This window comes from Theobroma cacao, chromosome 1, assembly GCF_000208745.1.
Source record: "Theobroma cacao cultivar B97-61/B2 chromosome 1, Criollo_cocoa_genome_V2, whole genome shotgun sequence".
NCBI classification, from domain to species: Eukaryota; Viridiplantae; Streptophyta; class Magnoliopsida; order Malvales; family Malvaceae; genus Theobroma; species Theobroma cacao.
Window position 1 is genome coordinate 2,351,003 of NC_030850.1, and position 137,365 is coordinate 2,488,367.

The window sequence follows — 137,365 nt, forward strand, 5'->3', positions numbered from 1 at the left end:
AAACAAAAGAAAAAAAAAGTAAAAGTTTTAGTTTTTTTTTATAACTCAACAAGGACCAATACTCCTACCCTCCTCGCTTCCTGACCTTTGCTGTTGCTGCTGCTGATTTTGGTGTGTTTGTTGCTGTTGATTTTGCTGTGCCGGTTGCTGTGGTTGCACTTGCTGTGGCTGAAGCAAAAGCTGTGCTTGAAGTGAATGACCCCCATGAGAATGATGATGATGATCTTGTTGTTGTGTCTGAATCTGATAAGGGTTATCGAAACTCCCTAAAGCCAATGACGGTGACATGGTAGCTGCAGTTGTCATCTGATTAAACCCAGTTGCAGTAACTGAGCCAGCCCCTTCAAACCCACTATTAAACCTCACAATCTCTTGCTGTTGATCCTGATGATGTTGCTGTTCATAACCTCTAAACATTTCTTGTTGTTCTCGTGCGGCTGCCGCCGCAGCCAATTGTTGTTGAGCCTCAAAAATCTGTTGTTGTTGTTGTGGTTCCCTTATCGCCAACTGCCCCACATGTGAAGCCGCCGCCGCCACCGCGGCAGCTGTAGGAATCCCCATCATTGGCATCATATTGTGTTGCATCACAGCCGAAGAAGAAGGGTTCCCAACATGTTGTGGCAAAAAAGCTGGCGGTTGTAAAATAGGAAGCATAGCTTGAGGACCAATAAAAGTAGACAGTTCCTTCTTAGCATTGTAAAGATCGTGTTGCATTTGTTTAAGCCTGTGTTGCAAGATGGAGATCAGGCCAACACAGCCATAGACTGGGTCTCGGAGACGAGCCTCAGCCTCATAGGCTAAAGAGTTGACAGCGTCTTCACGTTGGGAAGCGTTGAGTTCGTTTAAGAGCTTGGCTACATTACTGGCGCCGAATACCTTGTGAACGTTGGCGAATTTTTGAGGATTGTCTGGTGGGAAATAAGGTGCAAAGACGCATTCTTGAGTGCATTTTCGACGAAGAAACTTGCACGCCGCGCAAGGAGAGTTTGACGATGACATTTTTTTTTTTGTTTTATAAACTATAAACTGAAAATGAAATGAACCCAGATCATCAACATTCAAGAATTTGGCAAGATCTTAAAAAACCCAGAAAGAGAAAACAAAACAAGAAGAGATCTAGGAAGAGGAAAGAGAGAGAGAAATCGTATTTAATATAAAAGTATTAAAAGTGCATTGGAATGAGAAACCACAAAGAAAAATGCATGGAGGATTCAAGGAAGCTTCTTCATTTCTTTCATAAAAAAAAGGAGAAAAGCTCTATCTTTTATCATCCCAGAAGAGAAGAACAAACAAGAAACCAAGAGAGATAGATTTTGATACCCAAAAAGCTCCTTTTTTTCATTGAAAACCTTACCTTTGGCTGAAACTGCCTGAGCAAAGCGGTATAAAGATCAATCAACCAACCAGAGCTGGCTCTTTTCTAAGAACAAATTCCCTCCAAAAAGATCGATCCTTCATCTTCCATAACTTACAGATCAAAACCTTAAACGACAAACAAATCATGCTGTCATGCTGTCGTTTCCGCAGAAATCTTCTTTATCTCTGTGTTTGTTTTTGTTTTCTTTCTCTTCTTGCTCTCACTGTATCGTGGAAAATCAAAGAGAACAGAAACAGATGGTCAAAGAAAACTTTAACCTAACCCTAAAGACTAGAGAAAACAGAGAGAATCCTTTTAAAATCAAAATCTGGGGTTTTTATTTTTGGTAATGTTAAATACCTAAAAATGTTAAAAAGAATTGGATATAAACTAATAAGAATAAATTTATTATCCCCTCAGAAGGGCAGGCCTCATACTCTGAGCGACAAATAAATGGTGTCTCTGAGTTACCTCTTTGTCCCTGTATTGTCTGCTTTCATTACCCAAATTGCCCTTTGCATTTTCTTTTTGTCACCTATTTGCCCTATTGTCTTGTCTTTGTACTATCAAATCGTAATTTAATGATGTCAAACCCAGGGAGAAATTGAGGAAATTAGTAGGCGTTGTTTCAGGAAAGAAATGCATTATTTTCTTGTTAAATAGGGAAATTAATTGGAAGCGTTATTGTAGGATTTAATTATTATGAGAAAATGGGAAATTAGTTACAAGGGGAAATTATTGGTACATAATGTGATTTCAGTCTTTTTAATCAAATCTTGGCTGCATAGAATTCAATGGGTGACATTTAATAATGGGAAAAGGTTAAGATTAACTACTATTAAAGTTTTACTTTGACTTTTCTATGTCAATTCTTTTTGAATTTAACAAATTAATATAAATAATTTTATCTATCATTTACAAGATAATTCTAAGAGCAATGTACAGCCATATCTTACATTCAAAATTAGGTTCAAATTCAAATACCTTCTCCCAACATCATTATGTATTAAAAAAAAAAGATAATTACAAATTGCAAATGTTTCCTTTACAACTCTAAATCCCAACTTGATATTTGAAGGGACAATTTTTTTTTTTAGCTTAATCATGTTTTTTTGCTGTAAACTTTAAATCAATATGCATATGTGTTCCTCGTGTTATTTCCATGAATTATAAGATAATCATTTTACAAGACATTAAATAAATATTTAATATTGAGTTTAAAATAGGGGTCGATGTCGCTGGTCGATCATCATCTAAATAATAATAAATTTGAAAATTTTAATCACTACAATCAATGAATAAATTAAACTTTTTAGTAGTTTATTTAGTTATTAATCTAGTGAGTATTCAGTTTTGTGCATGTTTAATTCATTCGAATAATAAAAACAAATAAGATTTCTCTTTCTTAGTAAAACGGATAAAATTCAACAAAATTTATTTATATTGTAGGTATAAGTTATAGGGTAAAGTTTTTTGTTTGAAACTTATTTATAAATTAATTTATATAATAACAAAAACTAAAGTACCCTATTATTATTATTATTATTATGAAAATTGAATCATACTAACCTTCATCTGTTCAACGAACATGGTTTAATTATTCAAAAATGAGTGGGGGTATAAAGGTAATTGTGGAGCAGAACTGGCCAAAAAAGGTTAAGCAGCACGTCCGTGTTAGCATGCGCGTCAACTCAGAGCGAGTATGTCCGTTCTCTTCCTTGCCATCCCACCACCTTTTAATTGACAGTTGTCTCTCCCGGAACAGAAAGGAAAGGATATTCCAGTAATTTCACTCTCCCCGGCACATCGTTTCTCGATTTCTCTCATTAATACGCTTGCTTTCTTCTTCTTCCTCGTCTTAGTCCTTCTCGCCTTTTTGATTTTGCATCAGCAAAAACAGGAAAAAAAGAAAAAGGAGAAGAAGAAAGACCAGGCACGACTGACGAGATGAAAGAAAAAGAGAAAGAAAATGACCTGCTATTCCCGGTCAAGGGGGCAGTACGGAGCAACTAGAAATCCTTTTGCTCATTGGCGACACCTGCCGCTGTGCTAACTGGCTGTGCAACATTGTGGTGCATCATACATCAGAGCACAGTCGTTTTGATTGATGGACCCCTTTTTATGAATTGCTTTAGGCTTCTCTTTCACATTCATTATCGAAGTGACTAAACCTCAAGCCTTCCTTCAATTGACTGATGGGCGCTTCCCCCACCCCCCACCCACCAGCAGCTCCCCTGCGCCATGACCGTTACCACCTATTCAATCTCCTTTTTCCTTTTTTTAATTTTAAAAAAAATTCAATTTCACTTATCTATGAATATCAAGATGAATTAATTCAATTGTTAAGGTTGAAGTTTATCTTTAATACATATTCCATTCCTTTTTTATCAATAAATAAAGATTTATCTTTAATTCATATTTTTTATATCTATCTCAATTTTTTAAAAAAACTTAAATAAATCGATAGGTGACATCAAATAATAAAACTAATTTTACGATGATTTTTTTTTACGGAACAAAAATTATATACTCTTTTTTGTTGGAAGACAATAATTATATACTTTGAATTAATTTGTTCATGTGATACTTTTTAATAATACTATTTAGTTGCTTAACAAAGACATCTTTTCGATCTCGAGGTTTAAAAGTTAATAAAAACTTAGAAGGGATGCAATTCAAGTAAGCATGTGACCGACCATGGCAACCATAAAAAATTATATATATATATATATAGTATATGCTTGGCTAATCGGTTTCTTGATTTTATCTGCCAAAGAAGTCAATTATTGTGTATAGAACTTTTCCCCACATTTTTTATGGAAAAATTTTCATCAATATTGCCTAGGTTCCTTAAGATAATTCATTTCCCTTTAACATACCGGATATGGGTTTGAATGTGTCAAACTGTTTGAATAAAGAAATGGTCTTTATCGAGATGAGGTATGATTTTATCATCTATGAATTCTTTTTCTTTTTTCTTTGAATACAAGATAGCTACATTCTACATGGACAGTTGGAATTAATAAATTTATATCTGAGGCGTAGATTCAACAATTGGTAGTTAATTAATTGCTTACAAAGTCTAATAATATTACTATGTAGGATAAAAGTAAAATTGATAAGCAAAGTTCATGCTCAAACTTCAAGATGAATTATCTAAGATTTAACTATTGATGAGAAACATGGAAATTTGAGTATCAAAGTTTTATAAACAATCTGAACTTAACTCAGGGTCTTAAATGGTGGAAGAAGTATGAATAAATAACCCTACAAGGGCTGCAGCTGAAAAGATTGAAAAGAGAAAAGGGACATGAAACCCTTTTTTTTCCCCTTGAAGTTGGCTATGATGAAGGGATGGAGAAAGCCTGAATTGAACACACTTTAGGCCAGGGAGCAATTGCAAACAGGCCACACAGGGTAATCCCTTTCCTTTAACGGGACGTCAGCCATAAGGGAAAAAGGCAAAAAAAAAAAAAACTCGAAGAAATAATAGTAGTGGAACCCACGAATGGGACTCGTGGAGGGGGGACAAAAAGGAAATAAGAAGGAAAAGAGAGAGAGAGAAAGAGAGACAGAGAGTGGTTCGATGGATAGTAGTGAGTGATTGAGTGAGTGAGCAGTGGTCTGGCCCCTGGCTGCAGCTGCATCAGCAGCTACGGGGTGATGCGGTGCTACCACTGACTCCACCCAGAGTGCCATTAGGCAGAGAGGTCCAGTGTGTTGGTGAGCAATTGCGTGCACAGGGATTCATTCCATTTATTGTAGTGCCCTTATGTCTTTCTCTCTCCCTCTCTGGTACAGATTTTTTTTTTTTGTGTGTGTGGGTTGGAGTGATACTGATATCATCTACTTCCTCTTTGTCTTCATTTACTGCTTCCATGGTATTACTATTACCATTCCATTCTTCCAATCTAATTTAAATTGACAGTTGTTTGGTCTTTGCCTTTGCTTCTACTTTGCTACTTTCTTTTTCTCTTTTTAGACTTGGATTATTGGTAAATCGCAATGCCCCATCACATCATATGGGGGCCATTACTTGGTTTCTTTTTTATGATGCAAATATATATATATATATATATATATATATATATTAAGAGCCACAGAAAAGGGTTGTCCACAAATGTAAAACCAATCTCAATCTCTGCCATTAATTATGAGAGTTTAATTAAAAAAATTAGATGGCATTGCTCCATCTAATAAGCTCATGAAGAAAGAATGAGGAAGAATACTTGAGAAACGTGAATTGTTGTTCATTATTTGTATTACTAATTAATTTATATAGATATTAATGGTAGGTTTAAGATTTGTATAATTGCCTGCAAGTCAAATATATACTGCTTAACCCCACTGAAGTATTTCGTGATCGATTAAAGAAATCTTCACCTTGAGCATTGCAAACAAAAAATCATTCTCAACCACCACAAGGCCTGAATTATTCATTCATACTTGGTATTCATCAAAAGGGCACCTGATGATAGTCAGGATAATGACCTGTTTGAGGGCCAGGTCGAGGGACTGAGCTGCATGCAAATCAGCCATTTTGTCTCCATCTTTTCTACTGCATTATTTTATTCAGGCTTTTAGTTCCTCTACTTTTTTTTTTTCTTTTTCTCTCATTTCAATTTCTTTTTAAATCTTGTTCTCTTTTTCTATGTTGACTTCTCAGGGGCTGGTAGGAAGTTCATCACGTGCATGGATTTGACATAGAATGCCCGGCCGAAAATAACTATTTTAATTAAATACATTGACACGAATATTCTGATGCCACCATTCAATCTGTCTGCTATTGTTAAATGCTTTCTCCACTCATCATCACTCGCCTGGAAATTCCCCCTTTTGAATTCTGTCCGCACACTCACTCTCTTCCTAGAAAATGGTTTAAAACAGAACTGTCATTAACCATCCAGATAAAATGTCTCGTGCAGTAATTAAGCTAAAGAATTCAGATATTATTTTCTTAAAAAGCAATTAAATTTATAATCCAAATTCATCTTAAATCCGAATATAAAATACTTGTACTTGATATACTGGTGAAATACTTACGTATATATCCGATTAAAAGATACCCATTAAATGTTATAAAAAAAAAAAGGGTGGATTTATTCTTTCTTTTTCATTTCAGTGTGGTGGCTGACATGGGTGTGAGCAGATTGAGGTAATACACCAAAAGCAGATGTTGGGGTTTTGTCCAGAATAGGCTACCGCGTGCGACTTACGGTAGAAAAAACACTGAGAGCAGACAAAAGGGTGTTTTCCCAGCGTCAGAAAACGCCAATGCCATTGGTATTTTGTTCGATTGTTAGGTAAAAGATTTAGTCAGATGATGAAACAGAAGGGAAGAGGATTTGATGGTGGCTTCAAGGATTCTCTTTTCAAATGCGTGCTTCACTGGCTTTAACTCTGATACGAGAAGTGATTTCGTCTCAAAATCACACATTTTTCTCAACCTTTTCCAACTGATAATGCAATAAATGTTCTTGTCTAAACAAATTAATTTGATGTCACGATAGTAGTGGTGTTTAGATTAGATATGTTAATTAAATTGCACATGTTAGATAAGATTTTTCTGAGATAATTTGAAATCAATTTGTAGTATAAGAGAATGCAAATGTACGTGAGAAATTAATGGGATTGAATTGTAAAGTTTTCTTATAAAAGATTCTTCATCATAAATCAAATTATCTCATTTAATAACTAAAATCTAGTTTAATTAGTACTCTAAACAATCTAATTAATTTTTTTATATAAATATTTTAACCATTTTCTAAACCATATCAAGACTTAAACGCAGTCTTAATCTAACCCTTTGGTCTGGGATGGCGACTCCATCGAATTTCTTTAAGATTACATGTCTGCAGGTAGCAAGTCAAATTCACATATAAAGCCAATGAATGTCGGCACAAGAACTTTGATTAACGTAAAATCTAACACCCATTATGATTGAATTCGTGGGGAACTGCTGCTTTTGTACCCTTTATTTTTTTTTTTCCTTGCTTGCCGCTAGGGTGAACCGTTACCTTTTTGCTGTATCATTGTTGCCCAGAAAAACTGTTCCACCAATCTCTGAGAAAAGGATACAATAATATTATAAAGAAGAAAGTTGAAGAACATGCAAGTTTGAACGATAATAATAAAAAAAGGGTTCAAGTTATTGCAAAGCTTGAACCCTTATGTTAATATTCATTGGATACTCAAGGGAAGGAGATGGTATTTCTTCCGAGTGGTTAGAAGTTGGAAACTTGAAGAATAGCACGATACAATTAATACAACTAAAACTGGCAACAATCAATCTCCGAGGGCTGCAAGAATTTTGGAAAATTTTGGTTGGTGCTGCAACTTAAACTAAAACCTCAAGTGGTTGCCTGGTGCAGGTTTCACACCTTTGGTTGGCCAACAAACTTCCATTTTTGTTAAGTAACATTGACTTCATACTTTCCACGTTTTTTTTTTTATTTAGTGAAAGAGAATTAGAATCTTATTTTTTAAATAGAAAAAATTATACATCAATCAATAAACTAAATATTTGAACGTAACTTCATATTTTGCAGGTTATTTTGAGAGACCATAACAGTTTTCTAGTTTTTTTTCTTCTGGTGGCAAGTTGGGTACCTTCCTTTACGTTAAATAGCTCTTGGTATCATTTTTAAGATCAATAAGATGATCTTAATACTACAATCATATTGTAATAGTTAAAAAAATTAATAATTTCAAAACATCAAAAAAAAAAAAAAAGGAAAGAGGAAGCACAAAACTTGTTTGAGTTAGTACAAATGAATATTATTTAGAAATGGTCAAATTTTATGACGTAAAATAATTAAAACTTTGAGAGGAGGCAAGTTTTTAGTTCACATATTAAGAGGATAGTATTGAATATAATTAATTTTACAGATTATTTTATATCGGTATTAATTTATTTCATTTTTTTAGATGAGAATTAGATCACTCCTAAATCAATGATCTAATCACTTTCGCAACGAAAGATTACTAAGTTGTTATCAAATACGGTGATGCAATCAGCATTTATAGATTACCATGGATGTTGGGATGATCAATGCACTAAGTAAAAAATGGATAAAATTCTAATAAAACGAACCATTGATGGGCCAAAACACCTAATGAATAAATTAGCCCATTGGATACAACAAAAGAAAACATGCATTGGCTTAACTTGGATCTTTTGTTTTTTAGGTTTGGACACAAATTGTACATAGTCTCCTCACCCTCGCCCAACAAAAAAGCCCAAACCATGGCCCAAATTCTTAAACCCCGCCGCAGTCCCTAACCATCCACAAAACCCTCATTTCCAAAATTCCAGAGACAGGCAACTGTCAGCAACTCATTCCGGCAAATTCCGTCACGGTGTCGATCCTACTTCGGGAAAAATCCACCGAATGTCCAAGTTGTGGCGCGGCCTGAAAACGGTGGTCCAAACCCCGACCGGGAACTCCCACCATTACCACACGATCCAAGCCATTCCTCGAGAATGCACCGGAAACCGTGTCTCCACGCGTGACCGAGCCCAAGGTAGAATCCCGGCCGTGGTTTTCTCTCAAGGCTTGCTAGAAAAAAGCCCCGCCAACCGTTCTCCATCCAGGAAACAACTTCTGACTACCGAAAGAAAGCAGATTCAAACCATCCTGAAGTCCGTACAACTCCCTTTCTTTTGTTCCACCACGTTCCCGCTTCAGATCCGGGCCGGTTCCGGGTCTTCGGTCTTACTTGATTCCGGGAGAGTGTTACCCATCAAGGCAAGTTTTTTACTTTCTTTCTCTTGGTTTATCAGCTATTATTGTTACCCAACTTCAAATTTTGTTTTTGGCGTGTTTTATAGATTCATAGGGATGAGGAGAGTGGGAAGATATTGAATTTGGTGTTTGTTTGGGCGGATGAAGGGACTAAGTTGAAGGTTGATGTGCCTGTTGTTTTCAAAGGAGAAGAGGATTGCCCTGGTTTTAAGAAAGGTAAAATTTACTGAACATTGCCCCATTTAAGCATTGTTGATTAAGGTTATGCATGATTTAAATTTTATATGGAAATTGCTTCTGTTCATTGCTCCATTTAGGTGAGAATCTTATGTTTGCTAACTATTTGAAATTGTTGGTTAAAAAAAACTATGGAAATACTTAGGAATCTATTTTGAGGTTTTAAAAAATAGAAAGATAGTGAAGCCAGTATGTTTTATGAAGTCTTACTTTGTTATTTTCTTCATAGAGGGCAATGCTCATATGATACATGGTTTAACATGGTGCTTCTCGTTTCTTGAGACAAAATAACCGGTTTCATTTTATAATGAATATCTAGAAAAATTAGAAATACAGATGTGATTTAGCCTGTAGAGATTGATATTTGTTGTTTTTTTTTTTTTTTAATATTTTGGTGTATGCATGTCCCTGGGCATCTTCTTGCATATATATGTTATATAATGTTGAAACTTCTGATGTTTATGAGCTACATTTTTCTAGAGGTCTGTTATTGATGGTCTGATATTTTCTCTGAGAGTTTTTTTTTTTCCAACTTCTTATCTATTTCAGGTATAATTTTGCAACAAACGTGAATACAGAAAAGAGTCCTAATGACAGGTTTAATAAGTCTAGGGCTGAAATGCTGAGCCAGTAGAATGCAAAAATCCAAGTATTAGGAATATGGCATGGTTGAAACTGCCTCTTTATTTTATGGAATTTATGACGCACTATCTTTAACCTTACATATTCTTGGAGCTTTGCTCATTGTTATCCACTTCCTTTGTTGCTCATCTTCTGCATCTTAATTGTCTTTCCTGGCTTTTCATATTATTGCTTCCATTAAATGCTGTTACCTTCTCATTTGTCTGGGTTCGAGCAACAATGCACAAGGACCCAAACAGGCAATGCCATTTTATAATTGCCTCTCTATACCCTTGACTTCTTTTCTGATTAGGAACTATCTCGTAAAGCTGACAAACAGGAATTCTTACTGGTTTCCTCATTCTAATGCTTGCTTTCATGTTTGGAGAAACACTTGTTGAACTTCTTTTTACTATCATTACCCTTGTTATGTAAATGTGGGATTGCTCAGATATCTCTCATATGATTTTGGCCCTGCTTTATCTCATTGAATTCTAGGACAATCTGAATATAATTTGTCATTGCCGAACGTTATTTGATGATACTTTAATGCCATAACAGGTGGCTCCTTGAATAGGATAAGAACTAGTTTGAAGTATCTATGCCCAGCAGAACACATTCCTCCGAAGATCGAGGTGGACGTAAGCAAATTAGATATTGGTGATAGAGTGTTAATGCATGATGTTGAGGTTCATCCATCCTTGAAGCTTCTAAGCAAGAATGAAAGCATGCCTATGTGTAAGATTGTGGCGACAAATTTTGAAAACCCAGAGCCCATGAAGGTATAACTATAGAAGCATGAATTTGACTTTCAAATTTGGTGATGCATAACTCACAAGATAAAAGCATTTCAAGAATAAGTCTGATATTTCTTGTGGTGGTGCTTTGAGATTTCCCAAGTGATCAGGAATTTAACATTTAAGAGTGTAATCAGACAGTGCTGGTTTTCTTTAGGACTCTTGAATGGAATCACTGGCATGTTGTGTCGATGCCTTTAACTGTTTCAAACCTTGTTTCGAAGTATAATATTAAGGGGAGGTGGTTCCTGTGAAATGGTTAGTCTATTGATTGTAGAATGCAGAATTTGAATAGTTTTCAGCCTCTGGTTAGACAGAGTATAGATTCAGACAATGAAAATTTTGTTCACTGCATATTTGTTTATGATTTGTTGAATGTTGATGCTAATCTTATCTCTAGGCATGGAAGCTCGAAACTGACCAAATGGTTGTCTAATTTTTTCTGTGGTTGGTGAGATTTGAGAGCACTAAGATTTTCCGAGCTTCTACTCATTTCTAACATAGGCTTTCTTAAGACTTCTCTCAGCCAAGCAAAAGATGTCGGCTGTCCATGGCTGTCTAGCTATTTAAGGACTGTGTCTTCCATTTTCCTTCAAAAGACTTTACTCTGCCAAAAGATGTCGGCAGCTCATGGCTGACTAGCTAGTTATAGAAGACCCACATTCCACCGGATATAATATCTTCAAACAACCTATTCTTTGTTTCTCTCTTGCCTGCAAGTAAACTCGACCCTTCCATTCCACTACCACGACTGGGAGGTGGCGACCTGCTGAAGTTAGACTTGGTATTAGAGACAAGTATGACTCTTTCTTGCAACTTTACCTTCAGGCAGTAGCAATATCTTAGGAAGATGTTACTCCAACTGTCTGCTTCGTACCCCTCAGGTTGAAAATTGTTGTCTTTTAGATAACTTTTGTCGCTTTTTAGTGGACAAGATGAAATTAAAAACCAGAATCCTAAGCCTCAGTCAATAAAAATTAAAAATATATATGGACAATAATGGTTTTCGAGTCTCCCATTTTGGTCGTAACCCCGTTTCCCGGTTTTCGATTTTCTCGCAAAACGGTGGCTGCTCAAAGCGTCTGTATCCTTGAGAGTCAAACTTTTAAGGAAGCCTTACAAAGGCGACGCGTCCCAAAAGACAAAAGGCCCTTTCTTTCTCTCCCGTGTAACTCCGTTGAATGTTTGACTGTTGAACTGGCCTAACGGCACTCTGCCAAGTGGAGTGTGACTTGGTCTTATAGCTGCTCACTGTTTTTTTCTTCGACTACAGCGTGGCTTTACGTAGGAAACAAAATAACAAAAAAAAAATTAATGTCTTCCCTTTTTTTTTTTTTTTTTATAGATGATGAAAATGGATGTAAAGAGTAGGACCAAGTCGGTTCACCGACTTCTTCCTGCTTTCTGTATATAGTAATAAATTATTACTTCTGCTAAAGCTTGTTTTCTCTTCTTAACTAGACAAGACTTTGAAATCTGAATCTCATTTCTTATGTGGATTCCAAGATTTCAGTTTGCTAATTAAGGACAAAAAAGATATAAATAATAAACCTTTGATTTTCATTTCTTCTTAATTTATGTTATCCAAAAAACAATGGTATGCAAATGCAATTATCGGAACTTGGAAGTTGGAATAATCACACTTTTTGGAATTGGTCTGCAATTTTTTTTTAAAATTTTATCAAATGATTGAATTGCCACTAATTCACCATTATTATCAGCAATAAAGTAACTGGAGTGGTCATTGAAGCATCTTCGAATAAGTAATGACGTGGGCCTTCCCCAAGGAAAAAAGGGTCCAAACTCAAATTCTAAACAGAGTTTATTATACCAATTTGTCTACAATTAGCATATGGAACAAGGTTGATCAAATTCGGAAGAACAAAATTGCATTTGTTTATTTGACTATTCAAATCGATCGAGAGGATTCATTCTCCTCTTTGCTGGCAAACATGTCGGTATCAGGATCCAAGCCTATGATGATCCTGTTCATATATTTTCTTATTGGATATGAAACATGGCGTTAACATATATATATATAACAACTTGTTCTTTTTTTTTTTTTTACTTTTCTTAATTGAAATGGTAGGGTCAATTAAATTTTTAAAAGGTATACCTACTTTTCTTTTTTTATTTTTATCTATTTTCCTGAAAGATGCATTTAGCAATTAATGATTTATCAGTGACATAATCAAGTTGTAGTATTCATTTGTTCTTCTCTCTTTTGACAAACAGATTGGTATTTATTATCTACCTACATTACCTTGATGTCAACAAAACTGATTAGTTTTGATTAAGAAGTAAAGACAGTTATTTCTTAATTTTAAATTTGAAATCTTATTTTAAAAAAAATATTTTAGACTAAATCAGTATTGAGATTGCGATCAATTTTTAAAATTAAGAGTGAAATGGATGTTTTTTTTTTCTTTCCAAATTTCATATTATATTTCTTAGATTATGTTTGTAGTTAAATTCAACGATAATAACAAATTGGTTATATTATTGCCAATGACGCTATAAATGTTGGATTTTGTTTTCCTTACTTTTAATTGTAGAATGTAAAACCACTCAAAAAAAAATTCATTAGGCATAAATTCGGTAATTCAGTTTTACATAAATTAAGCATCGTGATTGCCACGTCAGTTTTTTGGTGCTGTAAAACAGGGTCGACATACGCTAAAAAAACTAAAGCAAATCCAACAACCACTTCGTGTAACGGAAATTTACGCCTTACCCAAATAACAGAAGAAAAAATTTCTCTGACTCTCTCTCCCAAAACAAATCCAATCAAAAAATATAAATAAAAAATTGAGGAAGAAAAGCGAAAGATAAAGGAAGTGGAAAAAAAGCACGAGCCTCTTGACTTTATTGACCTCTTTAAAAGCGAAGTGGCTTCTGTTGTAAACCGCGTTGTTTTAGACAAAACATAAAAAAACCGACATCCCCGACATCCAAAGCTGCTTTCCCATCCAATCCTCGGAACATCATCGTCCGTTTGTAATCCCCACATTTTTGTTCTTTTCAGACCTAGATTCATGGGTTTTCCTGTCCTTGTTTTGTTCGGAATTTTCATTTCGAATTCTTTCATTTTGGGAATTTGATTTCTTTGTTTTGTAACTTAGAATGATTTCTAGCCATGCGTTGGCTTCAAAATATTTCCTTTTCTTCTTCTTCTTCTTCTTCCACAGCCGCCACGCCGGCAACTTCTCCCAGGAAACATTTGCAAGCTAATAATAATAGTAATAATAATACTAATAATCATGATAGTAATCAGCGTAATCAATCTCGTCACAATTACTTGGGGTTTCGCATTGCGGGGCCGAAGCTGATGAGGCAAAGGGAGCTGAGGCTTCTCAGCGACCAGGAGGTTACCCCGGCGAAGGAGGTGGCGGCGCCGCTGTCCAGGTCGCCCAGTACTTATGATACTCCATTGTCATCGTCGGCTCCGGCTTCGAGGACAACATCGTCGGCGTTGGCAGTGCCGTTGCCGCTTCCGCTTCCGCTTCCCGAAGGAGACGGGGATCAACGGTTGCCGTCGCCGAATGAGGTTGGACATGGTAAAGGCTTAGAGGATAGAGATAGAGAAAAAGCAGATGGAACTCCTTCGAATTCAAGGTGATTTTTTTCTTCTCAATTATTAGTTTTAATTAACATTTAATTAAAAAAAGTTCTTGATCCTTCCTTAATTGATGCAATAGGTTGTAATTTTAAATAGGATTTTGTAATTATTATTTAATTTAAAATTGCAATGAAGGAAAGAAATGATTTCTTATTACTTTTTTTTATTTTCGAAATTATTAGCTTATCTTAATTTTCTTTCCTTGAATCATTTGATATTTTATTTTTAAGGATAGTAATTAGTGATATTCCGTTTGGTAATTTTGCTGATTTTAGAAACAAAGTTTGAGCTAGAGGATGATTTATTCATAATTGCAATATTATTTAATTGATAATCTCTGAATGCTCAATCTGAAAATTTTAAGCTTATTTCATGTGTGGATTGTTCTTAGTATATTGACAGTGCTGCTGTAATAAAATGTGCCTTTTGTTTTGATAGAGCAGTTTTAGGTTTTATATTTATAGGCATTGTAGATATTTGGATTACTTCTTTTACTGGTTTTTCAATAATTGATAGTTTGTCAATTCTCCTATTACAGTATGTTTGCTTCTCGTGACGCAAGGAAGAGGGTAGAGCACATTGAGACAAGATCACCCTCTAAGTTATTACATCAAGAAGTAAACAGAGGGGATAGTTCTCAGGATGAGTTTAGGGTGAATGTTCCTGTTAGGAGTGCTCCTACGAGTCCTTTCACCAGTCCTGTAATTAGCCCGCACAGAATGAGTACTGGTGACCTGTTTCCACACTATGTCGTTCCTACAGGAAATCAAGTCTGGTCCGCACCAGAGATGGCAACATTGGATGTTCCAGGGCTTCCTCCCCCGGCATTCTATGATTACACTGCATTTAGCAGTGATAATACTCCGCTTCACAGTCCACCAAATAGAAGTCCTCAACGAAAGAATAGAAGCCAAAGTGGATCTGCTTCACCAATACACCATAGGTTGTCACTTGAGATCTCATCATCCCGTCCTGAAAATAGTTGCCCTATCAATGTTCATCCGCTACCTCTTCCTCCAGGAGCAGCCATGGCTTCTCCATCAGCTCTTATTCCTCAAGTTACAAATAAACCAGAGCCGTTGCCCATGAATTGTCAATGGCAAAAAGGCAAGCTTATTGGGCGTGGTACATTTGGAAGTGTTTATGTTGCCAGCAACAGGTATACAAGTTCTATGTATCTTTGCTATTGTTTCTCTGGACTCTTGCTATCTGACCACTGAACTGGCTTCTTGTTTCTGACAGAGAAACTGGAGCTTTATGTGCAATGAAGGAAGTTGAGATATTTCCTGATGACCCAAAATCTGCAGAGTGTATAAAGCAACTAGAGCAGGTATTTCTATAGCAAATATTACATTTCTTCACTCTAGAGAGAGAAGAGTGAGAATTTAATAATTACCTACTGCTGGTTTCTTATTGCCTTCCTAACTACTTCCTTCCATTGCAGGAGATCAAGGTTCTTAGCCAACTCAAGCATCCAAATATAGTGCAGTATTATGGTAGCGAAATAGTAAGTAATACACCAATGGCATGTTTAGGATTTCACCCCTTCTTCTAGCTCCACTTATTATCTGAAGAACTTCGATTAAGGAAATCAAATTATGCATATGTAGGTTGAGGACAAGTTCTATATATATCTGGAATATGTTCATCCTGGTTCGATTAATAAATATGCTCGCGATCACTGTGGTGCCATAACAGAATCTGTTGTTCGCAATTTTACTCGCCATATTCTTTCTGGGCTGGCTTACCTGCACAGCACAAAGACAATCCACAGGTACAAAGCACAGTGCTGATTTATGGGTTAAAATAAGGCTTGGCATGCACCTTACAATAGCCAGTTTGAGTCTAAAAGTGAAGGATGTCTGCTTTTAAGTTCTAATTCAAATTTTAAGCACAAAAACACTAGTAGTTTAAGGAAGGTAAAGAACCTATTTTATTGTTCTGGTATGAATTGTTAATTGCTTAGTATGCTGTTTACCTGTTCTATTTAGGGATATTAAAGGGGCTAATTTGCTTGTTGATGCATCTGGAGTTGTCAAGCTTGCTGACTTTGGGATGTCCAAACATGTAAGTTTCATGTCTTCCCCTTCTCTTTGGATACAAGCTGGTCACAGATAAGGCGTGCAAATTTGTGGCCATAGGATTTTTTATGAGTTGATGTCCACCTGTCCTTCCCCACACAACAATAAATAAATTAAAGGAAAAAGAAATTTATTGCAATCCATCCTGTCAACTGTAGTCCTTTCTTGGATGTTTTAATGAAGGAAGTGGGGATGTAAATTGACATAAGCACACATGAAGTTAGAAGGGAGATTATAACTGTTCTTGTGTGAAGTTGCATCACCTGGCATGTGCTGGCAGAATTAAAGCTATGTAGTCTTTGAATGAATTCTTTAACTCTTCATTTTCTTTGCTTGCAAGTATATGCTCTGGTCTTGGAGACATCAAATGCTGTATTAGCAAATGTACTTGCTTTCAAAGTGGTAAAGCCTTGTCCAGGATCATAATTAGATTTTAAGCGAAAATAACTGAATAAGAAGAAGGATGGTATATTGTGTACTATGAGTATATAATTGTTGCAGTGACAAGCTGTGAAAATTAGAGTTGATTAGCTTGGAGTGGCAGATGTGTCATTATCATCATCATAATTTGCCTTTCATTTCTTGTTGTTGCAACATCCTTAATTTTCCTGGAATTCATACTCAGCCTTGACTCCAATTTTGGGGTGGCTGCATGAATAATTTTCCTCCAAGACATCTTGCTTCAAGGTCTTTGCTAGTTATTTTCTTTCTGCATTAGCTTGAATAATTTTGGATTCATTTGTTGCACAGCTTAGTGGACAAAGAGCTGATCTTTCTTTGAAAGGAAGCCCATACTGGATGGCTCCAGAGGTACCATCTCGCGACTATATCAATACATGATGGTCTGTAGTTTAAACATACTGACATCATTCATTTCCCTGCAGCTCATGCAAGCTGTGATGCAGAAAGATAACAGTTCTGATCTTGCTCTAGCTGTTGATATTTGGAGTTTGGGTTGTACAATTATCGAAATGTTCACTGGTAAAGCACCATGGAGTGAGTATGAAGGGGTAAGCACCTGATGTTTCTTAATTAACTTTATTGATCATGCCCAGCATTGGAGAAATCTTCTACATTCCAACTTTTCACCATCTCATTAGATTATAGAATGAAAAAAGAACAAAAAGTTGTGTTCTGTGTTTCTCATAATGCAAATTCTTATACATTGTATACCAGTTAGATTGTGCTGAATGGCCTTACTTGTCCACCAATCATTAAGACCTAAGAGTGCCGTGATTGTCTGCGTGACAAGGACAAGTTCAATTGCTTGGTCTGGTTTGTTGTTAAATAAGAGCCATTGCCAATTTCTCTACATTCTTTTTGTTAATGCAGGCTGCAGCTATGTTTAAAGTGATGAGGGATACTCCTCCCATACCCGAAACATTATCACCTGAGGGCAAGGATTTTCTGCGCTGCTGCTTCCGAAGAAATCCTGCAGAGAGAGCATCTGCAAGCGTGTTATTAGAACATAGATTTGTGAAAAGCTCACCGCAGTCAGCTGCCTCATCATTTAATGGAAAAAAGTCCATGGTAAATAAGAATACTTCCCCTTTTGTTGCTGCTGGCATCTAATGGTTTATCTTATAGTTGGTTTAATTTTTGCAGGATATTCCCCTTAGTCCAAGAGAGCAATCTGAATTTAAACTGGATCAATTGCCAGTGCAGCAAAGCTTGCGAAGTACAAAATCAGTGACTCCTGACAGGTAAGAGTTACATTCTGCATTTTCTTTGACCTTATCCTCTTTGGAATTTGCATATTCTGACTGCTGAATTGAATCAATTGGTAAACTTTACTTTTTTCTTCACTGTCCACTCCAGCTTCACGCATTATTCTTTTTCTCCAGTGAGACTGCACAGCGATCTCATTACAAGACTTCCGACTTAACAATGGCCCCACGCTATTCTCCTCGTTCAACCCTTGAGACTCTTCCTAGTTTGTCTCCTCCACGCTCAGGTCAAAATACTTATCATCCCAACCCTTCTGGTACCATTAATGTATCTATCAACCAGGAGTCGAAGAAGAACCAAACTTTCAGATGATGTTGACGAGAGGAAGAAGCACTGTACATTATTTTCAAGGGTTCTGCTGATAAGGCAGCTTGAAGCATTGCGATGGTGACCTCAAAAGCTGCTGTCTGATTTGTGGCAGTGGAGAGCTGAACTAAAAGCTCCTCACCCGATCTGTCATCAATGCCTCGTTGAAGTTCCTGTAGCCTTTTCATCCTGGAAGCACATCCTGAAGCAGGTTTTTGTATACTAGCAATATTTTTTTTTTAGAGCTTCCGAAATTAAGAAAGCTCTTTTTTCATGTATATTTAACATAAGGTGGCATTCTCATCTCCATGTAAATATGGAGTCGAATGAATTAGTAGATTTTAGAAGGTTTAAGTTAGCCATACACCATTCTCCTAACGCCCAAATCTTGGGCGCCCTCACCCTCTGTATCCTGTGTTGTTGGCCCATCTTAATTTGTACTATTTGAAGTCCAATGCGGCAATGAATTCTGGATTATTGTGGAACTGAAAGACTTGATAAAGTGACAACAAAAAAAAAAGTGGACTGTCTGAAGAGGAATGAAGGTGTGGGAAATCTTAGCATGATCACAATGTATAAGTTCAGTGCCATAGACTTCTATTTCTTTTGCTAAAAAACCAATTTCTTAATGACTAAGCTTTTTAACAATACTTTAATAACAGTCTTTACCCAATAGTAGGTTGTGATTGTGCGATCCACATTAGCCATGAAACCGAAATTGCTTTTTAGGCTGAGAAAAAATGAAGGGGAGCAGATAGATAAGGATAGAGAAGGAAAAGAAAAAAGGCAATCTCCAAGATACCAAATTGACCATAAAACCATAGTTAAAACAGTCAGCTTTGAATCGTAAGGTTGACCAAGACCCGATCAGCATGTTGAGTTTTTGCATTTTACCACTTGGCCGACCCTCGGGACTCATCAGGTCATCATTGATCAGACATTATTATGGTATATTTTTTGAACAAACACATTCTAGAGTTATTGTTTCTAATCAGAGGGATCATCGAATAATTATTGTTGCTAGTTTCTTGGTGTTATATGCGTCACGTCTTCCACCGCTGGATAGATTCAATGGTTTAGATCTACGATTGAAGCCGCCTTCACAGTACTTTCCCAGTCATCATTTAGTCAATTTAAGTCTTTAATTAAAATCAATAAAAATGAGGAAGGAAATTTAAAAGAGTAATGATGGTATCACTTTCATACTTCTCTTTCCACTAAACTGAATTGCGTTCACGTGAACAAGTAAACGCACATTATCCCTCTTCCATCCACGTTTCTCTTTCAGTTTGTCCCATAAAGACCAAGAACTCTCAAAAAACACAACCAGACAAAACCATCTTCTCAAAAGAGCTTTAGCAGACAAGCAAAAATGGAAGCACCTGCGACACAATCCATAGAGACTTCAACCAATAATTTCCAGGTTGAAGAAGATGAACAAGACAAAGCTGTTGATGAATGGTATGTACCCTTTTTCTCTTTTGCCTTTTTTTTCCCCCCAAAGACTTTGGTATATATAGTTTGTTTAATTCGGTTTTTTGGGTGTTATTGAGGGTGCAGTTGTTCTTGCTGCTATGACTGCACGGAGACCTGCTTCGATTACTTGTGCTGTTTCAATCTTTGTTAGAGTTTAGAAAGGAAAATAACCATCTCTATGTCACTATAATTCTAGCCTTTCTTGACTGAAAGAGAAAGAACAATGGATATTGCTTTAGAAAGGAAGTAGTACTTGTATTATTACAATGTTGTGGTCATGTTTCTTTCGTTTCATACCCTTTTGGATTCTTTTCTTTTTCTCTTCTTCTTTACCACTTTATAATTAAGTCAATAAAGTAGCTTTTGAAGTGCTTTTGGCTCAATCTGATCCTTGCAAGCTCCAAATCGGTGCGTGTAAAGCCACTAGATTTGGTGGTCATCAAGCTTGGTAGGCGGAAGATGACTCTTAGGAATTAAACTATTTGATTAGCAGCAACGAGTTGATTTGTTGACCTTGTTTCAAATTTAAAAGGTATCTTTTAGCAGCCCAGTTCCTGACTACTGACTGCCTGTTGCTTTACCACTTAGATTGCTTGTTATTTGTGGGGTTAGAGAAAGAGATCTTGATCCTTTATTCTCGTCCCATACAAAGGCCAAGGTTTCTCTATGCAGGCCGGTGTTCACAATTTAACAGCCATCCACAGGGCAATGCATACAGAATTCTGGGGACGAAATAAATAATGGAAATTTTTAAGAGAGCGAAACTAGATTGTCGTGGACATGGGCTAGCTAGTGGTAGCCACGCTCCTTTGTCCAAGCTATATAAAGGAGAAAAAATAAAATAGAGAGGTATTAATGGTTAATGTCAAGGAGCATTGTTTGTGGCCAAAAGTTGAATGCAACTTGGGATAAATTAATTGATCATTGAAGTGTAAGCAAACTAGAGCAAGGGTTTTTCTTTTGCAAATTGAACTCAACAAATGTGACGTATCAGATTGAGTGGAGAAACCTTGAGCTCTTGGCTTGCCCCTACAATTCACTATTGAATATTAAAAGCTGGTGAACTTCTGGTCAGGAAGATCTGAAAGTTTTATAAAATCCTAACAAAATTAACAGTTTCAGCCGTGCTAGTCGTTATGCTCATCAAATTTACAGACATTCTTTTGTCCGGTTGTCCCTAATATACTGAGGATTGGTAACCCTTTTTTCCCCCTCTTTTTGCTCGAAAGAGGGTAGTAACATCTTTATATAGAAGTAGTTTGGGTTGGTAATTGGAAACCTTTCAGAGCAACCTTGAGTAGGTTAGCCATTGGTCCTGTCTGCTCACGTTTCGCCAGACCATCTCAAAACTTACAAAGTGAATGGTGACAAACAGAGTTTTGTAATGAAAGGACAACAAAATGAAAAATGGTAGAAAACTGTCTCATAAATAGAAAGGGTCACTAATTATGGACTAATTCTTTTTATTCAACTGAAAACCACTAAACTTTTCGAGTACAAGGCTATGCTAGCTATTTCCATAGAGCCACCTTTTTCTTGAATGTGGAGAGGCCGAGGCTTCTTGTGAAAAATGCTAAGGTTTCTCAAAAGAAACCAGAGGAAGGAAAGGTTACACCAAAGTAAGTTCATTTAGACAGACAATTTATGTAGTCCAGATCATCGAGCAAGGATATCCGCTTGAGGCGCAAGGCTTTCCCACGAGGCCCTTGTTCCTTTCTTTCTTTTATTGCACAAGGTCAGAAGAACTTGTGCCAAGAAAGGGTCCTCTCTCTCTTTTCTTTGTTAGCACTTAAATGGGTGCTTGGCCTCTATAAAGCACAGGGAAATTTCTTACAAGTTTAAGAGCTTCAAAGAAAATTTAGAAGTTCTTAGCTTGAGAGGAATCCATATCAGAAGGTTATGACAAAGGCATAAGAATACATCAAGAATAGCAAGGTTAAATATCCAAAATAATGGTAGTTCAGGTTTTGAAACAAACCCTCTTATTAAGTGGCAAACAAGTACTATTCAACTCTGTAGTAGATAGAGAAATTACTTCCTTTGTCTCAATTGCCTTAGAAAGCAATTGGTGTATAACACTCCCGATTTCATCTTTAATTCTTGTTCTTTTCCACTCTTATAATGGTTAACTAAGTCCTCTTGTCCCCCACTCATTTAACTACTCCCACCTAGCTCACACTTTCCCTGTAGTTGTGGGGTTCCTGCTTACACTGAACAATATTTATCCATTGCTGGTTGCACGGCACTAGCTGATATGCAAATTGTCCATTGATAATCTGTTTCACCAGTCCATTAAACTGTCTATGAGTGTATCTTCCACTACAAGACTGCTGATGCTACTTTCGGCATATAAATATGGTTTATGGGAAAAAAAAATTATTGTTGCCTATGACTTATCTTTGGTATCTTCGCATGCCTTTGAATTTTGGCAGCCCCAATTTTCTTCACATGTAGACACTTAAGTCAAACTCGAGAGTATAATTTGCAGTCTGCAATGAAACTTTTCTAGAGGAATGCATCATCATGCCACTTAGAGCTATTTTAGTTTTCCAATTGCTGACGAAAATATGTGGGATTGTACCGAACCTATTGAGGGAGACATCTATAGTGGCTCTCCCACTATCTGGAAGACCTTGATTCAAAAAGGGCAATGCATTCTCCTTTGGTTACTTGTGTATAAATGGCTCCTAGTTCCACTGCTGAGCAACGAAACTAGTTAGCATTTGATTTCAGTGTTTGCTTTCAAGATATGGAACACAAAACCTGCAAACTTCCCTTTGTTCGCTTGATTTACATCTTGTTCCTGAGTCATCTGGTGTTCTGTCAACTTGATTATAAATACTATGATAGCACTTGTCCCAACCTCACAAGAATCGTTAGATATGGAGTTTGGTCAGCTATTACTAATGATACTAGGATGGCAGCCTCTCTCGTGCGACTTCACTTCCATGATTGTTTTGTTAACGTAATGAATTTGTCCTCTATTTTTATGTGATGTCTAATTATTCTTTTCGGATTGCATAAAAGCAAATCCCTTCCCCTAACCATAAGAACAGAATGATAGTAGGGAAAAGAATGCCTAGAAGAAACAAACTTCAGCATTTAGGACATTTCAAGCACTCAGTAACTGTCCCATTAATATGGACATAGCCCTAGGTTTAGCACATAACTTGAATTTCCAATATTTGTCTGCGCACTTACTGGTTTCCTTTTCATAACTCTTTGTCTGATCTCCAGGGATGTGATGGGTCTATCTTACTTGACGATATTGGCTCAACATTTGTGGGGGAAAAGAATGCATTAGCTAATCAAAATTCAGCTAGAGGCTATGAGGTCATTGACAATATAAAGGCTAATGTGGAGAAAGCTTGCCCATCAACCGTTTCTTGTTCTGACATATTAACTCTTGCAGCAAGAGATGCTGTTTATTTTGTAAGTAACATTTATCATTCATTGTTGCTTTTATACTTGACTTTATATAATGATCATCCTTCATGTATTCATGTGAATCATGTCATTAATTCTTCTGTTAATATTTCATCGAAGGCGGGTGGGTCATACTGGATGGTACCCTTAGGTCGCCGAGATGGACGAACAGCAAATAAGACTGCAGCCAATGAACTCCCATCACCTTTTGAGTCCTTAGATAGCATCATTGCAAAATTCAATTCAAAGGGTCTTGATATAAAGGATGTGGTTGTGCTATCAGGTATGCTCCCTATATCGTTTCAACTTCTATTGTACTTCTGCCGGAGACAGAGAAATGAACAATCAATCTTATCTTTTCTGCTTTAGCATAAGATAAGAACTTGCTTGCTATTGCCTGTATTTTAAGTTAGTTAGTAGGCTTGAACTAGATGTCATTAAATAACCAAATTGGATCTTGATATTGCCAAACACAGGTGCTCACACCATTGGCTTTGCTCAATGTTTCACATTCAAGTCAAGGCTCTTCAACTTCGGTGGCTCAGGCAAGCCTGATCCAGAACTTGACGCATCGTTTCTGAAAGGTCTTCAAAGCGTGTGTCCAGATCAAGTTGATTCAGACACCAACTTGGTTCCTTTGGATTCTGTCACCAGCACCAAATTCGACAACAGCTACTACAAAAATATTGTGAACAGTTCTGGTCTTTTGCAGTCAGACCAACTTCTCGGTACAGACAATAGAACTGCTTCAATGGTCCTCAACTACAGCAAGTACCCTTACCTGTTTCTGAAAGATTTTGGAGCATCAATGGTGAAGATGGGCAACATTGGTGTGCTGACAGGACAAGATGGGGAGATAAGGAAGAACTGCAAAGTGGTCAACTAGTCAGCTAGGAACTTGTATCTATGAAGGCAGCAGAGGAAGTGACTTTTCTGTTTTCATCAAGTGTGAACTTTAGCCAGGGAATGAAAATGCAGTTTTCCGATCAATGTGAACAACTGCATGTAACCTTATGCTTTGACATGTAAATGTATTCCGGATGTAATGTGGGGACCTCCTTAGGTTCAGTCTCATCACCCTTGCTCAACTACATGAAAATAATTGGCAAGTTGCATTGCTGCTCCCATTGTAGAATTACGTCCTCATGAGTTTTAGTCTTGTCTATTCACCAGGCAGTGCATCCCCCCAATTTTGTTCCTTGGGACAAAAGCTAGGAATGGAATGACCTTATAACTATTTTTATTATTACTATTATTTTGTAAGTATCATTATTTGTTTCAAATTATCCATATTTGAAGAATTCATGTCAGATTTATGAAACTAACGTGAATTTTATACTTATAGTAGATAATAATTTGATGTTTCGTAATTATATAATTATATAATATATATTTCTATAGTCAGTTGGAAATAGCATTATCAATTGCTTTTCCTAATTGTCACCTTATTTATGATGATATTACAAAAGAATAAAAGATAAAAAAAAAGAAAAGAAAAGTATGTGGGGAGGAGAATGTAATTTTGGAAGGATGACAGGAAACATGTCCGTAAGCTCAGCGGACAGTCGGTCTCTAGCACAGTACATCAGGAAGATATCGTACGGCTCGAAAGCCAACCCAATCCTGACTTAGGGACAGGCCCCAACATCAACATCCTCTCTTAAGGACCAAGGCTGAAAAAGAATGTCCACTCTTAAATATGAATATATGATGCCACCCGTATCCTCAAAATCCGTGTCGTCTGTCATGCAATGTAGCTCCACAAGACAAAAATCCGACGGTTCCAAACCTCCAACATAGCATACACCAAACCACACCGTATCACATCCACCTCCGCAAGAAACAGCCAAAACGTTCAGTCACTGAACAGGCACCCAAAAAGCAGCAGGATCGGCAGAGGTAGGGGTTACTGGTCAGCACTTCAGCAGCCAAAACAAACCCACACGGCAAACGTACAAGCAAAGCCAGAAACTAAGACAACCCCCCACCCCCCACTTTTCCTTTTTCTTTGAGTTCAAAATAAAAAGTGGGATTAGGGTTGTTCTGGGTTACTCTTTTTATTTTCGGTTCAGGTAAAGAGTTGAGAGAGAGGGGGGGAAATGGTGAACCCAAGATGTTATTTGGACATAAGTATAGGAGGAGAACTAGAAGGAAGAATAGTAGTGGAGTTGTACAAGGATGTTGTGCCTAAAACTGCTGAAAATTTCAGGGCTTTGTGTACTGGTGAGAAAGGCATTGGACCTAGCACTGCTGCTTCCCTGCATTACAAGGTCCTGCCTTTTTCTCTTTCTTATATGCATAAAACACTAATGTTTATATGTAAATGCATGAGGTATATCTTGTTTACTGTTTACTCTTTTTTCTTTCTTCCTGGAATGTCAAAGTATGCTAAAATTTCTTGGTTTGAATTTGGTGGGTGATAAAGTAGGGGGTGGGGTTGTTTTGGGTAAAGTAAGAGCCTTTGTTTGTGTTTATTCTATGAAATTTAGTTGGCATGCAGTTTTAGATTTTATTAAATGGTTATTTGATAGAGGTTACATGTTTTGTGCAAAGTTTTGTTTGCACATAGTGTATTATGTTCTATAAAGGAATAATATATAATATAAAGTGCAAGTTTTTTAGAGTAAAAAGTTTGAATATCTAGAGGCTCTTAACTTCAGGCCTCTTTTTTCAACCTGGAATTGATTTAAAATTGATAAAATGGTGCAAAGGTAAGCGGCAAGACAGCTTTTTTTTTTTTCTTAAATGCAGTTTGCTTCTAATGATAACGCATGTAGACATAAATTGAAAAATATGAAACTTGCCTTTGTCAATGAAACCTGCCATGGCTTAACAAAAAAAAAAAAAAAAAGAAAGAAAAATATGAACCTTTTGCTATGTGAAAAGAAAAAAAATTGAGAATAAAGGGAACTAAAGATGATATGGTTGGTTTCTTGCTTTTGCAATTTCACTTTGAATGATCTTATGCACTCACTGTTCACACTCTTACTCCTCATCTCCTTTCATATAGACAATGAGTTTTTCCTGCCAACCCTGCCTTTACCTTTGTGTAATCCTTTTCCTCGGGTCGTCCTACATGTATGCGAACACAGGCATTCCTAGAAATATCACCTTAGAATTTGACATGTTTAAGAGATGTGGAATTTTTCTTTTAATTCTGCGCTTAAGAAATTAATCACCTGGATATGACTATGCACTTTCAAGTAGTTTTCATTACTTTGTAAGAAATAATGTAGTTCTTTTTAAAAAAAAACATTATAGTGCCATATTAATTTACAGGGTGTGCGGTTTCATCGCATTATCAGAGGTTTTATGATACAAGGTGGGGATATATCAGCTGGTGATGGAACTGGAGGAGAATGCATTTATGGCTTGAAATTTGAAGATGAAAACTTTGAGTTAAAACATGAAAGAAAAGGAATGTTATCAATGGCTAATACGGGGCCTAACACCAATGGATCTCAATTCTTTATTACAACTACTCGTACCTCTTATCTTGATGGAAGACATGTGGTTTTTGGGAAGGTTATAAAAGGAATGGGTGTTGTTCGTTCTATCGAGCATGTTGCCACTGAGGATGGTGATTACCCCACTCAAGAGGTTATAATTGCAGATTGTGGAGAAATTCCTGAAGGGGAAGATGATGGAATATCTAACTTTTTTAATGATGGTGATATATATCCTGATTGGCCAGCCGACCTTGACAAAAAACCAGATGAAATTTCTTGGTGGATGAAGGCAGTAGAGTCTATTAAAGCTTTTGGAAATGAACAATACAAGGTATTTGATCTAATCATATGGCTTTCTGCGGTATAATATGCTCTTTTTTCCTGTTTCATAGATTTCACATGTTATATTCTCTATTATGAATGATTAGGGCTTGTGCTCTCTTCGAGTTATGAATGTTTATTGGTGGTACATTTTCTGCTATACATTCGTTTATTGACTACTTTTGTTTGGAAGTTTGATTTACTGCTATAGTGTTACTCACTAAATATTCCTACCTGTTCCCTCTTACAGAAGCAAGACTATAAGATTGCTCTTAGAAAATATTGGAAGGCTTTGCGCTACTTGGATGTCTGCTGGGAGCAGGAGGGCATTGATGAAGGTGCATGATTTAGTTTCTTTCTTTGATGATCATTATGTTATTGCCATGAATCCTTTGGTGTCTCTGATGACTTTTTTCCTCTTTTTTAATTTGTCATTGCACAGAGAGGATCTCCTCTTTGCGGAAGACCAAGTCTCAGATATTTACAAATAGTTCTGTAAGATTTTGAATTCCTTGAAAATGTTAGATCATCGATAATTCATAGGTTTAGGCTTCTAGCATGGCAATTTTAGATCATTCCAATCTTTTTCATAGTTTAGATTCACATTCATTGAATCAGCTCTGTAGTGGTTAATTTGACAGTATGTGATGGTAGGGAATTCCTCTACTTTAATAATCTGTTGCCACTTATATGTACTTGTTTCCCACTATTGATGTTAGGATCCTTTCATATAACCGCTGTCTGTGTTGTCTGCTTTAGGCCTGCAAGTTGAAACTAGGTGATTTAAAAGGAGCACTGTTGGACACAGACTTTGCAATTCGTGATGTAGAAGATAATGTGAAAGCCTTTTTTCGCCAAGGCCAGGTCAGTTACTATCTGTGTGACATTCAAAGCTAAAGTTTGCTGATTCTTCGGCACTGCTTGCTTTGCCTTGTCTATTTCTTTTTCCTGGTTGTGTATATAATATAGTTTGTAGCTGTGTTATTTCTTGGCTGACTAGTATTGGAGCTTTTTCAAGCATAACTATTTTGTAGTTTCCTTATTTTGCTAATTGGTTTGAGAGAGTAACTTGCATGTTTATAACAAAATAAAGTGTTTGACAAATTCAGAATTGTTCGATATGTGTTTTTCCCGGTTGATTATCATTTCTTATTCTTAGGCTTAAAGTTGCCTACTATCTGTTTGCATTGACATGCAATTAGTTCAAATATTAAATGGTTTATTGTATGTTTACCTAGGATGCTTTTTTCACAACATGCATTTTTCATTGACGTCAGGCATATATGGCACTGAATGACATAGATGCTGCAGTTGAGAGCTTTAAAAAGGCACTGAACTTAGAGCCAAATGATGGTCAGTTCAATCTTGTCTCTTGTGAAATAGCAACATTAATTTAACAAATTTGTCTGGCCCGAATAATCAGCTGCTAAACCTCTTCCCTGCTCCCTCCTCCCTTCTCTTCCTTCCCCTTTCCTGTTTGAGGTTGGGAAGGGGGTCATTAGGCTTGCTAGGTGTTCATATTTGGTCAATGTAATGTGTCACCTGGTGAAACTGTATACAGTAATAATGTGAGTATGGAACTTTACTTTAAATCATCATCGCCCTTAATTAGTCTTTGCTATTATCCATAGTACTAATTCATCAAAATCATTCAATTATATACTTTTAGTGGAAATCTTATATCATGTTTTCTGCCCTTCAGGTGGAATAAAGAAAGAGCTTGCAGCTGCAAGGAAGAAGGTTGATGATCATCACCTATTCTTTTATTGAACATTTCACAATATTTAATGCTTTCCTCCCTGCACTTCCCCTTAATTTCATCTCTGGAGGTAATTGAAGTTGTAAAACTACTGCAGATTGCTGATAGACAAGACCAGGAGAAAAAGGCATACTCTAGAATGTTTCAGTAGATCGTAGCCAAAATTATGGTACAGGAACAAGTTTTTTATTTGCTTTCTTATTTTCTATGTTTCACTTTGTCTAGTAAACCGTGATTTGATATGTAGACAGCCTTTTGTCTAGAAGGATCAATTTTGGGTTTTCTTGTTTTTTTGCTTACATTGTCATGTATTCAATGCGTTGGAGTTATTCTCATTACAGTCTGTGGTTGGCTTTAGGAAAAATCAGGTATGAATTTTTTTTTTTCTATGGACTCGTACATACATGTCCATTCTTATGATCTTATGGAGTTTATTCTGTTGTGCAGGCTTTGGTGTAGGAAAAAACCTGCTATATCTCTTTTCAGGAAATTCTCAAACTTGAATGAATGTTAATGCAGAATTGTCTTTTCTTCCTTTTGATTTCTGGTCAAGCAGATGTGACAATTTATTCCCAGCAGAAACTGTATTTTTGCTTACACGTCTGTTTGAGCTTATCTGAACAATCTTTTTATGCGCAGAAGACAACTTTTTTTATTTGATGTAAAATGGATACTTTCTTTTTCATTTTAGACTCTTTATTTTTCCTGCTTTTTGACTTGCTTATCTGTTGTGGCTTCCCTTGCTTATACTCAGCAATTGCTTTGGCTCGAGCTTTTGGGAATGCAAATCCTCTGTTAAGGACCTTGTCTACTCCTTGCTTAGTCAAGTCTTGATGTCCTGCCTCCTCTTGTTTTGTTTCTTCATCTATGACTTTCTTGTCCTCTGCTGTTCTCCTCCTTAATCTCTTGTCAGGATGTGTTTCTTTTAGTCTTTTTAAAGCTGAGTTTTTCCCTGCCTCTGCTGTAACCTTTTGTTCCACGGCTACAGAAACCCGCCAATCTGCCAATGTTGTTTCTTCTTTAGCTCTTCTCTTTAGGGCATAGTAGTCTTCCTGTGTTAGTTGTACTGGGGAACTGTCTGATTCTGGATGATTGATGTAGCGAAGAGCTTCTGCTGCTGATGCCCCAAAAGTTTCTGATTCTATTCGCACGGCTCGAAGTGTGAGTTGCAACGTTCGAAGAGTCTGCCTCCTTAGCCGCAAGGTTTGTTTTAGTTTTGATCTTGCTCTGTGCTCTTCATCCTTGTCTGCCTTCAACTGTTCCAACTCTTCACGCACATGTTCCAGAGCTTGGTTCACTTCATTGACCATCTTCGTGGCCTTGAGTTCTCCCTCTCTCTTGGATCTGATGTCTATGATGATGGTCTCAAGTTGTGATTCAAGCTCCAAAATCACATGATCAGAAATAGTACATTGATTTTGAGCAGTGGCGAGGTCTGATTTTAGCATTTCAAGCTCATCGATAAGAGGTTTGGAGTGTAACCATGATTCTGTGGCTTTATCCTTGGCTCTCTTTAGCTTTTCCTTTATCTTCCTTAATTCTGCCACCTTGGCCACCAAGGTGTTGCTGCTTCCTTTGTCTGATTCTCCTTCTTGGCCCAAATAGTTCTCTGTTCTTTCATTATCAAATGACTCCATCGCTGCTGTTATTGATCAAGGAAAGAAATTTCTCCTGTCCGGAGTTCTCTGAAATTTATGCATTATGAGTCTGATTTATTGCTACCTGCATCGCAGGTCCTAAGCTTTTTTAATTGGCAATGCTGTCGTTTTCCAAACCAAATAATCAGAGGAATGAGAAGTCATTTGAAAGTCCTAGGAATGCATTGTTTTTACCGGCTTCTTTCTATTGTTATGTCCTTTCTTTTGGCTTTACATTAGATGGTATTCGGCAGAGATAGATTCTTGTTATACTTGCATCACCAAGTTGTCAAGTCTAGTTCTTTGTTGCAATCTCCTCTGATTTGACATTAAAAGAAATTAGCGAAAAGAACTTTATGAAGTGACAAATGAAAACTCCAAAGATTATTTGAGACAGCATTATACTAGGGAAAATCTCAATCTTCTTGCAAGGCCCTAAGCCGAAAGTTTTGCTCTTCATGGAGCCTCATAGCAAAGTTGGCAAGGACTTCTTCATTGGTATGCGCTCCCTCGACTTCCTCTAACTGACCAGTCTCGAAATTCAGCTTTGAAACTCGTTTCTTCAAGAGCTCCTTTCCAATCTCCACAAGTTTCTGCAAATTCTCCTCGGTTGCAATGTCAGCCGTTGATGCATCACCAGTCAAGGTATCATCCTGTTTAATCACCGGCAAAAACATGAAAGAACATTAATCCTATATTTTACGTGGAGAACAGTAATGATGCTAAATGAGTATTCAGTTGCTTAGGAGTTAGGACATGCTTATGGATACTGCCCATCCAACATGGGTCCTTTGTATACCTGAATACGGAGATAATTTTCACTGCAATGACTGCATTGGAAGAGAGCAGACACATGAAAATCAACCATATCAGAGCTTGCATGCAAACAAGCATCGAGAAGTGGTGTACTTCCATTGTGGAAGATCCAATCCGACATGTTCCAATTGGAAGCCTTAACTGCGTCATACTTTGGTGCATCCATAGGGGTGGTACCTGTGCCAAGTGACAGCACAAGCATCCTCTTGCTGTCCATCGGTTCGATATCTATGAAATCGGCATTTCGCTTCATGATCTCCATCCAAACGTGGCTAATAGCTACTAGAGTCTACAGATTTAGATTAAATGGTTGTTAACTATTACAAATTTTGTTAGCTAATAATTAGCCTGGTTCTATTTGCCTGCTTCTGTGAGAAAAATTAAATAAATCTGCACTCACTGGATTGTTTGCAGCAACTCCTCCATCAATGAGATCAAATGTGTGGGTTTTCCCATTTGTATGATCCTTGGTTTCAAAGTAATGTGCTGGTAGAAGAGTAGGAGCAGCAGACGTTCCGATGCAGGCATCTGCTAGCCTAGCATTCTTCCAAGCATTCACCTTCGCCTAGAGGAAAGTTCGATTTAATAATAATAGTAACAACAATAACAATAATAGAAACTAATGGCAATAATAATTAATTCGTACATCATTGGTTGAGAAGATCACTGGCTGCAGGAGCTTGATGTCGAAAGTTGGTATAACCACATCAGTCAATGTCTGTTTGAGAGTAATGTCTCCGAGTAACTGGTTTATCAATGACCTTAGGTACTGCCCATCATACTTGGGTCCCATCGATGCATTGGTGCTGCTAATTATAACATTTTTTGAAGTTATGAAAAAAAGATGGTTAGCTAATTTGAAGAATAGCTGGAATTATTAATAGACATATCTCGTTCCATTAGAGTTTTACCTGTCCTGAGGGAAAATCTTGGGGGAGTGCTCCAGATAGAAATTGTTGATGTCCTTTGCCGCGTACATGGGTTGTCGTCTGCTTCCCTTGCTGGGAGCTGTAAGCATGGTGGCTACCAACCCACCTGTGCTTGTTCCTGCAACGATGTCAAAATAATCCGCAATTCTTGCATTTGGTCCATCCAGCTCCTAACACATTGATCAACCACATATATATATACATTTATATATATGCAGAACTGAAAACATGAACAGATAATGTTGCTAAAATAAAAGGAAAAAAAATTCTGTTTGATGAGGTAAACCTGAAGCTTGGATTCAAGGAAGGCAAGAAGAGTGCCTGGAATTATGCCTCTGATGCCACCTCCATCAATACTCAGAACTGTTACCATCTTCTTTTTTGCAAAACTGCTGGCCATTTTGATTCAAAAGAGAGCTAGCTGCTCAAAAATTCCACAGTTTTTTGTTGAGAACGATATTATCAGTTTATTTGAACCTGATACTGATGATCAAAACTGTATATTTAGAGCAAAAAGTGGTAGAATACAGTAAGGTCCATGCACTTTATTACTCATCCATGTTTCCTTCCTGATTATAGTAACCATTAACTCATCAGAAATATTGGTTTATGTCCAATTTTTTTTTGTATTTATTTTTTACATCGTTTTGCTTGGTTGATCATTACCTACTTCACATGCATCACTTTTGCTGCCGCCTCTTTGCTCTAATCAGTTAACTAATCTACTCGCTGCTAGTAGTAATTATTTAATGTTAATAGTCACCTTTGCCTTGCTGAAAGGAGAGAGTTGTTATAACTTGTATCCACTAAATAATACACTTTCTGGTTTAAAACCAATAATTATTGATGATGATGATGTGTTGTGAACATAAAAGGAGAGAGTATCTTGATTTGTTTTATCTCTTCTTTTGCATAGATGATATGTTCTTGGGTTGTCAGCAATTGCAGCCACCCTCAAAGAGAATTCTATATCAAAATGGGAAGCTATTAATCCCAAGCTTTACATGGACGGCATTGTATATCAAAATCTCAATTATGTTTACAAGAGTTTGCATATTCTACTTCATGTCTCATCCTGCTTGGTCATCGGGAAAATCAATATTGTTAAACAATAAACATGAAATAGGTTGTTGGTATCGAACTCATAACTAATGCAGTTAGTATATATTGGCACATGCATGCCAGCCGCCTAAACAAGCGTGCTTCGGATAAATGCTTTAGCGCCAGCCTCCATGAAATTCTATTGGTAGTTTTTAACTTTAAAGTTGGAATAAGCTTTTCCAATAAGCATGGGAGGCAATGACCTGCGTGACAAAATTAAAGTTACCGAAAATACTAATTTATTTGGTCTAAAGAGCCATCTGCCCTCCACCCTCTTCACATCACATGTTGAATTCCTATTTCGAGACAATCAATCGTTTTTTTTATAAAAGAATGATATATTAAATGATTTATATTTAAAAATAAAAAAATATAAAATTATATACGAAATAACCAATCAAATGAAATTATTATGTATTCATTATTTTATTTATTATTTATCTCGAATTAATTAAGTTTTATGTTATAACATTTTTATCTTGTCTCATCACATTCTCCTTTTTACTGAATTTCACAATTCAAATATTAATGTATATTTACTAATTAAATTTGTTGCATTTATGAAAAATTTTCAATTATCACTTAAAATGTTTTATATTTTTGTTAAAATTACAAAAGAAGAATGGTACAACTCGAACTTTTGAATCCTATCAATCCCCAGGATCTAAGCTCAAGTGACCTTATTATTTTGGCAAACCAATTGATAAGATAATGCTTCAAAGCTTTATAGGAGGAAGTATTACATTGAAATCTCAATTCATGGTGCAAGCCTAAGCTTTCGTTCTTCGGAGAGCTTCTTAGCAAAGTTGGCAAGAGCTACTTCATTGGTAGGCTCTCCCTCGACTTCCTCAAACTTACCGGTCTCCAAATTCACTCTTGAGACTCGCTTCTTTAAGAGCTCTGTCCCAATTCCAATGAGCTTTTTCAGATTCTCTTCGGTTGCAATGTCAACCGATGCTGCATCGCCCGTTAATGTGTCATCCTGGTTTAACCACCAAGAAGATAAGTTAGTATTCAATACAGTTTTTGATTAAATTCTTAATTGATAATTAAGTATGGCTTTACATTCCATTGCTTTCCGTGGTTACCTGAATACGGAGATAATTGTCCTTGGAGTTAAGGCATTGAAACTGAGTGGAGGTATGAAAGTCAACTATATCAGAGCTAGCGTCCCAAAAGACGTCAAGCAATGGAGTTTTCCCTTTTTCATAGAGCCAGTCGATCATGCCCCATTTGGAGGCTGCAGCTGCGCTATACTTCTCTTCATGCTTGGCTTCCCCAGTGCCTAGTGATAGCACTAGCATCCTCCTGCTGTCCATTGGTTCGATTTTCACAAATTCTGTACCATGCTCCAAGATCTCCTTGGAGAAGTGGTTTATAGCTAACATTGTCTGCAAATTCAGATTCATGGTTAAAGAATACACATTGGTTAATATCTCAAAAAAAAATGAAATGCTGAACTCTTGGCCTAGCTCTCATCTAAATGTTTTTATTTTTGTATTCTTAAATTTGTTCAAGTTCAATCTATAAAGCATCCCCAAATGAACAATGTACGGACAGGATTATTTGCAGCAACTCCACCATCAATGAGATCAAACGTGCGGGTTTTCCCGTCAGCATTCTTAGTTTCGAAGTAGTGTGCGGGGAGAAAAGTGGGAGCAGCAGAGGTGCCGACGCAGACATCTGCTAGCCTAGCATTCTTCAAAGCATCTGCCTTCGCCTGTTTCCAAAAAGAAAAACAAGTGTAACAAACACTGTAACACATCAAACTCCACACATATAGGTGTTTGACAAGCTATTAAGTCGGTACATCGTCGGTAGAGAAGATCACTGGCTGTAGGAGCTTGATGTCGAAAGCTGGTATAACCACATTTGTCAGTGTCTGCTTTAGAGTAATGTCTTCTAGTAACTGGTTTGTCAATGACCTTAGGTACTTGCCATCATACTTTGGTCCCATCGATGTTGCTCTGAAGAAACTTGCCATTGAGGCCAGGAAATTAAGGCGACTGCTTCCGAAGATAAAGAAGAAAATCAGCTGAAATTTTGTTGTTATTATTATTATCATTATTATACTTATAGAAGATCGTCATACTAAAACATTCAATTTAAAATTAATTGATAATAAACCAACCTCAAGATAAGTAACAAATACAAGCAGTAAGGAATATGGTAGTTCCATTAGAATTCACCTATTCTGAGGGAAAATCTTGGGGCAATGCTCCAAATAGAAATTGTTGATATCCTTTGCTGCGTACATGGGTCTGTTTTGCTTGTTTGGAGCTGTAAGCATGGTAGCTATCAACCCACCGGTGCTTGTTCCTGCAATAATGTCAAAGTAATCTGCAATTCTTGCATTTGCTCCATCTAACTCCTAATTAACAAAGTACAAAAATCAACCACATGTAAGCAAACTTAAGCCGTTGATTAATAATGATGCTGAGCAGAAAAAGGAAAGAAAATTTGGTGCTTGAGGTATACCTGAAGCTTGGATTCAAGGAAAGAAAGAAGAGTGCCAGGAATAATGCCTCTGACGCCACCTCCATCAATACTCAGCACTGTTACCATCTTACCTTTTGCAAAACGACTAGCCATTTTTGATTCCAAGGAGCTCCTTAATCGATTAAAATTAAAGTTGCAATATTAGTCTATGAAGCATACCCTGATCCAAGTTTAAATAGTGTTTATTTACAACAAATTTCACACGAATAAAATTAAAGCGTGCAGAGCATGGCCCATGGGAAACAGGTTTCATATTGAACCTCATGGTAACCGTGAGCTCACCTTCGTTGACTGTAGTCAAATTTTAAATTTATCTTGATTTGTTTTAATTACCTAACATGATTGATTAATTGTGATTAGCTTCATTCACATGTCACACGTTGGTAATTCTTTTCTCTTAGTTGGCTTGTCTGTCCATTTATTATATACCCATCATTTTTTTAAAACAACAATGAGGGGACCAATTTTTTTTTGTTTTAATCTATATGTTTATTTGATTTAGCCAATACATGCAATGGATGGTTACGTGGTGTCAAGTTATTGGGTAGTTTTTCATTAATCTTGGTTTAAAGTCTTCATCCGAAAACCAATGCAGAGTTGTAATGTTAATCTAAATAATGAGTTTAGCTAGCATCTAATCGACTCCATAATTAATCAGATGAACTTATAATTCTTTACTTAGATCATACTTCCAATAATGACGCTTTAGATCCAGCCTCCATGACCCTATTCGCAGTTTCAATGTTCAAAGTTCGATTCAAGCTTTTTCTTGTTCAACATGCACGGGGTTAATGACCTGCCTAACAAAAGTTACTGGAATATAATCTTTTCCCCCGCCTGTAACTCTCGAATTTTACACTTCTGTATTCGATTTTTTGTTATTTTCCCCTTATTTTCGAGCTCAAAAATATGACCTAGATCCTTTATATAAAGTTCATTGATTATGTTACTTACCACAAGAAAGAAAGAAATTATATATAATACTATTATTTCTCCATCTCTGACCTAACTATTTGCAAAGGGACAAACTAATTATAAGTGTTTATTCGCTAGGCAGACCTGGCCGTGATGACAGCTCATACAACTATAGAATAAACCAAACAGTAGCTTATGTTTGTTTAATTAGTATATTCATCGATATAATTAGAGTTAAACCTAATACTCGTTTCAATTCTTAGATGCCTAGCGGTGTGTTTTAGCCATGTTTTTGTGCAAATCACGTTTGGTCTTGGTCTTTGTTAATGCAAAATTCTTAGATATGTATATACATTGAGTTGAATGTCGATTAATGCCAGCCATGCACGTTTTAGGTCATTTTCAGGCCTTCAGTTTACTCTCATATTGAGGGAGTAATATTCTTTTAAGAGAGTCCTTTCCAAAATAGTGTCTGTCGCTCCTTTTCTCTTTCAAGCAGGGAAAAAAAGGTATTTAGATTAAATTAATTATATATAGTACATTCTAATATTTCATCACGATTTATATATAGTACATTCTAATATTTCATCACGATGAGAGGATGGTTTTTTTTTTTTATAATTGAGAGAAGAGAATTCGAACCTTACTCTTTAGGTAAGGGGTCATGCACTAACCAATGAGTCAAATACTCGAGTGTTTTTTATAATCACAATGAGATGATGGTTATAAAGCTGAAAATGTCAAATTGAGCAACCTGATTTTACTCTCTTCACAATTAAATTAATTTACATGTTAACTGTCAATTCAGCATGACTCTAAACCTACTCAATATATATGATCGGTGTATTTAAATTGAATGTATATCGTTTTAATTAAATATTAATTGATTTATTTTTAAAAATTTTAAAAATTAAAATAATCAAATTTTTATTAAACGTAATCGAAATCGATTGAATTATATCTTCAAATTAAAAATAATCAAAACTAACTTATTTTAATTGATTGTAGAAAGAATGTTCATCAAAATTAAGTTGAATAATATTACAATCTGTTTTATATTAAAAATTATTTTTTTATAAATAATTTTATCATTGAAAATAATGCATTCTCAATAAAAGATTTAATAATATTATATTCTATCTTATATTTCAATTTGTATTATTCATAGATAATTTTATCATAAATTTATATATTTAATTAGTCCCATCAATTTTAGATTGTTCCTTCCCTCCAACATATTTTAATTGAGTACCTTCGTATTGACTAAATAATAATCTAAATTACCAAAATAATTTTATTAAACACAATATATAATCCAAATTAACAAAATAATTCCATGGGAATTCTTCTAGTAAATAAAAAAACCACGTGCTGAATTTATCCTAATTAGTCTTTTGGATGCCACGTGTCTTTGGACAGACGTCCTGCAAGCAGAGGTTGTAATTAGGCCCTCATCATCACAATTACTGCATAACGGTCCATACAACATGAGATAAGCACTTAAGCGCGTTTTTCTTCTTAAAAAGGGAAAGAAAAAGAGGAATTGAAAGATGAGCGCAATACGCACCAAGTGCCATCTAGCGGAATGTCGCCATTTTCCACGTTTCTCATCAACGTCGGTTAAGATACCAGTTTGCGTGAAATTTTCTGCATCCACAACAACTCGACTCCACCTCAACAAAGCCTTGCCAACTCGCCACCCAACTCACCTTGTCAAATCGCCCGACTCGGTGCCGATGTCTGACTCTAACTCTAGGTGGACGCACTCATCCTCTAAATTTTGCTACTTTTTTAATACTAAGACTCACTTTAAAACTAGAAGGGAAAGATTTTTTTGTTTTGGTTTAATAAATTTGTTAACTTACAGCTGCGTGAATGGAACTTATGCTGAGATTGTGGTGGTGCGACATGGGGAAACGGAGTGGAATGCTGATGGAAGAATTCAGGTTTGAGTTTCTCTAAAATGTTTTACATATTTTTTAAATTTTTAATCATTCTGTGTGTTTTGGAATTTGGAAAGTCAAGAATCGAATTTGTTTTCCGGATACCATCGGATATTTAGGGATATGTCGTGCGCTGCAGCTTCTATGATCTATTTATTTATTTTATTTGTTTGGAATACTGATTTTAATCTTTAATCAGTTAGATTTATTATTGGTAAATAATTAGTATTTAATTTGATGTTGAAAGATTTAAGTCTGTTTTGAGATTCCGAAAATGAAGTAAATGTTCACACTTTATATATTATAGTGTTTGGGGATTTCAGAATTTGATAAAGTAGGATAGAAAAGAAGAACTTTTGTTAGATTTAAGTAGGAAAGCAGAGAACTTGGCTAGTTGAATTTCGGATGGATAGATAATATGTGTAAATTTTTGTTTCGAACTTAAACAGCGCAAATGGTTTATCATCTGTATAACGTAGTTCATATACTAGAATGCAATTGGATGAACAACATGGCCTTATCAGTTTCACTCTCGTGATTGCATTACTGATCATACGTTGATGAATCTTGGACAAGGTACTTGGACAGAACAATTTTCACAAAAAGGATATAACGACGCTGCTGACGCCTTTGATTAACCTCTTATACATATTGTTCCTTCTATTTTTGATTACATGTGTGCCAATTGATCCTATTGTTATGTGGATGCCTTGGTCAATCTAGCAGTGTATCTTGCTACCCTGATGAGTTTATTTATTTTTTTTAACTTTTAATAGGGGCATCTGGATGTGGAACTAAATGAAGCTGGGAGACAGCAAGCAGCTTCAGTATGTTACTTGTACTTTGTGCTCATATGACCTTTCTTGTTCTGATGCTGATGCCTTAAGCTCATTCTTTATCCCCTGCCTCTCACTTACAGGTGGCTGACCGACTATCAAAGGAGCCTAAAGTATCTGCCGTCTATTCATCTGATTTAAAGCGAGCTCTTGTGACAGCTGAGACAATTGCAGCTAGGTGTGGTGGGTTAGAGGTATGAATCTCAAAGCAATGTTGTTAAAAAGTGGGTTTTGCAGTTGTAAGGCAGTTACTTTTTGAATTCTTTGGTTCAAGTTTTTCATGATGCTAGATGTTGTCTAAAGCATGAAAGTGTTTGGTATTATATGTGAAGTTTTGCGGTAATCCTTTTTGTTTAATGTGAACCAGGTTATAACAGATCAAGACTTACGGGAGAGAAATTTAGGGGATCTTCAAGGCCTTGTATTTCGTGAAGCTGCCAAACTTAATCCCAAAGCTCACAAGGCCTTTTTATCACACAGGACAGATCAAGATATTCCAGTAAGTTAGGATTGTTTTGAACTTGAAAGACAACATTGGGGAATCTTGAAAGAAATTTGTCTCTGGCTTTCTTAATGTTAGAATATATTCTATATTTAAATTAGTAATTTGTTGGCTAGACAATTGCTGGCTCTGGCTTTTATAGTAGTGCATATAATTTGCAGAACTATGTTCAAATCATCATTTGAAGCATGGCTCTCTAACATTTAAGCTTAAAGTTATCATTACAACTTCTGGTCTAAAATGAAGGCCAAAGTTTTGGAATACATTCTGAAGTTGAAAAGGACCAAAAGGAATCTAGTTTTTCTTGATGTTGCAGCTATCATCCTCTCCCTACCTGGAAGGAAATGGTTGTCATCAGTACGTACCCTTAATTTTGGGCCATGTGACTAGCAAGTCATTATTAATCACAATCTGCTACTCTGCCCAAGCATACTTACTTCTGAAGTTGTAGTACTGATTGCACTTCACTGTATATTTATATGTTTACTGATGGTTTGTTGATCTGTGTCAGTTATTGTCTAGTTGTAAGCCTTGTTTGTTTGATTAATCTTCAATCACTAATATAGCATGTGGTCTTGTTACAAAATTTGTCTATCAGCCTTCAACTGGATAAGTGATTACAATAGAAAAAAGTCTAGATGTCTACTTGGGCATTAAACACCATTTTCACATTAGTATACATTTGAATGCCTGATTCACTTCATATTCAGGGTGGCGGGGAAAGCCGAGACCAACTTTATCAGCGCTGCACATCTTCATTGCAGAGAATTGGTAGGAAGCATAAAGGTATGTTGTCTCATTTGTGAAAGGAGAACAACTCTTGAATCGTAATCAAGGTGTAAATAATATGGTTTATGAACAGCTTGATGTTATATTTTGTTTAACTTTTAGAACTCATCATAACTTCAGTACATTCCATTAAACCTGATAACAAGATGTTGTTGGTGTAAATATCTGAACTGTACAAGTGTTTGAACAACTTTACTTGCCTTCCAATACTGTTACCTCATAAGATCACTGGGCTATTATATATTTTTGGTTCAAATTTCTGAATTGTTGCTTACCTGTGTGATAGGAGAGCGAGTTGTTGTGGTTTCCCACGGCGGTGTCCTTAGAGCACTCTACAAGCAAGCTTGCCCGGATGGAAAGTCCATAGGGAAGGTGCTTAATACATCTGTAAACATATTTCTCGTGTCTGATGAGGAATGGACCATAAAATGCTGGGGTGACGTTAGTCATCTCGAGCAAACAGGATATCTGAAGTCGGGTTTTGGGGGGGACAAAACATCTGGTTAGTTTGTAGTTTGACATACGCCTTGCCTATAGCATACTGTAATTTGATTATTTCAGGCAATGTCGCTAGAACATTAAAGGTGAGATAAATGGCCTAATTCAAGCCATTCTCTCTAGGGATTATTACTTACAAACATGATTTTGGAACAGCTTTTATATTTTTTAATAAATGAGATAACTTTTCTTAATAAAAACATATTTAATTTAAAATAAAATTTTGATTAAACATAATAAAAAATAAAGTTTTATTTAAATTTTATTAATTAATTTAAATTCTTTTTAAATAATATTTTTTTGCTATCAATATGATAAATGAAGAAATTTACAAAGAAATTCAATCAAAATCTTATAAAATTAATATACCATAATAAAAAAATGAGCAATTCTTGGCTTTTCACCTTCGAGTTATTAGTGAGTTAAGATTCCTATCAGTTTGAAATATCCGCCGATTAAAAATTTTATCCACCGTAATGTTCGTCCACGACAAAACTTGGCCATTTGAACTCATCACCAACTCACTAAATCTATGTCCGAACCTTGTTTTCGGTAAATCACTTTAAAAAAAAAAAAACTTTCATTTGAGAATATTTAGTTTTTGGTTTTTGCTTCATCTGATTGAAGTTTTGTGCTAAATTAAAAGCTCCATGGATCAAGCTTACACTGATATTATCGTGGTGCGTCATGGAGAAACACCATGGAATGCTACTTGAAGAATTCAAGTCTGTCCGTCTCTCCTTTAGATAACCTTCTAAAATATTTTTTTGAGGAAATTTATACTAGTTTTTCTCTAGTTAGTTTACTTTTTTTTTAATAGGGACATTTGGATGTTGAACTAAACAAAGTTGGGAGACAACAAGCAGCTTTGGTATATTGTTTACTAGTAATAATTTCTTGCCATTTTGGACCTTTCTTTTTTTTCTGATACTGATGCTTGAAAACTCTTTTCTTTCTGGCTGTGAAGTTGGCTGATCGACTCTCCCGAGAGCCTAATATATCCGCCATAAATTCTTCTGATCTGAAGCGAGCGCTTGAAACAGCAGAGACGATTGCTGCAAGCTGTGGGAAGCTTCAGGTACGAACTTTCACTGTTGAATTTTATCAAATTGGACTCTAATATACAGTGCTTGGAAGTTAGAACTAGTGAGTTTCATTGTGATTGTATCCTATGTCAGAAAGAAGTGAGATTTGCCAAAGCAAAACATATGCATCAAGAACTCAAGAATCCATTAGTGTAGTTATGTTTTGGGATTTGAGTAGCGTCCAACATGCAATTAGCTCTCAAATTGTTAAATGCAAAAATTGTAACACATATTTGTTGGATGTGAATTTTTAAGGTGATTAAAGATCCAGAGCTGAGGGAGAGACATGTAGGGGATGTTCAAGGCCTTCTATTTCGTGAAGCAGCCAAAGTTAGTCCAGAGGCTTATAGAGCCTTTTCTTCTCACAGCACTGATCGAGTTATACCAGTAAGTTAATTAGTCGCTGATGCTTTGTTGACAGAAAATTAACACAAAATTGATGAACTTTGAGGAAGATATATCTTTAGCTTATCTATAGCACTTCAAAATTTTTAAGGGTTTTGGTTCAGACAATAGCTTGCTTTAGCTTTTATGTCAAAATTTGATAATGCATGCAGTTTGCAGAATAGTTTTGAAATTATGATGTATCAGTTGCCAAGCATGGTTTTCAAGGTCAATGTTCATATCTCACCTTTTGTTAAAAGGCAGCTGCTTTTCTTGTTATTTTGCTTTGCTGAAGTTGGATGGCCCCCAACTGAGTCCCATCCCAACTAAGTCATGCTGAAGCTGAATTTTCTCTTAAATGTGCTTGAGCCAGCTGCTCTATCAAAAGGGAAAAAAGACAAAGCAATATTGGGCCAATTTTGGGCTGAGGTTGGCCTCCTGGCTTTTGTTAAATTTAACTAAATCTTGTTTTTATCCTCAAAAACAATCCACACTCCTCAAGAAAATTGTTTGTTAGGAGTTAGGCATCGGGAGTAGCTTTGTCTATCGCTGTAATGGCACCTTAATAACTTGAGCAAACAATTTTTTTTAATTGGTAGGCTCTCCAAACAGGAGAATTGAGCAAGCTAACCACCTACAGGACACATCAGGAATTATTTGCTTTTGCCTGATAGCCAGGTGGTAATCATGGTTTGTACAAATGAGACGCTTTTGCAGCGAATTCAGCAGGTTTTTGGCATGTGTTTGCCCATTAAACATGCTTAATATAGAAATTTTCGAAAGAGTTTGTCATGATTAGGTAGTCCTTTCATTTTGAGAAGGGGCTGCAGGCGTTCAGCATTGTTGTGGATTGATGTTACAAGTACCACCCTCCCGTGCGAAGAAAAGGAAACTCTTTTGTTACTATGCTTGTTCTCAATAACAGTTTGCTAGTAGGCACAATCTTACTGTTGCAGCAAAATGTCAATCAATGGTTAGCTGATATGTCGCAGCAATCTGCTGGCCATAAGTCTTTTTTCTTCAATAATATAGTGGCGTTGCATGGCAGCGCTGTTCTTCTGCAATTTATGAAGCATCTAGAAAGTTATGATGATGATGATGTTTAACTATGCATGCAGGGAGGTGGAGAAAGCTTAGACCAACTCTATCACCGTGCTACATCTTCATTGCAAAGAATTTGTCAGAAGCATACTGGTAGATAATGCCATTTGACTAAGGGAACTTGAACTCCCAAACTGTAACCAAGCCATAGACAGATTACTTTCATTTTTACCCTTAGGTACTTCCATGTACCATCAACCTTCCGGTGTGACTTTGTTTGCCTTAAGATTTCTAATTTTACCTGACAATGTTGTTAGGATAATATGTTTCTGGTTTAAATGATCTGATTGTTGCTTATTTCCTATGGCAGGAGAGCGAGTGGTTGTAGTCAGTCATGGAGGTGTCATAAGAGCGCTCTACTGGCGGGCTTGCTCAAACAGGTTTAAGGGGAGTATACCCAATACCTCTGTCAACATATTTCAATTATCTGGTGCTGATGAGTGGACCATAAAAGCCTGGGGTGATATCAGTCATCTCAACCAAACAGGACCCGCCAATCTGGTTTTGGGGTGAGCAGAACATCTGGGTAGTTCCTACCTGAATACTTGGTGTTTTTAGCATTTTTCCATCTGGTAATTCAAGCGAAGAAGTAAGCAACGTCGCTGGACTAATTAGAGACGAGATATTGGGCCTAATTCAAGGCAGTCTCGGTAGATTAGTATGCGGTTTTCTGGCTGTATAAGTCGGTTTCGTTTGTTAAAATACTTGAAGTATGCACAAAGTAACCATAAATGTATTCATACCAAATGCAAAAGCAATAGGTTGATAAGACAGTATCGGCCTAATCCATAACTATAAGGTTTTGAAAATTCCCAGACACAGACTCCTCATCGGCACCATATGCAATTCCTGGAAGGAAAACAAATGGTCTTACCTTACGTAAGTTAGTGAAAAACTCATGCATAACAGTCCAACAGAGTGCAAACTATGCAAACCCCAGACAAGGAAACTCATCTACCATACTACTTTCTAGAAGTTGCAAGCGGGTTTGCATCTAGGGCAAAATTCATTTGGAAGCTATGTGTTTAATGGAAGCTTTTGCTTTCAAAATCCATCGTACCGTAGTTGCCAAGGGACTCTCAAGAAGATCTTATTCATATGTACCACTGCATAGCCTTAAAACACACCAACTCTCTGGACCATATATCTCCAAACCCTTATCAATCACCACCGTCCTAAAAATATTTTAGGATTTTAAAAGATTCATGCGTCCAAACGCACGCAAAAAACTTATGGGTATTGACTTATATTTTAAGTGTATATATGGATTTCGTGGTTCCCTAGAGATAAGCCAAGGACAAGGTACAAATTCCTAACTATATGCTCTGAAAACAATAGCTTAAAGAGAAGAAGGAACAAAACAAAAGAGAGAAAAGAAAAAAAAAAAAAGAAATGAAAGGTTGTGGATTCATCCACTCAAATTGTTTCTCGAGGCATGGTGAGCATGCGCATCAGTTGTGGGACTTGAGCACGCAAAAAATATTGCAGATGTAGTTATCAGTGGAGTGGGACAACTTTTGCTTTTGGTTCTAGTCATTGTTCAAGTTCGTTAAGCTTTCTCTTCCATCTTTTTATAGAGAATTTTTTTTTTTGACCTGATTGCACTCCATGATCCCTTTTGACCCACAGGACCAAAAAAAAAATGGTTACCAATATTTAATTATCGTGCCCCCCCCCCCCGCCCCTTTTCATCATCATTTTAAGTGGCCATATTCAATGTTCACCGTTCTTTCTAATTTTAAATTATGTTATACGTTTTTTTTTCTATCAAATGGGTCATTTTCACCTTGGCAAACAAATTAATTTCGAAATATAAATTAGCAACTCGAATTTTATGATATAATAAGCTGGTAAAACTTTTGATTCATCATGGCTTACTATATAAGCATATTTGAGTATTTCACGTTATGACGAATGCATATATTTTATATAAATTTGTATTTATTTTGGTCAGAATTAAATATGGAGAAATGTTATACTTTTACTTTTATTTTTTTATTTATTTTTATAGTTTTTTAATCCCCTTGTGGAGGAAAAAGTGGGGAAGGTGAAGGTGGGAACCAGTTTAAAGGATTAGCTAAGAACCTAACCCTCACCTTTATTTTGGCGCCAATTTTGCCAGAAAAAAGCAAAGGCCACCCCATGAATGGCAATCATAATGGCCATAATTAATTAACAAACAAGTCAAAGGGCCATTTGCTCATAGTCGGGCAAAACCTTGTCATCATGGTGGACGAAGCTTTTTGTAACCAAATATTTGGACAATATCAAACAAATTTCACAAGTCAACTACTGCCATGAGGAAGATGCCTCGTTGCAACAATTTGCATACCATACGCATCCCATGCATTTTCCTCGTTTAAATTAATCATTCATAGTTTCGATTCTAATTAATTAAATCTCCAACCACCCACTTAATCAACGAAAATACAACTTAATTTTCAAGTTTTCATATGTTTGACGAATTAAAATACTATAAAGTAAACCTCTTTGTAATATTATTAAATGGCAGATTTTATTAAATACTTTGTAATAAGAGGTGAACTTTCTTTTATCTTATATATTTTCATTTCTTTATTTTTTATTTGAGGTTTGAAATTTAATTTTTTAAAAATTAAAATCTTCAATTTCAAAGAATTTTGTTGGAATGTCAATGTATAGGATATCCATTATTTTTTAGGTACTACAATCTAATTATATTATTGGATATGATACCCAAGCTTTATGAATATCCGATTAAGATTTTGAGTTGTTATCCAAACTCGTTAAATATCTCTATCCGTTAAATACGATTAAGATTAATTCCTAAAAAGATAAATTAAAGCTCAAATTCATACTTAAAACAATTAATGAATTTTAGTATTACATTAATTATAAATAAAAAAATTATCTAGAAAATTAAAATTTAATATTAAAAATCATTATTCATAATCAGATTTAAGCAGTTGATACCCTAAAATCATTATCCAAATTTTACTTGAACACATGGTTAGTAGTAATTTTACTATCTAAACTCAATTATAAAGTACCCAATCGAATCAAATAATATAAGGTTTTTTTTAGATCATATAGGGTATTTGATTACAAGATATTTACAATTTTATCATAAGATAAACCAAAAGGATGTAATTATCAATTTAATGTTAAAAAGTATAACTTGTTACTGACTTAATTATTCCTAGATTCTCGGACAAAGCACTAAGACTTTTACCAATGTCAAAAAGATTCATTGAGATGGTGAAGAAAATGAAGAGCAAGAAATTATAGTGGGGAGCTGGATAATGAATTTATTATGATCATAGCATTGGAGTGGGCAACAAAATAATGAATATAGTTTTGTTTGCAATGAAGATTCAAATAGTTCAAAAACAAAGGCAAAGAAATAAAATTTGATCTCATTTCCTTGGTGGGGGGACCAATTAACCCAGGGAAGAAGGAACAAGCAGTCTCCTCCCACCTTACCCTTCACTCCATCTATTTTAATCCAAAAATGGCCAATTTGTCAGGCTGCTTATTTCAGAATGAACCTTGCAGCCATTAGGCAGACATTGGAATGTGCAATTATAATACAAAACTTTGCACCAGGGAATTTGCATCACCGATGACATCCTGGTATTACCCAAGAAGATTACATGGGAAAAGGAATAAGTTTCGTGCATGGCATTAGCAAGGAAACTGCTTAGCTAAATGGATTGAACAAGTTTGGAAAGAATCTTATAATATTTGGCCAAAACGTCAAGAAATTGAGCTTCCTCATCACGCGTTTATAAAGTTGAAAGGATCCTACACATCTAAATCAAACATTAAAAAAATATGGAAGGCTAGCATGGTCAACATATAATATTAGTCAAATTTTCTTTGGGATTTGCATTTTTCATGTTCTCTCTCCTTTCCTTTCACAATTTTAATCTCATGGATATTATTAAAGGACTCAAAATTTTTTATTAGATTTGATAGTAACAGATTCATGATTTTGAATGAGAGATGATTAAGAAGTAATTATATAAAGTAATGGAGCAGATCAATAGCTTGATTCAAAGTAAAAATTAAAAATTAAAAAATAACATCCGTCGCTTTTATCATTATTTTTAATCCGTCTTATTTGTCGAGTTCAAATTTTTCTCTCAAATCTATAAAGAAATACGTTAAGTAATGAAAATTTTACAATCCAAATTGAAACAAAACATACTAATTGATATTTTGAAATTTCAAATAATTACGCCTATTTATGGTTATTATCTTTATTGACTTAATCTTCAATTGCAAAATTATTTTGTTTTTATTATGGCATGAAATTTGTTTGGAATTGATATTATGGTATGGATTCAGTCTACGTATGCAATAATGAACACAGGATTATCGCTATTGGTCCTTCAAACTGGAGGGATCACAGTTTGAATTTGACCAGATCTGGTATTTTTTTTTTTTTTCTTGGCGTAGGGTAATCAAGAATTCACCGGCTAGCACGCCCTATTGGGATCGCCTGCACCATTTCAATGCCAACTTCTTTTTCTTGGTTTGAAACTTTTTCCTGTTAATTTATTATTGATTTTACCATATTTAGTGAGGCACATGGTTGAATTGCAGGTTTTGAATTATGAATTTATAGCTCAACTCTTTTCTTCTAGGGCAAGAACACACGTAGACAAAGCTGACCATTTTTTCTTTTTATACCTTTATTCCTTTAGCAGTAATACTTGGTTTTTTAATTTTTTTTTCAATTTTATTGACAAATTCAACAGCTGCTTAATTCGATTGAAGTAATTAAGGAATGAATAATTGATTGAGTAAAAAGAAACATCTCTAATACCATGTTCCTCCGTAGGTATAGCTGTCTTACTTATTCAAAACCCAACATTTATTTTTGATGGGCTACCCTATTTTATGATAATTACTATTATTTTTGGCTATACGTACAAACAAATCACACACGTCAAGAGGTCTACAAGTCACCTAATTCGTGGCTACGCTCTTTAATAGTTCATAACAAAAATTAATTTTAAATAAAAAAAAATTTCTATGTCCATGTGAGAATGAAAAAAAAACAGGAATTCAAATCTTAAATTTTGATTATCTCTTGTTGGGTTAAATTTAAATCTGCATGTAAAATTTATTATATTAATATGAAATTAGTTATAATATACAATCTCAACAACAGTCACATTTTATTTTAAACTTTACGATATATATTTATAAATAATAATAATAAAATTATAAAGGATAATTCATTTTCAAATGTCAAATTACTCAATTTCATAAAACCATTACCTTCTAGAGTGAGATAACTAGAACCATGAGCTATCATGGGGGGAAAGGAAAAAGGAGAAAGGAAAAGTGTCAGATATTGTGTGATATTTGGAAATTTTGAACTCTCCCACATTCATTAACTACTCCCCACTTTCATGTGAATTGGACCCGCTCCTTGTTAAAATTATTATATTTATTTTATATCTTTCGGCGTAGGAAAAAATGGATCTTAGGTTGAAATGTGGATTAATATTTGCATGTAGCTTAAGGTAAAATAAAAATATTTAGAAAAAAAAAAAGGAAAGGAAAGAAGAGAGAAGTTTCTTATATTGAGAAAAAGAAAACTATCTTACTCAGTTATTCAAGAATAATTTTCCTCCTATTGTTTTTTTAATTCTTATTTTATGTACATATTTAATCACTAAAATTAATATTACTCTATCACGCTGACAAACGACGGGAGTAGAAAGAGACCTTATCCATGAGGCAAAAGTAGTTAAACGGCGTTGTTTTGACTGTATCCAACAAAAGTAACCAGAATTGGAAAAATGTCAATTCTACTCAAAAGATGGAAACAATCAAAAGCCGAATTAACAAAAAAGAAACAAAGACCAGGAAATTTCGTAACCAAATTACTGCGCATCAAAACTGAACCAAACCAAATTAATTAACAACCGCCCTAGAATCACGCCACGTGGAAACTCTATTCACTGGACCCCCCGTTGGCCCCACAAAAAGCTAACCCATCTTTTTCAATTAAATAAAAAAAAAGAACAAAATAAAATTAGTTTACACTTTCCTCTTCTTTTTTTTTAATGAACGAAAAAGTGAACTCATCGTCGTTTCCTTTTTATCATCATCTGTAGATCCCCCATCTCTCCGATATACACACTTTCAAACACCAGAGACAAAAAAAGCTTCTGTTTTCTAAAGAAGAAAAATATCAATTCTTTAATTTTTTTTTTCTTTTTGATTTTCAATTCAATTTTATCCAGCTTCAAATGGTTTAAGGGGAGATTTAAAATCCTACACTCTGGTTGGGGGGGAAAAGAGAGAAAGAGAGAGATAGGCTTTACTCCTCAATGGGTCTTTGCACTTCCAAACCCTCCCCAAACCCTTCGTTTCCTCCTAAATCTGATTCCAGAAATACCCCTATTCATCCCCGGAATAACGATATCCACCGGAAGTCTAACTCTATTCCAGCTTCGCCCTTGCCAGATGCAGTAAACGGTAACCAAAACCGGAACCCTACGGAAGATCAAGGTAAAGACGATGAAGAGAAGGGAAACTCAAATTCCAACAATGAAGGCAAGAAATCTCCGTTTTTCCCGTTCTATAGTCCAAGTCCAGCTAGCTACTTGTTCTCCAAGAAGTCTCCGGCGAGATCTTCGGCCACTTCGACTCCGAAGCGGTTTTTCAGGAGGCCCTTCCCTCCGCCGTCGCCGGCGAAGCATATTAGGGCGGTGCTTGCGCGGCGGCACGGGTCTGTGAAACCGAATGAGGCTGCAATTCCGGAAGGAAGCGAGGCGGAGGCGGCGGCCGCTGCAGGAGCTGGCGGTACTGGACTGGATAAGAGCTTCGGGTTCTCGAAGCACTTCGGGAGCAAATATGAGCTTGGAGACGAGGTCGGGAGAGGCCATTTCGGTTATACTTGTGCGGCGAAGTTCAAGAAAGGAGAGCTTAAAGGACAGCAAGTTGCCGTTAAAGTTATACCGAAAGCGAAGGTCTCTTTTTATTTTTTGTTGTTTTTATTATCATTTTTTGAAGCTTTTCCTGTTTTTGTTTATTGATTTGGTTGAAAACTTCTGACATTGAAGAAATGAGATCCGTTGAGAAGTAACGTGGATTAGATTCTTAGATTTACTCAAATGCAATAATAAATTTAAATATGAAGTTATTGAGTTTCTGAAGGGAGCATAGATTGATCATAGCTCAAATTTAAATATGTATACTCACCGAGTTCAATTCTGATTGCTGTGTCTTCCATAATTGTTAAGACTTAATTATATCCATAAATGTATTGACTATAGTTTTTAAATTATGCCTTAGAAAAGCAGAACAACTTTATTTCTGGGTAGTAGCCGTTTTGTGCCTTGAACTGAAATGTTATGATAACTGCTTTTTGTTTTTCTCATTGTTGATTTTGTTTTGTGTTGATAGATGACCACAGCAATTGCAATCGAAGATGTTAGAAGGGAGGTAAAAATATTAAGAGCACTGTCTGGACATAACAATCTCGTACAGTTCTATGATGCATATGAGGACCATGATAACATCTACATAGTAATGGAGTAAGTGTCATGAAAAGTATGATTATATTTTGTGTTTGTGTTTGTTTCTGTTTGATGACCATTGCATGGGGTCTATTGCAACTGGTTCTAATAAGTTACCATGCATCTTTCAGATTATGTGAAGGAGGGGAGCTCTTGGACAGGATACTTTCAAGGTATTTCTTCTAATAATAGCTGCTTCAAAGCTCTGTATTTTATTGAGTGGCAAAATGTAGGAAATTGAGGATGAATGAATAGTTTTCATTTTATTACTTATGAAGCATATGCTTCTATTTATGCAGGGGTGGAAAATACACTGAGGATGATGCAAAAGCTGTGATGATTCAGATACTTAATGTCGTTGCCTTTTGCCATCTCCAGGGTGTTGTGCACCGGGATCTTAAACCTGAGGTGAAATACATTTCCAGTTTTAATCAGGTTTTCTGATATTTTTATTAAGTTGTATTGCACTGGTTTTGGGGTCAAAAATAAGATTTCTGACTTCTATGTAAGGGCTTTCCATGAGCATAGATTTGGGCTAAATATTCTGGTTAAGCAATAACATTCAAGAACAAGCACCTAACTTAAGCGGAAAACTGCTGCTTATTTTCTCGGTTGTGCTCCATTCTATTACCTGATATTGTTCTAAGTTTAGCTATTTTCTGTACCAGAATTTCTTGTTTACGTCAAAGGATGAAAATTCACCATTGAAGGCAATAGACTTTGGCTTGTCAGATTTTGTGAAACCAGGTTTATAATCCGTTTCCTATTACATAAGCTATACTGCGGTAGTCATTTTATAAATTTGTTAATGTTTTCTTTGTATTTTTCCATTTGCAGATGAAAGGCTTAATGATATTGTTGGTAGTGCATACTATGTAGCACCAGAAGTTCTACATAGGTCTTACAGTACGGAAGCAGATGTCTGGAGTATAGGTGTGATTGCATATATTCTGTTGTGTGGTAGTCGTCCATTTTGGGCCCGAACAGAGTCTGGGATTTTTCGAGCTGTTTTAAAAGCCGATCCCAGTTTTGATGAAGCACCTTGGCCATCACTATCTTCTGAGGCTAGGGATTTTGTGAAGCGCTTACTTAATAAGGACCCTAGGAAAAGATTGACTGCAGCCCAAGCCTTGAGTGAGTGCCTCATTTTCTGCCATAAGCTCATTATTCTTCTGTTCTTGAAATGTTAGTCACAATTGTTTGCTGCAGGTCATCCCTGGATAAAAAATTATAGTGACGTGAAAGTGCCCTTAGATGTATTGATATTCAAACTCATGAAGGCTTACCTGCGCTCTTCATCTCTTCGGAAAGCTGCTTTAAGGGTGCGTATATGGTGATAAATATCAACATTATTCTCTGTCTGTAATTCTTAGTGTGTAGAAAACACATCTCTCTTTTGATGTGTTTTTCTCTCTCAGGCATGGTTTGGGAAGTTTTAGTTCAGAACAACTTGTATAAATCTGGGGCCGACTTTAGAAAGGTGCTATAGGGGGTCACTCCAATTATACACATAAAACCACTCTCAATTTGAACTTGAATGTATGAACTGCCTAGTGGTTTCTGTATCGGAGCTAAATAATTATTGAAGGTCGCAAAAGGTGACTCAAACTTTGTTTTAGCACTTAGTCATGAATAAGTTTGTACCTGCTTCCTTTATGAAGTGAGAGGGTACTTTAGATAAAACTGCTTCCATTAGACTTTTTTGTTCAAAAAAAAAATGCTCTTATTAGATGTCGAATTGCTTATCTTATTACCGTTAGAGGTTTTTATTACTTGAAGCTTCCTCCAGTTACCTAATAGCTTTCCTAGTTTTATTATACAAATTTCTTCCTTTTTGCGCGTGTGATTTCTAGCTCCTGTATGGATGAATTTGCTTATTTCCCCTTTTGCTGATATTTATGCAGGCTCTGTCTAAAACATTGACCGTGGATGAGCTCTTTTACTTGAAGGAGCAGTTTGCACTATTGGAACCAAATAAAAATGGCACTATTAGCTTAGAAAATGTTAAAGCGGTTGGTTTTTCCCCATAATCTTGATAGTTTTTCATCCGTTTTCTTGTGAATAATCATCTAATGCTCTTGCTCTGGTCAGGCTTTGATGAAAAATGCAACAGATGCTATGAAGGAGTCTCGCATACCTGAATTTCTAGCATCAGTAGGTGCTTCTTCTGGTTTTTACTGTTGTAGCAATCTATACAAAATTAAGTGGTGATCTAAATCTCTATATTTGTGCACTTTTTGGTAGCTAAATGCACTTCAATATAGACGGATGGACTTTGATGAATTCTGCGCAGCTGCATTAAGTGTTCATCAGCTGGAGGCTCTTGATCGGTGGGAACAACATGCCCGTTGTGCGTATGAACTTTTTGAGAAGGATGGAAACAGAGCAATAGTCATTGAAGAGCTACCTTCGGTATGTTGATCTCCTTTTGCTTGACCCAGGACAACTTTTTGCATGTATACCTCTTTGAATGATTATTTAATTCATTATTACCATTTTGCACACTATTTATAACATGACGTGGGTAGGTTGGCAGTCATGAAAAAATTAAAGCCGTATTTATGACGTTTATTTTTCTGTCCTTTATAAGAATTAGACTTCAATTTTCACCGGTTTGACAAATGATTAACTCTATGACTTTTTGTCTTTATTTTCTGTTTATTATGCTCCTCAATCTTGTGCAACATATGTGATGACACTATCATTGGGAAGGTTATAGACGAAGGGAGAATGCAATTAATGCTGAGATAAAATCATAAAAGACCTTTTTACTTTCTTGCTCATGAGCGTCAGCTGTAATTAAGAGAGTTGTATAGTCTCTATAAAGTAAGTTGCAGAAATGTGGAGTTATTGTGTCATTGATTATAGGGGGAAGCTTCTTCCTTTTTTAGATTTCTATAAATTTAACAATGCAATTAAGTTTCTATGTTATCTTGAGCAGTGAAGTTCAATGTGAAGCTGTGAAGCAACAGAAACCCTAGACTAATCTCTAGCATTTTGACGATGACTTTTCAGGAACTTGGACTGGGCCCATCCGTGCCTGTTCACGCTGTCCTTCATGACTGGATTCGGCACACTGATGGAAAGCTGAGTTTTCTTGGGTTTGTCAAATTATTGCACGGTGTGTCAAGCCGAACCCTTGCAAAAGCTCCATAGATTTTGTAGAACTTCATTAGAGCTCCCAAGAATTTGCATCTTTCCAGAGCTGGTCTGCCTAATAAATGGATGAGGTGAGGTCTTTGCTAGCCTGAACATAATACAAGGTAGAGGGAATTTTGCCACCGCAAGCAACGTCCCCCTAGCGCTTTGGTTTTGGCTACTTCATCTGTTAGGCACAAGCTTTATAAAAATTACATGATTGAAGCCATGAAACCTCGTGCAAGTGCAACTTAACATTGACAAACCTTTAGGCATTTATGTTTCCCACTGTAAAGTTGTAGTTTAAAACATGTGTTCAATTTCAGGTGAGAATATTTCTCAACTGGTTACAAGAGACTTTGATAATCTGACATATTTCGACAAGCATCGTGAGACCGTGATTGCTGTTGTATCATCGTCTTCTGTGTTCTATAATTTGTAATCAAAAGTTCTTGTACCCCTACACCCTTCCCTGTCTTAGCTGATCCAAGATTCAACAAATTGAACTACTTATTTTCACTTTTGCCTTCTCCGGTATCTTTGTTCCAAGGTCAATCCTTTTCCAACAGTGACTCGCATTAACTAAAGCCAGATGTCAAGCCCACAAGCAAATTGAACTTGTGGACAATCTGATGGTGGGCTTTAATTGGGCCGAAAAGGGTATCTTCAAAGAGTATCGGGCCAGCAGTGGTACTCGAAGCTTTAAGAACCCGAACGATATGTGACCGTACATTGGTCGGCCTCGATTTTCTCAAAATTTTAAATTTCGTTGCGGAAAAGAAATAAAAGAAAATTTCCAAGTTGAGTTTGCACCTTACAGTCGTAATTTTCTGTTGGAATTAGTCACATGGCTGACTCGAAGAAGAAAGGCAAACGTACTTTCATTTCCCTCTCTTCTTCTTCTGAGGAAGAAGATGAACTAGAAACCGAAGAAGAAGAAGAAGAGGAAGACTATGATGATGATCATTATGAGAATAATAGTTTTTCTAGTTCCAGGTATTTAAATTCGTATTTCAATTTCAATGACTTCCATTCTGCCTTTTGCTTTTTGATTTAATTTTCAAGTCATTAGTGGAAATGAAACTGAAGAAGAAGAAGAAGAAGAAGAGGAAGAGGAAGGGAACGAATCAGACGATAATGGTCGGACTGAGAACGACGAGACTCTCTGCAATCGAGTCATCGATCTTCTCAAGGGTCAGTTTCCCCTATTAGAATTTAAGATTTTCTTTTTCTTTTTGGAAAATAGAGATTGCATTTGAGTAGAAAAGATTCTTATAATTATTATGATCCTTGTATTCCATTTCCATAGAAGGAGGTAAATTAGAAAGCTTAAGCTTAAGACAATGCAAAGCTTATTTGCGGAATCATGGCCTCCGAATTACGGGCACTAAGGCAGTGTGCCAACAGAGAATTCTCGAGCATTGGAAGTAATTTCTTCACCTTCTTACCATTATATAATAATTCCCGTTCCGATTTCTGCTTTCATATTGCAATAATTCTGTATGAGTGACTGTTAATTTTGGGAATTAACAGCAGTTTCTTTTTCCTCTTTGTTTCTCAGAATAAAAGATGGGAATGCCGAAGCCCTTTATCCCAGGTCATCCTTTTTTATCAACTGTACTGGTAAACTGGCTTTTCTTAACACTTCCCCCTCCCCTCCCCCCCCTTTCTCTCTTTTTCTGCATTCCCATTAATGTTTTGGCGTTTTAGGTGAGTAATTGGAAAAAAAATATTGACTTAATAATGCAGGTGATGTTTGTAAAGGAGATGTTGTTTTGTTCGAGCAGAAGGTTTATGAGAAGTAATCCCTTATCTAAGCTCATATCTTGCTGTCACTTTCATCTCAGATACTCTATTTCTTGTCTTACATTTTCCTTTTCTGGGCAATGTAAATTGAGGTTTGGATTTAAACAGGTTCAATAAAGTGACAAGGCATGGGAGGCTTCTGGGGAGGAGAACTGTTGCTGGAAAGGTTGTTAAGGAAAGCTATGGCAAGGCCAAACAACAACATACATTTACGGTAACGCTAACACATTATCTTATTTCAGGAAGAAAGTTTTAAGTCCTCTAAGTGGTGGACATTTTAGTTTCAAAAACAAAGATATGTTAAAACGGGTTGATTTTAGCTGTCTGAGGTTAGTTGGGAAATGGTGATAAATGACAATTTGTTCCTTTCTTCCATTTTCCATAATTTTTTTTATCTAGGAGTTGTTTAGGCCCTTGATGACACTATCTGCCAGTTCAATGTTTTTTATGCAAAAGGTTGAAGTATTGTGGAGCAAGGGGATCAAGAAATTGCCTTCATTATTTCCTTTGCTTGTAAAGGGTCGTAACCTTTACAAATTGAAAGCTTACAGACAGGTAAGTAATTGGCTGGAAATTGGCTTTCTCCAGGTAGTGCCTTGATAAGTTTGATTAATTTATGCTTTCTTTTTTATATCAGCGTTGGAGTGATGAGGCAGAAAGAAGAAATGTACTTGCTGAGAAGCACAGACGGGGCAAAGCAGCAAGACTGGTGAAAGCAATGAAAAAATCAAAGAAGAAGTGGACTAAAGATGTTGGTATGTAGAAGAGAGATGGAGAAGCAAAATATGTTTCTGTGCATTCCAATTTTCTTGACTAGTGAGCACTGGAATTTTACATCACATTTTTGTTCTTTGGTTTTAATTAGGTACAAAACATCAAAAGCATTTGCATCATTCACAACCATCAAAAAAGAGAAAAGCAACTGAACAAGAGAAGGGAAAGATTGTTAATGCACAAGGAAAAGCCTCTATTCCAAGGCGTGCAAATATGAGCAAAAATTATCAAGCAACTTCTCTGGTTGGACAGGTGAAAAAGAAGCAAAACTCAACGCTAAGAGTCTCTAATTCTTCTTATAGTCATCGAAAACCTGTTCATTTCACCGAAAATAAAGGTGCAACTTGTCATTCATATGCTGGTCCTGTCCTAAATCCTTATAAATCTCAAACAAAATCTCAACACCGGAATGCACCACTCCATTTTGCCAGCTATGACATGGGATCCACTTCAACAATGGTAAGATCATTGCCTTTTAGACCTTATGTTGATGAGTGGACCGTACCTGCTTCACAGTACCAGGGGTTCAATTTCAACAACCACAGCTACACCCACCATGCCAACTCAAATCCTGGCTTTTGCCATAAATAAAGGAATATGATCTGGTCTCCAGATTTGATGCATGTTGACAGTCTGTTATTATATCAATAGCCTTCTAGAGTGGAGGCATACAAATGGAGGAAGAATGATTTTCACTTGGTTTTCATTAGGATATCAAGGTGCAGGATCGACAGCTGCTAGTTATCTTCTCAGCATGGAAATGATCCACGTTGATAGGAAAGGGACATTTTGTGCTAGGCTTGTACATGCAATTCGTTGCTTGAAGTCCTCAGATGACATATTTGTGCACTTTTGGTACTGAATTGTTCTGTTAATATTTTACAACGTTGAGTTTCTGGATCATATGGTAGCTGTCTACCAAATTGTGTTTTCTGGTAAATGGTCGGTGTATATATATATATATATGTGAGGATTTGTTAATACTCTTATTCGTGCAAATTAGGGCAACATCATCCCGATTTAATAAATTGGGTAATCAACGATTTATATTTCTCATCATCTGAAAGCAGTTCTGTATTCCATTCTCATAGAACCTAACAATCAGAAGCAAGAATAACTTTCATTTTATTCATTCCCCCTAATCTTCCCCACTCCTTTGCCTTCCTTAGCGATATTGATATCCCACTGGTGATGATAGCCTTTGAAATACCTGTCCCTAGAGTAGACAAAGCCAATGGCCAAAGCTAGTATAGCCTTTGAAACACCTGTCCCTCCAAATAGCATAGTGATGCTATCAGCCTACAGTTCCGACATCATTTACTATAACAACGTTCCTATGTAATCTTTGGCATTTCTTCTGCCACTTGGTAGCCTGGAGTTCACATGCCTCTCGGTTGTGCTTGTGGTCTTCTTTCACAGGCAAGGTCGACGTTGGTTTTCCCATTTTTCACGATTCATGTTTGAATGTTGTTGACGAGGAAACCAATGTTATGTCACTACATGTTTCATGAGAATGATGGTACTGGGTAGCACAGGAATGCACATGAAATGGGTGGTGATCCTGTTAATCTTTTTTAGATTTTTTTCTTATTCTTTTGATTTAATCTCCCACGAAAGCGATTTCTCCTTTTTCTTTTTTTTCTTACAAGCATTTGTTTTTCTGTTTACTTTCGCTGTTTTGCACTCTTCCTTGCGATCACTGTCCTCGTCAGCACCAAAAGGAGAAATCCAATTATTGCGACGGCCCACAAAATTTGTCCCGTTTTGGACCATATTGCTTGTTAGAAGAACCGACCTATCCGTCCCACTTGACCCAAAAATTAAACAGCCCGACGGATGGGTGATGGCCACCCCCCTTAATCATCTTCCTAATCTTTCCATGTCTCAATAATGGACTGATTTTGAACCGTATTAAGCACCTTAATTAAAAACCCAAATACCATCTTTCTATGATTAGACTAAAACGTACATCAAAATCCCCTTTCAGGACCAGGCATGATAGGGCAGGACCCCACGAATGACGGCTCCTCAAGGAAGGATTTTCAATCCTCTGCTCCCCAATTTTCCTGAAAGATACCTTTTGTTATTTTTATTACTTTTCTTAGCTAGCAATGGGGAATGACAGATGGTTTGAGCCAATTTTTTTTACTTTGGGTGGGGGGAGGCTGTGTGTCCTAAATTAAAACACGAAGTCCTAATTTTATCCATGCAACCGATGTCCCCCATCAAACGCCTCAACTTTCTTTCGCGGACCCGGCCCCCACTCAAATATTATAACACTATCACCTAAAAACCGACAAAGATATTTTCCTCTTTCTCCAACGGTTTGTGATGAAAAAAATAATTAATCATAACTCGATTGAAATCATTTTTTCACGTGAAATATTTCTATATACCTTTGTACCATTTGGTTACTATAAATAAGTACGGGATGACATTTTTTATCTTTTCATGTCTAATCATTTAGAACAAAAAATTATAGTCCATGGAAATATTTTTCTTAATTTATGGAGAGCCTGAAAACACGTTATTGATTTATATATATATTTGATTATAATATTTGAATATTTAGATGAATATTAAACTATATATTATTTTAAAAGTTAAGATTAATTATTTTTATTTAATTAGTTGAATTTAAGTATGTCAATGGTTATTTTGTAACCGGATATTTTATATGACTTGCAATTACTAAAATTAATGTACCTTATTATCGGGTTTGAACAAGATTCAAGTAGTAAAATTAATACTTGCTACATGTTTGGATAGTGGTCTCAACTCTTAAGGTACCCGAACTAGATTATAGATAACAATTTTTAATATTAAATTTTTATTATATATTTTTTTGGTTTATAAATTCTTTATGATTAATGTAATTCTTATTAAAATTTATTAATTGTTCTAAATAAGATTTTAAATTTTAATTTAGTTTTTAATGAATTAACTTTAATTTATTAATTTAATTTTTATTAATAATATACATAAATATTAATTTTAAATTTATTTTAATTAGATATTTAACGAGTATTATAGATATTTAACGGATAGTTTTTTTTTGTTAAGTGATATTTAACGGATAGTGTTTTAGGTTATTCGAATACAAATGCAAATAACAATTTAAAAATTTAATCTGTTATTTATAAAATATGAATACTTTATCAATTAAAAGAATTTGAGTTAACATATCTTAAAAATAACGGCTATCCTATATGTTAACATCCCTAGTTGAATTCCACAAAAGAATTTAATTTTGATATGAAAATGATTAGTCAAAAAAGTTAAAAACACATATGAACATTAAACAACATGACATTGCACCAAGATGTATTTTACACATAGCTCGAATTATAAACCAAGATGTATTTATACTTTTCAAACTCCTTATAGAGAAGGAGAGAAAAACAAAAAAACCTTGAGTGAATCTTTTACATAGCATATCTTGAAGTGATTGTTCCAATGACACTTTGAGATCCAATTCAAGTGCCATGTCCCAAACAACAATATAAAGCATCAAGCAGTGTACAAGAAATGGAAACTATTGGAGTAGATGATAATGATAGTAGATATTGCATACGATTTGAGGAGGGAGTCGAGCAAATGGGAAGATATTGTAAGGAGAGAAAGAGATGGAATTGAATGGCTAATAGAATCTGGTGATGGAGGGACGGAGGTCAATCTCCTGGGTCCAAGCGGTCCGGTCTTGAACATGCAGGTGCCAGTAGGTCTGAGCCAACGCGTCTGGGTCCATCATCGTGGCGGCCCCGTCCCCTCCCCCTCCGCTTTGCTTTTGCTCCCCAACCAACCCTCGCTGCGATGCCGATGGCCCCCTGCATTTGCGTTTCACATTTATTGCTCATCATTCATCAGTTTTTTTCAGTAACCATCGCGTCTTGATTGCGAAGACTTTTTCAGTTGTACATTCCCACCTATTATTTTAAAAATCATATTTCTAGAATATATCCGATGATTTTACTGTAATTTGGAGTTTTTGCCTCCATGAATATGGGATAGGATTCATCAAGAATAGTTTTATACCTGGGTGGACCGATAACTCCGTCAATGATAATATGGGCAACATGGACACCAAGAGGCTGGAACTCTCTTGCCAGGCATTGTGATAATGCTCTCAGGGCAAACTTTCCACAGCCTGTTTCATTTACAAGAAACTGCTAAATTATTCTCATTTTTTTGTTTTTTAAATTGGGTTGGATTAGTTTTCTGATATGTTTAACTGGGGGTGAAAATTACATAGTTCAGAGAAACCAGCAATGCCGTTGAGTGAAGCTGAGCAGCCAGTGAAGAGAATCGTTCCCTTTCCTCTTTCTACCATCCCGGGGAGTACCTTTCATCAATTAGAATGTTACAACAAAAGTAAAATTCCTTCAAAAATTTGATAATGAAACCAATGAAACAAAAGCCGAAATCTAACCAGACAAAAGCAAAAGATAGGCTTCAGATATGGATTTGGATATTTCTGTTTGGAGAACTATAGGGAAACTAGAAGGGGTACCTGTTGAGCGCAAAGGAAAGCACCAAGCGATGACACAGCAAGAGATTTCTCAAAGGAATCGATTTTAATGTCAGTGAAGTTTGTGGGGTGCCAAGAAACTCGCTGATTTGCATTGTAAACCAGAACTTCTACAAATCCTAGTGAGAGAACCCCTTCAAATGCTTCCTTAACACTTCTAGAATCCGAGCAGTCTATTCTGATTGCAAAGACTTGCGCTTTCTCTTCTCTGGCTATCTCATCTGCGAATCTTGACAATCTTCCTGGAAAACATGTAATCCACTGATTAGCACTAGAAAGAGTGATAATGGATAAAAGGGAAAAAGCAAAAAGAGAAACATTTTTGAAGCAAAAGAAAGAGGGCACCTAAGTCCCGGGCGAGGATGGCGACGGTGTATCCTTCATGAGCAAACTTGAAGGCAATAGATCGTCCAAGCTTAGGGCCGACGCCTACAATGGCGGCGATGCCTTTTGTGGAGCTGGAGCTTGCCATGCTGCGCATCTTTAGCAAATCTTGTGGGGTACAAAGAGTTAAAAACCAGATAAGAACAGCAACAGCAGCAGAAGCAGCAACAGCAATAGTTTTATAGTGTTTGATACTTGAAGCTTTCAATTTCCTTGTCCAAAAGATATAAGAGACCTTATAGTTCAAAGGAAAATGAGAGAGCAGTTGGGACTGTGGTTACAAGCTGCTGTCTAAGTCATTGCCTCCTAAGTGAGAGGCACTTTGCCTTAAACCTCTCTTACATTAGAGTCTTGCCTCCCTTTTATATAACCCCACCATTTTATTTCTTCTCTCACTCCATCATCATATATGGAATGATGAATCTCTGAATTCTAGTGATTAATACTGAATCACAGACTCTTTTCTGAAAACTTTGCTTGGTTGGTAAAATGTCATTTTTCAAGCTTTTTGAGGAAGAATCCTTGTTTTATTAACATCAATGGTCATTGGTCCATATGCCTACAGAGTGTTGGGGTTAGCTAGTTGGAGCTTTACCTAATTGTAACAGGCTAACAGGGCAGGGTAGCAAATGCCAACTATATATATACATAGTCCCATCCACACCACGCTGTTCAGGATTAAAATCCATGTTCAATATTGAACAGTTTAGCCTTTACCCTTTTTTATCAAGTAGAGACAAAGTTTTAGGGTCTTCCAAATTCCAACAGGTTCAAAGGAAATTTCAAACAGGGCCTAGATTTTCCTTCCCTTTCTAGGAATTTGTCCCCAAAATTTAAAAAAAAAAAATTGATGGCAAACTCAACTGTTTTCCCAAGAAGGTAGGTTTGTTCCCGGTCTCCTGGCCTTCACACGAGGCAACTACATTTATCTGTACTTTACACCGTTTATATGAAAAACACTATAGCAAAAGAACTAGTTTCCTTCATATCTGAGATTGTTTTTTTGTACTGTGTAGGGCCCCTTTTTTTCTTCTTGGTCCTGATATGAGAGATACCATATCCCATACGATTTACATTGCCTTGGCAAATTGTTCGGGATGATTGGTATGGGGACATCACATGTGCACAACCCTCCTGGTTTCCTGGCCAGTAAATTCTTGCCAATTGGTCCTGAAGAAGGAATATGGCATCAGTTAGTTTTGCTCTGCTTTCATCCTTTGAGAATATTTTGTGAAAAAAAAAAAGTGAAAATGCTTAGACGGACCTACTAGGCTTTTCCAGGACTTTCGGACACATGGAAAGTTCAGCACCTAATGCCAAGTTGCTCTTCCTGGGCTAACTGCCAAGTGCACAAGCATATATTTCCAGGTCAACTTCCGCGGTTAGCTTCACAAAATTAAAAGACGACACATCCATCCAAGTTCCTTTCGTATTGAAAAAATTCTAGTCCAACCCATTAATGCTATTCAACTGTTGCGTAATTTCACCATCTTGTACATGAATTCTACATAGATTCTATAATGTGAAAATACCCAATCACTAAGTGCTTGATCAATTATAATTCTTACTAAAACCTAAATCGAAAATTTGCCTTTGATGACATATACAATTCCAATTATTCATGTATATCATGAAATGTGGGCTATCCTTCTAAAGCCACCTATAGCAATGTACCCAAACCACACAGCTTAAAGTAATTAGAAAAACCAAGGAGGAATTTCAACCATTAGTACCAAACAAAAGTAAAAAGAATGAATTACTCGAGTTGCGTGGGTTACCAGTCATGCAACAGATGAGGAACGATAAGACACGGTAAGTTGGATAACATCTTTTATGTTGTTTCAAGGGTGTTCTTTTGTTTTCCACCATCTCTTTAGCTTTAAAGCTTTCTAAATAAGGCAAAGGGAGAGCCACCTGCCGGTCCGAAAGTTCTGTCTTAACTGCTGAATTTAGGCCTCAACTAAGATGCAAAAGTGAGGACAAGAACAAGATAAGGATAAGAAATGAGAACTGTTTTGCCTTCACAGTCTGTTAATTAGAATGCTTAGGGAGGTGATGTTTTAGGTATAATGCGACCATTTCTTTCTTCATCTTTTCTATTTTATTCTCGGAATGTTAATGAAGAAGTATAACACTAATTAACTAGCTTCAGCCACGTCTTTTTGAAGGATTTTCTCCCCACACTGAAAATATGATGAGAAATGAATACAATCAAACGAGTCAAGTAGCTATTGATATTGTTCTTGATTCCCTCTTATGATTGTGGGCAAAGTTCGAAAGCTGAAAAGTGTTCCAGAATGAACTTTTTATATACAAGATATTTTTCTCCCAAATCTCCAAGCTCTGGCTTACTCGTCTTTGCCCTGCCGACAACCCCACCAACCCTTTTTTCTATGGACGAAATTGACACACATTCACGACTCATTTTGAGACTAGGATTCCTCTAATATATGCAAGAATCCCCACCCTATACAAGCATTTTTTTTGTAGCTAGCTAGAGCTTCTTTTTTAGATAAGGACGCCAGCTAGACTGTCTATTGCTCTGGTTGTTGCAGAAGTGAAAGGGAAGATACTCACGTTCAATCATTAACTATGGGACCCAGCTAGTGGAAGTCCTATCTCAAACTTTTTAAGTCCTGTAAGAACCCTAGTAATGAATGGCCCATGTTTTAAAGGATCTAGATCTTCCTCCTCGATTTAGCTGATCGGTCGGACTTCTCTCAACAAGTCTTATTCTTCTTCAAATCAAGCTTTCAATCCCTTCCTGAGTATGTGGCTTATGTTTCCCGGTTGTAGATATTCCAATGCCTGCCATGTTCTTTTGTTTTCGGTGGCGCTGCTTGCTAGCTTGCTTGTCGTTGTTGATTATATTTGAATATTTTGACCTGTAACACTGGACGGATCAAAGAGATTTTTGTCCTACTAATTAACCTTACAGGCATGCTACCGCTAGAAAAAACCTTCTCACTGAAAATGCTACTCCGGATGCTTAAACAGGTTAAAAGAAAAACTATGAAAACCCATCGATATTGGTTGAAAGTTAGAGCACCGAAAGATGACAGTGGTCATTTTCATGATCGAATAGGCAACTTGTATGCTTTTCCCCTTCAAGAAGGCAAAACACAAGAAATGAAAGGAAAAAAAAAAGAAGAAAGGGGGAATGGGAGGATATATATGGCGTTTTGTCAATTTCACTACATTCCATCCAATATTCTGCTTTATTAGAGGTGTCTTATTCCTCAGTATCGTCCAAGAAATCCAAAGTGAGATGGAGAATTTGGATGAGCTATACATGAAGACAAACGCAGCTTTAAATACAGATTTCAATACCTATTAAGTTTTCATATTCAACTTGTACATGGCCCCTACCCTCCGAAGAACTCTGTGGCTGAATTTGGATAGGAAGGAGCCGTTCAGGCGGGTTTCAGTCTTAGCTGAGCCTCAGATTCGTGCCTTCGGATAAAGCTTTCGTCCTTGGGAAGAGAGCCTGGGTGTCACTTTCCAATGATGTATTTAGTGACCTTTGATTGCAAGGTTATGATGATGGTTAGTAATCTATATCAGATGTCACAAGAGAAGGCCTCCAACATTAAGCAAATGGTTGGAGTATAAATTCTTCTATAATTCATTTCTTCATTGTAATGGGACCATATATTTTCCCCACAACACCAATCTTTCAAGATGACAAATGAGTTTTTTCCAACAATAAATCTGCCTGAAAATGTCTCAAAACAAAGCCCATTTCTTTCTTTTTTTACATTCAATTCCATCAATCGGGTGTGTGCATAGTTTAACTTTTCATCTTTTTCTGAGTGTGATTCATTGATTCACTGAGAGAGAGAGAAAGAGAGAGAGAATAGTGCAAAAGTTAGTGCCCCAAGCCTTTAAATCGATAGTACTTTTACAGGGTAAAAACAACAAAGCAAAAAGAAAGACTGGAACCATTGACCAACCCACCAAGGTGAGACTGTGGGAGCAAAAATAGTGATTATTATTTTTTCCTGGTTTTCTTTGAACTGTCCTTTTCTGCTAGCCCACATTTTTTTTTGAATGTTGGGTGATTATCATTCTTTTTGATTCTCAAACAAAACTACTTTTCTTTCCTTTCCTTCTATGAAGTGACTTGGATCTTCAGATTCTTTCCTTTCAGATGTGGGATTCTTTGTATACTCCAATTACATGTTAATAAAAAAAAAATAGGGCTTATTGTAATACTGTGATTAATTTGCAAAGCTTTAATTGAAATTGTTGGTGCTGTTTTTAGCTCTTTTTTTTTACTCATGAAAATTTTATGGGGAAAGATATTTCGAAGGAAAACTAGAAATTAAAAAAAAAGAGTAAAGGTTTCAATTTTTAAAAGATTTTTCTCCATATTTTTTGTAAAAATTTCTTTTTCCTTGCCGATTATTAAGAATATACAATTCTTAAATCAGACTCCATATATAAAATTTAATAAAAAATTATTTAATTTTTCTTGAATAATTTAAAGATTCGTTTAGATATTATGTTTATTTTATTTTCCTCATTTTTCTTTGGAATTTGTCCAAAAAACCAGAGACAACTTTAAAGCCGAAGCCCAACCTTAGCCCAGTTAAATTGGCCCATAATTCAGATCAGCAAAATGTCCAAAGAAAATACGGGACTTCTTCAAGCTGGCCTATTAACCTAGACGAAGATGGGCTTTAAAAGGTACGGCCCAAATTTGCATTTCCCCATTACTATACTACCAAGGTCCGTGCAAAACTCGCTTAGTCTTCAAGCAGGCCTACTGTAACTAAACCGACAAGAATTTAATACATGGGTTTAGCATAATATGGGCCCAAATCCTCCTGTCTCCGTCACTCTCCGACTCTCTTTTTCGGCTGCCGAGGAGTTCTCTATCTCGTTGTCTCTTTCAACTTCATCAACCTTCATAGTTGTTTTTCGATCTTCTTTTTCTCCACATTTCTCTTTCGAAGGAATTCCAGATGAACTCTCTCGTCAGATAAGAAAGCAAAAGGTAATGAAATTAACCTCAGAATTCTTCACTTCCCTACTTGCAATCCAGATCAGATCCATGTGTCCCTTCTCTTCGTATTTCTAATTTTCCTTTTCCGATCCTGAGTTTTGGTTCGAAATTTTGTTGGCTTGTCTGTTTACATTTCTAAAGAGCTGAACTTTGTTATTTCTTCTATGGTTCATAAGGTGGGAGATAGAGAGTTGAAAAGAAGAATCAATGGAGTGGACCACGTTGCAACACTTGGATCTACGGCATGTCGCTCGAGGCATTCTCAAACCGTTACAACCTCACGCCGCCGCTTTTCATCCCACTCAGGCTCTCGTTGCCGCCGCCATCGGCACTTACATCATCGGTAATAGCAACTAGAACCCTTGCTAATTTGTATTTGTGTTTTTTTTTTTAAGAATTTGGATAGATTTTGAAATTTGAAAATTCTTATAGTTTAGAAGTTGAATCAGGTTTAAAGGGAAAAACTTGGATCTTTTTTGGTTGCAGAATTTGATGCTTTAACGGGAAGCAAGTTATCAACTATAGATATTGGCTTGCCTGTGGTTCGAATGTCTTACAGTCCTACAAGTGGCCACTCTGTCATTGCTATTCTTGAGGTTGGTTCCGAAATTTGAATTTTTTTAGCTTCAAAAAATATTGATAGAATTGAATTGCTGCATGTTAAGATTGGTATTAGTACAATCTTTAAATCAGTTATTGCAGATCGAAGAGCATAATATTGGTATTAGTACAATCTTAAGATTTTAATGCCATTAGATCTGTTCCTTTAAAATCACTCCAGAATGAGGAAACAGTTTGAATTTGTTTTGTTTATAAGATTGTAGTGTCATTTTAGAGTAGGGTGTGTTTTTTCAACGTGTGGCATTGATCTTGTAGATAGCTGACTTAAAAGATTCGTTTTTTTCCTGCTTTCCAATTATTAACAAAACATGTTGTCTTAAGATGGTTTATTAGAACCTATTTCTGCTAATGGTTTTCTAAGGATCATATATTTCAGGCAGTTGTTCCTAAGTCTTGAGAATGGTGATGCTAAGCAGGCTATGTAGATATATAGATTGTCAGACCTATGTGATAATAAACAAAATTTGGTAGTTTATTCATTATTCTGAAATTCCCGTTAAGATCCAAGTGTGCGATTTTTTATGTTTTCCTGAAGGTCAACGTTTCTGTTACATAGTCTTTGTTACATGGACTCATCATTTTGGGTCATTGTACTGGTGTCGACATGACACCATGCCGTTATAGGTACGATATATGTGTCTGACGAGGCATCAACCATACAAACATAGTCTCTGCTCCCTTTGGCTAGCTACAATTGCAGCTGGAAGAAGAAGAAGAATAGAGAAAGGGAGGGAGGGAATCCAAGTCTGTATTATACTGCTTCCTGGCAAAAAGGGAGAAGACAAAATATTTCTGCTGCAGCGCCGAAGAAGATGAAGAAGAATAGGAGAAGATTTAGGGATTTCCTTTTAATTATAACTTGGGCTAGTACAAGGAGCTAATAGTCAGGTCCAAATTCCATTCAAATTAGTCTTACTCTAGCGCAAAAAACAAAAGGATCTCTCTTAGGCTCTTGCCTAGCTAATAATTATATGGGTTTGAGCTTTGAGATAATAATCCTTTTAAAAAAAGTATTTTTGCTAGAATAAAACTATTTAAAATGAACACTGATAGTAAAATAAGAAAAAGAGAAGGGTTTTCTTTCTAATTAAAGCCAAAAGGAAAAAATAAAAATTATTTATATATGGTTTTGCTTTTATATATCTTCAATATATTATTATAAGACGTATCGATGTGTCTGTATGCTACTTTTAGATCCTTTTAAGCCAACTCCGTGAGTCCAAACCTTTAAGCAAAAGGGGAGTTAGACACACATGTCCGTATCCTACTTTTGGATCATTTTAAGCTGACTCTGTGAGTCCATAACTTTAAGCAAAAGGCAAAGCAGACATGCAGATACCAGTAGTGGACACCCATACCTGAGTTGCAACTGACTTTATCCTTTTTATTTGTACTTGATCATTAGATTACATTTTGAAGAAAGAAAAATATCCTTCTCTGACGTTTTGGTTCAATGCAATAATGCTTGTGGTTGTTTAGTTCTTTAAGCTCCTGTTTTACATGAATGGTCGCTCGCCTATATGAAGTTCTCTTACGCTAGTCATAACCTTTGTTTTTCTGAAAATTTCATGTTGCAGGATTGTACAATACGTTCCTGTGACTTTGATGCTGAGCAAACTTGTGTTTTACATTCCCCTGAAAAGAAGATGGAACACATTTCGTCTGATGCAGAAGTCCATCTTGCTTTGACACCTCTCCTACCTGTTGTGTTTTTTGGTTTTCATAAGAGAATGAGTGTAACAGGTTGGTTTGCTCCTTGTGTTTTCTAATTTTATCAATTCTTCTATGCTTACACCATCCTATTGTACTATGGAAGTTCTAATAGTCATTTCTAATTCTTTAATTGTCATGCATGAAGTTGTTGGGACTGTTGAGGGTGGGAGAGCACCTACAAAAATAAAGACAGACTTGAAAAAACCGATTGTTAATCTCTCTTGTCATCCTCGACTACCTGTTCTGGTACATATTTCATTACCCTGGGATAATTTATTCTTACCATTGTTATTATTTCTTGTTGCTTTCTGATAGGGTTGTAAATGTATTTATTTGCTTGAGATGTTCATGTTTTTTCTGAGATGTAGTTCCAGCTTGAGTTAAAAATCATTAGAGGCTTCAATGGTTGGGATATACTTCTATAGGCATGAAATTGAACTTTGAATCTGTTCTTTGCTTTTTGCCTGCTCATTTAGTGCACATGAGAAATGTACTGTAATATCGAAGTGCCGGATGCTGAATATGCTTGTTAGTTTAATTCTGATGGAATCATTGCTTAAATGGATCTTTTCTTCTTGGCTGCAACTGAATTTTCAAAATGTCAAATTAATTCATGTTGCAAACAGATCAATAAGAAATCTGCTGTATTAAATTATCTGAGTAGCTAGCCACTGTTTTTTGTTGTGACATATCCGACTAATCAAATAGCTGTTGGACCAAAATCTGATCCATTTACCTGTCTAATCAATGATTTGTATCACTGCTAAATGATCTTTTTCATTCTCATGATTAAGAATGTACTAAACAGCTGTTTATTTTCTGGTTCCTGTCACCTCCTTTCTGGGAAAAAAAAAGTATGTAGCGTATGCAGAAGGTTTGATTAGGGCTTACAACATTCGTACATATGCGGTTCATTACACACTACAACGTAAGTTGATGAAGAACTGATTCTTCAATTTTTTTGGACTCTATTATATTGGTCATGTTCAAAGATCATATTACTTTTTTGTACCTTGTTTCTTTCAGTTGATAATACCATTAAGCTCCTTGGTGCTGGTGCATTCGCGTTTCATCCAACACTGGAATGGATTTTTGTTGGTGATAGACGTGGTACGCTTCTTGCCTGGGATGTATCAACAGAGAGACCTATAATGATTGGAATGTAAGCATTTTTTTCCCTCATTTTCTCCTTTCATCTTTCTTTTCATTTCTTCTTTTAACGCCTCTGTGTTCTGTGTGCTGATAGGAGTAGAAGAAGATATTCTAGGCACTTCTCTGTTGAAATATTCTGTTTCTGCCATGCAGTGTACAGGTGGGTTCTCAACCTATTGCATCAGTTGCTTGGCTCCCAATGCTGCGTTTGCTTGTCACTCTTGCCAAGGATGGAACTCTACAAGTGTGGAAAACACGGTTGATGGTTAATCCAAATAAACCTCCCATGCAAGTAAATTTTTTTGAGCCTGCTTGTAAGTTACTGACACAAACATTCTGTGAAGGGAGGATATACATACATGTTTATCTTAAATGGAAATCACATACACAGATCTTTTACTGTTTTCTTTGCAGCAATTGAATCATTGGACATCCCACGCATTCTGTCTCAGCAGGGTGGGGAAGCAGTGTATCCCTTACCACGAATTAGAGCTTTGGAAGTTCACCCAAAATTGAATTTAGCAGCTCTGCTTTTTGCAGTTAAGAGCACTTACCTATATCATTGCATTATAAACTGTTTGTTAATTTCTGTAGTATAAATGTGCATTTTCTATGACAGAATATGACTGGCGGTGACAACTTGAAGAATAGGGCTGCTTACACTAGGGAAGGAAGGAAACAGCTCTTTGCAGTTCTGCAAAGTGCCAGGGGATCTTCAGGTGGACGTTTAGTTAATCTGCCTACATTTGTATTGTTGCATATGAAGAAAATATTCCGTTTTTAAATAATTTATGCCACTATAATTTCTTAATATACTGGATGCCAAGTGTTAAGGGTCTTACAGCAATTATAAAAGCAGTTTAGACATTTGATTTCTTATCGAGCACAAGCTTATGCAAAATTCTAACCTCATTGATGTGATGGAAACAGATTTGAATGTATTGTTTTGTTGGGCACTGCTTTTACAGAATCTATACTCATATTATCTGGAAACTATTGCTCATTTTATGTTTATCATGCTGTATACATTTGCCAACTTTCTGATTAGGAAATAAAGAAAGCTCTTTATGCTTTTTATTTTTTTTCTTTAAATTATATAATTTTTTTTCTGAATATCATACCATGGTTATTCATTATGCTTAATTCTTTGACTATATTTGCTGAAAGTTGATATCACATGCAGCATCTATCTTAAAGGAGAAGCTCTCATCCATGGGTGCCTCAGGAATTTTGGCTGACCATCAGCTTCAAGCACAACTGCAAGAGCAAGACATTAAGGGGTGAGTTAGATTTGTTATCAAGCAAACTGGTCTTTGTAAGCACAGCTGGGGTTTGGAACTTAAATCTGGATGTGCTGATAGACCTTTTTAGTTTGGATTAATGATCATACATTTATAGCTATTCCACATTATTGTGCATAAATTCCTATCTTGGTAGTGATTTCGTTTGATGATACAATTGTGGGATGTTTATGAATGACCACTTATTTATTTCATGGCAGCAAAAGTAATCTTACAATTTCAGACATTGCACGGAAGGCATTCCTCTATAGTGTATATTTCTTCCTCTTCCAACTTTATTCATATCAAATTAAGCTATTTATTTTATGTATTAATTTCTAAATTATAAAGTTTTTTTTTTTTTTTGGGGGGGGGGGGTGTGGGGAGAGGGAGGGCAGTGATTTACCTTTAATTCATTATCTTTCTTGATTATTGCAGCATTTCATGGAAGGTCATGCAAAAACTGCTCCAATATCTAGGCTGCCTCTCATCTCTATTTTAAATACTAAACATCAACTGAAGTACATTCCTGTTTGTGAGGTACCTTGGCTGGTGATATTGAATATGCATCAAAATCTATGTTGCCTTTGGTTAACTTTTATCTAACATGACTGAATTTATTGGCAGCCTTTTCATTTGGAGCTCAATTTCTTCAATAAGGAGAACCGAGTTCTTCATTACCCTGTCAGGGCCTTTTATGTGGATGGTGTGAACCTCATGGCTTATAATCTTTGTTCTGGAGCAGATAGCATTTACAAGAAACTTTTCACATCGGTAAATGCAGAAAGAGATGTATTTTTATTGTTATGACAAGGCTGTGATCCTTAACAATAGGTTTTGCTTTCAGATGCCAGCAAATGTGGAATATTATCCTAAACATATGGTTTATGGTAAGAAGCGGCACCTATTTCTCATTGTTTATGAGTTTAGCGGCACTACACATGAGGTGGTCCTCTACTGGGAAAATACTGATTTAAAGTTGGCTAACAGCAAAGGAAGCACAATCAAGGGTATGTCTGTCTGTTAAGCATGGATGCTTTGCATGTTTTACCTGCTATTTTCTCTTTGTATATGCCTCAACCAGACTATTTTGTTTATGATATTTTTCCTTTCAAATTTTTAGGTTGCGATGCAGCATTTATCGGCCCCAGTGAAAATCAATTTGCTATTCTTGATGAAGATAAGTCTGGACTGGCTTTGTATATTCTTCCAGGATTGGCTTTAGAAGAAGTTGATGGAAAAAATGGTGCAGTTGAGCCAAATCTTTTACCTGATCAACCTGTGGATGCAAAAGCTAATTCTATTCAGGGTCCTGTGTCATTTATGTTCGAAACTGAAGTCGATCGTATATTTTCCACTCCTATAGGTGCTTGGGGGCATATGATTCTTCATATTGGATATTACCATTTGTAATACGTGATACTGATCAATATCTTCTGTGGTTGCAGAGTCAACTTTGATGTTTGCTTGTAATGGGAAGCAGATTGGCTTGGCAAAGTTGGTTCAAGGATACCGTCTTTCAACTTCTGATGGCCACTATATATCAACGAAAACAGAAGGGAAAAAGACTTTAAGGTTAAAAGTAAATGAGATTGTGCTTCAGGTTAGTAATTCAACTTTTTAAGGATGACTTTTGATGTGTTTATTTCATGAAAGCCTTTTAAATATAGCAATAAAATTCTTAAATAAAGTTTAGTATAGTTATATATATTAACTAAAAGTAACAAAGTATTTAATTTTATTAACTATCTTTGCTTGACTTGCAAATGCCTGCGCTTTCTTTCTCTTTAAATATTTAGTTAATTTTTAGTGAAATCTCAATCTAATAAGCATGTGTATAATGTCAGTTCATGAAAGGTTCTGTTCATGAATGTATTAGAAAATAATAATAATATAAGACCAGGAGTTCCTGAGGTCAACTGACTTTCTTCTTTCTTGTACAAGATCCCAAACATTGCTATATTGCCATGTTGATAAATGAAATGATGACTATTTTGGGATCTGTTCCAATGTACTTTGAACTGCCTATAAAACATATGCATCTTTATAGCCAAGAAAAAAAGCATTTATTTCATGGAACTGAATACATACATATCATATACAGAAACTCATACATATTTACTATGCTTTTATGTGCCTATGTATACCTGTATGTCTGTTTGTGCACAAAATCACATATCTATCTGTAGGATCTAACTAATAGTTAGGATTTTTAAACATGTTTTTCAATATCTGCAGGTACACTGGCAAGAAACTTTGAGAGGCTATGTTGCAGGAGTAATAACTACTCACAGGGTGCTTATGGTTTCAGCAGATCTTGACATACTAGCAAGCAGTTCCTCTAAGTTTGACAAAGGAAATCCTTCAATATCCTAAATATGGAGCATAATTTTTTACACAAAATACACACATGCATGCATGACTGCATGTATATGTTACAGAATAACTGTGTCCATGCATACTTGTAAAACTATATACATATTTTCGGTCTGTTGTCAGTGTACCCAATGTTTAGCTAACGGAGATCACTCTTTTTTATCTTATATTAGAGAAAGTCTGTCTCTGACTCGATCTCCTGTTTCCATGACTCTCATTGGAGCAATGCCTGCATCCACTAGCTGTGGTTGCTGATGGGGACATAATTTTAGCATCTTATTCTCTTTTTAGTTGTTTTATTTCTCTTTTATTTCTTTTGCTTCTTCCTACCATTTTCCATCTTGAATAGCACTCTGATTTTGCCTGAGACATAAAATCATTTGTCAAGACTGGACCAATGTAAATTCAACCTGCATTAATCTGTTAAGGGAAGAGAGGTTCTTTTCTCAACGTATGTGGTTACACTGTGTGTATATTTGCATGCATGCTTGTACAAATACATGTAAGTAATGTATATAGTCAAGATTTGTAAATTTGTTTGACTGCTTAACTCATGCGCACTTTAGATCCCTACTGTGGGTTGGACCTGCACTTCTCTTTTCTACTGCAACTGCAGTTTGCATTTTAGGATGGGATGGGAAAGTGAGGACCATACTCTCCATTAGCCTGCCAAATGCAGGTTTGTCATTTTCTGGTTCTCAATTGCTTTTTATGCCATTATATTGTATCAAATACAACTCAGTGCTGCATCATTATATTGTGGAGTTACTGAGATAATCTTCTTTTCTGCAGCTCTTGTTGGGGCGTTAAATGATCGGTTGTTGCTCGCTAACCCTACAGATATAAATCCCAGACAAAAGAAGGGGTTTGAGATTAAGACCTGCCTAATTGGGCTTCTCGAACCTCTTCTTATTGGTTTTGCTACCATGCAACAATATTTTGAGCAGAAGCTTGACCTTTCTGAAATACTATACCAAATAACATCAAGGTTTTATACTCCCTTACTTTGTATATTTTCAATGTTTTCTGCCTAATGTTACTCATTTAATTGAAGTCTTACTCCTGTTTGATGTGTAAAAATGTAGTATTTTGCATTAGCTATAATCAAAGTGGATCTATGGATGAAACTTGACATCTGACTTTTCTACTGTTTTACCTTATTAAGGTTTGACAGCTTACGTATCACTCCTCGATCTCTTGATAATCTAGCTAGAGGTCCTCCAGTTTGTGGAGATCTTGCAGTATCATTATCCCAAGCAGGTCCACAGTTCACTCAGGTGAATGAATGATTATGTGTTATGTTTCACATTTTACTACCCTTTTACCTTTGGTTCTGAACTTGCTACAAAACAAACTTAGGTGCTGCGGGGAGTCTATGCAATCAAAGCACTTCGTTTTTCTACCGCTTTATCTGTTTTGAAGGATGAGTTTGTGCGTTCTAGAGATTATCCAAAATGCCCACCAACCTCTCATTTGTTCCACCGGTTCCGCCAGTTGGGATATGCCTGTATCAAGTAAGCATCAACCTCTGTCTTTGTCACTGCTAAATTTCTGGGTTTAAACATTTTTAATTAACTTCTTGTCAATGGAGATAGCTACTTTTTTATAAAAGAAGAGGATATGTTGGTATTTTTCAGAAGATTAAATTGTAATATATCATGCTAGATACTTGTGTGCTGGCCTGTGGTTTAGAGTTCAGATTAACATTATGATTGCTACCAGTGTGCACTGAAAATTTGAATTAGTATTCATACCAACCTTCCGTACATGTAAATTTCAGATAGATGACTACCAATTTTTGTTTGTGGTAAATATCCCATTGAATCTTTATCTTAAAGTTATTTGTGTCCATTGGGATCTTTATCAGAAGTTCGATACATAAAATATTGTGTGCTTCTTAGTTTAAGCATCTTTTTTTAGAATTATTGTCTAATATTATGTAATCTTTATTAAGAACACTATACATAGGCATCTTCTGATCTTCTAACCATTGACATTGTTGAACCTTCATGCCTGTTTGAATTGTTATTTTATGGTCCTTTTTTGCTTAATGAGACTAAATTTTGAAATTGCAGGTATGGTCAGTTTGACAGTGCAAAGGAAACTTTTGAAGTCATAGCAGACTATGAAAGCATGCTAGACCTGTTTATATGCCACCTCAACCCCAGTGCTATGCGGCGTCTTGCTCAGAGGCTGGAGGAAGAAGGTGCTGATTCAGAATTGAGGCGATATTGTGAAAGGATATTAAGAGTCCGCTCAAGTGGTTGGACACAAGGCATTTTTGCCAACTTTGCTGCTGAAAGTATGGTTCCTAAAGGACCTGAATGGGGTGGTGGAAACTGGGAAATTAAGACCCCTACAAACTTAAAGAGTATACCTCAATGGGAGCTTGCTGCAGAAGTTATGCCATACATGAAGACTGATGATGGTGCCATTCCATCAATTATCACAGATCATATTGGTGTTTACCTTGGTTCTATCAAAGGAAGAGGTAATATTATTGAAGTAAGGGAAGATAGCTTGGTCAAGGCCTTTATACCTGCAGCAGGTGACAATAAGCCAAATGGAGTCCATACTTCTATGATTAAATCTATAGATAAGTCCAAGGGAGTTCTGGGTGGTGAATCCAGGGTTGATTCCTTGATGGGTCTGGAAACTTTAACCAAACCATCTGATAGTTCCACTGCTGCTGATGAACAGGCTAAAGCTGCTGAAGAATTTAAGAAAACAATGTATGGCACAGCTGATGATGGTAGCAGCAGTGATGAGGAGGGAGTGTCAAAAACTAAAAAGTTACAGATCAGAATACGAGACAAACCGAGTACACCAGGCACTGTGGATGTCAATAAGATTAAAGAAGCAACAAAGCGACTTGGTGATGGCTTGGGCCTACCTATAAGTAGGACAAAGTCACTGACTGGTGTTTCTCAGGACCTTGGTCAGAGCCAGCAGCAACCTTATCCTGCTACCAGTGGGTCTGTGACTAACCCCACAGTTTCTGCCCCTGGAGATCTCTTTGGTACTGACTCATGGATACAACCTGCATCGGTATCACAAACAGCTCCTACAACCAAGGGTGTGGGAATTGCTGCTGGACCCATACCTGAGGACTTTTTCCAAAACACAATACCATCCCTCCAGGTTGCAGCTGCTTTGCCTCCTCCAGGAACTTATCTTTCAAAGTTGGATCAAACTTCTCGACAGGTTGAAGTTGGTGGAAAGGTACCACCTGACCAGGTAATTGCACCTGCATCTGATATTGGTCTCCCTGATGGTGGGGTTCCACCTCAAGCCCATGAACGACCTATTCCTTCTGATTCTATTGGGCTTCCTGATGGTGGTGTTCCTCCACAATACTCTGTTCCAGCTGCTGGTATGCCACAGCCTCAAGTTCAGCCTGCACAGACGCCACTATCCATACAGCCTCTCGATCTTAGTGCTCTTGGAGTTCCAAACTCTGCAGAGTCAGAAAAACCTGCTCCCTCTGCTTCTGCTCCAACATCTGTGCGCCCTGGACAGGTGAATATGCATATTATGTTATCTTTTCTCTCTGTTTCTGTCATTCTTGATTATGGAAGGCACATTTGTTTTGTACTTCTATAAACACTGCTATATGTTCCTAATAACTTCAAGTCGCATAACTTATTGCCTGGGAAAAAAAACGAAATAATTTCCTAACAGTATTTGGAACAAAGGTTCTGTTGGCCTATTTGGCTTTCTAGCAATAATCTGTCCTTGTGTGTTGGCAACTCTGTACTTCTATCATTCTCTGGAGATGTGTTTGTAGCTTCTCTTATTCTTCAATTTACTTTATATTTTCCCTTGATAGGTTCCACGTGGGGCAGCAGCTTCCATATGTTTCAGGACTGGACTTGCTCACCTTGAGCAGAATCAACTTCCAGATGCATTATCCTGTTTTGATGAAGCTTTTCTGGCACTGGCTAAGGATAACTCTCGTGGAGCTGATATTAAAGCTCAAGCTACCATTTGTGCTCAATACAAGATAGCAGTAAGACTTCTTCAGGTACAGCATTGTTTTCCAGGCACCAAATTTTAAAAACTACAGCAGTTGTCTTTTTCTTGTACTAAAGACTAAATCCTAAAATGGATTGATGGTGATAGGTTATGATTTAGCTCTTAATCATCCTGTGTGAGCTTTTTATTTTGGCCAAATATTCAATAGTCAAGCTACTATTTTAGGAGATAAGAGTTTTAAGCGTCTGTCAGGTTTTGCAAATATCAATTTAGGTTGAATGTTCCTTCTCTTCTGTCATGATGCTGTCCTTGCTTTTGCATTTATGCACATAGGGTGATGAGGATCTTGTTTAGGCTCTGTGTTGTTGCTAGTAGATTTTAATGATTTTCGTTAGCACTTAAGGACAGTTGCATCATGTATGGGTGTAACTCCAAAGGCTTTTTATTGTGCTTATGGTATTAGAGATCTTAAAATGTACTGATCTCTACAGAACAAGAATGTATCTATTCTGGGTACATGGACCATTATTCAAAATTCTAATATGTCGTTAGTTAAATCAATTGTTTTCAATTGTATCTAGCTGGGTAGTTTATGCTAATTGATGATACGTCAACAATTCATACATTCAAAAGTTAGAATTAATTGTTGTGGTGGATATGCTAGCTTAGCAATAGCATTTGCTTACTTTATACCCAATTAAAAATCTCAAGCCTCTATCTTTGTTATTTGGTTTTAAACATAAAATCATCTTTCATGACTGGATATTGCTTTGGTTCTCCTGCAGGAAATTACAAGGTTGCAAAAAGTCCAAGGTCCAAGTGCACTCAGTGCAAAAGATGAGATGGCTAGACTATCTAGACATCTAGGTTCTTTGCCTCTTCAGGCAAACCACCGAATAAATTGCATTCGCACTGCCATAAAACGAAATATGGATGTTCAGAATTATGCTTATGCCAAGCAGATGCTTGAACTTCTCTTCTCCAAGGCACCTCCAGGTAAGCAAGAGGAATTGAGGAGCCTGATTGACATTTGTGTTCAGAGGGGTTTAACCAACAAGTCTATTGATCCACTGGAAGATCCCTCTCAGTTCTGTGGTGCCACTCTCGGCCGTCTGTCAACTATTGGCTATGATGTTTGTGATCTTTGTGGGGCCAAATTTTCGGCTCTCTCAATGCCAGGATGCGTTATCTGCGGTATGGGAAGTATTAAAAGATCAGATGCTCTAGGAGGGGCAGCCCCAGTTGCTTCACCATTTGGCTGAGATCATATCAGCTTTTCCTATAATCTATCAAACTCTCCTGGAAGCTCACCGTTAATGTCAGAGGTTTTCACCTATTCAGGAGCCTCAGCTACAGAAATCTCCATTCAGGAGCACTCATTTTACTTTTGTTTTGACCCCTTCCAGAGGTTGGGTCCTTTATCATTGAGAATCTAGCAGCGGCCACTAGGTATATAGTTTCACTTTTGATTTATTGGTATATGATTCTTTTTCCTCCCTTCTTACTCACCCCCTCTTTTCATTTGAATATCACCTTCAGTCCCATTTGTTTGCTGTGACTTAGGACCTTCCGGTGTTGTAATATTTCATATTCTAACAGTATACCAATTCCTTGGCTGTAAATACCTTTGGTGATATGCCCATTATAAACAAAAATGATTGGTGTTTCAGATCTTATTCTCAAATAATTAACCTATTGTAAGGTACTTCTTTCGTAGTTACTAGATTGCTAGTGCGACGTGGCACCAACATATGCTGTAACATACCTCGTATCTTATATGCACGTTTCTTTTTTGGCTCATTCTCATATATACACCAGATCGAAGAAAATCTGCACTTGATTCATTTGCTTCAATCGAGCAGCTGTTGTGCAATACGTGAAGCCTGGTGGTACAATGAGTCGTGCCTAACTGTTTCTGCGCTCTCTAAGGTCACATGTCAGTCTTGGAGATGTTTCGACATTGCCAACGTAGTAAGTAGAAAGAAAACTCAGAAGAAAACATTTACCACCTCGCGAAGTGTCGTGCAGTAGAAATTTACGACCCGCTCATTTTGTTTTTTCAACTGGAAGAAAATTTCCATTTTGCCTTGAACTAATAATAGTAATGTGCATCTCTGTATACAGTTAAACAGCTGATTGATGTATTCTGTGCTCAAAAAAGTAGTAACAGTAGCGGATGTTTCACAGGCTATCTGGAGTTACCTGCGAGAGATCCGACAGAATATACATAAGTGATAGTTTTGTAAGAACAAATTCGTGAAATGGTGGGATCAAGTTGCTGTCTTGTCAACGAAAGTAGACCGAGGCCAGACAAGGAGAACCTTCTGTTTTTGGCTCTTCCCACCTTCTGTTTTGTTCGTTGCGCGGGAAATAGGATCGTCCCTTTCAGAATTGCCTCAGTCCCTTTGCGGTTTCTTCTTGCCATTGGGTGCAATGGGTTAAGGTATATATTCTTCATTAAACAACACCTCAGAAGAAATTGAAAGGGGGTAGACTTTCTTGTTATTTAGCTCTTTTATGGTTTATTCTGCATCAATGGGTCAAGCTTAATGCCCAAAAAGGCTCAATTCATGTTTGTTCTTCACAGCCAAGGTCCTTGAAAATTTTGATTGATGGCACAGAACAATAACATAAATGAATACTCTGAAAATTCAATTTCAATGAACCAATCACCATCTCCAGAATCCATTTGTAAGTAAAACCAGTTATTCACCTCCACCCACTTTCTTTTTTTTACAGATGCTAGATTATATATGTACTTTCACTGTGTCTAGTATATTAGTAATTCAGTATATAGACCCACCAATCACAAGCTCATGAACCTTTTGCTGAACGAACGATATCCATTGCGAAATATAATTTTCAACGGCCTAAAAGCAATCTGAAACTGAAATCATATGGCATTACTTGCACTAGTTGTGAAAGAGGCTCTTTCCCCTTTCTTTCTAGGCATTTAACTGCTTCGTTCCTCAGCTCATTTGTAAGCTGCAGACAAACCCAATCCAGCAATGATTCCAAATCCTTTGCAAAGTCAAGCAGATACCAATCCAAAAGCTTTGGAATTATTAACTTGTTTGTTCTTGAGATGGCAACTGCTGCCTGTAGGTAGTCTCTCTTGGCTGTTTCCAGCTCATCTTCAACGTGAGATGCTGTGTATACTCTCACCTTCATAAGCAAAACCAGAGTTTCAGCACTTAGAAAACATAAACAACATTCATTAACATCAAGGATTATAGGACAGTTAACCATCACAAAGTTTTGAACCTCAAACTTCCTTTGAGGTTTGGGGGAAGTGGTGGTGCAGGGGAGTTCTGATCATTTTGTAATTATCTTTTTCCTTTAAGATGGCATTTGATAATGAAGCTGATTATACATTATCTAATGTTCTCTGAAGGCTAACGAGAGTTTTCCTACACCTAAGGGACAGAATGCATTATCGAAATATAAATGTTTCCTTATACTTCAAAAATGGAGAATGATTCTGCAGCAAACTTACCGCTGGAGATGACCAGCTTCCACATGCAAGAGCATATGTAACCAAGGGTTCCGACCACTCCAGTCCAAATATATTGCGTGCTTTCATCTCATCATTTTTTGCTGCTTTAGAACAGGTCTTCAATAGAAAGAGGAAAAGGTGTACCCGGTCAGCAATATCAAATTTGCTTTAAAATATTAGAAACCCCAGCCCAATAAAGACAAACATATTGGTGTATTCAATCATCTCTCCAGTAAAGCTATACCCAAGAAAGATGAACAATTTTACTTACAAATTTTAGATGGAAAGGCAGCCTTAAAATGAAATGCTCAATTGTTATTGCATTTAGCAAGTGTCCTCCCACAACTATCGTAGCCTGAGGCAGCCATAAACATAGATGAATCTTAGTCAAATTGTCCAACAGCAGATGTCAATAGTAGTTCAAACATGGCAACCATTGTCTAATACATATGAGTGGTATACACATGCAACAGCTAACAAGTGCAGTAGAAAGTGTTGGTTAGCAGCTTCAGTAACTTCAGAGATAAATGTGATGAGCACAGAAGAAAATGACACCAATAAATAGTATCCTTGGCAAATCATTACATGTTCACACCAGCTAGTCTTGCCTCTGGCATGAAATACTTAAACCATTTCTAACTTCTACTCCAATTCAAGTTTCAATATATGAATGAAAATCGATCAAATATGACAATCCATCTTGGTAAAACTAATATAACCGGTGGAAGATAAAAGATTGAAATAACAACAAGAATGATGGATGAATCAAACCTTTTGCATTAGCCCTACAACCGATTCAGGAGTCTCAGGAATCCCATGCTCCAGAATTGCCTAACAGATTGGTTCTATAAATATTATGCTCTTGTCTTTTGCATATATTAAATAAAGTTCAGCAAACTTTCTTGAAACTGGAATGTATTAAAAATTTAATCAAACTAAACATTCTTACATTCATCATACAGGAATTATAAGTGTTTATCCAGAATGCAAGCTTCTGCTGATGGCTAAGACCATCTAAATTGACAGATGTGAGCTTCCCAAGTAGGAACCTGAAATGATTGTCATAGAGATAGGCTGAATACAAATGTAAACATATAAGCAAGAGCAACCGACAAAAGAACTTACTTTAGTCTATGGATCAGAAACAAAGCATTCATTCTTCGGCTAAGATCAACTGTATTAGCTTCAATCGTGCAAAGATTCTTATAGGGGCCAATATCTCTAGTTTTCGAATCTGAACAGATACCATAAGGGTCTTGAAATTCACTTTCTCTACTTATTTCATAAGAATTGGCTGCTGATTGGGAAGGTAAAATCCCGGATTCCACGGATCTGTCCTTCAAGGTGCTCAACCTCACAAAAATGCTGCACAAGCACCTTACAGTATCCTCAGATATTTTGTTTGGTGTACTATCAGCTTCTGATACTTTATCATCTGAAGAACCAGAAGGGCTTTCTTGTGCTCTTTCCTGGTCTACTAATCTACCATCTAGCTGGACAGTCAAAAAACCCACAATTATACAACCATAATGAAGTGTATACTAACTCTTCTTTGTCACCAGAAATCAGTGCATACCTGTGACTTCAGAGCATCCAAACATTTGTTAGCTGACTCATGCTTGGTAGGAAGTCTCTTTACTGGGGTCACAACTTTGGTAATTTTCTTTTCAGGAGATTGCTTATCCTTCACAGCATTGGCAAATGATTGATTCTCTTTTCCTCTTACATCTCCAGAAGCAGAATTGAGTTTTGTGGAAGCTTGTCTCCCATTTGTTGGCCTGCTAAAGCACAGCCCATTTCGTTCATTAGTAGTATCTGGAGGCAATAGCTTTCTGCTTGAAACACTTCTGGCAAGGGATGGTTGTGGCTTGCCAATGGTTGTCACCGAACTCATCTCATTGACGGACAAAGACTTTGATCGCTGGTGTTTAGAACTTCTGACCGGAGACTGCTCAATTGATTCATTCAAATTCTCCACATTCCTCTTGGAAGATGCATAGACAGCCTCCTGATAGAGGCCTTGCCTAAAATTCACCACTTGCTCTTCAAGCCTAACAACTTCCTCTTCCAAAACAGCTACTTCAGCAAGTAGCTCTAGTGTCTACAACCCAACAAAAAAAAAAAATCAAAAACCAATTCACTCTCTAAACCAGATTTACAGAAAGCATGTGAATGCTTCCAGGTTAACTATACATTTCTTCCTCAAAGAATTCCATAATGTAGCATGCAGTTAATTCTTTCTCATCTTCCCTTTAGACTTGTTTATATGTTCCATGTTGATGGAACAAAAAGAAAGAGCAGAGACAATGATCCAAAAATAGAAAGTTACACTTACATAAGGAGGTAGGTAAGGAGGAAGCCGAGGAAGTGCTCCTAAAGGTCTAGTAAAAGCTCTTTCCAAAGCTCTATGCACATTCTCTTCATGTCTAAGCTTCCTTTTTAGCTTATCAACCTGCAAATTACCAACACCACAACAATTAAAAAATTAGAAAAAAAATGCAAAAACAAAAGTGAATAGATTAAGAAGTGAATTGTTTTGGGTACATCTTGTAATAAGGCCATTTTCCTTTCCCTGTTTGATCTTCGCCGATTGGTCAGAGCTTTGCCGGTACCAAGTGCCCTGCCTCCCTGACTCTTCTCCATCTTCTCCTTCTTTGTATAATCAAAAGGAAAATGGTAAAACGTCAAGAAATAAAAAGAACAATTGAAACAAAGAAACTTAAAGCAGACACTATTCCTTTCTCGAGACGAGTGTACGTACCACTTCAAATTTTGGATCAAAAGTGCTTCCTACATCTCTTTTTATGACACAAGCAATAATATCCCAAAAAAGTTAAATTAAAAAGGAAAATAACTCCAAAACCTTCAACAAAACAAAATCCAAAATTTAGAATCATTAATCAAAAATCCAAATTTTCTTCAAAGTTTTCAACTTTTAAGCCAGAAAGAATCAGTCTTTGGCCACTCAAACTAACAATTAACAAAAACCCAATCTTCAAATTCTTCCAAGAACCAATAAGGGTCAAAATGAAAAAAAAAAAAGGAAAGAGGGAAGAGAGAAGTTACTTTATTGCTGTCATGACTTAAAGGAGCTTTCATGGACTGATGAGCGGTGCGGACTCTTGTGTTCATCATCTTCTTTTTCTTTCTTTTTTTGGCTTTTCGGCCTCAAAAAATAAAACAAGCAAACAATGCAACAATATCTACACTCTTACTTCTAATATTTTCATGACCTGAAAAAAAGTAAGAAAACAAGGTAACCATTGAAACTCTCTGAAAGTTAATAAAAGATGAGAGAGAGAGGGAGAGAGAGAGACAAAGAAAGAAATTCTTGGTCTACCCTTTGTTTATTCTAAGTTACAGAGCGGGAAACTTGAAAGTAAAGCGACCAAGAAACAGAAATGCCTGCAATGTATAATGCCTTTCTACATGTAAGTTTCCATGGTAAAAATATATAAACAACGGTGCTCCATGGATCAAGGTTTTGTTATTAGTATTTTAAGGGTCTCGAAAAGAGTGAAGCAAAGAAACAAAAGCAAACAAGAGATCAAGAGAAGAAGGGCAGAAAACGACGAGAGGATTGGAGCTTAAAAGCACCATACAAGAATAGCGTAACAGATGGACTAACCAAAAACAATAACAAAAACAAAAACAAATTTTTTTTCTTTTGCATTTTTTTTAATTAATAAAAACAAAATTGTTCTTAACAAGTGACGGAGTGAAGACAAGAGTCATCACTGGCTCACCGCACTTATACTCCACTTGTTTTAGTGCTTCTTCTTCTTCACGTTTGGTTCAGTTTGCTTTCTTTTCTTTCACAGAGAGAGGCTTTGTCATCTTCTCTTTCTTTATACGTATAGTCCTTGAAATAATTTTATTATGGTACATATTTTCTTTATTCCTTAAGTGGCGGTTGCTAAAATGCCCTTACTAGATAGTCAAAATTTGGGTAAGTATTGGCCAAGTTGTTGGTATTAATCATAAGAAAATACTATTATATTACAAATGACAGACAGGTCACAGGTCATCAATGTTAAAACCTAATCCCATAATTCCTATTTGTATACGTTAATGGTGTTGTGTATATATAAAATATTAATAATTATATAAATAGACATAAATATGATATATAATTAATTAATTAAATGTGTCAAAATTTTAAGTGTAAATCACGAATATATTTATTAAACGTGTAATCAAGTCGACTTGACTGTGTTCTATACAAAGTAACTAAATCTAATAAAAAGAGTTTAAACTTGAGATTTTCACTGAATTATTTTATTAAACATGAAATCCAAAATTTTTCATAATTAAGAGATGAGTTTATCAATCTTAAATCAACGCTTACATATATTATTAGCATATAATCTCTGAAATGATAAGTAATTATTTATTTCTTTTGGGACTTTCTTTTGTGTCACTTTTTCTGGGTGGGAATGAGTAAAAACTTCAGTGGAAGCAGAAGGAACTTTTGTGAGCACTCACTCAGCAGTCAGCACATGTGAATAATTGATAACAACTCGTTTGTGCAGAAACTTTATACCATGTACTAATTAAGTATAAATTAAAATTTAAACTTATAGAGGTAGGTACAATTGATATTAAAAATAAGATAAACTTAATAAAGGGCTTTAACTCAAATGCCTTTTTAACTAAGCAACACAACGTGCTAATTAATGATGAGAAGGAACCTGTCAACCTGATGCAAACCTCACGCTACGTACCCCCTTCCATGTCCTTGCCTTTATTTTATTTTGTTCTTCACCCATAACTGATAATCCTTTCCTTTTGACATTGATATTCAATTGGTCGCTTTTCCATGCTTTTAATACTACGAAACTTTATGATTTATTAATGTTTAAATTGTTTTCGTAAGCTTGTCAAGAATTTATTTTATATACATATGTGACCTTGTAACAGTATTATATGTTAAAAGCCATGATTTGGACATTGCTTAATAAGGATCAAAAGGATTTCATGACAAATTAATGCCTGCGCTCTGATTGCAAATGATTGACGTTGAAGGAATGGAAACAGATTTGGAGATCATGAAACATACTAGTAGTATACATGTTGTACCAATAACCATCAACGTACTCACATAACCAACTTCTTTGGCTCATTTGTTTTAGTTTGGAATATGGCAACATCAAGTAAGAATACGTGATCCATCCGCCATGCTTGATGCTGTATTTTTGAAGCAATGAAATAGAAAGAATGTATATTGCAAGAGGACAGGCACTATATATATATATATTGCTCCTCCTTCCAATAGTTTAATTTGGACGGAATTAATCATTAATTAAATTAGATGCAAGTTTAATGTTGATAATCAGTGACATAATCCCAAAGGGTGCACTAAAACTTCAACATAACATTTAATAAAGAAAAAAAAGTATTAGTTGAAGATATGGAAAGTAATAATCCAACAGTACATGGATTATTTATTTAAAAGGGAAAAAAAAGCAGCTTAAAGTAAACTTTGAGTGAGACATTCCCAAGGCATTATATATGATAATATAATAAGATGAAAGATACATGGATTCAATCATAGTTTAACATAATTGCTTTATTAGCAAAAGCACGTGATTGTTCATGTGCTTTCAAGCACTGCCATTCACTAATGCCAACCCTTTTAAGGTGCTGAGTGCACCACCTATTTAATTTCTTCTTCTTCTTCTTCTTCGTCACTTAGGTTTCTATTGATTCATGGGCCATCATTGCACAGCCTTTTCGTCGGGGGGAAACAAAGCTTGGTTGCCCTCAAGCTATTGTCTTAAGTGGGCAAATAATTTTCTTAATCAAAGCTTAGATTAATGTTTTGGCATCAAATCTATATGTTTTAAGCCTTTTAAGCTAATAATTGAAGATGAGAGAAAGTGGGATTCATGTTGTGATCAAATGGGGATTGGAAAGAGTGAGAGAATCTGCAGCACAAGCCTAACTAGGGAGTACTGTTTTTAAGTGTTTCTTCCTCATGAAGGGTTATATTTTTTTTTTAGTGGGAAATGGTTCATTTTGTTTCTAATGATTCGTTTTAGGGGCTCTGTGCTCTTTGGTTATCATGAAATGAAAGCCATGCGTGAAACTATTGAAATCATTGAATGCCTTCTTCACCACTCACCTTTGCTCTTTGTTCATCTTACAACAAGAATCAGATTCAAGATGTCTTAAATAACTAAAAATTGGAACTTAAGCTATCAGACTTTAGGTAAAGTGTTAATTTCCAACACATAAATATGGCTTAGATTGAACATCAATACTTCAAGTGACCAAATAATAAATAGATTGGTATACCTTAAAAATTCTAACCAATTACATTTCTCCTATATAAGGCTAATCCCAACTTTATCAGAAAAAAAAAAAAGATTCGTTAGTCTTATTCGGATAAAATATTAGTATAAAAGATTTGATTTGTAAAATAGAAGGAGCTAAGCTTTAGAGCTTGTTTGGCTTAACTTTTTTTTAGTTTAAAAATTATTATGAAGCTCTTATGAAAAATAATAACTTTTACAATTAAGTTAAAGTTGTTTGGTAAAATTCTTTTTATAAGTTTTTTTTTTAATTATAATTTTAATTAAAATTATCATAAAGGGTATTTTTTTTAGAAGGTAATATTGTAATTATATTTAACAAATGAGGATATTTTTCAAACAAAAATAAAAATTTTCTTGCATTTTTAAAAGAAGAGAAGAAAAAGCTCCTCACAAGAGCTTTTTCAAAAATTCTTTTTTTTTAATTTTATTTTTAAAATAAAAAGCTATTTTTTAAGAGTTTTTTAAAATTTACATTTAACCTGTCTTTTACTTTTAAAAAGTAAATAAATCAAAAAAAATTAAGTCAAACAAGCACTTAGTGAAAAAGACATGCATGCATGAAACGGACTATGCCTTTGTCCATTCCAAGCCTAGATACCTCAATAGGGCGGAATACCTTAAGTTTTTAGCAAAAAAGGGGATGGAGAACATTAAAATTCGTATAGCTTGAGCTCACCCTAGAAAAAAAACAAAGATAAAATATTTGTACTTTCTTAACTTTTAATCAAAATTTTAAATAGATATTCTATTCTAAAAAAACTCTTTCGCTGAACACATAAGTTCTGTCATTAGTCACTTATTAGTATTTCTATCAAAAAGATAATTTTTTTCGCTGAACACATAAGTTCTGTCATTAGTCATTCATTAATATTTCTATCAAAAAGATAATTTTACTCATTATTGACCTTAAAAATTAGTATTGTATTATTTTCTTACAAAAAAATTCAAAGGAAAAAAATTTAGGGGAGCATTGATCTGGTGCTCCCTTCCCTTGGGAAGCACTTGCAATAGGGTGGTCAGCCAGCAAATGAGGAGTAGTTGGCCGATCACATTATTTGAGAGAAAAAATGAAAAAAAAAAATTATTTTTTTATATTTTTTGTTAATGATGTTTATATTTTTAAAGTAAATAGTTTATTTCAAAAATTAATGAATTTATATAAATTATAACTAAAAGTTAAAAAGTAGAGTATTTTATCAAAAAAACAATCACATCGTTGGAGATTTCAGTAGGCTAGTAGCTTCAAGACATCACACCCTAAAAAGAACAAATAAAAAAAGATGTATAGCTAAGTTGTAAGAAGTAATAAATTAGGCTCAAGCCTATGAGGTTCAGAAAAAAAAAAGGAACAACTAAAGTCTAAAACTAATAAAGGAAAGTCCGAGTTTAAATAATTCACAACATGCTTCCATCTCCAAAGCTGCCACTTCATTTAATTGTTTTTTGTTGTGGTCCCAAAGGAGGAGGGGTAGGTGAGCCCACTATGGAATTTTGGGCTCAATACAAAGTGAGGGTGAAGGGTGAGGCCGAAAGCATGAAAAGTGCGAAAAAAAAAATTTGCTGGAAGGTTGATGCCAGTCTATGGGAAAAAAGGGTTAAAGCAGATCCACATGCAAAAGGAAAAGGTTTCTCGTCCGTTCCTCTCCAACCATTGGAGAACATGGGGGCGTTTGGTTGTGAGGCTAGAAACGATTGGTTCTCAAATATCTCAAACACTTTCTTATATTGCTTTCTGCAGGATCTTGATATGAGAAACAGCCAAACAGGGATTTAGAATTATCAAACAAATCTGACCAAAAAAGTAAAGAGAAGCATTGCTAACAACAACTCACATGACATGGTACAGGTGACCAATTGGAAAGCGCATCGAGTTCTTGAGAAATTCATTTGCCAGATTGTACCCCAAAACGTGGACAGATAAAATATTTGATAAAAGGGATTGCAGCATTATTTTTGTGGGTTTTTCGTATCTTTTAATTTGGTTGCTGGGTTTAGCTGGCGAACCAAAACTATTGGTGTTCATCGTTCATCACCGAAGGTTGTTGGCACGAGGGACATGCCGTGGTGCAGTCAAGGCGAGCCCACAACCAAATTTTCAAACTTTTTCAACCCAAAATGTGCTTTTGGTAAGTGGAGAAATAATCTCAGAGTTATCGTCTCTATTAAATGGAACAGCATTACATGGGCCTGGTCGGTTTGTGTGCTTGTACTTTTGACATCTAAATACCTAACTCATCTCAGTCTTTGCCAAATGAACGACTACAAGGACAGAGAGGTGAGAGGTCCCCAAGAGGAAAATCCGGACCGGTCCCTGTCCCAATTGGCTGTAGCCGTGGTCCAAATAGACACCTAGAAGCTGGACCACGGCGGAAAGGTGCCATGCATTACGCCAGAACCAGCTAACAGACTGGAATAGAAACTAGCATTTACCTAAAGAACTTCCATCGACTTGCAGAATTTAGTGAGGGAGCCATAATTGGAATTTTGCAAGTTGAAACTACTAAGGCAACAGATGAACAAAATAAGTGGAATGCGACAAGCACCAAAGCAAAATAAATGATTGGGAGATCAGATTTGTTTGTTGGGTTGGTGATGGAACTTTCCAATCACAATTTGGCTTCCATAGCTCTTGCAACCCAATTAACCAAACACAAAAGATGGTCCCCGGAAATTCCACAAATGAATGCAGTTCGGTTCACAATCATCTTGTCCTTGTGTAGCTCCGTTGCCGGGACAAACCAGAGCCCATCCTGTCTTGTCAACATCATTCTCTCAAGAACTTAAAATCCGCCTTATCTCCATCCATGGCTATGCACATAATCATTATAATGAGAAAGCTACTACATTCTGACAGTTTTTATAACGAATGCCTACCCTGGCAATGATATTGTTCTGAACCTGTGTATGCCTGGATCAGCATGCATCAACAACTGACTAGCGTCCTTTTGTAGTGATGTTGCAAACAGCATGGGGTGACCCTGTTGACAAATTCTGTTGATGAAAACAAAATAGGCTGCTGTAAAAGCAACGTAGCTGCAGTAAGAAAATGCAAAGGGAATTGCAATCATAATTTTAAGAAGCATGTGATCAACTTATTTACTTCATCCTACAATTCAAAGAAATTCGGTAACCAAAATTTAAAAACCCAGTCTTTCCCAAAAATTGCCATAATGAGGGTTTCAGAATCAGAATATATATCACTACTTCCTTCTCATATAACATTAGCTTTCATCTTGGAGGACTCTTATAAGTTCTGACCCAATCCACCAAATGCATAATATTCTTGTTTTATAAGATATCATATTGAAACCCTATTTTAGCCCCAGAGCTGATTTTAAAGTTTACTAATAGAAACAGTTCAACAGAAGTATTATCAACTAATCTACTAATCTATAATGATTTTGAAAATATTATCTATTCTGGTTGGGTCGGACTAGGGAGTTGCACCAATGAGGACCACCACCTTGAAACGAGGCTGTTCTATTGTAGATGAGAACAAATGCAGGCCTTCTAGCAGTGATATGAAAAACTTGGCAACTCTCTGAGCCACAAGATTTAGCAAGGTTACAGCCTAAAGGAAAACATTGACAGTTCAGCTTCTAGACCAAGCATATACCTTAAATCTCAACCCTGCATTAGGCAGTCATCAATATCTGAAACTCTACTTCCAGCTAACTCATTTGTTGTAGTAGTACTTAATTTATTCTTTGGTGGTTAGAATCCACGTTAATTTTATTGGATCAACCCATTGTTATATTACCAAGAGCATCCATAAGCAGGCAATAGAACCATGACAATGAGGAGCAAAATCTTAAATTTACTGTATAATCCAATATTGGGTTTTTAACTCATCAGAACAAACTTGTATAGCTCTACTTTACGCATTATGATAAGCCTTTCAAGTTCCCTTAATATTTGATACATATAGGTTTCTAAAAGTAACTAAGGTAGCAAGCATATGAGCTTGTCCAGTCCAATGTCTCCACTAAATCAGTAGACAATAAAAAATTAGTTCCATTATTACTCTCTAGAGAGTCCTTCCTACAGCCAAAAAGCACCTTGCAAGTTGCAAGCTTAAGGGGGTAATATAGAAATATATATTTATTGAAGATTTACACTTATATGCAAATAATAAATCATAAAAATAAATAAAATAGAAGGAATACAATGTACAAGTGCATGAACTCAAATAAGCATAGATACTAACTTCCAGAGATTCGCCACAATAGTCCCTCCTTCACCTTTAAACAACGTAACTCACTTTGCAGGATATTGCTGAAGCAGATCTCTCTAAAGTGCAAAAGCGTATATGCATATGAAGTGCAGTGGCGAACAAGGAAACACATCATTTGCCATGTCAAAAGTGTTATATTAACTAGGTAAAAAAAGCATCTATATATCTGGTGATGACAAAGACTATAGCAGTAACAATATTAGATGCTCTCTAGAGACGATTGATGAATATTGTGTTATAATAAAGTTATGACAAAACAAAGATTTCAATCAAATTTAATCAAGATTGGTTCCTATAAAATTTTGGTCCTCCAGTGCACCTGCGCCACAGCAACAGTCAGCTTTTTCCATTGCACAACCAGATACCAGGAGTAAAATACAAAAGGCAAAAGAAGCAAAATTTCAGTTTTCCAATAACATATCATTTCTAAGAGGTTAAAAATATGTGCAGCTAGAGACAGCTTAAAAAGACATTGCTGGCAAAGTCTTGACAAAATCAAATTTTAACTTACGTGCAGCTAGAGACAGCTTAAAAAGACATTGCTGGCAAAGTCTTGACAAAATCAAATTTTAACTTAGGTAAAGGAATATGCAAATAGATTACAGATTTGAATATTGTTGGGTTTAAAGCTCAGTTGATCAGCACCCTAGCCTCCCAATGAGCCTGTGAGTACTTAGAACTAACAAGTAGCCTGCACTAGACATCAGAAATTCTAGGGCAGGAAAGGATAAAAGTTCTAGACTTCATATTTCCATACTCATTCACAACAGCACCCATCATGGCACATATACACAAACACATTAGCACATCAAAAATATACATGTTCCACCACACCAGGATCAAAATAATCTAGTTGATTTTCTGCTACTAGGAATAATTATAAAACATCAAAAGTTCAACCAGACAGACTTAATATTCATGACCAGCCCTTCAACGAAATGAGGAATTTAAGCTTTCCCTAATAAGCAAAGTTTCTTACGGTGGCTACACTTAATGAAATACAAACCAATATTCTCCAACCTTCTTCTAATGCTAACTTTCAATTAGTTGGACAGCATAAATACACCATCATTTAATGTTACACATCCAGGCTTACTAATCTACATTCTTAAATACCATATTCTGATACATGAGAAATTGTTAGCGTGTTCTGTTGCAGAGATTTGAACCTCTGACCTTGGCCCTAGAACCAAGATTTAACAATTAGGCTAGGTGCCATTAGGTAATCTACATTTAATAGGCTACACTCAATAGCTATATAGAAGGACCAGACCAGGCCAATGACATGCCATCCTCCATCCATTGGGACGCACGGCAACACAAAACTCAGGGTAACAGAGACTTGCACATCAACAGAGGAGAAGACAAGTACAGAACTCAAAACAATAAACAGTGTGAACAACCACTCCGCATAGAAAAAGTTGCTCATCAGTAGAGGAAAAAAAATTCTCGCAAAATTCCAAGCAAGCAAAGTGAGACTTTCTAAATGTTGAGGCAGAAAACTGGGGTGAACTCAGAGGAAGCTTGACTAGATTGAAACAATAGTGACCACAAGGTAACATATAGGCACACACAAAGATGAACATGCATGAGTGCACGTGCAACTGCATACAGACAAGCATTATCAGTGCATAGACCTTTAACAGAAACGAAAAAAAGAACTTTAGGGATGCAAGACATGTAAGCTTTATCTAGTAATTCATCATTACCCTTCTCGATTGTAACAACTTACAAATCTTGGTTGAGATTTTTTCATGAGGGTTTGTGGACCCCTTACAAAGAAACTATCAGAGTCATTTTCTGCAGTGCTGGAATTCATGGCGACAACATCCTTTGAACTATCCATTAAATGAAGTCCAGAAAAATGGTCACCCCAAATATCATATGTATATTCATCTCCTAGTCTAGCCTTTCCTACTGCTTTTATGGTTTTCTGGTCACAGAGTTTGGACCCAGGAGCTCGAGCATGAGGAGCCATAACAGATGTTGAAGCCAAAGGAGGAGAGGAGCTCAACAAGCTGGGAGTAGCCCTACCAGCAGAAGGAAAAGTAGCAGAGGGCAATAGAACAGGTTTTGATACTGTAGACTGGACTTGGGTCGAAGAATACCAGTTGTTGCTGCCATGTTCCACAGAAACCTTAGGTCCCAACACGTTTGCTTTGGAAATAGGTTCAGGAACTTGAACCTTCTCACAGGTTTGGTCAGCCAATTGAGTAAAAGGATTTCTGGCCTCAACAGATTGGTCCAACTCAAGAGAGAACGACCATGTTCGATTAGATGTTACAGATGTTATAGGGGACAAGGGGGATGAAGGTGTAGAATTTCCACTTTGACTACTTGAAACTTCAATCAATCCAGTAAATCGACCTTTTCTTTTCCTTCGCCTTCTTCCCTTTTCTTTCCCAGTCCTGATTGTGAGGGTACCAGCTTGAGGTGCTTCCTTTGTATCAGGGTTCTCACCCACTGCAGATTTTGAGGGCAAAGATGGCAATGAACTATTCCCTTGAGGATCTAAGAAACTGTTAATTTCCCTGTCATTTTCAGGAGTTAGTTTTGCATTTGGATCAGTTAGCCCCTGTTCCTTGGTCCTAACCTGACCATTTAGGCATCTACCATTGGATCCCTCCTTCAAAGATTTAACATCCCCAACTGAACTTAACATACCATCCATTTCAGCTGACGTAGAAAACCTACTGTTTCTTTGACTACGATTGACACGAGAAGATTTTCCTCCAGTCCTGATTGTAGTGATGGGGTTCTTCTCACTCTTGTATAAATAATCTTGGAAGCCCAAGACCATTGCTTGGTGAAAGATGAAACAGAATATGAGAAACAATAACGAAACAGAAAGAAGAACAGCAATAGAGAGTTTCTTTAGCCGCATCCAGAACACTGACTTCTTACAAAGATTAAGCATGTGAACAGGGAGAGTTGCCTTCATTGGTATGACAAGAATGTCTGTAGCCAAAGCCAGTTCAAGCTCTCTATGTACCATTACTGCTGTAAAATCTGGCTGGTATGATATCAGAAGCTTTGTTGACTCTCCAGGTTCAAGAGAGAAACCTTTACAAGTATGCACCATAAAACCATCAAGTACACACTCTGTCCCAGAAACCTCAATGCTTCTTACCTCAAGCGGCAAGTCTCCAGTGTTCCTGGCATACAGCTCTTTTAAAAATGGCTGAGAACAGGCATAAGTAGTCTCTTCTATGTGAAAAAACATTTGTGGAGGAGAGATGTTTAAAGAAGTTGGTAAGTTAAGGTTAAATTCTACACTCCGGATGGGCTCTGAACCCTCAAACAGGACTAGAGAAATTGACCCTCCAAATCCCCTCAAAGATAACCACTCTACACCAGAAAGATTGTTCCTTATCAATGCGGAACTTCTCCACCCACAACGATTTGAAGGGTGAAATAAAATCGGCCCAAAAGATGCTGTCCCATACGGTTGAACATAGGCCTCTGTCCGTGCACTCTCTCCTATTGAGAACCCATATCTCATTGGTATAGCAGACAAATTGTGACTCAAGCTACCAGGAGGAGGCTGCATAAAAACATCTTGGCTCCTGCATTCATCAACAATTTCTCCTGAGTTCAGAATGAGCTGCATTATAACTGGCTGCTTGCTAGGATTTTTCACAGTGATCCACTTGGAGCAGTGACTTCCAACTTGAACCATTGGAAACAGTACCTCATGATCATCAAGCACTGACATGCCGTTTGTGGTACCTTGAGATTTCCAATTTCCAAGTACCAATTCATCTGCTTCTGCTATCTCCAACACCTACATATATAGCCACATGACCTTCTTAGCTACACTGAACATAGATGTTGTATGCATGTTAATGATTCCATAAGACTTAAAAGCTTAATGCTGATATCATAAAAGCCATCAAGGTTGTATACGTTTGTGCACTGATATGAATACAAAATGGAGAGAAAAAGAAATTAAAGTGACAGAGTGGATGTCTGCATGTATAACAGGCGAATGTTTGCAAGGACATAAAGAGAGGGGATCAATTTCCATAGCATTTATGGCTAAGCAAAGCCTTGCATGCTTAATTGAATGTGTGATTGTGTGCCAACCAAACGATAAAACATATTGTAATTTTCTTTGATTTCAAATCCTCTCTGCTCTAATGTTTCAGAAGACTTCCACTAGTCCCTATGAATATTTCGCAACCAGCATATATACCTATGCAAAATCTGTTTTGAAACTTCAAAATTATTGGATTCAAGGCATTTTATAAGAAGATGACAAATCAATATGCTCTTGACAAAAATTCAAGTTGAAAGCAGAAAACAATAACCCAACACCAAAAAGAAGACAATAAAAAGAATAATAATAATGAATGGGCATTAACACACTCCCTATAGGAGCTTAACAGTTAGTCCCTCTGCTCAAGTCTGTTCCATGTCCAAGCACTTATGAAATATTATGATCTTATCTATATCCCTAACCAAAGAGTAGTCCACATGGAACTTTACAACAATAAAGGTTCTATAACAAATAAGAATTTAAGTGAATAAAAGAGCATTGGAGCACTAATCACCAGAATAATAAACAAATAAAAAGAAGAAACAATTTTGAACGTCCGAATTATGTCATGGTAACTAAAAGAGCAAACCTTGGCCCATGATGCCAACCGCATGCCATCGCCCAAGGACCCTGTCCTTGAATTGCCAAAGTTAACCTTTTCAGACTGATGCTCAAAACCCATAGACAAACCTTTCTGATGTTCCTTACAAATATGGATTATATCCTCACAAGGAACTTCAATCTGAGGGCTAATAGAATCGTTTGTCATTATAAGCAATTTACAACTTCTGATCGTGTCAGATGCTTCAGAAGCAGAATTTTGAATTTCAACTGGAAATTTATTGCAGGGAATCACAGCAACCTGGGTAACAACACCAGGGAACAGCAGCAACCCTTCCATGTACTTGATATGGAAAATCTTTGTATCTGCAACTTCACTAATTTTGACAAAATTGAGCACATAAGGAGCAGCATTTTCCACAGAGATGGCAATGAAAACAGTTTCACTGCCATCATATGGCACCAGAGCCTCAAGAGAAACTGAAAGAGAACTTGAGTGATCCTCATAGGATGCTATCTTATCTAAATCAACTTCAAGAGGAACCATAACTGTATCAGACTTGTCTTGTGAAGACCTCCCCAACTTCATACAAAAAGCACCAAAAATTTTTCCTTTTGCTTCAAAGGATAAATCAATCTCGATGATGGTTTCACTGCTTTGAGGGTTAATCTCCCAGTTCCTGTGTGGCCTCATAGCCATAAGTGGAAAACCAAATTTACCACTGTTCATGACCAACCAATCCTCAGCACTAAGCAAGCTGTGCCCATTATAACCCTGGAAGTTTTCTTTACTACAAACTGCTTCACTATGATGGGTAGTATTCCCTAGAGAAACTGATATCCATGCAGTTATTTCCTCCAAGTAGACGGTTTCATCAAAAGGATTAAACAAAGACAGATTCTTACTCAACTGTCCACTAGGAGGAATATCCAGGCTTACTAATGGCTGAATCTCATAAGGGGACTCAACAGCAAAACCCCTAGCCTGAACCAGGAAACCACCGGAGCTTGTCTGCAAGATAAGGTGAGCTGATGACAAGCCCACCCATCTAGGTAAAAAAACAAAACATATTGTAGCTACTTCACCAGGTCCTAGCAAAAGCTCACTAAAATTGCAGGGATAGAACTGCATATTGGTACTAAATGGTTCATAGACATGTAAATCACTCTCGTTGCATGTATTTGCTACAGTCAAGTAAGCCACTGAAGGTAAAAACAAATATTTTTGTCCCCAATCTAATACAGGAGGACTTACATCTACATTAGGGAAAGACGATACATCAAAAGAACCTGATTTGGTCACCTCCCTGTTGTTTTTCATCCTAACATTTGCACTCTCCTGATATTGTAAAGATCCTCTACACGAAATATCATTTTGATTAGCATTAGATGAAAACTCATGGATGCCATCTCTCGAAGACAAAGAACAAGAAACCATCCTGCCATTTAATAATTTAAACATACCGTGATTAGAGAACCAACTTTTGTTATTTGCCTGCCCCCTAAGGTTACTTGGTTCTATATAAGATGAAGCACTATCAGACTGACTCCTAGAAACTTCTAAACTGCCAACTTCAAGTTTAGTCTCTTCAGTTGAAAAGCCAGGCAATGTTGAAGGAAAACAGAATGAATGAGAATCGGTGCAGATACTCTCAACAGTTAAACCAGTCATTGAAGTTCCTGTATCATAGCCAGAATTTGAATCACCAATAATAGTTTCTTGAAAACCAGTATGATGATTATCTCCATAGTACTCACACCCGTCATATTCCTCCATTTTTGGCACCCCGTTTACAGAACATGGTTCACATGTAGTTAAGCAAAAAAGGGTACATGACAGAACCAAGAAAAAAAGGAATGATTTAGCCCGCTGATACATTCCCCTGAAAATAAACCACCAATTAAAATGCTCAGTAAAAAAGCAAATAGTTTATTAAACAAAAAACAAAATATTAAGCTGCAACCAATTAAATTAGTTCCCTTTTACTCTTCCACAAAAATGGATGAAAAAAAAAAGGGCCTCAGTTTTCTCCGTTTCTGAACGTTTTCTCAACAACCAAACAATTAAAAAAGAAAAAGCCATTTTTTGACACCAGAACAAGTAATTAATTAATTAAAAAATAATGGAAACAGGAGTGCTACGAGCAGCTTTCACTTTTCATTCATTTTTAAACTATTTCTTTAATGTGGATTTTAGCCGAAGAAACCAAAAAAAAAAAGTTAAAAAAATCAAATAAAATATAAACAGAGAGTATTCCGGCACAGCAACTTTTCTAATTTATATAATTTATAGACACAGTAATTCAATATACTTATAACAACGTAAAAAATTTTTGAGCAGCAAATTTTACTTTGTTTATCTTATAACAAGTTTGGAAAAGTTAACAAAACGAAAAATAGGGAAAAACTGAAACTTTCACTACTAGAAAAGCTTTTAAATACTGTTGAAGGCAACTTAAACAAAGTCTTCATCACCGTAACGACCACGTTAAACTTAACACAGTCAAAAAATTTATCCGCTTAACGTTTAAAAAGTAGTTTTTTTTTAACCAAATAAGCAATCGGGAGTTTAAAGAGTTTCAGAAATGGAAACCGAAAAAGTAATCGAAGTTCTTAAAGAAGTAAGCATAAAAACATATAAGGAAACTAGAATCGGATTATGAAAAGATATGCTTGTAAAGATAGAAAACTCGAGAAAATGGGATGGAAAGTGTGAGAAAGTGATGGAAGAGTTACCGGAGAGAGTTGAACGTGACGAGCTGTTTTCGAGTTTTGATGATCGTTAGGGTTTTGGACTGTCTTTCTCAGCAAAGAAGAAAACCACCCGATTTTTTTTTCTTTTTTGTTTTTTTGGCGAATTTTTAGGGGGTTTTTTTTTTTCGGAGCTCGGAGGCCAACCAAAACCATAAGCTTCGAACAGAAGCGCACCTGATAAAAGCGCATGAAAGCCGCCGAAAAATAGAGAAAAATGAAAAAGAAAAACTCCAAATTACTAGATTATCCATCGTAATCGAGCGCCCAAAACGTCACCGTTCAGCTGATTCCAATTAGATTCTGACAAATGTGTATGGGTGAAATTGGAATTTAATGATAACGCAGTCCAACTAAAGTTCATGGGGAATTTCGAAGACTTTAGGTTTTGAAAAAAATAATTATTAATACTTTAAAATTTTTTAATATTTGAGTATTTTATTTATTAAGTAATATATAATACCTTTATTTATAAAATAATGTTCGAATCTTTCTATATATCTCATTTATTGATATATAATTTTCTTACTTAAAAAATAAATTCAAATCTTTCGTATAATCTTTTATTTAAAGTGTAAAATTCAAATTCTCTCTTTTAATTATAATAAAAAAAAAGCTTTCCTAAGTCACGAAATTACATTTTTAGGGATTTGAATTATCTGTTTTGCCCTTGGTGCAGTTTTCCTTGCCCCAACAGGGGGTCGCCAGCTAGAGCCCTGGAGTCGAGCGCGAAAAGGAAATGCCTCGGGGCTTTGTGGTGCGAGCCTGACCGCACCGCACGGCTTGCCATTCAAGTTCGTCCCAGTCCACGTCAATCTTTGTCCTTGTCTGGAGCCAGTGAGGGCATTTTTGGGAATTTGGACGAATAGCAGTAGGGTGATTTGGTGAAAGATGTACTGTGATGCACTCGTAAATTTATTTATTTGTTTTAAGTACAGCAACTTAGTTCCTTAATGGCTAAGAGACGTACGGTTTTCAAATTATTACGGTAATAATTTCGACTATAGTAGGATTTGGGTCGTGTTTTAAGAAGATTTTTAATTCAATCATGTAGGTTATTAAGCACTAATTGACGTGATTTTCTCCTAATGTGATTATACAATAAACAACTTCTTTTAAAAGTTTTTATAATAAATGCTTCCCACTTTTATTTTAATATAGAGTGAGAGACTAAGATTTAAAGTTAAGGTAATTACCCAAGTTTCATTTATATTATCATTTGAATTAAATCCAAATAACCAATATGTTACATTTAATTATTTTAGTGTTAATGTTCTTTTGATGAAATAAATCAACAAAACAATTTGAATATTTTAATCTCAATTTAACAAAATATTCATTTTGCTACCCCATCCATAAAAACCACATGATAAATACAAAAATAGAAAGAAAAATGTGTGTCTGTGTATTAAGTCCTTAACTTTCTTTTTGTGCAAATTGTAAAGACCATTTTTGGCATGTCATAAAAATAGCATAGAACAGGACCTTTTCAACATGGTCCAGACGTAATTTGGTACAATAGCACCGATATCATTCGATTATCACTCGCTCATAATAGAAGTCCTAGTTTATGGAAAGCAATACGCGGGTCCTCACCAACGTGAGCAACACTCTCCCTTTGACCTGATGGACGGTGAACACGTGGCAGCATCGTCATTGGCGAGTGTAAAACATCTGCTTCGCGAGAAATCCTCAAATCCCACAGGAAATCACTAATAAGAGAGGAACTAAACCAAACGGAAAATCTTAACGGAGAAACCCGTCAGACAACTTGGCGGCGCTGTCACTATCACCTGGATTCCCTCGACCTTCAGCTCGTTATACGCCGTTTGTTGGTAAAGTAGGCACCATGCACCGCTGGTTTCCACGACGACCTGCCACGTGGCTGATCGGTGATTCGCTGCGGGACAGGAGGCCGGGACAAAAGAGTTGTTTGTCCTTAAAAAAATGGGTATATTGTACGTAACGCAGGCTTTGATGAATATTTGATGATCAAGTGATCCGACGGTTGAGGATTCGATAGTGGACCCCATCTGGCCGAGGGGGTAGGTCCGATAATTCCCTTGAAACCGTAGGACCCACAGGCAACCATATGACGTAACTGATTCAGCAACCCCTTTTTCGTTTGAATAGCGGTGGCGCCCCATGGTGTCAATTTAAATTTCGTAACCTTTTATTCACTGACAGTCTAATCTTGGTTGTTGAATTTTAAAGTACGATCTCTTTACAAACAAATCCATGAATAACTCCATTACTTTAAAATCAATTTTAAGTTACATATTGTTAATCATGTTATTATGTATTTGAATAATCCAAAACTTATTTATTATTTATTTAATTAATCATGTAAACATATTTAATCAATACATTTATAATCTGATTATTATTTGTTTAAATCTTATATAAATATTTATTTTATTATGGTTGATAATAATAGTGATTGATTTTGTTATGGTTGATGATGAATTTTATTTTTTTATTATAATTGTTTTTATGATTGTTAGTTTTAAATTTTAACAATGAAATTAAATTTAATTAGTTCAAATAATTTGATTCAATTAGTTTATTTCGTCAAATTTTTATCTTAAATTTTTTTGTTCGAACCAACATAAAAATCAAACAAAGATTATGTATATTCTCCTAATACTAAGTTAATGATGTGCAAATTTTTTTATTTTTTTGAAAACATTAATAATATGAAATAGTTGATTGTCTTGTGTTAAATGGTATTTTTTGTAGATATTAATTTAATTATCTTTGTTCTATTGAGTTTTAAATGTTAAAATTTAAAGATTAAAATTTTTATATGTTAATTTGATATCTTATGTGAAATGGCAAATGTTATATTTTTTCATGTTTAGATTATTTGTATATTTTATAATTATAGATGAAGTTTATAAATTTTAATATTTTTAAAAAATTTAATATTTATAATTTATTAAAAATAAAAATAGTAAAATTTCAATCCTTTTTATTTAAAATTAAACTAACCGAATCAATTTATATGTTTGATCGATTCAGTTTTTTTTAAATTTAATCAATTCTAGTTAATTTTTTAAAAATATTTAATTTATTTAATTTTTAAATACGTGTGACTAATCCATCTAAACTGACAAATTACTCCCCCTAAATATTGACCTGTTGTTCGAGGAAAGGAAATAGGACGGGATAAAGTTAAAAACTTACTGCTTCCTGTTCGAGAGGTCAGTTGATTGGCTATCAGTGAGCCACCTGCCCAATGACCTCGATAATGGGCTTCTCGGGCTTGCACATGAGCTTTAGGCTTCCATGAATAACAAATTATATAAATGCATTAACGACTAATATGGAATGGGATAAATTATACGAAACAAGTTTTTTTTTTTTTTCTCATGATTATTTTTTTAGAAGGGGGAAAACTGATTGATAATTGATCTTGAGTCATTTATACGACCAAATGCGTTCGAATAGATTTATTGTCCATAACTACCCTTGAAGAGGGAAACAAATAAAACATTTGACCTCTCATAAGTAAAGGGCTACCGGAAGAATTGAAAGAATAAACATGAGACCCTTAAAAACGTAACAACAAAGCGCTTGAAATATAATTGATGTTATGCAATTACACAAAATTCTGATCTCCTACACTCAATTGAAGAGAATGTGAAATTTTCGTTTCCCCTTGCTTTCATCCTATGACTTTCCAAAATAATGAGAATGACCCTACTCTTCCTCTATTGCCTTTCAATTCACTTCGTATCCTTAGTTTTTCTTTCTTAAAAGAACAGTGTGTTAAAAAAATAAAATCAAGTGAGTATGAATAACTGAATTGTGGCCTAGAGTGGATGCGATTACAGGCCTAAGCAGCAATAATATGGGTCATGGGCTCATAAGCTCTGGGGCAAGGTATATGCACAGTTTCCATAGAAAGAAAAAAGGAAAAAGAAGCACATGTCAAAAGTTCAGTCTCATTGCCCGTCGGTTATTGCATATTAAAACAAGAAAGGTATAGCTATAGATTAAAATAGTGAAACACAAACTTGAAAAATTGAGTCAAATTTAGAATAAAATAAATTATACTCCTAACTAATTTAACCATGAATTCCACTTGATATTAAGATTTTACATAGAGAGCGTTTTTATTTAATAAAATTAAAAATATAAAACAACAAACAACATATGCCATGGTTTCCTTGCACAGAGACTATAGAAAAGAATGTACCTAGAATTCATGATGGATGGTAACTCACATCGTATTAATTGCCTCACTGCACAATATTCATGCCTTACTTCCTGCCAGAGATCTCTAGTACCTAACGTACCTTTCTAAGAAATTCTGCGATTTTTGATTAAATAACCACTAGCTTTGAATGGCAGTGGGATCATTTCCAAAAGGAGGTGTTCCCACTTTTTCTAAAAGAGCCATATGTATGCACAAGTGGGTGCCCTTTCTTTTCTACAGGTACAAAATGACTGGGAACGAAACATTACCCAATTTAACAAGGTTCACAATAAGACTGTTACTTTTGCTTTTGCCTTTTACTAGGGTGAATTAATTTCTTATTTTCACTACATTTAACACAAAGTACAGCACTCTTTTCGCTCTTTTATATATTATTTTGAAATATAATTTTTAAAATATTTAATATTTTCTATATTATAAATTTGTGTTATATTTTTGTGTACTTTTTCATATTAAAAAGTATTAAATGAGAAGACTTACTATCTTTTGCCTAAGCACTAAATAGATCATATGCCCTCTTTTTTTTTTTGGTTTATTTTGGTCGCTCATCTAATTAATCCATAGATTTTGGTGTGTGCAATCTTGGTTTTGAAAAATTGGGAGTGTGCTTTGGTTTTTAGTCAAAACCGTAATGATGATATCGATTCGAGCAAAATTTTGAGGGCAGCAATTTTAGAGGCAGCAGTCATTTTGGACTCATTACGCTGTCTAAAGCGCACCGGTATTTTGGATGTCAAATTTGGCAGCTAAATAAGAGTTAGAATATGAACCCATTGAAATATCATCAACAACACATCCATCAAACCAAGAAGCTCAAGCACCAAAAAATCAGAATGCATTGGGATTGGAACGCGGTGAACTTTTTTTCTTTTGAAAAGCGGTTCTTCATTTCCATGACGAGTCTTAAGCATAGATTGCAAAAGACTTTGGTGGCATAGAACATCTAATGTGGGAAATATCTCTGTATATTTATCAAAAAATGTATACAGCCATTCGCTGCTTAACAAGGGCAGCCAAAATCCAACAAAAGCTGAACAAGCTGAACAAAAAACAACACTATGCTCAGAGAATCCTAACCCGTCACGACGGTCGCAGAACAATTAACAAACCAAATACCGAATACCAAAAGAGGCTTTAAGCCTTACGTGGCTCTGCAGTTCGAAGTCTCTTGTATATGACAATGCTCGATATAATTTTGGCTTTCAAAAAAACAAACCAAATACCAAAAGAGATGCAGAACAAAAAGAAATCACCAAAAGCCAGAACATTCTCTCGAGAACAATCCCTGTGAACCGAAACAGCCAGAGAAGACGACCACGGACGGATCCTTGCAGACGAAGGTCTTCAAGGAGCTATCCACATTCAAAGGAAGACAAATCTCATCACACAGAGCAACCAACAGAACAGCAGGAGCCATCGAAGAAACCATCCACACGGTCACCATCACTCCCACCAAGGGCAGCAAAGAAATCCCGTAACCCCCCACCAAACACGCTTGAGAGTGACCCCTTTGAACCCTCCATCAAAAGATCGACACCCCTACGTCCTAGCCAACCGAGGGACATAACCTTTACACACATCAAAGACCCACCCACGTCAACCCTTATCGTCTCAGAGAACCTCCTCGAACCCCGTCGAACCCCCTTCATTGAATCCCAAGAGAAAACAAAACCAAAAGCACTCCCCCAGACTATTCCCCTAAGACAGTCCTAGAAGATTCTCTCGAGATAAGCAAACTCCCCCACACCTCCCAATATTAGAGAGGATCAAGAATTCCCAAGGAGGCAAGAAATCAACCCACCACCTACACTCCACCTTACAGGAGACCTCAAGCACATAATCCAGAAAAGCAAACCTTCCTCCCCAATTTCAGGTACCTTGTTCCCCTCTTACTATTTTGATTTCTTTGTTTGCTTCCCTTCTCCCTTACTTCGAAAAGGGAAATGCTATTTCTACCTTTATGTTCCTTTTTTTTTGTTTTCTATCTTCGAGTGCATAATGAAAATTGCAGTAAAGACTTCAGATGAAGCAAAACATTTAGTTAATCTGAGGATTTTTGTCTGCAAAGATGAGCCATTAACTGACCAAAAGATGATGCTTATACTTCAAATTGTTTGTTATGCAAGCAAACATTTTTATCTTCTATTCAATATTATACAGAACGGTGGGGTGACAGAAAAAAAAAGGCATTCAATTGAGAGACCAAAGGTAAACTAGCAAGAGACATAGAGAGATAAAAACATGTCTTTTTGTCCTGTTTACATGCTATCTTATGCGTACTCTGCTTCTCAGTTTCAGGTTTGGGGAATGGCTGCTAAGCCCAAAAATGTTTTGGTCATCTGCTGCTTTTGTCTACTATTGATGGGAGCGCTCTGCCAGATCTCTTCAGGAGCATCGCCGCTCAACTATGAGACCCTCCACAAGGACCGCAACAGCAGTAGTCCCTGCGGTCCTCAACAGTCAAAAAATTGTGTGACCGCTCGCCGGCCGGCGAAGGAGCACCAACGGGGTTGTAACAAAAGTAATGGATGTCGCACGTGATGGAGAGGACCTTTAAATGGCCACAAAAGACAATTTTGTAAAAAAAAACATCCCATTGTCTTTTGAATTGCTGCTGCCTGCCCTTTCTTTGGTGTGTTTGACATCTTAGTTTAGTTGCAGTGCAGAGTTAATTAAATTTGTTATAGGCATTATTTATTATTGCAACGATGGTTTTTTCCTCTCTAGTAGTACTCTCTCAAAATCTGTGACTCTTAGCTCTCTCTTCCCATGAGCCGTTGGCCATGGGGTCATCTATCTGAGATGATGGATTAGGGAAAAGAGTGATGGGACGGTGGAAGTAGAGGGTAGGATGCGTTTGACTGAGTGGTTAAAATCAAAGCTAGTGATGTAAAAGTGACAACAGCACCTCACTGAAGGTCAGAGATGGGAGGGGGAGGTTAGAAAACCGAGTTGGGAGGAGGGTGACAATGTGAGACTCCGAGTTGGCACGCGATGGCAAACCATAGCTAGCGGTTAAAAAGTCCCCTTTTTATCATGTGAGAAAAGAAAGAATTGGTATTTAGCTTGAATAGGCCAGTGTTACAGTACTCTCGACCATGCCTAGCAGTTGAATAGGAAATTGTCTCCAATCTTCCATTGCTCTCGTCCACTCTTGTCTCAAAAGAGATGGGAGAGGGAGAAGAGGCAGAGGTCTTATGATATGTTTGGTTGATGGAATAAACAAGAATAGAATAAAATAATTATTATATGAAAATAGAATAATTATTATTTAATTTGATATGATAAAAAGAATAAGACAGAAATAATTATTATGATTTATTGTAGTGTTTAGTTGGTAACAATAATTTTAAAATAAGAAAGGAATAGAAAATAAAAAGATAAAAACACTTTTTATTATTTATATGACATTTTATTTTATTAGATTTTTTAAATATTAATAATCTAAAATTTAATTAAAATATTAATAATTAATAATTNTTTATTTAATTTAAATATTATTATGATTAATTTTTATTTTATTTTATTTTTAAAATATTAATAATTGATAATTTATTTAAAATATTAATAATTGATAATTTAAATATTAATATTTATTTATAATTTAATTATTATATTTTAAAATATTAATATTTTATTTAATTTAAATATTATGATGATCAATTATTTTATTTTATTTTTGAAAATTAATAATTGATTATTTATTTAAAAATATTAATAATAGATAATTTAAATATTAATATTTTATTTAATTTAAATATTATTATGACTAATTTTTTTATTTTTTAAATATTAATAATTGGTAATTTATTTAAATATTAATAATTGATGATTTAATTATTAATATTGTTTATCTAATTTAAATGATATTATGTTTATTTATTTTTAATTTATTTTGTTTTTAAATAGGAATAATTTATAATTTATTTTATTAATAATTGATAATTTAAATATTAATATTTTATTTATAATTTAATATTAATATTTTATTAAAAGTTGGAATTAAGTGAGAGAAAGAAGAGAAAGAGAGAAAAATAATATTTTATATAAATGAAGTTGTAATTTTTTAAATTTGTAAAGGATATTTTTATCTTTATCAATTTTTGAATTTATTTCTCAACCATGAAATAGCTAATACCATAAGAGAATGTGGTATTAACTATTTCTTGATTTTGAAGGATTTTGAAGAATAATCATTCCATAAGAATGACTATTCCTTGGACTATTTTTCAACCAAACAAAGAAACCAAGTGGTGAATTCGTTTCAATTAGTCAGTCTTCATCAACAATTCAACGTCCAAAAAAGATACAGGACAGGGCAGAGGATTGGCCTTCCAATTTGGCTTCTGAAACCATGTCCTTTTCTCACAGGTAAAGTGTGAACAAATAACGCTTATTGGACTAATTAAAGGTTAGCGGTTATCAACCATAATAGGAAAGCTGCAGGTCTTGAAAACCAAAAAGCATAAAAATAAAAAGTAATGACTCTTGTCCATGGTGTTAAGAAAAACCAAACCTGTACACTAGGAAATAGCAGGCCATTTAATGCAAATTGCATGCTAAAGGATTAATAGATGAAGTCAAGCATAGGCAGAGAGGTACCAAAAGACCATGGAAATCTTTGCTAGTTGTAGCCATTTTAACCATGAAGAAGATTGGACTAGGGTTGCCTTATTTGCAACAATCAAGAAAAGAAAATGAAAATTCTAGGGGAGTTAAAATGGGGCAAGAAAATTAAACAATCTAGCATTTGACAACTGAAATCTTAAACATGTTAAACCAGAGTAATCTACAGGCACAGGGAAAAAAAACGAAAAATACCCTAAAAAAATCAATGACAAGAAACTTACGAGAGAGAGAGAGATTGCACACAAAATCAGGACCAGTTCTTAATCTTTCGAATTTCCAAAATAAGAACCTTAAAAATGAAAAGCAAGACAACAACAGCAAATTTGAACTCATGGAGACTGTTCAATTGTTCAACATCAACTTAAAACTAATAGATACCAAAGGCAGCTATTCCAAGTAAGTTGAAAAGACATGATACTGAGATAAGAAGATTCATAGAACTAATTCAATCTGTTGGGGAAGTTGATCAAACCTATCAATATCAAGTAGGATTTTGTATGAAATTCTGCATTAACGAACTCTATACCAAAAATAAATGCTGTCAATATTATGCAAAGTACAATCTGTTCCCCAATTTATACACAGCAATTCTGAAAATAGTCAACAGTTTCCAGTAAACCCAACATTTAATCAGCCACAAATTCTTATGTAAAGCAGAAAGCGTATTAATTCGCATCTAATTTTTAGCAGAAAGAGTTTAATTCATCTGTGTCCAGCAGAAAAAGAGAAACCTTATTTCCACATAAAAAGGCCAAACGAAAGGGGGAGGCTTCTAAAAGAAGATTTGCACGAAATATTGACCGCAAAAATTGACATCAGGACAGAAGCTCTATCATTTCTTCAAAGTCTCACTGATTAACTCGTTGATTCTCTCTCTTTTCTGACTAAACATTTCCACTTTCAGATCTCAAACTTTCTAACAGATTCACATTCCTATCCAATATTTTGACCGAAACTTTCTGAAGAAAAGAAAAAGTATACAGCAAAAGTAAACATAAAATTATTCGAAACCGCTTTTATAGAATAAAATAAAGTTCACGGTTCGATTAGACTTGATGCAGAATTTACCAGCAACGGATTGAAGCAGCGAGGCTTGGAGTTTCTCAGTGAATCGGCGTTGAAGAAATCGGAAAACAGAAGAAAATTATTGAAAAGAAAAAAAAATCGAAATTGAAATTAGTTCGCGCATTCATTTACCTGGAAAAAAAAGGAGGGAAAAAGAGTCCATTATTTTAACAGAATAATAACATTGTGGCAACATCGAAATTATAGTGAACAGCAGGGGTAATTCCAACATATAAATAAGTAAATCTGTTTAAAAATACCGGCTCTTTGTTAGCTATATAACAAAATAATTAAATATTCAATTTGAGGTTAAAAATTTTAAATTTTTGTCCATTTATGATTAAAGGTTCAATTGTAATAATTAAAGGGTACATATTTTTTATTTTTATAATTAGAGGTTAAGGTAAGAGGTGTCTAACATATGTAAGATTTGCGCATAACGTAAACACTAAATTTGATTCTTATCATTAGGTTGTAACAGCTTTTTTATCATGACGTGTGATAATTAAATTTTTCAATATAACATGTAATAACTAAATTTTTAATATAATGTGTAACAATTATATTTTTTAATATAAGGTGTAATTTTTTAACTTAGTATGTAGTAATTATATTTTTCAACATTAAGTGTAACAAGTAAATTTTCAACATATTATGTAATAATTAAATTTTTAATATGACATATAACAATTATATTTTTTAATATAATTTTTTATCACGTGTAATATACACTTTATTTACTTGTCAATTTAATTCTTAATTGTGATGAATCAAAAAAATTTGATCATTGATTATTACAATTAAAATATTTAACTTTTAATTGAAAAAGTGTCTAAATATTTAACCTCAATATGACCATTTAATTTTAATAAACTAGGTACCGAAAATCAAAATTATAGTGAACAGCAAAGGTAATTCCAAAAAATAAATAAATCTGTTTAAAAAAACTCATGACTACTTTGTTAAATATATTAGACTATGACCCGCGCATTACACGTAGACCTCAACATTTGATAAGATATACCCTCCACTTGGCTAAAGAAGGCCCCACGCACCGAGAAGGCATAGGTGATTCCAGTCCTTTCTTCCTACGCACGAAAACAAAAAGTTTTTCTATAAATATTAACAAATGGGTCATTAATCCAAAGACACATGAAAATGGCTCTTGTCAAAGTATTTATCTCTCTCTTGGTACTGGCAGTGTTGGCGCTAATGGCAGCAGGCACCCAAGGGGCACCGCCGCTCAATTATGCATCTATGGGACGGCGGATGGGTCTGGGGTGCAGCCCTAGTCAACCCCAAAACTGCGTGCGGCCTGCTTCCGGACACCAGAGAGGATGCAACCCTAACGAACAGTGCCGTGGTGGAAAGGGCGCCCGCAAGGCGAATGAAAAGAAGAACTAGATGGAGTTCGACCTCAGATGGCCGTAAAAATGGATTCCTTTGCTCTTTGGCCTGGGCTCAGATTATCAACTTTGCTCTTTGTAAGGTTTACTTGTCAACCCTAACTTGGGTCGGGACTCAGATCAACTAACAGGCAAAACAATTCAATTCGTTTTTTTTTTTTTTAATTTTGTATAACTTATTTTTCAATATTCAAATAATTCAACGTATTACAATATTAAAATACATGTTATGCATCAACTCTGTGTTTGAACGGGTCCAAGATTGGCAGCAAGGTAGGTTCATACCGAAAGCACTACGCGGTGGCAACTCGGAACCCTGAAAGCGCATTTGTCATGTAAGGTTTACGTCTCCCACGCGCTTTTTTTTTTTTTTCTTTTGCTATTCTCCAATCTCCGCCGCTGCCCCTCATAGTAGCACCGTCGCCTCCACCGCTGGCTGTAGATGTCAACCTTTCCTTCTCATTATAGCAAAACTTTTAGCTTTGACTGAACGATGATGCCAAAATTTGAATCTTTGTCTTAATGCCGCTTATGTTTAATCACGCTTGATTGCAGCGGTATCTAGAATAAGGAAACGCGTGTTGGAGTGCTTCGCAGGAAAAACAAAGGAACTATCACCTATGGTTGACAATGTTTTATTTAAAAAGAAAGTGTAAAAATCAACCTGAAAATCACACGCTTCATATTCAAACCCAAAAATAACGAAAGTATTTGAGTCTTCCCATATGCGTCGGCCTGCCGCTGCGACAATAAAATATAAAATAAATACATGGATGACACACGAGAATCTTCATATGATAGTTCATCTTTCCTTCTTAGCTAGTTCATTTTCAAATAATACTAATCTGATTTGATACTTATGAAAAGGAATATGCTCTTTTCTCTATTTTTATTTTTTGAATTAAAGGGACATTAATTGTCTCCAATCTTTCTATAGCTGTCCTCCACTCTTGCAGTAAAAAGTCAAAAGTAAAAAAAGAAGGAACTTAGCAAGGAATGTCATGGAAACCTCTTTCATGAATAGAGGGTTAAAAATGGTACTTGGTGAGAGTGTTCTTTCTCAAGTGTAAAAGTTTCAATCCCTCACGAAGCCACCCATAATTCAAACTTTGGTTGTCAAGTCAACCACGGCATGGATTCGCTGTCCCTTAACAATCAGAGGGCCCGAGGGTTGCACTGTCCCTTAAGGTTTCAAAATAATAAAGAGAACCAATAGATTATATGTATTCACTCGTACTCGCATTATTCCTTCTAATAATTAATAATTTCATTGACACACGAGTCGCTGAGATAACTATGAATATAATATCATTTAAGGCCATAAGTTATATATTATTAATAATAAATGAAAATATATTTATATAAACAATTATTTATTATACTCACAACTTATAACTGTGATGATACTATGTGAAGAATTTCGTGATAATGACTATCAACTCAGTCCTACAACATCGTACTCTATTTGCCTCAAGCCTACGCTCTTCGGCCTTTACCCCATTTGGGCCCATGAAAAGTTACAATGGGCTTAGGAATAAGGGACATTTGGTCTGCTGCAACTAGGAACTTTTCTTATAATTTACTTGGATGTAATGTGCTTATCTCATTTGTTATTGCAAAGTGATTACAAAGATCAAAAGGAATATCATTCCCTCCTTTGATAGATGCTACAATTTTTATTATTTCCAAATTATACTACCCATCACATGAACCTCTCTTCTATCTTCTCCTCTTCTTTTTCTTCTTCTTCGTCCTATTTTTTTTGACCACTTGTAAGGAACCTAGTCGTTCAAAGGTAGAGATTTGAAACTGATTTGTTGAGTGCTTTTGATCTATGTTTGCCTTGCTTGATTGCTTGGGTTTTTTGAGTATTTGAGTGAGGAGAGGGAGAGGAAGTCTTCAGTTCAGTTTGGGTTTTTTGAGGGTTTTTATCAGTTCAGTCTCATTTTGGGTTTTTTTTAGATTTTTAACAGTTCAGTCAGAGACGGTTAAACAAGTTCAAAGGCCTAAAGCGAAATATTTAAATGAGGCTTTTTTTATTGAAATTAAAAAAATTATTAAAATTTTATTCTTTTGACTTTTTGATATGTAAAATTTTTAATTAAACTTTTGCAATCAAGTTCTTCCAATATAATATAAACTCTAAATTAAAGTTAAAAAATATGTAAAGATTATAACAATAGTATTTAATTGTTGAATATTTATTGCAAATCGTAAATAAGGCTCACGACTTTATGAAAATAATAAGTTAAAAGAAGAAAGAGCAAATGAAAAAATAAGAATTCAAAAGTAGATATTATACATTGGAAAAAAAATTGGTTTTATATATAGAAAAAAAAATAGTTGTTGGAAATCATTAAATGAGTTGATTGGAAATAAAACAACTAAATGAGAAAAAAATAGTTGTTGGATATTAAATATATATGACCGTTAGTTGATTGAAATAAGAGAACATAATTGAAAATTAATAGCATTTTAAAAATAAAAAAGTGATAAAAATTTGAGATTTATTAGGCATATAATTAGAAAAGTGAAAGAACAAATAATTTTATTAATTTTTTTTACTTATATATATTTAATATAATTAATTATGTTATAATTATTATAAAATTATAAATCTTTCCTAAATTTATAGCTTCCCCAAATTGGGGGCCTAAAGCCCTTGCTTGGGTGGTTTCACCCAAGGGTCGGCTCTGAGTTTAGTCTCGTGGTGGAAGAAGGAATAAGAAAGGTGGATGAAGAAGTGCTCATGTGAGGAACGGAGACAAAATAAAATTATCAAAAGGAATGGTAGTTGGTCTTTGAAAAAAATAAAGATAGATTTAAAATCTAATTTAAAAATATAAAATGATGCCTTAGGTTAGTTTAACCTATCTTTATTTTTCAGATTTTTTATTTAATCATTTTAAGTATGAGCTTGCTCTTCTATTTATGTATACTTATAAATGGTACTACTATTAATATTATTAAAATATTTACTATTTATTTTTAAAAAATAAAAAAATTCATTGGTCAAAAAACTCAAGACAAAAAAAAATTTTTAAAAACTCTTTGAATAATGTTTTTATTATTTATGTGATAATCGTAAGTATTATTATTTTTAATATTTATAGGTTTAGGGTAAAAATAAATATTTAGTAATTATATATATTTTAATATATTTAATAAATATTAAAATATTATTATTATATTATTATTTATTATTTTAAGGGATAAAGTTGAAAAGTTATAATTTTACATTAAAAAGAATGTAAGTTTATTCAACTTTATATTTTAATATATAAGAATAATTTTGTAAATTTATATTACATTCCTTATAAAATGCTTTCAAACTAAATATTACAATATAATTCTCTCAACAATCACATTCTCTGTAATCATTATCTTTCTATGTTATACCAAACGCTATAAAATTATTTTTCTATCAATTGCATTTCCAACAATCACATACTCAACAAAATATCAAATACTACCTAATATACGTTACTAGTGTGAATGGTTTGTATCGAGCAATAGCCAATAAGGGCAGCTCAATAAGTTCAAAGGCTTAAAGTAAAATATTCAAATGAGGCTTTTTTTATTAAAATTAAAAAAAGTTAAAATTTTATTCTTCTTGCTTTTTGAGATGCAAAAATTTTAATTAAACTTTTATAATCAAGTTCTCATAATATATTTTTTTTAATTGACAATATAACCAATCCATTTAATATTTCTTGAAATATTGTTGATCTTAAATAATATTTTATTAATTTTAATTTTGAGAAACTTATTTCTCATTAAGCAACACTTACTGGAATTGTTAACATTATTCTAAAAGCAATATATGCATTTGGAAAAGAATCGAGTCTTCTTATATGCTTAAGTATGTCAATTAAACTGTTTTATTATTGTATAATTTCTTTTAAATTTTTTAACTTTGAAAATAAATATAAATTATCAATATCAAAATAGTTGTTATATTTTAAGGAACATTTAACATTAAGGTAATATTCTTCCAAATGAAGCACACAGCTTTATGAAGATAATAAAAGAACAGACTTGTTGTATATTTTTTGAAAAAAAATTGAAGTTAAAAGAAGAAAGAGCAAATGAGAAAGGAATATTTCAAAAGTAAATATTATACATTGAAAAAAAATAATTGGTTTTATATATAGAAAAAAAATAGCTGTTGGAAATCATTAAATGCGTTGATTGAAAATAAGAGAAATAAATGAGAAAAAAATAGTTATTAAAGATGATTAAATACATATAACTGTTAGTGTATTGCAAATAAGAGAATATAGTTGAGAATTAATAACATTCTATAAATAAGAAAGTAATAGAAAATTGAGATATATTAGGCACATAATTACAAAAGTGAAAGAACAAATAAATTTATTAATTTTTTTTTATATTTTTAAATATAATTGTTATAAAATTATAAATCTTTTCTAACATTGGGACCTTCCCAAATTGGGGGCCTAGCCCTTGCTTGGGTGGCTTCACCCAAGGGCCGGCCTTGCTAATAACAAGGTCAGCTTGGCAGCACTTTATAAAAATTGACTATGTTTCGAATGTATCGATGGTGGGAATTCCCTTGCCCAAACATGGTCAGTGGAGGTCGTAGAAGCTCTGGCTGTTAGGCTTGTTTATAAACTCATCAAAAGAAAGGGTTGGAGTAAAGTTTTTGATTGAATTTGATAATTAAGTTGGAATTTATCCGAAGGCTTAAGAAATTAGAACTCGAAAATTGGAAAACAAAACTATTAAGAAAGACATCCGTTGCATGATTGACTAATTTCAAGATATCGCATGTTCAGTTGCTCCGAAGACAATGAACATATGTTATTCTTTTGATTGATTTGTTCATCCGTTGTTAAGCTTGCTCAATTTGTAAGTTTTATTTCGTTGGGACTCTGCATTTTGTATTGAAAAACAAACACTAGACGGGCCCATAAAAAGGTCAGGTCTCGCTTCAAATTATGCGCTACCAAAGGCTGGATGACCAACAAGAGCCCTTGGACTGCAAAGCCGAGCTATAAAATATTGAGTATACAGGCCCAACTTCTTTCTTGATTAATTATAGATTCCTATTTTGAGGTGCATGTAAGAAAGTGGTGGTCCTCTTTCTCCTTTTGAAGCCCAGCCCAACTGAAAGGGAGGAAGAAAAGATAAAAAAAAAAAAAAACCTGGTAATGGCTTCCCAAGTTTACATCATAAGAAGAGCTAAGGAGGAATGAACATTTGAATATTCTTAAAGCTCAACTCTCTTAAAAGAAGTAGTAACATCTATTAGGTCAAATCAAGATTGATTTTTGATGATCAATTCTCTAACCCAGACAGATTTGAATTAAAGTTAGGTGAGATTACTTGAGATATCTTGATACTTATATATGATCCACACACATCCATAGTTGGGGCACCATGATTCCACCTTAAATAAACTGTACCATCTTCAGCACTATGGTATCACATTGTTAACAGATATGCTTGAAAATTAGTTTTTTCCTGGCGCAATAGAAAGAAGAATTAAAGTTGGTTGAGAAGGATTTATATGTTAATGGGATATCCAAAAAAAAACCCTACACTTAGCACAATCTCAAATAAAGAGGCATTCAACCCACCCTCAAACACTTTTTATTTTATTCTAATGGCATGTCCTTCTAGAAAAGGAAAAAATTAAAGAGTCAATTTCAAATTTTTACACATAAAAAAGTCAAATTCGAATCTCTTTCTATTTTTATTAAAAAATACTTTAATAGGGAAAAAAAAATTCAGAGGGTCCGTACGGCGAACGCATGCTTCAACTTGCGAATTTTTATAGCTGAAGCCCACGAGGTTTTGTCTGCGTGAGACCAAATTAAAACCCTAAATGGAAAAGTCGGCACCTCTCATCTCTGTTAAAAATTTAGCTGGCCCTTTTGAAGAATATAATAGACAGTGTATCTTTGTCGTAAGTCATGATTCCAATTGAGGTATCAAAAGTAGGTCAAATTACTGGTGATATGGGCTTGACCTTAAAACTAACTTAACGATCGATCCACCACTATTTCTCAGCGCACGTGGGGACCAAAAGCCAATCAAGATTTTTATTTATATTTCCTTTTTGTGCTTTAAATTTTAGGTGTTCATGCAGTACAGCTTTATAATTTTATATTTACCGGTGTATATAGTCTGCATTTTACTGTGATTAGCAAGGATGACCACATGGGCGCCCATCATTCTTTCATTCTATCTTCAACTTCCTTCTTTTATTTTATTTTTTAATGGGCAATATTTTGAGATTTCACATTTGAAAGATGCCTTTTAGATTGAATTTTTTTAATTATATAAAGATAAATATTAACCGAATTAATTCAATCTGTCAAAATATACAAATTACTCAAACATTTAATCTCAGGAATTTTTTATATATATATATATAAAAAGCTTAAGTTCCTTATCATTAATCTTAGGAATATAATTTCAAAACTCAAACATCGTCATTCTAACTAAATATCAACAGTAATTTCCGTTGATTAAGGATATCATTTTTCCCAAGTTTCATTGGTTAATTTATTTACAGTAAGAAAAATATGTTAAAATTTTCAATTATTCAATTGATTTTTTAGAAATTTGAATGTAATTAATTATTAAGAAAATTCAACACCAATACCATACCATATACATGCACTAAGGTTAAGTAATTAAGATTATAAAGATGAATAATTAACACCCATATCGAGATATTTTCAGCAACTTAGTATGCGCTAAGGAGATATTATTTCACAATTCTAGAAGATAAATGGTATAAGATCCTTTGATATTGGAGATGCTGTTAGAATTTAGGGATGTCACAAACAGTTATTCGTGACAAAAGGTACGGTCCAAACATCAAAAGAATCAGTCTAGTTCTCCTATTCGCGACAGCCAAAAGCGCAAAAAATTATATTGTCCTCTCTTTTTTTTCTGAAATGGCAAGCTCAAAGTTGCTAGAAATGGCTGATGCCGACATGGGAGGATTTTATGTAAACATGCGTGACTGTTCCGCTGTGTGTATTTTGGGATCAATTCCAGTTCTAATTTGGACCATTGCTTGAGGGAAGGGCTGTCTAACCAACTTTAGGAGAGTGGGTATTTGCCATTTTCTTTTTTGCTTTCTAAAGAAAGGTTATTCTTATCCCGATTTTATCCATCCCCACAGTTGAAAAAAAATAAATAAAAATACAGTCTCTTAATTTTACTGTAAATGATATTTCTTTTCTTTCTCATTCCTTTTGTGGTGAAACCCATAAGGGCTTTCTTTTTTAATATGGGATAAGATATTGAAATACTAATTGATTAATTATACGAAAAAGCTACAATACAAGAAAGCTGTTGATGAATAGATTTTCTGAATTTTGCTTCACTTAATTTCATTTACACACATTGACTGATTTCAAATTCTTTTCACTCCTCATTTTCAGTTTATATATATCCAACCACACTCATCATTGAGTGAGCAGAGATATATTCCAGACGTATTTGGGCGAGTGAGGGTAGGGGAAAAGAATAGGAAAAGGGCAAAAAAGTTCAATTAATTTTTGATGGAATGCCCAACTCCCGGACTGTGACCTGGTGATGTGGGTCGAAAGTCATCAATATTTTCCGCCTTGCTGGTTTGCTCTTGGCCTGAACCAGTGCTGCTATGACTTCCATTCTTTGTCATCTTCAAAGTGTTCTGATCAGCTCGTTGCCTTGAGCATTTCTTGCACGACTTGCTCCTCAAATGCCTTCCTTCAATATTATACACAAATATTTCCTGACATAGTATCAGAACAAGGAGGAGAACACAAACATTTTTGAGCCTGTAACTCACCATTATGGAAAGGAATGGAGGATACAGAGGCACAACGCAACACTAAGAGATATGTTTTGAGTGATTAAGGGTTTAGTAAAGGACTGTGGTATTTAAAGCCTTGCTTGGCAAGTTGTGGTATTGAGGATTTTAATTAGAGACATCGGCATGTGAGGCCCTCCTTACCAGTTGGAGGATGCCACTAAAATGGAAATAACAAAAGAGAAAGTACATTGGACGGCTTATATTAATGTTTAAGCCCAACCTCTCATGAACAGAAAAGTGAACACATTTTTGCTACGCCATGTTCTCTATGTTTTCCTTCCCTCCATATGCTTTCTGTTCTTTGGAAAATAAAAAAGAAAGCAATATGCAAGTACTGCAAGAAGAGATAATTAATAGTATTTATAAAGTACCACTCACGAAATTAACTAATGCTATACTTTTTCTTGTATATATGAATCGAACAAAACCTTATTAAATACAACTAGAAGAAAAAAAGTCCCCTTGAGTCAGTGAATAACCCTACAAAGACATTAATTACTGTTTTGATCCACAAGAGAGAATATATTTTAATTATACAGTTTTTTTTATAAAAATAAATTATTATTTTTTGGTAAATGAAATATTATATTAAGACATAATACTCAAAAAGGTACTTAAACTATTTGAAAAAAATTAAATAACTTTTTATTTTTTATTTATGTTGAATCGAATTCTTATATTTATAATTTGTGTCAAATAAATTTTTATAATTAATGGTGGACAAAATGCCACTTGTTATTTTTTTATACCATGCAATGTTGACGTGGCATGTTGATATGTAATAACGGATGATGATGTGATATGATAATATAATCATATGATATTTTTTACTATTCACATCAGTACCACATAAGTATAAAATGTTAATTAGTAAACTGTTAGTTATATGTGCTTATTTGATCCATAATACAAATATGGGAACTTGATTAAATGTAATAGAAAAATAAATATATTTTTTATTTTTTAAAAATAATTTAGAGACTTTTAAAGCATTATGCTTATATTCAAATATGGTATATACAAAAATCAAATTCGTTAAAACTAATCCTGTTATAACAATTACAATAACAAAAGTTCAAACCAAATTGAAAAACAACATAGATACAAAAGACCAACATTCATTATTGTCATGGTTCACATTAACCTAAAAAGTATTGTTCGTTAGTGTAAACTCTTAAATGTCCAATCTCACTCTACTACATAGCTAATGTATATTAATAACTCCCTTTTGAGACCATAACATCTTCTCTTGATGTAGGATTCATGGCTCCCATTGAGACCATGACATCTTCCCTGATATAGGATAATGACTCCATGCTGGAACCATGACATCTTTCCTTATTTTAACAAAGGTTCATTATTTTTAGTAGTACATCACTAATTACCCAGAACTTGTTTTGATATCAACACAAAACACTAAAATCATGAATTTAAAACATAACCACTATTTTAAAATAAAATTGTGACCTAAATTTTCCATAACAGAAAATTAGTACAAGTAGCATTTTAACCCAAATCAACACCAAGCCAATCCTTTCTATCCACACCCATTTTTGCAAGAGTATCAATACAATGGTTAGTTTTTCTGAAAATATTTCAAAAAAGAACATAACCAATAATATCACGTAACATATTAATTAAAATAATTTTCATAACATCCAAAACTTTTTGCAAGAATTAAGTATCCAAAGAACAGCAACCGTTGAATCTGACTTAATGATTTCTTTCAAAGTCAAAACGAGTTGGAAGAGATTTTCAAAACCATTTCAATAGCATACAACTCAGCATAATTTGAATCAAACCCACCAAGCAGATCACAAAACAAAGTAATGATAATACTTTCAGAATTTCTCAAAATACTTCCGCAGCTTGAGAGAATAAACCTTTCGTTAATTGAAGTGTCAACATTTAAAATAAATTATTAAATATACTATTCAAGTAGGAGTAATGTTATTTTAACACTCCCAAGTGGTACAAAGGTATTAAATAACAAATTAATTATAAAATATATCTTTTCTGAATAACCGAACCCTATATAATTATGGGATGCTTTGAGATTTCTCCTCCAATGCAACTATTCTTTCTATAAACACTCACACTTACGCAATGATGACATGCTTATGCATATGTGTGCGTGAAGAAGTATACTATATCTCGCATATCTCATATATCTGACCATGTAGAGTTATTATAGACCTGAAAGGCTAAAACCTAGCTAGGACATTTCACACAGCTAGCTCTCTATGGACTTTGGTTGTCAACCACGTACATCGATTCTCAAATCCTCGACAATCCGTCCTACCCTCCAAAGGGCTCAAAGGTTGCATACCAGGGTTTTAAAAAAATGGGAGAAATTTGTACTTAAAATCTTATTCCTCATGCGCCTGCCCACTAGCAATTCCACTAAACAACACTGTTTATTTGGCCGGTTGCAGTTTGGACCTTTATATTGTTTAAGGCTGCGGGGCTAACTCTTTTGCAGTAGGTCCAAACTTTGAAAAATGGTAATGGCTCGGCCCCAACGTGATCATTAGCCACTAAAAGCACAAAATTTCCCTCGCAGTTAAAGGAAAAAAAGGTATTCGAACTAATTAAAAAACTCTTAAGGACGGCCTTTCCTTAGCTTTTGGAGGGTATCTGCCAGTTGCCACTTTGTATACAATATAACATCTTTTTTACAGCCAAAAAGAAATAGTGTAGTTACTGATTATTTTATGGAATCATTTGGGGTTGGTCGAAGATTCCTTAAAATCTTTAGCATTTTTCTTATTTTCCTACGAGTGCTTTCTGAAAGAAAAAAAGCTTTCTTTCATTTTGCTTTCTTCGTTGTTGAAGAAAAAGTTGCAAGTTAGTAATACATTAATATCTTTCGACCCGAAAGGCAAATCCTTCATTGAGCTCCTGTGCTTCTTTCGGTATTTTTAATTGTTTAACTCAACACTGTCCTAAAGTACTTTGCAAAGGAAGAGTGCGACCCATTCCATATATTTTGATGGGGTTCAAATTAACTTAAAAGCTTCTTTGCCATGCAATGCAATTATGCCTTCACGTTTGCTTGTTTTTCAAATATACCCTTCATCTTGATTAAAATGGAAAGGAGCTTTAATAGCCATTGTTGTTTTCTGTTGACTCTTCCTTTATCTTTCTTTTTGTTATCATAAAGGCATAGTAGTTGCACCACTAAAAAAAATAAAAAAATAAAAAAACAGACAGACATATAGTAGCAGTTTGTCGGGAGGCTAAAAATAAAGAAGGAGAGATTTGACGGCATGTGAGGCCCTTAATTCCCAAGCATCATAGAAGATTCCATAAGCGATTTAAGCTGCATGTGAACTGAGTACAAGGGAGTAAATATAAAATGGACTCTGGCCAGCAGTTTGTCACTCCCTTTACATGGATTTTTTCCCAAGTTAAAACCCCAGACAAAGAGAAGACTTTCACAGCTTAGCATGCAAAGTTGTCAGGGAAATCATGCACGGTTCATCCAACTGCACCACAATTACTTTTCCTTTCGTTTTCTCAGCTGTACAATGAATTCAAGGGTCGTTTCATTTTCTTAATCTCTTCCTCCTGTTTTAGTTAAGGGAAAAGACGTTGGTACTTGCAGTACTTTTCAGACGTGACAAGTTTTTAATTTCCTTTCATTTTCAGTATAAAATTTTCTGTGAGACAAAACGTGATTGGGTTTTGGGCAAAAACTGACTACTCAAGAATATTTTTAAACCCAAAAACTGATGTTAGTTCAATGTAAGCCTTGATGAAGTTCAAACTATTAACATAATGACCACAATTTTCCATGTTTCTTGATTGAGATAAACTTCAGGTTTCATCAACAATGATTTTTGTAATTAATTCCACCGACTGGGCTTGTGTCAGTCTCGTTTAATTAAGCTAACAAAAGAAAACGAATGGAGATCAAAACGAATGGAGAAAAGATCAATATGTAAATGGTTAGAAAAATGTAGAAATTCTAAAACCTGTCTTTTGGATAAGCTTAAATTCATTTGGCCTACCCTATAGCATTCATTATGATGAATTTTCAAGGATAAATAACTTTCACCGTGTCAGTCTCATTCACGGTTACAAAGGAAAACAAAGAGGTTGCATGGGCCATGCAAAATGTTGATTAGATGTATTAATTTGATCGTGTAATTCTCTCTTTACGACTTCATTTAATTTTTCTCTACATTGACTAAACGACCTTGTTTTCAGAAATTAGTCAAATCTTTTACATATTTTCTCTACTGTATCGGTGGCTTTTATTTTTATTTTCTGTTACACTAATGGCATAATATGTTGCCTATTACCCTCAACGGTTAATCCAATTGCTAAGAAAGGGAGTCTCCTTTCCCTGTAAACTAAAGTCAAGTTCGATCTTTGTGAGAAGCATTTGGAGAATAAATCTTGAATGTACCTAACCGATGTCTTGATGCACCTTAAAATTGTTTGGAATGGAGATTAGGTTTAGATAAAACTTGAAAATATCCTTTACGGTATTAACAAAAAAAAAATGTTGCTTATTTAAGTAAAGGCAATGCCAGTAAAAACTCACATGATTTCTAATGCCTAAGCTTGATTGTGGGAGTGAGCAATTTTCCTAGTTTAAGTATTAATGAAAATGACTTGCATAATACAGGAAATATCTTATTTCACTATAATCTGGCCCTGGTAGTTAACCCTAAATACAGTATACTTAAACTTTTTTTTTCTTTAATTTTACCAATTTGTAATTTCCTGAACTTAGTTGAGATGATTGGAGATTGGTGCTTTGCTTTGTATTATGTCATACAAAGATTCCTGAACTTAGTTGAGATCATTTATGTCAAAGTTTTCATCTTCAGCTGGGTTGACTATTGCATCATATCATTTCATTCACTCCGCAGAAGTATATAGACTTCATTCCTTACCGTCGTTTCTTTATAAATATTGCATGCATATATAAGCAACATATAATTAAATTTTTACGTTTTGGGGATTATATACTTAGAGCAATGTACTTAAAATAAGCTATAAATGACAATGCTGCCGCTTAATTATACAAGTTCAGAATGCTAACTTTCTTCACAAAGACCGAAATTAATCGCAAACTTTTTATTGAAAGTAGAGATACAAGTTCAAGCAATAACACACGAGAAATGAAAAAAAAAAAAACAAACTGCCTATAATATCAACTACGAGGCCACAACAATTACAAACGTAGTCTTAGTGATTCATTAATGGCCGACGCCAGGGCTATGTCCTGGTGTTGTGGGTCGAAAAGCGTCTACATTTTCTTCTAAGGAGCTGAAAACATGATGCAAGGGGCTGGGGTTGGCTACGTTCTTCCCGGCGGGTCTTGCATGAATGCTCTTCCCGTCAGGACTCAATAATTTGGCACTCTCTATATTTTTCTTCAGTTCCAAACTCCTACCCTCGGTAAAGAGAAGTTCTCGGGACAAAATAAGTATTAGTAGAAAAAACAAACAGTTACACCTGACATTGGCCATAGCAAGAGTACTGATGAAGTTACAAAATATTTTTAGAGTGCTAGTCTTGCGAACTAAACTAAAACCAGCAATGGAGGAAGCTGTGGTTGGATCCACCCCAATATGTAAGGTATTTATAGAGTACAAAAGGCTAGGGAAAAGGGGGAAAAAAAAACAAAAGAGTGTAGGAAGCCAGAGAGAGGGATAGAAGTGTGCAGCATGTGCCTTGAGAGGCCCCAAATGCAAGGCATTGTTTAGAGGTGAATTGTCCCAAGCATCAAGGAAGATTCCATAGTCTAAGCTAGCTGAACACATATATATATACACATATATGTATAGTAAATGAAAAATAAAATAAAAACGGTTTGGCCTGAGGTGCCTCTGTCTGTAACTGCTCTTGTCTAGTTCGTGTTTCTGATCGATTATGTCCTTGCATTACTTTGGTGTTAATTAACTCTGATGTCTTTGCTATATCTCTGGTTTCTTTTGTTCTGCTTCAGCTTTGATGGCATCATTTGCTCCTATCTGGACTTCTTCATGTGGTCCAGATGCTGTATCAACTTCTGATTTGTAAGAATGGTTTAACCAACAGTTTGTTTGTGAGCAGCCCTTTTCAAGCGTCTTTCGCAGAGATAGACAAAATATGTGACAATTTTAATAATTTAATTGGTTTTCACAGTAAAAATTCTTGAAATTCAAAATCAGTAATTTTTCGTAGATACCATCTAAAATATAAATTTTGACAAAATTAATGAAAAAACTATACATTTGAATCTTACTTGGAAAGTTAAAATAACTTATTTATTGTTATCTTTCAAAATATATTATGTGAATTATCTCTAACAAGTGTTGCATTAGATGCTTTTTAAGTGAACAATTTTTTGTACCAGGTCAAGGAATTAGACTGTGAAGCTTTTTACGGTCATTTAATTAATATAATGAATTTGTTTTAGTTAAAAAAACTTATCAATTATGAATTTTATAGATCCGAAGCATAATTTGTAGATGGAGTTCAAGAGTTAGCCATTTTATTTAATCATTTCACTCACTAGCTCTTTCTTTCGTTCCTTTTTCTTATGGAGAATTGATCAAGTTGGCATTAGTAAAATCACAAAACAAGTGATCACAAGTTGTTTAATGTTTTTTTACAACTTTTGTTGGAGCAAACGTGACTACCGACTGCAACTCGATCCCTTTCCTCTGGAGGACTCTGTCACAATGAAGAAGAATTTTAAAACTGACGAACATCGAGCATTAGCTAGCTGCTAGATTCTTTTACGACCCAAAAATCTATAAGGCTTTGTTTTCCCCTCAACTAATAAAAGAAAATCTACGGACTAAGCTTTTGACCATGAACCTCAACCACAGGTGTGAGAGACTGCTAAAAGCCTAAAAGGGTCGCACATGCAGAAGCTTTTGACCGTTAATCCAACTCCTGCGAGCTATCTCCTTACTGGCCTTGGCCTGGGCCTGCAGATTCCCTTGGTCTTCTGACAACTTGTCCGATGTCCTACTCCTAAAGGGAACTGAAGGACCATAACATAATTTTATCACTCCTATTTCTTTGCTCAAGTACCGAGGAATCTTTGTAAACAAATGGTTAGGGTACAAGATTCTATGGGAATCTGCCCTTTAAAAGATTTGCGGCTGCTTCCAAGTGCTAAAATAAATCTACTTTTGCGCAGCCAGTAGCTGTTTACGCATGCGCGATGATGAACCTCGTCGGCGGTCGCTTGTTGGTTTACGTCACTTTCTTCTTGCAAATTAACAGGACAGGTAGGCTATTTAGGGTTGGACGGGACAGCTTGTTAACGAGAAAAAAAAAACATATTTTGATAACCCTTTCTTAATTGCAAGAAAATTTTATGGATTATAAAAGTCCAATTACGTGTTTAATTCAAGTCACCTTTTTTGTTTTGCTTAGTCAATTTGAGTTTAGATAGTTCAGACGGAGAATTCCCTTAAAAAACTTGTAATTAGTTCAGCTCGCTAGAGTACTCCCTTAACATATATATTGCTTCAACAAGATGTATATTATGTACATTATATTTGAATTCATTTTAATTAGGAAACTTGTAGCAAGTGAATATAGCCTTGTGAAAAAGGTTGAAAGGAAAAACTTGCCGTGTTTTCAAGGCTTGGGGAGTTTTTTGGATAGCCATCTTGAAATTTCATTCATTACAAAAGGGAGAAATTACATAAGCAGTTATTACGAACAAAACAGAGGATCGAAAATCCAATCAGACAGGGGAATTCATGTACAGGGGAAGGTGTATGTCTGTATGTGCTCGATTGGAAATTGCTGGGATTTTGAGGATTTATACCCAGATTCTAAGTGTGGGCTTAAGCCTCAGAAACTCATGCTTTTTGTCAGATTCTGTATGATGACTTTGAGGGGAACTCTTCTTCTCCCCTGCTTTAATGAAACTCCAAATTTTCAAAAGAAAAAAAAAAATCCAACCAGACAGAAAATGGAGTTACCTTGGTGCAAACCAGCGGAACCCAACTCAGAACACCAACATTGATGCCTGTACTCTCCAAATTAATGCAGTTCATTTAGTTGAACCAACTAATTTTGTGTCCTAATTAATGAATTTGTGAGTTAACAAAGAAATATAAAAGTACTACTAATATATAATTAGAGTTCTGGTCAAGAAGTCTTATACAGAAATTGGAAGAATGAGATTTGACCTCCATGCAGTAACGCATGCTTTATAATTTATTAATTTTTGGTTAAGGCCTCTTTATAGTCAATAAATAACTTTTAATCTAAAAGCTTTGTTCTCTTTATTCTCCTTGGGTTGAAAGTAATAAACTAAAATATATATCTTAGGGACGGTTTTATTTTAATCATTTTTGAAAATAACTTTTTTTTTTAATTTTAATTATTTTTAGTTAAGAGAAAAGATTTTTAGACAAAATTAGCTTTAATAAAACCTCCTCATATTCAAGCGCATGTGTTAAAAAAAGTATTGTTACATGTCATGTTGAAAAAAATATATTACACGTCATATTTAAGGGATTAAACTCTAAGAGTTTATATCTTAGTGAAATATAAAGATAGAGATCAAGTTACACCCTATGTTTAAAAAATAATGTTGTTACAGGTTATGTTCAAAAAAATATTATTACACACAATGTTGAAAAAAAAATTATTACACGTCATACTTAAGATGTTTAATTTTAAGAGTTTATATTTTAATAAAATACAAAGATAGAAACCAAGTTACATTTCATGTTAAAAAAAAAGTTGTTACAGGTCATGTTTAAGGTGTTTAACTCTAAGAGTTTATTTTCTAATGAAATACAAATATAGAGACCAAGTTACATGTCATGTTAAAAAAAATAATTATTATACACCATGTTTAAAGTGTTTAACTCCAAAAGTTTATATTCGAGTGAATTACACAGATAGAGATTAAGTTACATGTTATGTTTAAACCATGTCATATTTAATAGATTTGTTACATATTAAGTGTATTAAAATTATTACATGTAGACATGACGTGTAACAATTTTGGACAGTGTTCTAATTTACAGATTTCATTTTTAATTTCAATCCATCAACTTTGGGGTTATGTGAAGGTAAAACAATAAACCCAAGAACATACATTGTCTCTACTCTTTGGTTTGTAGATCAACGACGATATGACAAGAAATAGATAGAGAGATAGCGATGGTGGTAAAATTAAAGAGAGTTGGATGGCGGGAGAGAGAAATTGTGAACACAGTAGACTGATATAGAAGAGAAAAATCGATAAAATTAAAGAGAGTTGGATGGCGAGAGAGAAGTCGAAAGCACAATAGATGAATGTAAGAGAGAGAAATCGAAAGAAAAAATTATGATAAATGGTTTATTTATCTAAAATGGCTTCAAAGGTATTTTTGTCAAGTCATAACAAAATTTAGATAAAAACTGTTAATTTTATATTTGAGGTTATTTTTTTTATAAAATATTGGAGATCATTTTTGAAATGGCTTTATAAAGTTGACCATTTCTCACAATATTCTCTATATCTTAAGGTGACTTTTACCTATTTAGTATGTATTTTACTAAATTATCTTAATAAATTAATTGGAGCCTTTTTTCTTTTATATATTGAACATAAATTTAATATTAAGTTTATGGAAATAAAGAGTAAGGAGTTAGTTAACTTTTGGCATTCTTTTCCCCTAAGTGATCACTTTAGGTACACTCTTTGATCGATTTTTCATCTCCCTTTCTCCTTAGTATATTACCAAGAAAAAGTGCTTGATTGGCTCTTCTTCCTGGGACCCTTTTCATCTCCATTTCTCATAGTACTATTGAATTTCCAAATATATATTAGATTTCATACTTTCTTGGATATCATTAATCTATGTATCTTTAGGGTGGTTCTTGCCCCAAATGGAAAAACTTTATATACTTTATTTGATGGTCCTTATACACCCGTGCACTCGTGTATATATATATATACATGCATACATATATATATATATAAATAAAAATTGTTTTGAAATTAAGTACATGCAAAAAGATATTAAAGCCGCTTTATTTTTTCTTTTAATAGTTTAGTTAAATTAATTAATGCTGATCATATGCAGGACCACAAGAGGAAAAGAAAAAGAGGGAAAGGAGTTTAGTTGATTAAACAAGATGCAAGCTCTGAAAGTAATTAAGATTAAAAATGGCGGCTGCTCCACATGGGTGGTGGTGGTCGATCTTACTTTCTTTTTTTTTTTTAATATCAGAAACAATTTATATATGTAACAAATTATTTTGAAATTAAGTACATGCAAAAAGATATTAAAGCCGCTTTATTTTTTCTTTTAATAGTTTAGTTAAATTAATTAATGCTGATCATATGCAGGACCACAAGAGGAAAAGAAAAAGAGGGAAAGGAGTTTAGTTGATTAAACAAGATGCAAGCTCTGAAAGTAATTAAGATTAAAAATGGCGGCCGCTCCACATGGGTGGTGGTGGTCGATCTTACTTTCTTTTTTTTTTTTAATATCAGAAACAATTTATTAAGATGATTGAAAGAAGAAGACAATGCAAAGAGTAGTATACACATGATCACCTGGTGACATACACAGGGATAAGATCACTAGATAGTTACAAGCATCAAACAGGTTGCTTTCGGGGCAATTATTTTTTTACAGCTGAATTCGAATCTCTTGTCTTTAGACCAAGGACTCATGCAAGTCTACGTGAATGTAATACATAACAGTAACAAACTAACAGGTTCTTTCTGATCCAGTTATTACAATTTAGGAGATTGAGGAAATATACCTAAATCGAAGTACCTGTGGAGGAACATTAATTTACATGTCTATGGATTTGTTTCTGAATTTTTGATTAGAAAAGCATGACCAACTCCAGGGCTGTGTCCTGGGTTGGTAGGTCGGAAATCTTCTTTACCTCCTGCACTAGAATGACTGTCATTACTCGGGCTAAAGCTTCCTGATTTTTGCTCAACGTCTTCATCATCTTCTACGAACTGATGTCCAACTCCAGGGCTGTTCCCTGGTGTGGTGGGTCGGAAATCATCCTTGTACCCAGCAAGTGAATCACCAATATCTGAGCTCTTAGTTGGTATAGCGGGTGGCAATACTTCTTTCTTTCCTGATACTGAATGGTGGGAAACATTAGGAATGTAACTTGGGGCTGCTGGTTGATGATCTTCATTGTGCATCGCAGAGTTGTCAGTCTGGCTGCTTTGCTTTAACTCCTTTTTGTTCACTAATTTTAGCTGTCTTCCCTCGACCGAGAGAACTAAATGGCAGGCAATTAGTGCAAGAAGAAAAACAGCACATCTATGCATGGCTCGGAATTCCATAAGTAGCAAATAAACTTGAATGTCTAGCTCAAGGAAATTTGATCAAACTGCCAGAGATAGGATCAAGAGATGAGAGGGCAGATGGTAGAACTAAGCACGATGAAGTGAGCTCTGATCTTCCTGGAATTTATAATGTGAGGAATTAGGGCCCTTTAAGGATCCTAACCGCTAATTATTCATCACCGAAGTGGGTGGTGTGGCAACCATTGCAATAATGGACGGTTTGAATTCTAGAAATTAACTTTAGAAGATCCTCTTTTTCTCAAGAAATTTTTTTTATACAATAATGTGGAAATGTGTTGCCTCTCTTGAAGATCATCCTCCATTGCATATTTCTTACTACTATTCTTCTATGTCCCACCAAATGCATTATTTGCCTCTCCTTGAAGACTATATCTTCCATATTTTTGCATAACTGTGGTGTTCTTCTCTGTGCCCCACTTGTTCTGCTCTTATTATATAAAAATTTCGTAAGAGTGAAGTATGACTTCCTCAACACTTCTTTCCTTTTATTTTTTCGAGAACAATGCTATCTGATGAAGGTTGAAGCTCCATCCTTGACCTTTCATAGTGCTGAAATGTTATTTTATCGTTTGAATTGTGTGAGGACGGCAATCTATTTAATCAAAATTTCTACTGACAGACGTACATTAGAAGCTAACCGTGTTGGTCAGTAAACCCTATTCCCTAGGAATGGCAATATTTAGGACATGGCCTTCCCCACCACAGAAATGCACCGCGAAAAGGTACGGATTCCCCCCCTGTACTTGCCACTTTGCAAAATGCATAAATACTATTATATACTGATGGCTGTTGTGCAAGCTTAGAACTCTTTTGGTCGACAAATTCAAGTGAAACACATCTGTCCTAGCTCTTTTGTTGAATCTCCATAGTTTATGGTAGTTATTGCAGACTTTCAATTTAATGGGTGGAATGATTGCTTGACTGCTGAATGTTAAAGGTTCCCTGGTGGTGGAAACCATAAATAATAAGAAGACATCTCTTTGAATATGAAGTTAATTTCTTGACTCCCCAGCAGAGATTTTCCAATTAATTCTGGGGTGCATTTATAAGCTTATTGATTGGGCATCAAAATATGAATGACAGCTTCAATATTTTGATTTTTATTAGAAAGAGCAAGGTCTCATCATATGACTAATTGAACCAAAGATCCTCTCCTACTTGTGCCAATAGGTGTTCAAATCGAATTTCTCAATATTTTGCTTTGTTGGTGTTAGTATTTGCAAAATGAAATCATAAGACTTCAGCAACTTCGGAAAAATCAATTAATTAGAATGAGAGGAGAGCATTATCTCTCCAACTTTACCTTTCAAAAAATATATCTCTCTCCAACTTTACCATTCTTTAATACCTAAACTTTCACTTTCCAACCAATATTCCTCAAGTCAAGAATATAGTCAAAACTCAAAAGTATCAATTAGTATAAACCAAAGGCAGTAGGTTTACTCCCCTGGTAACAACACCAGCAATCTAAAAGTGCGGATTAGCATCTCTTATATACTCAGAAATTGCGTTTGAAGAATAAAAATGAGCATCTGGTTTAACAGTAAATTTTAAATTGCACATTAGCTCCAACAGAATATATAGTTTCAGAACTGAGAACCTTAACTATACTAAGACCAGCCTAAACGATAATTTATGCAACAGTAGTGAAAGCACTATAGTGATATTAAATGTTTTAATTAAGAAAACTGGGTTCTAATTGGCTTCCACTAATGGAAAAAAGTCTCACGGGTGTCATAATGGATGGTTCATACAACAGCCGGAATTTGACCAAATATCAGTGTCATAAGTTGATATTGATATGAATCTTGCTTTTTGAGGTTTCTAGATGCAAAAAATTTGACCCTGCAATGCTTTCATGAAATTTTGAACTATAGCTTTGACTCTCTCTCTCTCTCTCTCTCTCTCTCTCCAGAGNTAATCTACATATGGGAGATGTTTTTTTAATGGTAGAATTTGGTACTCTCTCTCTCTCTCTCTCTCTCTCTCTCCAGGGGGGTGGGAGCTCTAAATTAATCAAATTCAAGGACATGTCATGCCATCAAAAAAAATCAAGGCAGGTCACATCAACAATCGAGATCCGTCCACTATCTGAAAAGCTAGGCTGTTCTGCTAGGTACCTTAAACAAAATCATACAGTACTAAAGACAACCCTTGAGTGAGACAGTTTTTTGTATAGTTTAATTATGCCATGGAATACTCCACTCAACTTTTACAGTGGCCGGGCTTGCTGGAATTGATTATTCAAATAATCCACTCTCAATAACTATTTGGCAACATAATTAGTCTTGGACATGAAACTTATTTTCTGCAAAACAATCAACTGAGGATCTTCCTCACCCTATCCCAGAGATTAAAATATCACTACAACTTGAAACTGCAATAAGAATGCGAAAATTTGAAGCCATTGTTGTTTAATTTGCAGAAAAACAGAATGTTCAAACTCATCATTACATATAGTGATCATACTCCATTAGTGAATATCTATATGCATAGTTGATGCTTTTGTAAGAAACAGATACTCTGGGTCTTTGGTGTGATCGATTGTTTGTCTTACTCTTACCTATTAGCATGCTTATAATTTGTTTTTTAGGTTAAGTATCAGCATGCCCATAATTAATCAAAAAGTCAAGAGCACCAACCAAAGAGAGGTCCCCTCCACTTACAATTAGCACTAAAGAAACCTTTTTTTTTTTGTCTGGATCGATCAAGGTCAAATGAAGCAAGGCTTCAATTCGCAGTCCCTCAACCCTCCATTTAGAGTGGAATAATTGATTATGAATTTAAGAATCTTGTAAAAAGGGCTTTTTGCTGGTTGGTTCCTGCATCTGAGGAAGTCCCCAGCCTCTGGCAGTCAACTTTTAGCAGTGCTTTTATATACAGAAAAATTGAGACTGGTAGTAACTTTTTTACCCTCATAAAATCACAACTGGGGAACAAAGACAGTTTGATTCTCTAACGTGCTAGGCTGTATTGAAACTGCAGTCGTTAAAGGTTAAAAGGCTATGATATAACCTGTAACAACGTGCATTTGAATAGAGTTCGAGTAAAAGGAATCTCCCATGGATATCTTTTGATCCCGACTCTTCCAGGCACTTCAATTCTATAACTAAGTCCAGGTTCATTGTACACAGTGTTGCAGTAGATATACATAGGGTATGCTCTGTTAACTGCAGAGTTACCGTCCTCTATTCTTTCGACTTCCTTTTTCATCGATGATGTCAAATCAAAATGTTCAGATTTTTCTTAAATTACACGACTTGCACTAAACGTGAAACCCCAAAATGCATGAACTTAGAAGAGTTAGAAGGGTTTGACATTTTAAGTGGAATAAATTAAGGATAAGAAGTTTACTCTGTTTTTGTAACCTGAACTACGGTTCAAACTTGTCTTGAGGGAGTGCCTTTGGATCTTTACCAGAATGTCCAGATTCGCCCATCCATAAACATGTCCACATTCATCCAAATTGAGCCATCAACAAGTGAGGACTCTCATGATCATGTAGAATTTTATACCCAAGTTGCGTAATTTTATTAATTACGACATTTCTACTTCTTCTTCTTCTTTCTTCTTCTTTTTTCTAAGGAGCACTGCGCTGTATTCATGTTCGAGAAATGGATCTTCTGTTGACTAATGATCACACGCATGTCGAATATTTGTTCGAGACATATAGCTGACGGGGTATTATTATTATTATTATTATTTTATTGAAAGCATATATATTAATTGCAGCATTAATAGTTAAGGATGAGATCAAGATGTCTAGTCTTTGTGTCATTAAGCTGCATCTGATTCATGGAATTTGACATTGATCCATCAGTTAAATGGCAAAATATATGTACTTCATCTGTGTTATTTTCCCCTTTATAATACAAACCTGGATGAACTACAAAATATTTATCAGATATAACATAAACGAAAGGTGATATCACTTGTTCTTCAATCTTTTGAATTACATATTTTATCAAATTTTAGATAGACATCAAAAATAAAATCAATTGACAATAAATAAAGAGCTCTTTATTATATTTAAAATTTCAAAATACCATTCAATACACTCTCTCATATATAAAAATAACGGATCTATCATGTGTCATAAAGAGCTTACATACAAATACCTCCTCTGTACCTTATATATTATATTTTTTAAAATGGATATTCAATTTAAAATCAATTGATTATAGGTAAAAATTTTCTTATTATATTTATATTTCCAAAATACCTCCAATTTAACTGATTGTGTAATTTTTTTTTATTACCACTTATTTGCCCTGAGAAGCCAATGTTAGGAGCAATGGAATACTAATGAAACAAGTTATTTTTTTTATAAAGGTAAATACTAATGAAACAAGTTATATATATTTTTTAAAATTTGAGCAAAAAGATACCAATAAAGTCACAGTAGGCAAAGGACGAGCTTTAAAAACCAATGGATTTCATTGGTTCATTGCATTGACCAATAAATATTATTACAAACACTAATTGGGGACATAACAATTAAAATAGAATTTTTATTTTGGTCTTGGACTACACAACAGTGAGAGGTAGTCTCTCTCGTTCCATAATCCCAGTCCTTTCTTTTCAAGATTCCAGCTTAATTTATCTACATCACACAAATGATTATTTTCCCCACGCCAAACCATACTTAAAACTAAGGAACCTCAAACTGAAATTGAAATAGAGACAAATATTAGAGAAACCACAGCTGAAGCGTTTCCGACAATATAGTACTATGCAGCACATTGTAAAGAAGCTTTTGCCCTAGCTTTGAATGGAATGGCCGACACCAGGACTGTGTCCAGGAGCTGTGGGCCTGAAGTCGTCCACGGGTTTTGGAGGCGGGGCCTGGGATGCTCCTACAACCACACTTGGTGGAGAAGGTGGAGACTGCGTGCTGGCATCAGCTGCTTTAACGTTAACACCATCCAAGTTAACTTTGCCATCAAGAACAGTCCCTGTTTCCTTCGCTAGGATTCTACCGTGACTTTGGACCTTCTGGAATTTGGGGTTTTGGTCCAATATCAAATGCCTTCCTTCAATGCACGGCATTTCCTGGAAGAAAACAAGCAAAAGGAGAACAAGAATGGACAGTAGTTTGTTTTGGGCCATAATGATCGCTCTCAAGTTTCGGATGATGCCTGCCTGTATATATGAGTGTGAGAAAGGAAGGGAATGTAGCCAAGCAATACTACGCAAAGCTTGATTTAAGTATGGAAAACAGGGAAGAAAGACACCTAGATAGCAATTTGCATATGGACCTCTTCCTCCGCAGGGTGCTATTTATAGAGGAAAAGGGCTCCTGAGCTAGCCATGGGGGTGTCAAAAAATAAAACAGTTACTACTAACAAATAGGATTTCTTTGTGTGACAATGCACTGAAATTAAATAAAAAGGCGTTAACAAAGTTCCCATATCTTTCTCACATGCGCCCACAACATAGCTTATGCTCGCACTCTCAGTTTGCATGGGCCATGCAACTGTTCATTATATATTTAATCTCCTTTTCGTTTCTTCTTAACAATTAAAGAGTGATGTAGTGCGAATCACCCTTACAGCACGTTTGGTATGGGGAATAGCTATGCTATTCCCCTTCTATTCCCGGTCATTTTCTACACCTTCGTTTGGTTACAAATTGGAATACGGAATACGGGTGCCGCAGGAATAAAAATTTCATAAGGCTGGCTTTTAGCCAGCTTTATCTATTCCCTCCCCCTCCCCCGGTAATATCTATTCCATGTCTCATGGAATAGCTGTCCAACATGTAATGACTAAAATGCCCTTACCAAACTTACAAAATTACAATTTGATCCATATAAAAGATTTTTTTCTCTCTCTTCCTCCTTTCCCTCTTTCTCTCAGCCGTTCTTCCCTTCTTTCTCTCCGCCACTCTTCCACTGTTTGGGTTCTGACAATAGCACCGCCTCTCTCGTCCAACTTTCAAGTTACGTTGGTCTCTTCCATAGTCCAGGTACTTACTTATTGTGCTTTTATTTTCTGTTGATTGGTTGTTATTTGGTTTTGCTGTGAAACTATTTTGGGTTTGTGTGTTTTCCTGTAAGTGTTTCATGTGTTAAAATCCTTGTTGCTGTTGGGTTTGGCTTTCTGCGTGGATGTTGGGTTAGGGGTGTGAGTCAACGACACAGGGTTCTGCTGGTTTGCTGCGAATTGAATTGCTGGGATTTGGGTGTGAGTCAACGACACAGGGTTCTGCTGGTTTGCTGCGAATTGAATTGTTGGGATTTGGGTGTGAGTAGCTGTTTGGTGGTGTTGACACCTGAGGTTTCACTATAGAATTATAATAGATGTTAAATCACTTGAAAGCAGCAATTAACAACTTGAACAATAATAATAAGAATATAAGACAAATTGTATACATTTTTTTTAAATGACCTGTAATAGTTATTATTTTTATCTGTTAATGACCTGTAATAGTTTAGTAAAAATGCTTCTACTTGTTGATCATCTGGGTGTTTTTCATTTTTTTTTCTCTTGTGTTAAAAGTTTTCTGTTTCTGCATGCTGATCATATGAGTATTTTTTATTTTGGTTTGTGAAATTCTTTCTGTTTGCCTTAAGTTTGTTTGGTATTTCCTCCTGTGTTGGTTGTGAACAATACCTGTTTCTCCCTGACTTGGACAATGGCAGCTTCCTGTTTGTTGTTTTGTCATTATTTTTGGGGTTCAATTGGGAAGCTGTGACAGTCAAATTTGAGATTGGTACTGGAAATTTTTAACAAATTCTGTCTGCATTGCAACTTTATAAAATTTTGATCAGTTGGGTTCAGTGTTGAGTTGTTAAAATCTTTGAAGCAGTTCTTCTGTATTTGAATGTTGAATAGACCTTTACACATTTAAGAAACTTAATTTCAGAATAAAGAATTTAGTGCGAAAATGGACTAGTTTTGTCAGTTAAAATGCAAATTTGTAATTATTCCTTATCGTTTATCTTAAATTCTGTTTTCTTATATCAACTTCAAAAATTTCGTATGTCTTTTATCATTTTCCTGACTCAATTCTAGATGCTGGGACATGAAGCAGCAAATAATTGGTACAGTGCTTTAGCAAAATGTTAGCCTCAATAATCTAAAGAACCTATCTGATGAACTAGACTGTTGGTTAATTGTTCACACCAAGATGATTAATGACAGACCAAATGTTTTCCTTAACTCATACTTAATGTGTATGCATATGTACTAATCTGAAAACATTGAATCTTTGATAGGAAAAATGAGTTGGAAGGCCTTTTTTTTTTTTTTCCAACATAGATT

At 35.3% G+C, this 137,365-nt stretch overlaps 17 protein-coding genes and 2 long non-coding RNA genes across 29 annotated transcripts; 11 read left to right on the forward strand and 8 right to left on the reverse strand.

Annotated features, from left to right (window-relative positions):
- On the reverse strand, positions 32-1,690 carry LOC18611078 (LOB domain-containing protein 36). Its single transcript, XM_018114035.1, has 2 exons — positions 1,355-1,690; positions 32-1,026 (listed from the first exon to the last, which is right to left on the reverse strand). The coding sequence occupies exon 2, from the start codon at positions 997-999 to the stop codon at positions 46-48; it is 954 nt and encodes a 317-aa protein (XP_017969524.1). The 5' UTR covers positions 1,000-1,026; positions 1,355-1,690; the 3' UTR covers positions 32-45.
- Positions 8,627-11,145, forward strand: LOC18611079 (50S ribosomal protein L25). The gene is made up of 3 exons (XM_007047110.2): positions 8,627-9,105; positions 9,189-9,318; positions 10,522-11,145. Exons 1-3 carry the CDS (start codon positions 8,749-8,751, stop codon positions 10,746-10,748), a joined length of 714 nt encoding a protein of 237 aa, XP_007047172.2. The 5' UTR covers positions 8,627-8,748; the 3' UTR covers positions 10,749-11,145.
- LOC18611080 (mitogen-activated protein kinase kinase kinase YODA) lies at positions 13,643-19,063 on the forward strand. Of its 2 annotated transcripts, none has more exons than XM_007047112.2 (11): positions 13,643-14,372; positions 14,915-15,535; positions 15,619-15,706; positions 15,821-15,883; positions 15,987-16,150; positions 16,368-16,443; positions 17,208-17,267; positions 17,342-17,467; positions 17,790-17,987; positions 18,063-18,160; positions 18,276-18,438. In XM_007047112.2, exons 1-11 carry the CDS (start codon positions 13,894-13,896, stop codon positions 18,340-18,342), a joined length of 2,040 nt encoding a protein of 679 aa, XP_007047174.2. In that variant the 5' UTR covers positions 13,643-13,893; the 3' UTR covers positions 18,343-18,438. The 2 variants fall into 2 exon arrangements, with proteins under 2 accessions (XP_007047174.2, XP_007047173.2); XM_007047111.2 differs by having other exon boundaries at positions 13,651-14,372; positions 18,302-19,063.
- On the forward strand, positions 19,649-20,350 carry LOC18611082. The gene is made up of 2 exons (XR_001927698.1): positions 19,649-19,952; positions 20,052-20,350. It is a non-coding gene; the product is annotated as an uncharacterized LOC18611082 (long non-coding RNA).
- LOC18611081 (peroxidase 10) lies at positions 22,667-24,653 on the forward strand. Its single transcript, XM_007047113.2, has 4 exons — positions 22,667-22,932; positions 23,205-23,399; positions 23,514-23,676; positions 23,870-24,653. The coding sequence occupies exons 1-4, from the start codon at positions 22,717-22,719 to the stop codon at positions 24,277-24,279; spliced, it is 984 nt and encodes a 327-aa protein (XP_007047175.2). The 5' UTR covers positions 22,667-22,716; the 3' UTR covers positions 24,280-24,653.
- LOC18611083 (peptidyl-prolyl cis-trans isomerase CYP40) lies at positions 25,116-29,607 on the forward strand. 4 transcript variants are annotated; one of them, XM_007047119.2, is made up of 9 exons: positions 25,117-25,663; positions 26,673-27,173; positions 27,414-27,501; positions 27,606-27,658; positions 27,923-28,027; positions 28,441-28,516; positions 28,866-28,903; positions 29,020-29,091; positions 29,370-29,607. In XM_007047119.2, exons 1-8 carry the CDS (start codon positions 25,493-25,495, stop codon positions 29,071-29,073), a joined length of 1,086 nt encoding a protein of 361 aa, XP_007047181.1. In that variant the 5' UTR covers positions 25,117-25,492; the 3' UTR covers positions 29,074-29,091; positions 29,370-29,607. The 4 variants fall into 4 exon arrangements, 3 of the variants coding, with proteins under 3 accessions (XP_007047184.1, XP_007047181.1, XP_017969314.1); XR_001926186.1 differs by having other exon boundaries at positions 25,118-25,663; positions 29,020-29,290; XM_018113825.1 differs by having other exon boundaries at positions 25,118-25,663; positions 29,020-29,607.
- LOC18611084 lies at positions 29,416-30,559 on the reverse strand. The gene is made up of 2 exons (XM_018116743.1): positions 29,597-30,559; positions 29,416-29,466 (listed from the first exon to the last, which is right to left on the reverse strand). The coding sequence occupies exons 1-2, from the start codon at positions 30,557-30,559 to the stop codon at positions 29,416-29,418; spliced, it is 1,014 nt and encodes a 337-aa protein (XP_017972232.1).
- On the reverse strand, positions 30,976-32,704 carry LOC18611085 (patatin-like protein 1). Its single transcript, XM_018116750.1, has 6 exons — positions 32,591-32,704; positions 32,287-32,474; positions 32,022-32,181; positions 31,776-31,940; positions 31,359-31,664; positions 30,976-31,212 (listed from the first exon to the last, which is right to left on the reverse strand). The coding sequence occupies exons 1-6, from the start codon at positions 32,702-32,704 to the stop codon at positions 30,976-30,978; spliced, it is 1,170 nt and encodes a 389-aa protein (XP_017972239.1).
- LOC18611086 (patatin-like protein 1) lies at positions 34,163-35,997 on the reverse strand. The gene is made up of 6 exons (XM_018121051.1): positions 35,884-35,997; positions 35,595-35,776; positions 35,216-35,411; positions 34,964-35,125; positions 34,494-34,796; positions 34,163-34,387 (listed from the first exon to the last, which is right to left on the reverse strand). Exons 1-6 carry the CDS (start codon positions 35,995-35,997, stop codon positions 34,163-34,165), a joined length of 1,182 nt encoding a protein of 393 aa, XP_017976540.1.
- LOC18611087 (phosphoglycerate mutase-like protein 4) lies at positions 38,341-41,588 on the forward strand. The gene is made up of 7 exons (XM_018121829.1): positions 38,341-38,575; positions 38,687-38,765; positions 39,539-39,589; positions 39,682-39,792; positions 39,966-40,097; positions 40,811-40,886; positions 41,176-41,588. Exons 1-7 carry the CDS (start codon positions 38,370-38,372, stop codon positions 41,394-41,396), a joined length of 876 nt encoding a protein of 291 aa, XP_017977318.1. The 5' UTR covers positions 38,341-38,369; the 3' UTR covers positions 41,397-41,588.
- LOC108661876 (phosphoglycerate mutase-like protein 4) lies at positions 41,930-45,332 on the forward strand. Its single transcript, XM_018120760.1, is given in 7 exon segments — positions 41,930-42,112; positions 42,208-42,258; positions 42,355-42,465; positions 42,728-42,859; positions 43,975-44,050; positions 44,268-44,444; positions 44,447-45,332. Coding segments are annotated over 7 exon segments (663 nt in total). The 5' UTR covers positions 41,930-42,037; the 3' UTR covers positions 44,488-45,332.
- On the forward strand, positions 50,017-55,078 carry LOC18611088 (CDPK-related kinase 5). Its single transcript, XM_007047129.2, has 11 exons — positions 50,017-50,928; positions 51,365-51,495; positions 51,609-51,650; positions 51,777-51,885; positions 52,146-52,224; positions 52,315-52,611; positions 52,687-52,799; positions 53,382-53,489; positions 53,569-53,631; positions 53,722-53,889; positions 54,493-55,078. Exons 1-11 carry the CDS (start codon positions 50,287-50,289, stop codon positions 54,631-54,633), a joined length of 1,893 nt encoding a protein of 630 aa, XP_007047191.1. The 5' UTR covers positions 50,017-50,286; the 3' UTR covers positions 54,634-55,078.
- On the forward strand, positions 55,227-58,176 carry LOC18611089 (zinc finger CCCH domain-containing protein 62). 2 transcript variants are annotated; one of them, XM_018127087.1, is made up of 9 exons: positions 55,227-55,611; positions 55,688-55,809; positions 55,925-56,042; positions 56,177-56,238; positions 56,365-56,416; positions 56,530-56,635; positions 56,821-56,976; positions 57,059-57,176; positions 57,287-58,176. In XM_018127087.1, the coding sequence occupies exons 1-9, from the start codon at positions 55,463-55,465 to the stop codon at positions 57,784-57,786; spliced, it is 1,383 nt and encodes a 460-aa protein (XP_017982576.1). In that variant the 5' UTR covers positions 55,227-55,462; the 3' UTR covers positions 57,787-58,176. The 2 variants fall into 2 exon arrangements, with proteins under 2 accessions (XP_017982576.1, XP_007047193.2); XM_007047131.2 differs by having other exon boundaries at positions 56,878-56,976.
- LOC18611090 (3-ketodihydrosphingosine reductase) lies at positions 60,536-62,503 on the reverse strand. The gene is made up of 5 exons (XM_007047132.2): positions 62,069-62,503; positions 61,706-61,965; positions 61,444-61,537; positions 61,231-61,342; positions 60,536-61,022 (listed from the first exon to the last, which is right to left on the reverse strand). Exons 1-5 carry the CDS (start codon positions 62,202-62,204, stop codon positions 60,836-60,838), a joined length of 789 nt encoding a protein of 262 aa, XP_007047194.1. The 5' UTR covers positions 62,205-62,503; the 3' UTR covers positions 60,536-60,835.
- Positions 66,958-79,948, forward strand: LOC18611092. Its single transcript, XM_007047135.2, has 25 exons — positions 66,958-67,106; positions 67,292-67,458; positions 67,602-67,711; positions 69,314-69,479; positions 69,595-69,695; positions 70,305-70,377; positions 70,476-70,611; positions 70,755-70,915; positions 71,016-71,140; positions 71,221-71,320; positions 71,785-71,881; positions 72,103-72,154; positions 72,320-72,421; positions 72,509-72,655; positions 72,729-72,891; positions 73,005-73,247; positions 73,330-73,484; positions 74,120-74,248; positions 74,819-74,936; positions 75,050-75,245; positions 75,423-75,534; positions 75,617-75,771; positions 76,333-77,776; positions 78,087-78,281; positions 79,018-79,948. Exons 2-25 carry the CDS (start codon positions 67,323-67,325, stop codon positions 79,492-79,494), a joined length of 4,893 nt encoding a protein of 1,630 aa, XP_007047197.2. The 5' UTR covers positions 66,958-67,106; positions 67,292-67,322; the 3' UTR covers positions 79,495-79,948.
- LOC18611093 lies at positions 80,859-85,561 on the reverse strand. 4 transcript variants are annotated; one of them, XM_018125384.1, is made up of 11 exons: positions 85,475-85,561; positions 84,795-84,961; positions 84,273-84,377; positions 84,064-84,180; positions 83,305-83,829; positions 82,854-83,221; positions 82,678-82,777; positions 82,500-82,559; positions 82,000-82,083; positions 81,729-81,845; positions 80,859-81,397 (listed from the first exon to the last, which is right to left on the reverse strand). In XM_018125384.1, exons 2-11 carry the CDS (start codon positions 84,861-84,863, stop codon positions 81,095-81,097), a joined length of 1,848 nt encoding a protein of 615 aa, XP_017980873.1. In that variant the 5' UTR covers positions 84,864-84,961; positions 85,475-85,561; the 3' UTR covers positions 80,859-81,094. The 4 variants fall into 4 exon arrangements, with proteins under 4 accessions (XP_017980873.1, XP_007047200.1, XP_017980870.1 ...); XM_007047138.2 differs by having other exon boundaries at positions 84,273-84,380; XM_018125381.1 differs by lacking the exon at positions 85,475-85,561 and adding an exon at positions 85,069-85,388 and having other exon boundaries at positions 84,273-84,380.
- LOC18611094 lies at positions 90,451-99,803 on the reverse strand. 3 transcript variants are annotated; one of them, XM_007047141.2, is made up of 4 exons: positions 99,616-99,803; positions 96,908-98,762; positions 94,012-96,063; positions 90,451-91,023 (listed from the first exon to the last, which is right to left on the reverse strand). In XM_007047141.2, the coding sequence occupies exons 2-4, from the start codon at positions 98,756-98,758 to the stop codon at positions 90,916-90,918; spliced, it is 4,011 nt and encodes a 1,336-aa protein (XP_007047203.2). In that variant the 5' UTR covers positions 98,759-98,762; positions 99,616-99,803; the 3' UTR covers positions 90,451-90,915. The 3 variants fall into 3 exon arrangements, with proteins under 3 accessions (XP_007047203.2, XP_017983519.1, XP_017983515.1); XM_018128030.1 differs by having other exon boundaries at positions 90,878-91,036; XM_018128026.1 differs by having other exon boundaries at positions 90,878-91,061.
- On the forward strand, positions 104,900-106,578 carry LOC18611097. Its single transcript, XR_001926767.1, has 2 exons — positions 104,900-105,725; positions 106,145-106,578. It is a non-coding gene; the product is annotated as an uncharacterized LOC18611097 (long non-coding RNA).
- On the reverse strand, positions 129,303-130,171 carry LOC18611100. Its single transcript, XM_007047147.2, has one exon. It carries the CDS (start codon positions 130,074-130,076, stop codon positions 129,570-129,572), a length of 507 nt encoding a protein of 168 aa, XP_007047209.2. The 5' UTR covers positions 130,077-130,171; the 3' UTR covers positions 129,303-129,569.

Bases quoted from the DNA above. Each gene is read 5' to 3' on its own strand.
- LOC18611083 (XM_007047119.2), top strand. From the start codon at position 25,493: ATGGTGAACCCAAGATGTTATTTGGACATAAGTATAGGAGGAGAACTA. The intron at 27,502-27,605 runs GTGCATGATTTA...GTCATTGCACAG, and splicing joins GCAGGAGGGCATTGATGAAG to AGAGGATCTCCTCTTTGCGG. The intron at 28,904-29,019 runs GTTGATGATCAT...AAACTACTGCAG, and splicing joins TTGCAGCTGCAAGGAAGAAG to ATTGCTGATAGACAAGACCA.
- LOC18611085 (XM_018116750.1), bottom strand. From the start codon at position 32,704: ATGGCCAGCAGTTTTGCAAAAAAGAAGATGGTAACAGTTCTGAGTATT. The intron at 32,182-32,286 runs GTAAAACTCTAA...TATAATTAGCAG, and splicing joins AAGATTTTCCCTCAGGACAG to CACCAATGCATCGATGGGAC. The intron at 31,941-32,021 runs GTACGAATTAAT...ACTTTCCTCTAG, and splicing joins TGATCTTCTCAACCAATGAT to GCGAAGGTGAATGCTTGGAA.
- LOC18611090 (XM_007047132.2), bottom strand. From the start codon at position 62,204: ATGCGCAGCATGGCAAGCTCCAGCTCCACAAAAGGCATCGCCGCCATT. The intron at 61,538-61,705 runs GTACCCCTTCTA...AATTGATGAAAG, and splicing joins CTTTCCTTTGCGCTCAACAG to GTACTCCCCGGGATGGTAGA. The intron at 61,343-61,443 runs GTAATTTTCACC...TAAATGAAACAG, and splicing joins TGCTGGTTTCTCTGAACTAT to GCTGTGGAAAGTTTGCCCTG.
- LOC18611081 (XM_007047113.2), top strand. From the start codon at position 22,717: ATGGAACACAAAACCTGCAAACTTCCCTTTGTTCGCTTGATTTACATC. The intron at 22,933-23,204 runs GTAATGAATTTG...TCTGATCTCCAG, and splicing joins TCCATGATTGTTTTGTTAAC to GGATGTGATGGGTCTATCTT. The intron at 23,677-23,869 runs GTATGCTCCCTA...TGCCAAACACAG, and splicing joins GGATGTGGTTGTGCTATCAG to GTGCTCACACCATTGGCTTT.
- LOC18611088 (XM_007047129.2), top strand. From the start codon at position 50,287: ATGGGTCTTTGCACTTCCAAACCCTCCCCAAACCCTTCGTTTCCTCCT. The intron at 51,886-52,145 runs GTGAAATACATT...TTTCTGTACCAG, and splicing joins ACCGGGATCTTAAACCTGAG to AATTTCTTGTTTACGTCAAA. The intron at 53,490-53,568 runs GTTGGTTTTTCC...TGCTCTGGTCAG, and splicing joins GCTTAGAAAATGTTAAAGCG to GCTTTGATGAAAAATGCAAC.
- LOC18611086 (XM_018121051.1), bottom strand. From the start codon at position 35,997: ATGGCTAGTCGTTTTGCAAAAGGTAAGATGGTAACAGTGCTGAGTATT. The intron at 35,777-35,883 runs GTATACCTCAAG...TTTGTTAATTAG, and splicing joins TCCTTGAATCCAAGCTTCAG to GAGTTAGATGGAGCAAATGC. The intron at 34,388-34,493 runs GTAACCACGGAA...TGGTTAAACCAG, and splicing joins ACAATTATCTCCGTATTCAG to GATGACACATTAACGGGCGA.
- LOC18611080 (XM_007047111.2), top strand. From the start codon at position 13,894: ATGCGTTGGCTTCAAAATATTTCCTTTTCTTCTTCTTCTTCTTCTTCC. The intron at 15,707-15,820 runs GTATTTCTATAG...CTTCCATTGCAG, and splicing joins GTATAAAGCAACTAGAGCAG to GAGATCAAGGTTCTTAGCCA. The intron at 16,444-17,207 runs GTAAGTTTCATG...TTTGTTGCACAG, and splicing joins ACTTTGGGATGTCCAAACAT to CTTAGTGGACAAAGAGCTGA.
- LOC18611084 (XM_018116743.1), bottom strand. From the start codon at position 30,559: ATGGAGTCATTTGATAATGAAAGAACAGAGAACTATTTGGGCCAAGAA. The intron at 29,467-29,596 runs GTATCCATTTTA...CTGCTTGACCAG, and splicing joins AGTCTAAAATGAAAAAGAAA to AAATCAAAAGGAAGAAAAGA.
- LOC18611079 (XM_007047110.2), top strand. From the start codon at position 8,749: ATGTCCAAGTTGTGGCGCGGCCTGAAAACGGTGGTCCAAACCCCGACC. The intron at 9,106-9,188 runs GCAAGTTTTTTA...CGTGTTTTATAG, and splicing joins GGAGAGTGTTACCCATCAAG to ATTCATAGGGATGAGGAGAG. The intron at 9,319-10,521 runs GTAAAATTTACT...ATGCCATAACAG, and splicing joins TTGCCCTGGTTTTAAGAAAG to GTGGCTCCTTGAATAGGATA.
- LOC18611089 (XM_018127087.1), top strand. From the start codon at position 55,463: ATGGCTGACTCGAAGAAGAAAGGCAAACGTACTTTCATTTCCCTCTCT. The intron at 56,977-57,058 runs GTAAGTAATTGG...TTTTTATATCAG, and splicing joins AATTGAAAGCTTACAGACAG to CGTTGGAGTGATGAGGCAGA. The intron at 57,177-57,286 runs GTATGTAGAAGA...GGTTTTAATTAG, and splicing joins GAAGTGGACTAAAGATGTTG to GTACAAAACATCAAAAGCAT.
- LOC18611078 (XM_018114035.1), bottom strand. From the start codon at position 999: ATGTCATCGTCAAACTCTCCTTGCGCGGCGTGCAAGTTTCTTCGTCGA.
- LOC18611094 (XM_007047141.2), bottom strand. From the start codon at position 98,758: ATGTATCAGCGGGCTAAATCATTCCTTTTTTTCTTGGTTCTGTCATGT. The intron at 96,064-96,907 runs GTTTGCTCTTTT...CTATATATGTAG, and splicing joins GGTTGGCATCATGGGCCAAG to GTGTTGGAGATAGCAGAAGC. The intron at 91,024-94,011 runs GTAAGTTGTTAC...ATTTGTCAACAG, and splicing joins AAAAATCTCAACCAAGATTT to GGTCACCCCATGCTGTTTGC.
- LOC18611093 (XM_007047138.2), bottom strand. From the start codon at position 84,863: ATGATGAACACAAGAGTCCGCACCGCTCATCAGTCCATGAAAGCTCCT. The intron at 82,778-82,853 runs GTAAGTTCTTTT...CAATCATTTCAG, and splicing joins TTTCTGATCCATAGACTAAA to GTTCCTACTTGGGAAGCTCA. The intron at 82,560-82,677 runs GTAAGAATGTTT...CCAATCTGTTAG, and splicing joins ATAATTCCTGTATGATGAAT to GCAATTCTGGAGCATGGGAT.
- LOC18611092 (XM_007047135.2), top strand. From the start codon at position 67,323: ATGGAGTGGACCACGTTGCAACACTTGGATCTACGGCATGTCGCTCGA. The intron at 72,422-72,508 runs GTACCTTGGCTG...ATTTATTGGCAG, and splicing joins AGTACATTCCTGTTTGTGAG to CCTTTTCATTTGGAGCTCAA. The intron at 73,248-73,329 runs GTGCTTGGGGGC...CTGTGGTTGCAG, and splicing joins TATATTTTCCACTCCTATAG to AGTCAACTTTGATGTTTGCT.
- LOC18611100 (XM_007047147.2), bottom strand. From the start codon at position 130,076: ATGGAATTCCGAGCCATGCATAGATGTGCTGTTTTTCTTCTTGCACTA.
- LOC18611087 (XM_018121829.1), top strand. From the start codon at position 38,370: ATGAGCGCAATACGCACCAAGTGCCATCTAGCGGAATGTCGCCATTTT. The intron at 38,576-38,686 runs GTGGACGCACTC...GTTAACTTACAG, and splicing joins ATGTCTGACTCTAACTCTAG to CTGCGTGAATGGAACTTATG. The intron at 40,887-41,175 runs GTATGTTGTCTC...CCTGTGTGATAG, and splicing joins AATTGGTAGGAAGCATAAAG to GAGAGCGAGTTGTTGTGGTT.